This window comes from Corvus hawaiiensis, chromosome 17 (genome assembly GCF_020740725.1).
Source record: "Corvus hawaiiensis isolate bCorHaw1 chromosome 17, bCorHaw1.pri.cur, whole genome shotgun sequence".
NCBI lineage: Eukaryota > Metazoa > Chordata > Aves > Passeriformes > Corvidae > Corvus > Corvus hawaiiensis.
Window position 1 is genome coordinate 13,194,715 of NC_063229.1, and position 113,005 is coordinate 13,307,719.

Consider the following 113,005-nt stretch of genomic DNA (forward strand, 5'->3'; position numbering starts at 1 on the left):
CTCTGCTATCAGGTTCACCCTTAATGAGTATTTGCTTTCACAGTGAGCTGTATCCTGCTGGCTGGAGGATCATGCCAGGATCCACTTCCAGTACAGAGTGGACAGTAGAAATTAACCCCAGGGTAGAAGATCCTCCTCTGCTTTCATCCCAGACATCATCCTCCTTCCCCAAATTTCTCAGTGAATGCCAAGCAGTCCTTGAATCTTTTCATCCATCTGACTTTGTTTTACTCAGTCTGAGCAGCCTTCACAAGCCAAACTTGTAATCCTTCTGATTCGAGTCCCCATGTGCTCAGCAGCCCCAGCAGAGCACTGGTAGCATTTGACTCAGACCAATGTTCTCTATGAATTCAGAGTCTGTGTCTTATTTAATTTTGTCTTTTTCAAGTAAGTTTTTCCTGTCCTTCCATTACTGTTTTGAGTCCTGTTTAGCTCTAATGTTTAATATACACACATTTCTAAGTGTTTTATTTATTACAGCTGCGTATCTCACACATTCTTTCAAAGACAAAAATAACATTTGGTTTTAGAGTTTTGAGTTTTTCTGTAACTTTTGTTGCTACAGAAATGTTGATGGTTTGGTTCAATTGTCACCATATCAGTATTTTCATATATTTGGAATGGGAAGGGAGTAGGACAGAAAAACAGGCAGTGAAGGCACTGAACACTGCTACATGTAAAGCTAACAGAAGGAAAGTGAAATAACATGGGATATTATCACAATTTTTTTCAAAAATGCTTTCTGAAGTTATCTGTGTATTTTAAGTTTCCCACAGTGATACACTTCAAGTTTTTAAAACAACACAAACATTTGCTTTGGCTAACAGCCTAGTGCAAAGAATAAAAATTATCAACACAACTAAACGGCTTAAAAAGACAAGGTATTGTCCCTGAGGAAAAGCAGAGAATGTAAAAGTAATCTGTACAGGACCAATGCTATTCTTGTGTGGCCAGCAAAAACAAATGGGCTGAGTCAGTTGTCTCTTTCAAATGAAGATATTTTCTTCTTTACCTGTCCATCATCTCTCTAGGATGCACATGTACCTTCTGACTGGACTACTTTAAGTACAATTAATATTTGGTCTGTGCCTCATACATGCTTTTTTGGTAATGACATGACATTTATTTATTGCTCTTCATCAAGAGTTAATAAAGAAGCCAGAGGGGCTATAGATCTCATGATTCCCTGGCAGAGAGTTGTGAGCAGGTTGTCTGAACTCTACAACCCCCAAAAGGTCTTTTTTTTTTTTTCATGATTTGGGCCTTACTGCTTTCACAAAGGTTATTGAGGTCCATTTTTTCCATCTTTGTTATTTGTTCTTCAGCTTTTTTTCTTGGTGAAAAACAGCAGTGAAGTTCAAACCTCTGCTGTACTGAATTCTTTGGCAGCTTTTTAAAGCTGCCCAGAAACCATTGTGAAAACTTCTGTAATCAGATAGTGACTGATACCCAGTGAGTGCCGATAGAAGTGTTTGAAAATAAAATGCAGGGTACTATAAAACAGCTTTACTAGATAGTAAATAACATTTCAAATATGCAAGGCAATCACATTCCAGCCCTGCTTCGTCTCTGCTGCCTTCTTTCCCTCCAGGATCTGTTCTAGCTGTGGGAAGTCCACTCCATATGAGATGTAATTTGGGTGTCCCTGTCGGCTGGCAGGTCTTCCTGCACGGCTTTCACAGGAGATGGGGAGAGATAGAGACCCTCCAAAGCCTGACTCAGGTTCCCATCACCCTCATCGGGGGCTGTCACTGAGGACTGAAAAACCCCCGAAGAGCAGCAGTGTCGTGGGTAGGACAGGGAGCATCCAGTCCCTCATGCCATGCTCTGGCCCAGTGCTTGCTGCTGTCCTCCTCTGTGCACTCACGGCCTAGAAAAGGGGAGAGAGAACCCGGTCTTGGCACAGGGTGCTGGGAGAACCTGGTGCGTGGTGCCCAGACCATGTGATCCTGCTGTACCTCTGCAGCTCTTGGCTTGATAAATACAAAGTGATTTGAGAGAGCTTAGTCCTAATGAAAGATGAGTGTGTGAACTTACTGTCAAAGGTCTTGAGAGAGGCTGCTTTGCTGCCAAAAGGGAAAAAACCCAAACCAATATATCCAATACAAAAGCAATGTCTGACCAAAATGAAGCTGTGAGAGTGACCCTGCTAATGAAAAGAAATTGTTTGCATGGGGTTATAGATGAGTGAATGACCAGTCAGGGGAAAATATTATTTTCCTGGGAAAGCTTAACATTTGAATAAGGAAAAAAGACTCCTGCTTATCTGTGGCAGATTACTGTGCCCTATTGAAAACACTGCCCTGAATTTTTCTCTCCCTCTTTCTGAAGCTGTTTTTTTTCAGATCAGGCAAAAGGGAAACAAATGTGTAATTGTCTCATACATAATCTCTAATCTCAGTTTTGGCACAAATGTGTAGCAGTCCTTAACAGAGGAAGAGAAAAATGTGCTTGTTTGGAATGAATGTTTGGTTGTCTCTGAGCACAGACACCATGACATACTGTTCACATCTTGGGCAAAGGATCCTTGTGACTTTTTAACTTGTTCACAAAACTGACTTTAAATGGGTTTTAGCAAGAAATGAAAATGTATGGGGTCATCTTAGAGACTGGAGCATAATAAAAAGAGAAAAAATGCTGTGGGATTTTTTCCTGGAGATGCAGGGAACAATTGTTAAGTGCTGGTGTAGGTATGAGTTCATCAAGGTACAGGCACTCATTTCTGTCCATACCACATGAAAAAATCAATTTAATTTAATGAGAATACTCTAAGCTTCAAAATGGAAACATGCTGAAGTACCTTCCAGGGGCATTAAACAGCTGCCCCAATGTTGTCTGTGTCACCAATGTCAAAGTCAGCCTATTTGATGAATTTTGCCCTCTTAGTGTGAAATCACATGTGGTTTGCAGCAGAATTTTGTGAGTGCCTTTGAATGCAAAATCCAGGCTGTAGATGTGTGGATGAAAGGCTCTGTATAAATGTCAACCTTTATTATTGTTACAAATTTCCGGCTTCTGTTATTAAGACATTTTATATAGATCTTTGCGTGTCTCTGTCTGTGAGTTTGGATTAAATGCCTGCCACAAATCTCCCTGGCATCCTGTGGAGGGGATTGCTTTAACTTGGTGCTCTTCTAACCTTTCCTTCTGTTCAGGGAATAAACCTGCTTTAAAAAAATGACCTCATAAAAATGGAGTAAACTCTGAGCTCTTTGTTTTTCTCAGGTCTAACCTCCAGGAAGACTATAAATTCATTTATTCTATAAAACACAAAGAAGTAAATCTTCAGCATAATGTGTGGGGAATTAGCCACTTAACTCCCATTAACATTAATGGGAACTGAATATTTATTTGCCCCACAGCACATAAATCTTTCCCTTGTAACTTCTACAGTTTCTAACTAAAATGTTTCCATTGTTCTAAGGATCATGGTTATCCTGCTGGAGTGTTTACTGGGTTGTCAGGCTATGGGAGATATATTGGATGTTTCAGTCCTTTTCCTTCAAGTAAGCTGTAAAATGCATTGGGGCTCTGTAACGTGAACTTTCTGAAACCTCTGTGTGATAAGCTCAGATGATTCAAACCTCCTCTGCTTGGTGCTGGTCCCGTGGTTCCTGCTGGGAGCTGAAATCATTTGACAGGAGTAAACTGCTGTGACTGATGGACTTTTGGTCTGTGCCTGGGGTGAAGGATGGATGGGGCTGAGGCTCTTGGTGCTCTGCCACGAATCTTCACCTCTTCCACAATCTGTATTTCTTCATTTCTTCCTGCAAGCCTGTGTTCTCACTGTAAGAGAGTTACACTCTCAGCTCTTTCTTCTCTACTTAAGATCAGGAGAATCAATCAAGCCCCAAATAACCCTGCTTTGAGGAGATCTCTTGTCTCTCCCCTGGAGGGACGTGAGGGGGCCATAGCTCAGTGAGACCCATTGGAGGCTCCACAGTTATGTGTATTTACCTGGAAGACACTGAGTCTCTCTCAGGATGGATGAGCCAGTGGAGCCTTGCAAATGCATGAATATGAAATCTGCCACTCACTGGCTGAACTCCAGGCTCTGTTTTACTCCATGGCAAAACTTCTCATGACTTCAGCACACCAGGTTTAACTGGTGCATGAAACTACTTATCCCTGAAGCATTCCATAGAAACCTATTGCTCTTCTGTGTGGTTTATCTGAATCACTCCAAGGAAGTTCATAAATCGTCCAAATTTCTGGTTAAAAGTAAATAAGTAACAATGGAAGCAGAAAAGCTCCATCTTACCTCCTATCGATTTATGAAGTATTTTACAAATAAAGCCTTCCTCTGCACCCAAGTGCATTGGACAAAAAGCAAGAGGCTTAAACTAAAGCTGGAGAGTTTTAGGCAAGACATCAGAAAAGGCTTCCCAGGGGTGAGGGTCGGGAAGTACAGCTGCAGACTGTGCAGGCTGCTGTCTCCAGGAGCAGGCTAGACAAATTGTGAGGAGGGACCTAGGTGGTCTCATTGAAGAGGAAAAGAAGGGTTGTTAATTTAGATACTCCCTTTCAGCCCTGTAGCTCTGCTGGAGCAAGAGGGGATCCATTGATTTTTAAGGTTGTTGGATTGAGTCTGTTTAGTTCTGTTAGACTTTTCAATGAATCAAGAATATCATTTTCTGGTCTCACTTGCCCCTGTTCTGTGTCCCTGTGATCCTGGGGAGTTGCAGGTAGTGGAGAACCTGCCTTCCTTCCCGGTTCTCCACCTTTTCCAGGGAGCTGAGCACACGTGATCCCTGCACACTCCAGCAGTGCAGGACACTCCTCTCATGGCAGTGAGACACTCAGACAGTCCTCAGCTGAGCTAAGTGTGCAGAAAGCCTTTTTTAGCAGTGCCTGAACCTCTGGCTTTATTATCCAGACCAGCTCTCTCTCTGCACCTGTCAGGTTCCTCTGGAGACTGAAACGAGAGCAGTCTCCATGTCTGTTTTCACAGCTCCAAAGCAGAGACAGGGATTTGTCAGGAAACCATTAAGCAATGCTACACCATTTGTTGTGGACCCATTTTCTTTCCTGAAGCCAAAGTATTTGTTTTCAAGGTTTAGGGAACAGGATTCTGGTGTGACTTAGGCCAATATAAATGCACAGGACCTCTCCAGGCAATGAGTAGGAAGGCTTTTGATTCACACACTTTGCTGCACTTGAGGCACAGGGATGAGAACCACGTCTGGCTCTGGAGCTCTCAAGCTGCAGAGACTGGCTGCAGGGGAAGGCTCAAGGATGGGACACCTATGACATATTAAAACATCAAGTTGTTGCTATTATTATGTTTTTAAAGCACCATAATCACAAACAATGGGCAAACAGGAAACCTCACCTGCAACATGCTACTGGAATGTTGAGCACATCCCTGGAGCTAGCTTTGATTTCAGGTTTAGTTCCTGTGCAAAATATTTAATCAGGAAATCTTTACTCAAACTTTATTAATTTTTTGTTTTCTCGAATGTGGCACTATTCATCAAAATCTTTGAAAACAGCAAATCGATTTTAGCTGTGAACACATAAGATTAATGTAAGCCTCACTGTAGCTCGCACTCAGGATACTCCTTCCTGAATGAGCCATTAGCAGACTCTGCACTGGGTATCAGTTACTGAATGTAAATATCTGAAACAGAAGCTGCCTAACAATGTTCAGAATCTCCTCTCAAGAAAGAAGGATAGGAAATGATCAAAGAGAGTGGAAAACTAGAGAGGAAATTGCAATTACACAATCTGAAGTTAAGTGTTTCCTACAGAAAAGAAGGTGGTGCCTTTAATCATGAAAAGATGAGATTCCCATTAACTGTTTTCTGTCACCCACATTACGGTGCCACAAAGACCCACCCAGCACAGCCATCACAGGAGACTCTTCCAGCTGCATTGATCAGGATCCATTGGCACCATCCACATCCTTGAAGAGAAGCATCCTCCAGCTGGACTGGGCCACCAGAGCATCGCCCTGGAGCAGCCAGGCTCACATGGACACGCTGCCGTGGCCAGACCTGGCTTGTACAAGCTGTTTCTGTCCTGGCTGAGGGTGGCATGGCCACACCAGCTCTGTGGCACTGTAGGAACACAGATACAGTGTTGGGCAATGCCACGGACCAGTCAAGATGATTTATGCTCAACCGTGTTTGGAGAGACAAATGCACGTATCAGATAAAACCATATTTATCTCTTTTTTCCCCCTCTTTTTATTCTAAAGCGCTGGAGGGGTTTCCAGCAATAGATAAAATCATTTTCACAAAACTGAAATGCAGAATTTGTTCCAGAGCTTGTTAGGTCCTGAAATGTGTAGGTGGGGTTGGGAAAATGGCATTCCCAGCTCTTCGCCAACAACAAAGCTATTAGAGCCTTGATAAATGTTATCCAGTTCAGGGCTGCTGTTTGTGCCATATTCCCAACAGCAAATGCAAGCATCTTCAGGATCCAACAGGCTCCCAAGGATAAGCCCAGCAATTCAACTAAAAATAAATATAATTAACCCATAAAAAGAAAAATGTCTGTAAGATTATCATCCTTGCAGCTAGTTGGAATGTGCTTGGGAAATATTTTTGTAGCTAGTTGCAAATCAAATATGTTTTACATGGAGACAGTGTTGCCAAAATAACACAAAATAGATTTATTAAATCAAAGATGCAAACGGAAAAAAGAAAAAATACAAAAAAATGGAAAAAACCATTTTCACATGTTTAGACAAGTTGCTCATAAATATTCTTTCCTTCTTTTAGCATCAACGAGTTGGTTTCTGGCCTAAGGTTGTGTTTTGTAACCTGTCAGACTGCAACCTGCAAGAGTGGATAGCAAACATCAGATGAGTGATCCAAAGGATTTACTAATTTTTAATGGCTAATCCTTTATTCTTATGATGTTTTAATCATTCATGACCTTTATCCTAATCCATCCCGTTCTAAAATTTCCATTGCTGGGAACTTGTTCAGATTGACTATCAGATATATTGAATAAACTGTCTAAGTCATGTTGTCTTGTCTCTGTTATGTGTCTGGATAAGTGAGGCTTTCCAATCAGGACAGTAATGAGCATCAGGCAAAGAATATTGTATCACCTCCCCCAGCTTCTTAAACAGCTGATCTTGGACAATCAGTAGTAATGGGTTTACAGCACTTCTGAAAAGTGAAAAAGTTTTCATGAATAGATCATCTAACATTGTCTGAAGTGTGATAAACTAATAATTTCATGTAACACCCACAAATCACTTCGAAAGAAAATGAGTCAGTGCTCAAATTCTGAAGGATAGAACCTTGTGGCAGAGCCTCTAATCTTCTTAAAGATTCCTTTCTCAGACTGCCACGAGATGCTGCCTGGACACACTCTCACTGATGTGCCCAGCAGATCAGTTCCTGGCTCTTCAAAACTAATCAATTCTCTTGACTTTCAGCAAAGGGAATGGTGGCACTGAGCACCTCCTAGGAGCTATCAAACCCCTCACAGGTCTGGGCTCGTTAGCAAGACCAGTAATTAGTACTCCCATTGATGCATTTGTTACACTATCACCTCAAAATCTTCCAGTGTTTACCTGTCAGATAAATTTCCCACTATCCAGTATATTGAATTCTTCACTTGCTAAGAGTACAGGGATGTGGGGAGGTGAACACATCAGGCAAGGTTTGACTGAACAAAATTGCCAAAGAAAAAACAAACTATTGTCAAGTTTGCTGGGCAGCTGAATGGGAATCTGAGAGGGAATTCATTAAAAATCATGTCACATATGCCCAGTGCAGAGCCACGACTGGCAATTGGCTTTGCTGGAACTAAAAGGCTGAGCCCAAACTTTTCTGGAAAACTCCCTAAAGCCATTTCATTTACAAAAAGACCAAGCTTTTGAGAGCATATAATTATCCTTCATCCCTGCCATCTTATCCTGCATTAAATTTAATTGCTCACAAAACTTGGCTACATTCTCAAAACCATTTAAAGAAATTAAGTGGTTCTGTCATTTTTTAGTACTCTTGATATGAAAGTGTTTCAACTGTTACTCTGTGACAAGAACGTCTCCCTCCTCCCCTTCCCCCAAAATATACATTCTTCCTGAGAGCACTGAGCTCAGAGGGAACAGATGGGCTAAAAATAGTTGATTTTGGCCAAGACTATCAAAAGCCATCAGTGATTTTCAGTGCCTCTATTTTTAGAGGTGAGTGCTGACCACTTACTGGAAGTCACATTCCTTTAAGCTTGCAGATCTGGGCACCCCCATCTCGCTCTGTTATTTCCAAAGTAACAGGTCATGAGCATCAGGGCTTTGATGGAATCACCAGCCTGTGCCTTGTTCCGTTATCCCAGCCCAGGAGAAGCTCCCCAGTGCTGCTGTGCACAGGGCTGACCCACCGAGCCACTGACTCACCAGTGCTGTTCAGTGTAAAAGCACCTGATGCCATTTGAATTTTCTCTCCACCCTTCACTGTCAGCTGGTGGAGTCAAACCTGTCACCTGCAAATGAGACTCCTAAAAATAGGAACTAAAGGGTGTCCCCATGGCACTTTCCATCCTTCCCAGTCTTTGTTGCTGGCACCTGTACTAGTTCTTTCAATCTTACATGAAAAACTGTTCTGATATTTACCTGCCTGGTATATAAAGAAGCTTTTTTTTCACAGGTCATGAAGAGGACAAGGCATTTAAATACATTTCAAAGATAAAAGATGAATGCTCCTCACTCCTTTCCATAGATGCAGTGTGCAAAAACAATGTCAGCACAATTAGAGATGGGATGGAAATTTTGAGTTCACTGAGTGAATATCTGTTAACATCGGCCTTTTATCTACAGCTCTCTTTTCAACTGTGAAATGCTGTTAATCCATCATGAAGTCTTGTCATGTGCTTGCTAATTATGTGTTTTGTTGCTCTTCAAATGAAAACAAATGAATTTGGGGTTTGGGGTGGTAGGGGAAATTCCCGATGATCAAGTAAAAATATACTAATGGCACATATGACAATTAAACCCCCTAATTAGGTTCATAAGAGGAGTATTTTCAAACATCCTGAGCACCTACAGCTCCTGTTGTCTGCAGTGTTATGTGCTGAACTCCACTGGACCCAGCACAGCACTACATTAAATAAATGTCACATTTTATGTACAGTGTGAAAGAGAATTATCTGTGAAGCAAAGGTCAATGAAGTCAGATTTTCTGCTGTGTTTATTGGTGATAAACATCTTGAGAGAGAGCATGTGAGCATCTCCAAACACAGGGTTATAATGTTAATATAGTCCCTTATCGCTTTATAAACGATCTGTATCCTGACACGGGAAGTGAGCTTCAGTCCCAGATGAATTACGAATGAGTGACTCCCTAATATAAATAAAAGCAGGAGGATGGACCCTGTCGAGCAGTCTGAGCACAAGAGCTGGAAATAGGAGCCAGGGACTTATCTCAGCTTTGGAGAGTGAGCTGCTTTGGAGTCTGGTCCAAAGCTCTGTTAATTAAGTGGGAGTCATTCCAGCCCTATCAGAGGACTTTATCACTCTTTATTAGGGCTACCATATGTCCACTTTTTTTTCTTACATTTTTCTTTTTTTTCTGCCCCCAAAATCTTTTCCACTGGGTTTCTGGTAGGTGCAGCTCATACCCAGGTGTCCCCAAACCCTGCAGTGCACGTGTGTGTGTGTAGGTGTGGATTTGGTTTATCACAGTGGGCAGATGTTGGATGTCAGTGAATGAATGGGGAGATGATGGAGGGTCAGGGTATCACGGGCTGGCAGAGACCTGTGCTGGGAAGGCTGATGATGGGGGAAAAGGGGGATTTTGGAGTGAGGAAATGAGGAAGAAAAAAAGCAGTCAGGGAGGGATAAGTGAGAAAAGAAGATTTCTTTGGAATAGGAGGCTCTGGGATGCAAAAAGGAACATAGGGTGGGGGTCCTGGGGTCACTGCCTTGCCATTTAACCCTTAACTGGGACTTTGAGAGCAGATTCCCACTGACTTGTCCAAGCTGTCATGTCAACTTCTCTGCCCCTTTGTGCTGCCTGGGCTGGGGGAGAGGGTGGCTCTACTTGTGGCCTTTGAAATGTCACCAGCTTCCCTGCTTCAGTGCCCCTCCTGCATGGCAGGGTGAGTGCCATAGTCATCTTCCAGCCTGGGGAGCTGGGAGGTTCACATCCTGTCTGTGAAGGTTTAGGGAGGAAGCCGTGCTCCGTTATTAAACTGAACCTTTGGAACAACAGAATAAATGTCTGAAGCCTTAAATTTGAGGAAAAAGTTGTGGGAATAAAACAGCTTAATGAAATTATGTGTGGAAGTGAAGGTCTTTCTTTTCATAGCGGTGCAGGTGGCTGAGGCAGTGATGGTTCATGTCCAGCCCCTCCTGCTCCTCAGGATGTCTGGCTGGGGTGGAACGTGTCCACTACACAGTGGGAGATGTCCAGGTGAGCCTTAGGTGGCATCACCTGGTTCTGGATTAACCCCAGCTGACTGACAGCCACTCCTCCCACTCTCTGCCACCAGATGTGTCTCTCCTCTCCTACACTTTGAGTCTCAGACAAGACATCCTGTGACTTCATCCCTCCTCAAGGATTTCCACAGTGTCCTGGTTGCAGCTGAACTCCAAATGCACACACGTCTGGAGCTGGGGCTATTCTTTCCTCTGACAAATATTTCAGACCTCACACTTCTACAGCTAAACAAATGTAATCCAAGCATCAGATCATAAAACTCTGGAAAAAAATGATTTGAACTGCTGGCATGGCTTCTAGCAGTGCACTGGGGGCAGCTCTCCTTTCACGTGTCCCCAGAGGCAAGTAAAGCATTTCACTCCTGGTAACTGAGCTATAACTGTAGGTCTCAAGCAGCCCATGTTCCATGTTACAATGTGAGAAACCTGAGGGCTTTTGCTTTTTGTGCAGGAGATTATCAAAGCACCTTTAAAGGGAGCCAGATTTCCTGCCTCACCTTTCCTCTCCCCTTGCTCCCACATCCACTCCTCGAGAAACAAAAAGGTGTCAAACTTTCTTCCACACGTCCAAACGAGCCACATTGCCCAGGCAAGTGGGGAGCAAAGACTTTGGCCTCTTGAAGGCTCTTTGCTGGCAGCTCACAGGCAGGTAGCAGCTCTCTGGTGCCAGGTACAGTAATACAGGGACAAAGACAGCTGATAACCACCTCCACACAGGTTTATTTCCCTAATCTGCTTACACTCCATCACTACCAAACCCAACATGCTGCAACAAACAAGTCCATTCGTGTTTTAGGGGAAAGAATGTGATTTTGCAACTCACTGTTCTCCTTTTTCTTCTGTGGTCCACGCTTGGCTTTGAAGGAGCAAAAGCTCAGGGAAGTCAGGATAACACATATAGGGCTGATCCTCGCTCCTCACCCAGGTCTCCCAATTACCTGAATTGTTATTAATTAACTATGAGAAACAGTTTATTAAAAGCAAACTTTTGGTTTGTCCTTGCAAAAGACCTTGGGAATTTCAGATGTGCCAGGACAGATGGAGAAGGGGTGCTGGTGTCAGGGGGATGGAGAAGCTGGTGGGTACAAATGTGGGTCACCGAAGGGTCACCACACCACTCAAATGCCAGAAATAACTGGCACATCAATAGTTATCTCTTGTGAAATGGGCAGGTGTCAACATTTGCTTTGTTTTGCAAAGGAATGAAATTGAAAACTTCTGGTGTTGGGTTTTTTTTTCCCCCAGAAAAAATAAGGGAATTGTTTTATTCTGGATGAATGCCTGAGGCACCAGGTTACAGCATCCATCTCTCATGGTGCAGAAAGCAGTGCTTTCTCTGCTCCCTCACCAATTGGTTGGGGTACCAGGTGAAAGATTGTGCACCATTCCAAAAAAAAGACTTGAAAATAACTTTCCACAGTGCAGGTGAGGGGCCTGGACACCAAATACTCTCCTGGACGATGAGGGCAGGAGAGACAGAAATGGGCATGCTCCTGCTCTGCCTCCTTGCTCAGCAGTTTCACATGTTGTCTGGAGTTAAATTTAGCAGAACAAATACATTTGCACAGGAAACTTTTGTTCTAATTAACTGCCATTTTCCAACAACACAAACCCCAATTCACTCAAAACTTGCTGGTGACTTGGATAGAACTGCTGCTGGTTTGATGGTGCTCCTGACACAAGGCAGGATCAGCCTCAGCAGTGGAAGGATAAATAATCAATTTTCACATGCTGGAGGAGCAAAACTGAAAGCTTTTGATGTGAAAAAGCACCTGAACAATCAGATGCTGACATTCATAGCACTGGAAAATTCGACTCTGAGAGTGGGCACTGAGCTTGAAGGAGCAAAGAGAGGTCACACGTAGTTTTTGTGGGAAGACAGTGGCTGCACCTGCCAGCTCATCCCAAGAACTCTGCTGAGGCGGGAGGAAGGAGCTTAAGGATGTGCCAGTTCTTTTCTGTGAGGTGGCTCTGTGCCCACTGCAATTATGGAAAGAGGAAAGCAGCAGTTTTGTGAATAAAGCTGGCAGCTGCCCAACACAGCCCGGAGAAACAACCGTACCTTGGAGAACCCTTCCTTTTTCTCTGAGCTGGGCCAAGCTCTTTAAAGGAGTTTAGCACTCATGTAGGCATCTTCATTTCGAGATGCTCATTACTGATAAAACCTGTCCTGGTCCCTGAGCAGTGTCCAGCCTGTGCTGGTATGAAATGCCTACGATGCTGGTGTGGGAGGTTTGCCTGCTTTAGACACTTCTTAATCTGTAACCAGTGAAAGTTGGTTTCAGCTCAGAAGCATTAGGTTTAAAAATACTTCTAGGGTTTAACGGTAACCAGTATAGCTCTGGACAAGTTTATTATCCTATATGGTTGCTGAACAAGCTTAATTCTCAACCACAAAGGCTTCCTCTGGTACTTTTAATTGGGTTTCACATGGGAAAAAACCATCCTTGGATCAGTTCTGACCACACTCCCTTTTGCTGTGGCTGGATGCAGGAGGACTTTTTTTCCCAATGTGAGACATCATGCACAGAGCTCCTCAGCTCTGTGGCTCATGTTGGTTTAAAAGCACTGGTTCTGAGCCTGCCTGTGTCTTTACAATCCTTCCCAAGCCTTCCCTGGATTGCAGAGCTGTGCTCAAGTCTCTTTGCAGCCATCCTTGGGGTTAAAATCTAAGCCCATACACTTTGAGCTCCTCTCCATCATGTATTTCAGCAAGTTATTCTGCAGAGCGATGAGGCCATTTCCCACATCCCACACATCTCCTTACACTGGGGAACTGAAGGAAAACACTGTAAAGGAGTAATAATCCCCCCACATGCTGAGGCTGGAGGGAGAGGAACAGCCCTGCAGTTATTGCTGAGTATTGGCAGCCTCCTGGTAACAGCAAAGCCTCCTCCAATGGCTGTATCAATAAATCAAATGTATGAGCATTAACACCATGTGGTTCTTTAAAGTGGATCTTTGTTCATATGGCAAGAAGCTGTATTACCAAAGTTTTACAAACAGAAAAGACACAAATTTAGTCTTCTGGAGTACGAACTTTGGCTCATACTGAGCAAAAGTCAACATTACTTTGCCGATCGGTCCTAGTGGTTTTATCTATTGAAAACCAAGAGGAAAAAAGATTAAAGAAGGGCAGAGGAGTCATCAAGAAGAGAGGATGAAATGAGAAATAATGCAGAAAGTTAGAAAGAGTCTGCTGGAAACAAAAGTTGCATAAAGGTTAAAGCAGAACTGCACTCAATGAAATGTGAGTTCTTGCAAACCCTTTTATGCAATATGGCAGAAGGGCTAATGTGAAGGAGAACAATATGCAAAGAAAATAAATACTATAGAGAAAAAGAAAGGTGAATCCAGGTTAAGGCAACATAAATAGCTTTCTGATATACACACACTCTCCATGTCCTTCATTTCTTCCGAAGAAAGGTATTACATTTTAAAGTCAATAGATGTGTTTATCCAAGTCACTCCTAGCTCACTTCACAAGGAAGGCTTTGGGGTTTTTACTTTTTGGTTCCAGACAAAGTAATTTTTCTTTGTCCCTTTTTTTTTTCCTTTTAGAAAAATGCAATGCATTTTTCATATTAACAAAACAAGAGATTGAAAGATTACTTTTGGCACTTCCCTTCCATGACCCATTAGTTGCTTATGTGAGGGAAGAAAGGCAGGAGATGGTGCTTGCTGAGACTGCAGCCCCTGCAAATACCAGTTTTTTTTCCTTTGGAATATCTTTCCCCATGTAATTTTTAAAGCAAACTGCATCACATTGATTACAGAACTCCTGATGTGGCCAGATGAGGGGAGCAGTTATCTCCTTTGCTTTGGAACCCCAGCCCTCACCATCCCCAGCCCTGGCTGACTGCTTTGCAGCTGCTGCTGCCAGCAGGACTGTTTCCCCTTTGGTTTCCTCATGAACATTTCCATCCAAAGTATATTTTGCATTTTTATTGGTCGTCCCCAGACATGTGGCCTTTCATCTCTTGACATTGAATCCATATGCTGATCTCAGCGGGGCGTGGAGGCTGCAGCAGCTTCCCATGCCACACCTTCCATGCATCGCTGCTGATGTTCCAGGTCACATCCCATCCTCATCCCATGTTTCACGAGCCTCAGCATCCTCTTCAGGCTCTGTCCTGCGCACCATGCAGCTGCCCTAGACCCTCCCTGCCACACTCCTGCTGCCACAGCACTGCAATGAGTCTCTCTGTGCTTTCCTTCCAGAAAACACCTCTCATTTACCTGATGACCGCTCCCGCCCAGTAACCCAAAATGTGTGTGGCCCCACTGACACCCACGGCGGGGATGAAGCACCCTGGGGATGTTCAGTCACTGGGGGACGGTTCCAACCCCCACCGAAATCCACAGAGATTTTGTTAAACTGTGGGATTGGTGCTCTCCACCAACTTCTCCACTCGGCAGCTGTGGGAAAGGGATCACAAAGGCAATGCCCAACAGCCCCAATGTTTTCCATAGCGTGAATGAATTCTCCCAGGCTTTTTCACTGGCCCTAAGCCAGCTCTGATGATCTATTCTGGCCATGATTTTGGTTAAACAGTCAAACGAAGTGAAGACTGCTGGAGAGATGGCAGAGGTGTGGGAAGATCTCAGCCTTGACGTGGTACCTCGGATGTACCTGAGGCATGACAGAGTCTGGAAACACATGGGCCTGGTCCTGTGTTAACATCTGCTCCTCCTGCCTGGCATGTGCAGCTCCAGCTGATGTTGACAGGAGTTCCATGTGTGTTTGGACAGAAGAGCTGAAGAGTCTGAAGCAGAGCCACGGTGCTCTCACTGTTTCACACCTGGTTCTTCCTCACGCACTACAAAGCAAAAAAAATCCCTCCTGCTTGTTCTGGTTTGATCTTTTTTGTAGATCCCAACACAGCAGGCAGCCTCAGAGCTGCCCCCAGAATGGGTTTCTGCTCAGTTTGGATCGCGAACAAGTTGTCAAAGAAAATTATGCTGTAATCCTGGGAGATCCAATAAAACTGTCCCACAGGTTAGGGCCTTGCCAGTTGGAGGCAGTTCTTAATGCAGATTTCACTCTGCATGTGTCACATTCGCTAATTTTCCATGAATGATTCCTGATTTTCAATCGACCTTGGTCTTTGGGTTCATAAAACTTTGTTCTGCATTGAAGTCTTTTGGCAATGTGAAGTTTTGCCTGAAATAAAGCAGGAAAGAGACATCCTGAAATATAAATTCAGTAAGGTTTTGCACAGGGAGCAACATTACTGTCAAATGGTACATTTTGTGCTGCTTCTACTGAGTGAGGAGAAGTTCCCGTAGAGAAGGTGATAGGATTTAGGGAATACGGATTCAGCTTGTATTTCTGAAAGACTTTATACTGAGTTTGTAAATGATTTGGGACTCAACTTTTCCCCTGTAAATACAGTCTCTGTTTTTCCTGTTGTGTTTCCTGTAGTTTTCAAAGGGACCCAGTGGAATTGCTGTACAAGTCCCATGGAATAATCCATCTGTTTCAGTTTCATTAAATGCCTCGCTGATGCCCTTTCCTGGGAGAGTAGATCATTCTTCCTGCTTTCCTACACACCAGCCTGGCCCTATTTACATGAGCTGACAGACTACCTGATGGAGCCATTATTCTCTTCTCACATATAGTCTAAACTATTTCCTCTTGCTGGGCACAGAGCAGTTTTAAATCAAGACGTCTTAGTTCACGGAGGTTAGGAACAGTCTTATAAAATGCCTTATTTCTTCCTTGCTTCTATGTAAATCTATTTTATTGGACAATTGGAAAACATAACACTTGGCTTGTGTGGATAACCCCCTATGTGCTTCCAAATACAATATACAGGGTTTTTTTTCGGAATAAGCTTCTAATGAAAGCCTGTTTTTCCCTGCATCCTGGCAGAGCTTTTGGAGAGCAACCTGCCCTCCTGGCTGAAATAACACCCAAGCCCAACCCTTGGCTGGGAACTCTGCACAAAAAGACATTTCAGGGCTGACATTCAGGTCACATCAAGGTGGTTTCTGTGTGATTTTAAGCCTGAAAATGCAGGTTGGAGCAGTGCTGGAATCAATGGAAAAACCTCCAAGGGGTTTTAATAATTCTCTATCACCTGCTCTGCCTGGTAAAAGGAGGTGCCCAAGAAGAAATTAACCCATGAGGCCCCTTTGCCCATTGCTGCCAGGCAGCCTCTCATCCCTGCCATCACTCCCAAATGTGTTCTGGCAGGCAGAGTTTGTTCTGGCCCGGAACTGGGTTTACAGAGATTAAAGAGCCGCTGTGTGGTGGGCAGCGAGCCTCGGCAAGCCGGCAGATAAAGGCGGCATTGGAGGCGGAATGGGCACGGCGTGGATGGGGGCTCTGGGGGAACGGGCCAGCCGGGGACATGGGGGGGAGGTTCCACATCCAGAATACACATGGATTACTGATAAATGCACCAATCTCCACACTTTGAGCAAGAAGTGCTGGCCTGCTGGAAGCCCCTGTCCCTCCTATCGCAGGGCCTGGCTCTCTCTCGGCTCTGGGGCGATACAGTGCAGCCGTTATGCTCTGCAGGACTCCTTGTCAGCTGCCCAGAGTTGTACAAACACGGCAGGAAAACACCACCTGAATATTTAAAATCATCAACAGGCTCCTTTAATGCCTCTGCTTGATATTTAATGCTCTGCATTGAGGAAGAAATAGTTAACTGAAACACCAACTCACTTTTGCAGTCAGGCAATATCTTGCGCTTATTGTCACCGTCAAAAAGTGTTTTCACTTAAACCATTCTACTGCAGCACAGGGCACAAAAAAAGGGAAAGGATTTACTGCTGAATGCTAAGTCATACTTCATTTTGCTATTTAAGGAGCTAATACAGTAATGGAATACAGCATAGGCCCAAATAAAAGTTCATATGTTACTGCCAATTCCAAGCAATTTAATTTTGTGACTCAGGCAGCATAATTGTGAAATTGGCTTAGAGCTCATTGTGTTGTTTTATTTTTATCTGTTTGTATGTTTAAATGCATGCTTGAGGTTCATTATGACCCAAAGGTTCATCTCAGTTACATATTGAGGATTTTCAGTGTAATTGTATGGGTTATGAGGCTGTTTTTTATGGCTGAGAGCAGAGATCCTCTCAATTGTCTGCAAGAGTTGGACTGTAAGCGAAATACTAAATGCACCAAAACACAATAAAACAAAGAGGACATGGGAAGCCATAGCACAGACACGCTGTGGTTCTGCTCCATCTGGCCACCCACCTACCCTGCACAGCCACAGGGTGCAGGCATACAGGGAGAAAGGGATGAGCAAAATACCTTAAATGCATTTCCTGAAAGGGCACAGAGTACAGATTTGACTTGGTTTGTCTCCAAACCCAGAGATAAAAAAAATGTGAAATTCTAAAACATTAATTATAAAGAGAGGGTGACAGCTTTGTTTCATGTCAGGGTGCTTTTCATATGGCAGTCTGAGGCTGTGTGCGGGTGCTGAGTGTTTTCAAATGTAAATCTGATGGCAGGCTGCAGCCCGTGGGGTAGATAAACAAGCTGTATTTTTAAACGCAGTGTGAAATGTGGGGGCTGATGTGACCATTATCAGAGCCTCACACATGACTTATGAGCCATCATAAAATACTTTCATATTGCAACAATGAAAGCTGGAGCTGCTCTGTGGTAGGCTTGTTTAATCTGAGAGTTCACCCGGCTTCCCTCACCGGGGTCTAGGAGAAGGCAGAAATGTTTTCCAAGAGCTGATCTTCTGAATGCCAAGCTGAACTCTCACAGTTTTTTACAAAGAAAAAAAAAATTCTTGTTGAATGACTGATGAGGAACTGACTATTAAGGCAATGCAGGTAACATTTTCAGGGACTTAGGGACATTCCAACCTGCCCACGAATCAACTGAACTAATCAGCCAGATCAGGGTTGTGATATGAATGTAAAGAATTAGCTCATCTCCTTTTATTAAATAATTCATTAATGTATTTTATCTGAAAATGAGCATTCTTAAGGGTTCTTCAGGCTAGTGGTACACAGCTGGATGGACGTAACAAATGCAGTCACTTCATCTCTTTCTAAATAACCAGTCTCCAGACAACTTGGAGACTGATCTTGTAAATTCTTAATGCCACAAATTTCCTTTTCCTTTGATAGCCTCTTTCATCTTAATTTATTCTATTGCATTGATTATGTAAGTGATTATTCTTAGCCTTGTTTGTATATCCAGGTGATACTTTACAGAATACCTGCCAGCTGTATGTTGTTTCTGTGTTAGTGTTAGAGCTTAGCTGTAGAGGTCTCAGGTGCTGCATTTTATTCCTCCCAGTGATGTTGGTTTCCCGCGTGATCTTGAATGAATCATCTGATTTCGCTGTCTCGCCGCTGCTGCTGCAGTTCATCTGCAAATGCAGGAGACACGGCTGCCTCTGAATTTTGTGAAAATCCTCCTGTGAAGATGCTAGGCCGGGTCACTCCTCCCAGCAGATGTAAATGCTTCCTTCCATCAAGTGACAAGTGGGGACTGCCGCAGCTGCTGCGAGCGGCGGGGCCGAGGTGCCCTGGCAGCCCCGGGGGAAGGAGGGAGCGCGTCCCGCGCGTGTCCGGGGCGATTCCCGCTCCGGCCGGCCCCGGGCAGGCTTTGCCTTGCGGCCGTGGCTGGGATCCGGCTGGCGGGGAGCTGCAGCAGCGTGTGGCCGGCTCTGGAAGGGCCGCTGGGGCAGCCGTGCCCTCCCGAACAGCGAGTCCAGCTCTGCGGTTTCTGGCTCTGCAGGAATGACTTCAATGGCACGAGCCCACGGGAAGAGCTGGACCTTGGAGAATATTGCAGGGAGCCTAATTTGTCTTCCTGTCATGGGCATGAGGCTCAATTACCTTTTCCCCTCTCGTTCTATTTATTGAAGAATATGATGAAAATGTATGTAAGCAGTCAAATATTCAGAACTGTTTCATTTTGGCAGAATACCTTTCTCTTCTTGTTTTCACACCATTTTACTTTGGGGACATGCAGGCACACTGAATTCATGTCTATGGTGCTTTTACACTGAGCTGATTCCAGTCAGCCTAATCACAAAGCTGGGCAAAGGAAAAACTGAATTTTCAAACTGATGACACATTTATACCAGAATTGTAACTTTATAATATTAATGTATCATTTAACTTACATGTATACTTTGGAATGTTTATAACTACTGTAAATCACAGGCGAGAGGGGCCAAGAGAGTGCCACACAGCATTCCTAGTGCAACTCCTAAAATAAATACAACAGTTGCAGGAGAGCAACATTCCCTGTTTCAAAAGGGAAAACGTAGCTGCTCTGCTGCACATGGGAAATGTGCTTAGTTAGATCTTCATCAGGAGCAAGCTGAGGCAGTGCTGTGCCTTTTCTCTGTGACTGTGCTGGCAATTCGGCAGGGATTTCTAAGGATGAAGTGCCCATTGAGCCAGCAGCAGCCAGGAGTTGTGTCCCTGGGAAAGGACACCAGGCAGCAGCTGCTGACATCATTGTTCTCTTCAGTATGCCAGCCCAGATTTTTGGATATGATGTTGCCCCCTTTCCTGCATGGTGACTGCCCAAGAGCCATCCCCACTGAGTGTGAAGAGTGTGAAACTCTCTGACCTGCATCCACCTTGTCTTGCAGGGCACCTTGAAAAGAATAAAACCTGCTGTTCCCTGACCTGTAAAATTCTATGGCTGATTTCTGACCTATTAACCTTCAGTTTTTCCTTTAAGATTTAACTGTACTTTTACGACTCGACCGGTGGACTGTAAAATACACATTTAAATGCATTCAACTCAGATAAGGATCTCATCATTGGAACAACCTAACTTCTTTTTGTGAAGTTAATCACACCCAGATTCTTCTGGATTCATCAGCACCATTACCAATATCTGGTTTTTCTCCCTGAAGTTGGAAATACAACCGGACACAAAGGCTTTCAGTTCTGAAAAGACAGTAATAAATATGGCAAATCTTATTGAAAATCCCACTCAACTTTAGAGACAAATCTACAGAAAGCTCAAATTCCAGTCTGAATTCAGGACAGCTTTAAATATTAAAAATGAATTAGCTTCTGCGATTTAGGTGAAAGGATGACTTTTCTCCTAGCTTTATTATGCTGAAAGCACTGTTGAGCAGCAAGCACAACGTGGTAACATTGCACAGGCAGCAAAATACCAAAATAACACCAAGGACAGGAGACTGTTTTAATGTACTTTCTGGTAAGTTATTTAACATGCTTTTGTTGGCAGGGTGGATGGTTTGGGGCTTTGGATCAGGCCTGGATTACTTAGAACAGGCAGTAGGCAGTGCCTCTCACGTAATGGTTGTTCCCAAATACAGCTGAAAGCCGGTGTAATGGGACACTCAGTTCTGTTTCTCTTCCCTAACACTGACACCACAAGTATCCCAGCATGTCCTTAAGTTTGGAAGGAAAAAACCTCTCCATTTCACTGCGTCTGCAGATGCTGAACTGGGGTCCTCATCTTACCAAGAAGTCCCGACTGCCCCTGCCCGGCAGGAAGGACAGGACCCAGAGCTCTGTCCTGGGCTGCACAAGCCAAGTGAGTTATGTGGAGAGCAAAGCTGATGTCAGAAATGGGTTGGCAGAGCCCAGGGCAGGTTTTTGGCACTGCTGTCTGCCAAGGGCAGGTGGAGAAGAAGAGCTGTGTACAGCAGAATCAGCCCCTCTGCCTGTTTGATGTTTCCTCACAGTAACTTCACCCTGGAAACATTCTGACAGGTTAACGACCCAAAAAATGTGTTTCCTTTTCTCCCCTATTGGATCAACAATTAAAAGTTTTATTTTAATACACTGCCTAATTTAGAATGGGTTCTGTCCATCATACACAGAAATGCCAGTTTTTTGAGTCAAATATAACCGTGCCCGTGTTCATACACTTTCTCCATGCAATCCTTGGCCTCTGCATTTCAGAAACGTGACCCTGTGAGGTGTTTATAGAAGGCTAAATATAGGTTTATCTGTTATAGTCTTTCCATGAAAGATCTTTTTCCTTCAACACATGGAGATTAAACACACGGAGCAATATTAGTTAACACTTAAGTAATGCCACGCTGTGAAAAACACCAGGAAATTCCATTTTGAAGTTGACGTTCCAGCCCAAACTTCTGTTGATTTTATATTTCTTTTCTCCCAGAGGCATGAACGGAGGATAGGGTGTTGCTGGAAGCTGAGTGACGCTGCTGCAGACGGGTGTTTGGAGACACACCTCGCATTAAGCTCTCTAGGTGCACTCTGAGGGTTCATTAGGGCCATGGTGGGAAGCGAGAGCAAAAATCCCACTGTTCTCCGCAGCCCAGAACCTATTGGAAGCATTATCTGCAAGTCCAGTGTATTAACTCTGAGTTAAATAAAAGAAAATGAACCAAACTTGAGGGAATTTGTGTCAGGACAGCTGTTTGTGTGCATCTTCTGCTGGTCTTAACCCTCACACATTGGGCTTTCCTGTTAGCATTTACAATAACATCATTGCATCACAGTCCTAGTGTTTAATATTCCTTCTTTCAAAATGCTAAGTTGCAGCTGACTCCTTGTATCCTTCTGGGATAAATGCAGAAAAAGCTTTCCTTAACAGCTGCTATATATTATTGTTATTAACTATTACATCATATCTTATTACAGCTCTATTACGAGTTTCCCTTAAAATCTAATCACATTCTGAAATTGTTTACAGCAAAGCTAGAAGCAGGCTCAAGACAGAAAGTTCACATCCCAGCATGGGCCTGAACTTTCCTGCAGTTCAGATTTGTTCAGACACAGCATTTAACTCTCTTGTTCCTGAAAGATGGGAGCAACTGCAGAGTTTGGATGAGCAGAACCACGGCCATGAATGTATGTTGGGACACTTGAGAGGTGTCTGGAGCGGTGGCAGCTGAGACAAGGTTTCACCTTCTGGTGTGTCAGGCTGAAAAGCAGAGAGACAAGGAGTGAAATTGTGCTTCCATATGTGTGAATAGCAAAACATGCACTGATTTCAGCAGAGCCAGAGTTTCACTCCAGCTGAAGAGATGGGTGACAGACAGACAGATATTAATTCGTTAACTCATTTGAGCTAAGCTAGGCTTATTTCTCTGCCAGTGAGCTCTGGCAGAAGTGAGCTGAGCTCCTTATGGCACATGTCTGGGAGCCCAGCATGGGGAAGGACAGAGGACTGGGAGTGGTTTGAGGCTCCCAAGCTGTAGAGAAAAGCTGTTCTGTGCTCAGATCTCCCTGATGAAAAGGATCCAGAGGCCACCTGAGCCTCCAGAGCCCTGGCCCAGCACCTCAGGAGCTTCACCATGATGCCCAAACCTATCTTGCCTCCAGCTCTCACCCTCCAGCCTCCTGCAGAGCAGGAAAGAGCCCCTTGGCAAGGCAGCAACGGTGCTGCTGCGGGGAAACACCTCAGGCTTCTCCTACGGGAGCAGCTCCTGCTACTGTGGGCAAAGCTTCCCAGGATGGTCCCTCAGAAGTGCAGGCTCATAACAGTGGAATAAAGCCAGGTCACCAGTCTCATCCACACTCTGACATTTCCATAGGTCTTTGCTTTACAGCTCTGATATTAAGTAGTTTGGCTAACTTTGTAGAAATGTTACTATTTTCTCGACAAAATGTCAAGTAAGTTTTCAGGTGGGAATACTTCATAACTGAAGTATGTTTTCCTAAGGGCAATAAACCACTAAGAAATGTACTTTTTTCCCACCCAGCCTTTGAGCCAAAAGTTTCACATCTTTTTCAAAGAAATAAAATTATAGGTGTTTTTCTGTAGTAAGGTGAAGTACCACCTGGGTGGCAGTGGTAGAAAGCTGGGCAAACTTTATAAATCTAGAAGGGGGAGATTGTTTTGGCATGACTTAGGGTTACAGCCTGGGTTTCCTATGCATAATTTTAAAAGGAATTGCTCAAAGCATCAGGAAACTATGCCCAGTGTACAATTCCTACCTCTTCAGACTCATGGAAGATTGCCATGGCCAGAGAGGACTTTTTCAGCAGAATGAACAGTGCAGTCAAGAGGCAGATGTTTATTTCTTTATCTGACAAGCAAACACCCCTGCACATGCTGGTTTAAGAATGTAGAGCCAGTTGAAAATAAAGAGTTGGTGAACAGGGTTTAATTTGGTTCCTGTTCCAGGGTCACAGTGGGTTCTCATTGTCTGCTGGCCATGAGGACAGCACTGAACTGGTGTCTGGGACATCTCCAGCCTAATCTCAGCCCCACGAGTGTGTGGGGGATTTTATAGTTACTGGTAAAGAGCTGAGGGGCCAGAGATGCACTTTAGGTTCGGTCATTTTAATCTCTGGCATCAGAGAGCTCAGAATGTGATGAATGTACCGAGAATGTACCTTTTCTGATCTGAATAATAGAGAAAATGAGCATCAGTTAATCCCTTATCACTTTGCATTAGATAGGGATGGTGAGGAAAGGTGAAGGACAAAGAAACTTTTGCTAAACTCTGACAGTGGTGCAAGAGCCCAAAGGGTTAAGAAGTGCCTTGCAGGGCTGTCGGGCACCCTGAGTAATTTTTGTGAAATCAGGCAATGTAAAATCCCTCTCCTGGAAATCAAACAGAAGGAAAAGTAAAGTAAAGCTACAAAGGAGCTCTCGTTCTCTGGCCTGCTCTGCGTGCTGGCTTCCTGCGTGCTGGGCTGAGGAAACTCTGAATCCTGTGGAAGAAATCCAGGGAGAGGAAGCAACAGCCATCACACAGTATAAAAGATGTGGCTGGTTTTAATCAGGGCTGAGTCTTCACAAATAACAAATGGGAAGGAGAGGTTAAGATGGGGCATAAGGCTAAGCTGATAAAGCCTTTTCTGAGACAAAATAAGAAGGGTGTATTTCAATATGCCACTGAGGGGAGAGCTGAACAAAGTAATGTGTCCAGGACGTACAAACCCCGTCTGACTCCAGGCTCATGCTGCTGCCCAGCTCGTGGCCAGCAGTAGGCTCCTAATTTAGGAGTTCTGAGTAACCCCCATTGGAAGGGGAGTCTTTTTGACTATGTAACCGGGCCACACCTTAATTGAATTAGACATCTAAAATTAGACAGTGTGAACATCCACACTCCCCCATCCTCTCCCCAACCCCTCAACATGCACATGAATCACTTGCCTGGGAGTGTCCTGGCATTTTTCAAACTTTATTGCGGGAAAAAATACCCATTTTGGAATGTCAGGTTAGTGAGAAATGTGTGAACAAGAGCAGTGTTTGGCTCTGCCTGCATCCGGGATGCAGACAGCTTTCCTGCCCAGGTGGGACCTGGGATCTCCTGCTGGGGTGGAGTGGGGAAAGGGGTTACTGGTGCTGCTGGTGAACACACTGAACATTTCCAGTGGGATACGCATCCAGTGCAGTTTTGAATAGTTCTTCTGCAGCCCATATCTAACACCAACCCTTATATTGTCATGCTTCTTTTCCTGAAATTCTGGTGTGTTCAGAGACTGGATAACTCAGCTGGAATCAGGAGAATGCTGGTGGCAGAAAGCAACATTTCAGAAGATCTCGGTCTGGTGGCCACGTGGGGGGTTGGCACTAAATCATTTAGTGCTGCAGCAGTAAGGCTAAATAACAATTCCAGCCTTGGGTACCAGCTGATGTGCGGGCCAAGGGAAAAAACAGCTTTCTGGATTTCTGTAACAGATATTGGCAACACCTTGGAGCAGAATCTTCCAAGACCACAACAAAATTTTCAGTCCCTACTGGATTTTTTTCAGCATAGAGCTGTGGTTTGTGTGGGTTGCTCCTTAGTGTCTTTCAAGTAACCAGCCTGCTGCTATACAAACATTTGGGGTATGCAGTGGCCGGTGTGGATGCTGCCTTGATTTATAACAAACCTTGGGAAGAACTCCTACAGCACCTGAAAGCAATCTTTCAGCAGCTCAAAGAAGCAGAGTTGACTTTTAATTCCCCAGTGTTCAGTAGGAAAGCAGGAAACCATTTATATATATATATATATATATATATTTTCTATCTCGTACATATAAATAAATATATATATGATATATAGAAGGGAAGGGAAGTTATGAAACCAGAGGTACATAAAATGCAAGCTATTAAAATGCACCTATTACCGACTGCTAAATTGCCGGTGAGATCTTTTCTGGGTATTAAGGTATAGTATTGGAAATTTATTCCACATTTTGCAACACTGGCTGCTCAATCAACTGATCTCACTAGGAAAAAATCATCTCATAAAATAAATATGACCCCATGGCGTGTGCTAGCCTTACAAGGACTGAAATCAGTTCCTAGAGATCAAATAGTTTTCATGAGCCTGGAATTTTTAGGTCAAATCTCAGTGTTAATTTTTAGGGCAAATCTCAGTGTTAATAATCTTAAACAAGGGTCAAAATTAGCACAAAATTTAAAAGGGGGATTAAAAAAAATCCACATTTGCTTGATAAATTATCTGAAAGAAGCTGAATTCCCGAGGTATGCAGAAATTTTAATGGAGTGGATCACAGCATTTCCCTGGAAGGAATTACATGCCACACGAAGGCATAGGTGATTAAAGAACAGGAAATTCATAAAGCCAAGCAGAAACTTAGCAATCACACAACTTTATATGATCAGTTTGGTAACTTCCATTTGTGTTGGACCAAATCTACCAAAGAACATATTTTTCTCAGAGTGACTGAGAATAGAGGGATCAGTTTCTCATAATGGAATTGCTCTTTGCTGAGGTGATTTGGAACAGGTTTTCCCAAGCATAAATCTTTTATTGAAAAAAGAAATCATTAAAAAAAGATCAAATACAAACTAGGATCCTTGAAGTAAGGCCATGTTGCCCATGATTCCCGGGACACCAGAGATCACCCTGGTCTCCTTCTCTCCAGTTTGCCTGGCTTGACTCAGAGAGCAACAAATGTGGAATGCAAACAACTATTCATGCAGAGAACTCACTGGTGTAAGATCGTTTCCTTCAAAGAAAATAACTTTCCTGAGTCTGGGTTTCATGATTCTTCACTCCTGGAGCAAACAATATTCAGCAATAAAGAAGGGTCTGGAATATAATTTTCATTCCTAGGAGTGAAGGATGGTCTTGGCCAAAAGAAAAAAGACTAAATCTGTCCTGAAGGTGGGAGGAAAGTGTGCAAGTGGCACAAGCCAGTGCCTCACCTGCTCTCTGGCAGTGTGTGCATGTGCTGTGGAGAGAGAAACTGCAGACACGCTGAGAGCCCACCCTGTGCACGGTGGGTTCCCAGAGCCCTCCAGGACACCTCTGAGCCTGTGCTTCAGTGCAGCTGAACCAAGCCATGTCCTCAGTCTGAGAAACTGCACTATATCCATTCCTCTCATTAATCTTTCTCTACATCTCGTGTCTTAAGTGGTTTCTGAGGAGGTTTGAGTTGTTTTCTTTTTCCCAAAGAATACAACTTTGCACAGCATGAAGGAAAACATCCATCCAGCAACACCAGTAATTGCAACAGTGGCTCATGCAACTCCAATCCTTCCAGCCCTGCTGCTACACAAAGGAAAGTGATATTTCCTTGGAGGCAGTGGCTCTCCACAGTGTTTGTTACAGGTGCTCCTCTTCACCTGGCTGAGAAACCTGCAGCACAGTCACTGAGACACGGGTATTAAATTAAGTCTTTGGTTTTCCATGAGCTCAGGTGTCCAGCTCACATCTGGGCCCAGGTTCTCTCCATGGAGAGCTGACTGGGGTCTGCAAGAGGGAGAGGAAGGAAATGGAAATGCAGGGGATTGACCCTGTGCTTAGCATTTCCCGTTTATTCACCGTCACGCTACCTGCAGCTCTGAGGACTTCCTGCATGACAGCAGTGGTTCAGATAAGGTGTTGTTGAAGAAGGGACACTATTTGCTTTTAGTCTTCAGGTATTTGCACTTGAAGGATTTATTGGAAGCACCATGGAAAACAGCTAATCTCTATACCCCGAATAAAAAATCCTCACACTGCTTCCCACTGTGAAACACGATGTGCCCCAGTCATTTGGCTTTCCATCCAAAAACCCTGACCTCGAGTTCTATTTTCTTAGGCAGGCTTACATTTAATTAAAAGGAAACTATCAGGCGTAAAAGTCCCTCTTAGATATGCTGCATCCAGTCCCAGGTTAGGCCTGCTCATGACTTCTCCATGTACAATTTCCTCCAGGATTCTAACCTATCCCAGGACCCAGTGTGATGCAATAGCACTTTCAGCACAGCAGATAGGCTAATGCTGGCCTGACAAGCGAAATTAATTATTGCATTCCATTAATTTTGAGTCATGCACCCAGCCCATGGAAGCCGGGAGAACCTTGTGCAAAACAAACTCACTACATTGTGCTCTGATGTTATTCTTGGCCGGAGTTTGAGGCAGCCTGCTGGGATCCTCCAGAGTGGCTGAGCATCCGTAGAGCAGCTGCTGTCTTCAGAGAGAGGAATAGAGGCTCATTCTTCATCTGGGACTACAATAGGGACAGCAAGGGCCTCCCTGGGATCTTTAAATGCAGGCGTGACTTGGGAGGGTGGTGATGTTGGCTCCTGACACTTTTGAGTGTTGAGCTCCAATTACATATTTACTTGCAATTGCTAAGTGACTGCTTTGAGCTTTTCCTGTGCAAAGCTGAGCCCCTGGAGCATGCTGTAGGAATGGCTGTGGCAGGGAAGGGACTTTGATACTCCTGAGAACAATGTGACCTCCATAAAGGCCCCGTGACAACTGCATGAAATTCCCTGCACCGCAGCTCTCGGCTGGGACCCTGCAGTAGCATCCTCCCAGCCGTAAAGAACGGCTCAGTGTGACTCAGAGCAGAAACACTGCCCATCCCAAATGTTGTTTGAAAATTCTGAGCGTGAGTCAGGCCAGTCTCCTCTGGGGAATACAGTTACTGTCAGCGAGTGTCTGCTAAGCAAGGCCCTGCTCAGGGATCATGTCCAGGGGTTTCTCCCATGGGAACCTGTGCTGGAGACACTCGGGTACGGCGCTGGGCTGGCACCGCTTCAGGCAATCCGTGACTCATGGCAGTGTCTGCCTTGAAATACTGACTCCATCAAACCAGGAGTGCTGATGGGCAACTTCCACACTTCAGGAGAATGGGATAAAGCAGCACATCCCAGGCTCCTCCATAGGTTGACCTGGTCCCACGATGAAAAGACAGACTGACCCCTTCTCCTTCAGTAAGGACAGTGGCTAAGGCCTGAGGAGACAAAACTGATGGACAAGCCTTCTGCACCATCACAGCAGGGAGCAGACACCATGTCCATAGCCTGCAGGCCAGGGCAGCAGTCCCCATGCCAATCCCAGCTCTTTTCTCTTTTTTCTTGTCAGACTGAACTGGGCTGGGTCTCTGTATTAAATGACTCACTTTGGTAAACAAAACAAACCTTTTGCCCCGGCTGTATGATGGCTTGGGCTCAGCAGTGCTCCGGGTCACTTCTGTATGCGCTGCTGGGCTGAGGAGACACAGCCTTGCCCCCCTCAGAGAGCCTGGACCTGCCACCACAGCTTCCCCAAGGCCACCCAGGAGCCTCCACTCTCACTTCTTCCCTACCAATGTCAACAGAGTGCTTCCCACCCCACCTCTTTTCCTTATCACCCCTTTTCCATCTCTGTCTGACAGATAATGAAGTGTATAAGTGCTGTCTTGTCTCAGGTATCTGTCTGGGGCATCAAAAGATGTGCCCTGCAGTGAGCAGAGGTGTTGTGACCCAGTTCAGGTGGTGCTGTTTGCACGCACCCCTGCTCCTGATGAGCTGCTGCTGTCAGGCTACTCATTTGGTGTGGGAGGAGAAGCAAGGAGGTAAAATTACCTGTACAGGCAACCTGAAAAGCCTTTTGCTGAGCACAAGGACAAAGTGAGGGTGTATCAAGTGGAAGGCAGCAAGTCAGGAGAGACAGCAGAATGACAGAGCATCTCCTTGTGCCCCAGAGCAGCCTCTTTGCATGTGCCCCTGATCCAGCTTTTTGGGATGAGAGGAAGGAATGAGGAGGAGCTCCCTCTCCCCAGCACAGCCTGGTCTTGCCACCACTGTGCCTTTACTCTGGGGGCTCCTCAAGCCAAGAAAAAGGAGGTGCTGACCCAGGATGTGGGAGGTTTGGAAGGGATCCTGTTGGCATTGGTTTTCAGTGGAGAGATTTTCAGTTAGTAGAATTATCTTAAGGAGAAAAATTCTCATCTCAACAGAGTCCCACCTTTTCAAGAGCTGAAATATCTTGGGTTGCGCTTCTTCATTTTTGAGTATGAAAATTCTCTAGAAGAATATTCCTTGGAAATCACTGGGTTTTGTGACTTTGTCTGCTTTCATCAGCTTGTCCTTGGAAGAAGAAGAAACAGAAGGACAACTACCAGAAAAACAGCTTCCCTCCAGGAGAGCACAGGAGGTTCTCTTTGCTTTCAGTGTCCCAGCAATTCTGTCTGTAGCAGATGCTGTGTTTTCATGGTGGCTCTGACCCTGCTGCTCAGGAACCACTGTAGAACCATGGTAAAGACAATTCAGTGCACTCAAATGTCAATGCCACAGCAGCAGGATGCAGAGCCAAGTGGACTTTATCTTTTGCAGACAAGCCTCTTGTTGTACCAGGGCAAATGTACCAAAGTCATCCTAATTTCTTGACTTTGCATCTGAGCATCTTGAAAGAAATTTCACTTGTGAATGAGTCAAATGGCACACATTGGCTCCCACTTCACAGCCAAGAATCTGAAGCTGAAGATGACGAACCCAAACCACATGGAAGACTAAAGCCTGGCTATTCCCATTCCTGTGCTTACCATGATAGGAAATTCAAAGTTACAGTAGCTTACTAACAGCAGGGAGCAACTTAGTCCTCCAGGTGTGAAAATATGGGTAATAAATATTAATAGAGCAAAGCTCTGAGAATAGCCAGGGAAAACAAGTCAGAAACACTTTGCAGAATCTCACTGATTAAAGTGAAACTTCATTTAAAATCATCAAAAGCGGCAGTCCTTCCTTTACCATTTCATTTTTGTCACATCCAAATGTTTCAGTTTGGTAAGAAAAAGCAGCTTTGTTTTAACAGTCTCCGTTGGATTACTTCTGATTTATGTTGCACATCAATCTTAGAATAGGTGGTTTGTTGGGTTTGTTTTAGGAAGAACTGCAGTTTTCAATATGATGCAAAAAATTTCATTTTTGACCCAGGACTTTGCAAGCTCCTTCTTTGTCCAGGGAGGAGCCAGGACCACACTGGTAATTACAGCCCCACGACCATCCTGGCTGGGGCTGGAGTGGGGTTTGCAGAAAGTGCTGATGGATTTGGGAGACATTTCCCCACATTCTGTGCAAACCACTGTGGAAAACGAACCCAGGGAGCACCTGTGATGGAGTGGCTGCCTGTCCTTTGAGGACTCCGTATAAATCTCTGCAGCCCCTGTAACCACTGACCCAAACAGTGCCCAGCTCTAATTAAGGCCTTAGAAGATTTCTTGGGGTGTACAGTGGGATGTCCCTTAGTTGTTCCTGCAGCAAAACCCCAACTCTGTCTTGCCAGCCTCCCACACTCAGCTGCCCACTGGAGTCAGTAGGAATTTAGAATGCAGAGGTCTTTTAAGGTCAAGACTTACATGGATTTTGATCCATCCTGGTCCAAATTTTCAGGATGGAGGAGTCGAGCATCCACATGAAGGCACTAATTCACTGTCTGGACTGTTGAGCACACAGGTACGAGACACCACTTTACCCCAAAACATTCACAGAGGCACCCACAGTGATTTGCTGCTGACTCTTTTATGGAATATAATCATATTACTCTGTAGTGCAGCTGCAACTGATGGCAATGAAACTTCATGTATTGGGAGGACAAACAATTTTGCAACAGCCCATGAAAAATCAGTTTTAGAATGACACATATTTTACCAAAAGACTCCTTCTTGCTAAATAATGCAGAACTAAATGAACGGTTATAAAGGCCCTGAAATGGATGGTGTGTCCTGTTTGATTTTATAAAGGAAGAAAATAATAAACTACATTTTTAAACTTATCACTTCAACATCATCCTTGGTGCAAAACACCATGTTCTATTCATTAGCAGGTAGTTCCTGAGATCACTCACTCAGGGACTGGACATTTGATGCAGTTCTTTGACTGTAACAGACTGTCTCTCAGACTCCTTCCTTATGTATAGCAAGCTTGAAACAGAGCTAATGAAGGCCAGATGGCTGCAGGCTCCTTCTCACACCCATAATATTGATGGGAACATTCTGGAGGGAGTGGATTCTGCCCGAGTCTTTTCCTTGTGCCTGACATGATGATAACCACATTGCAGCCTCTGCACTGTTTGGTCCTAACTCGATTCAAATGTTTCCTGGATTTCCAGCAAATGAATGAAGTGCAGCTCAAAAGGAAATATATGCAGGCCTTATTAGAAAAGGTTGTACTCATCACGAATCAGCTAAATACCTTATTTCTGACAGCAGGGAAATCCTTTTATTGCTGAGTTTGTTTGGAAAGATTCTGAATAGTTCATTATAAAAATGCATTCATCTCTGCCAGAATATGTAGAAGCAGCCAAAGAACAAAATCTGGCCCCACTCAAGTCCATGGGATTTGGCATAAACTGGCAGAACTACTGGGAAGAATACTTTGTTCTGGATTAAAGTAGTACATCTTACGTGCTAATGGAACCCACTGAAGTGTGCTCGCCAACCTGAAAAGGCCTTGCAGTTAGGTTCTGTCTGACTACGCTAATTAAGAAGAATAATTAAAGCCCTACTATAATTCTCTGGAACACTGCAGATATCCCAGATATTTCACGGTTGCACAGGATATTGCACAGGATTAGATACTGTCTCTGTTGGTAAATTCCTCGTGGTTAGTAATCTCATCTTTTATATTTTGTTTTTAATAAGGAGCTGCCTTCATTCTGAAGCCAGCTCTGTTTAAAGCTGCAAGAAAAAAGTAATTAAATTTGACAGGACTCGCTTTCATGACATATATTGCTGGCTATCTCATGACACACAGACCTGGTCATATTTTTGTTATAAGGAGTTGATTTATTTTCACCAAGTATCTCTTTTAGAATCAGAGTTTTCCTGAATTCTGTATTTCTCTGGCTAAACAAGCCCTGCTGCCTGTCTGTGGCTCTGTGCTCTGCAGCAGTGCTGGCTGCACACCCTGGGTATGTTGACATGTAATGGTTTGAACATTTGACATTTATATGTGGCTGGCATTCATTTTGTTGCCTTGCAACCATCTGGTTCCAGAAGAAACTCATAAAGTGATCCTGAATCATGCAACCACCAGACAGCAAACAGATAGAGCTGTAGGACTCTGACAGCACATTTATCACCCTCCTGTGATAGCTGACACAAACTGCACTGCCCTGTCTTCTCCAGTCTCCATCACACAGACGGGCCAGGGCGGCACTTGAAAAAGAGGATTTGATTCTTCCCAGAAGTGGGAGTTTATGGTTCACCCTGCCTGTGGCCCATCCTGCGTGCAGGCTCTCTGTGTGCCCCCCAAATCTCTGCATGCACCAGCATGTGCCACGGGGTCCCTGCATCTGACATATGGGAACAAACCACCCCGAGCTGGAGAGAACGACTCCAAAGCTCAGATTTTGAGTTGAATTTTTCCAAACTTCAGAAATACTAGGGGGCAGATTTCAAGTCAGAGCCTTTCATGCTTGTGCATGAAAAGAAAATTACAAATGTACAGCCCATGCTGATCTTGATGGTGTTAGCACAGCTGAGGACAGGGGACTGGCAGTGAAGCGCTGTCCTTTTCTGGCTCCATCACACAGGCCAGCAGCAGCAGGGAAAAAGCCAGCCTGTTTTAACAGAGAGAATTTTGTCCCAAATAATCTTGCCACAAAAGCTATATTCTTTATTGTCAAGTGTTTTTCTCAGTAGATTAACTGATACAGGAATGAAAAGTTTCTAGGAACAAAGTGCATTCTTTAAAATAGAGCAAGGGAAGTGCAGTTGCATTTTTCTTGGCGGTGGTTTATTTAGGAGGACAGCAGCTCCCCTGTCATTTCACTTGATTGTCCTCTCCTTTTTATTTCCAGTTTCTAAATCTCTGACACCATTCTCATGTCCCTGAAGCAAAGAGATCACTTTTCTCAATAAATAGGAAAACTGAAAAATGCAGGAAGACCAGGTTATTAAACCCGAAGAACTCTCACTCACACATTATGTAATACCAATTTAACAAGAATTTTGCTCTGTAATCATATCCACATAACTCATTCTATAACTGGAACCTTCTCTTTCCAAATTAAATAGGGCTTTTTAAAATAATTGGATAATGTGACAGTACTGCAGGAACTTTGGGTTAAGATTTCGTTATTGGAATGCATTTTTATTTTCAGCTTCCATAGATGTGTACCCAAACACATACTACACACTAATGCAAAATTCCTTTTTACATTACAAAATTCAGCAAATAATAGTAGCAGACACTGGAGGGCACCTGCCTCAAATTCTCACCTACTTAAATATGCCAGAAAGGAAAAGTAAGTACTTATGGTGACTGGAAGGACTTCCTTTTCAATTTCAATTCAAAGTGCCTGTAAAAATATTTTATTAGGTTCACACCGGTTTTCTGAATCTTTAAGATACATGTGTATATCAGATATGGAACCAGACAGGCAGTCTGAGTATGCAGCTGGGAAACCAGGTACAGAACTGACCAAGATCAGCCAGGTCAGCACCAGTGTTAGTATTTCCTCTGTTCGTAATTCTTATCTTACAAAAAAAAAATACAAACATGGGCCACATCGAGGCTGTTCCTGTGCCAGGGATCCTTATATGTCTATGGACAAGACAGCAAAGGCAGGGAGGGAGGCACAGGCAGTTAGGGATGCAGAGCAGGAGCAGAGCTTTGTTATCAAGATTGGTCTGAACTCAACAGAGGCAGGAATTCCCAGTGCCCTTTAATGGTATTGGCTCTTCAGAGAGGGCTTAAAATCTTATTCTTGCAAACTGCATCTCTGTAAGGGGTAGATAAAAAGAGACGCTTTGCAAAGAGCCAGAGATCTGCATCCATGTCCTTTGCACTATTTTCAACAGCCCACGGGAATGTCTCTGCACTCCTTCAGGGCATCAGCCTCCTGCTTGGACCAGCAGATTGAACAGATTTTGGTTTTACTCTTTTACATTCTGTATTAAAGCAGTGCAGGCCACAGCATCACTTAGTGATGTTCAGATTGCCAAGGTGTGGAATACTCATCTGTTTAAATTCTCTGTGGATGTTGGACATGGAAACTCTCCCAAGCCCAAATCTTGAAGAGTGACCCTGTTCTACTGTCTGATAAACACTGTCTCTCCATAAACCTGAGTTCATTGCATCAAGCAACAATACACTTCAATAAACAGATAAAGGAGATCAAAAGGATTTTACAGAAAATATTTTTGCAGGAAAAGAAAGACTACTTCAACTCAATTCAAATTTAGTTGTTTGAATTTTATTTTAAACTATTGATTGATTATTCAAATTCTTCTAGGGCTGCAAAAAGTGCATTTTATTCTGTGCACATACATGGGAACAGAAACCTTATTAAAAAGCTAGTGGAGGTTTCCAATCAGAGGGGCCATTTGATAGACTAAGCTATCTTTAGGAAAAAACAGGTTTGCTGTGTTAAGATTAAAAGTCCTAAATTAGTGTCTGGGGTATTGTGCAGGAGTTCCGCCTGAACTGAGACTTCCCTGAGATTCACATAGGTTTAAGAAAGAAAAACACTGAGAAACAGATAGGGCAAGTAAATTAGGACAATATCTGACTGTCTGCTCCCATGTGTGGGTGTAGCTGCTGGTGTCTATATTGCAGCTACGCACACGAAAGCAACAGGAGATTGGAGCCTGGCTTTTCCCAACACCAAACCCAAGCCTGGATTCCTCTTGCACCACAGTTAGGTGCTCCTGTCTTTCTACCTTTTTCTTCTTCAGATGATGTTGTACAACTTGATTGTACAGCTTCAGTTTTTCCATGTAACACAGCACACAGCTGAACCCCCCCCTCCACTGCCTCATGGGCCTCAGTTGTTTTCCCACTCGGGCTGCACTGAATATCCTGACACCAGGTGTATTGTATTTTTTTTTCCTGGCCTCTCAGTTTACTGAAAAGCATGAAGAAATGCAATGAAATTCCTCTCCACAGAGAAATTCTTCCTCTTTATAAAACAAACTGAAAGGAAGAAGCTTTGTGAAACTCTGAAGCTCTGGGAACTATTCATGCAGCTACAGCTGTCCTAGGGCTGGTGTGAAATATCTGTGAGTGACATGACAGGTAAGAGCAACCAGGATAGAGGAGAATTACCCTGGCCCATTTTCCTCTGATTGCTGAAACTCAGTTGCTCACTAGGAGGAAACCACAGAAATGGGCACGTATTACAGTGTTGTGTATTAGAAACCTACATAAATGGGCACGTTGTGTAAGCTTTGCTCTGAGAGCCATTATTGTCACTGCCAATATGTCTTAGAAGCCGGGACAACCCTGGAATGATGGCAGATGATGATTCAAGGCATGACAGCGAGGGGCTCAGGAGGGAGCCTGCTTCTGAGAGCTGATGGCAGGAATAACTTCCAAAACACGCGGCAGGCTGCAATAACAGCGCGTCCCAAGGGCACATGGTGCAGGGAAAGAAAGGGAGAATGGCTGCGAGCTTCCTGCCTGGAGCAAGCCCCGGCACAGTGGCTCTGGCAGCGATGCCTATTGCTCAGTAACTCTTGGTCGCTGATGGATTTCAGCGGTCCCCCTGGGAACTGCCAAGAGGTTTTCCAGCAGAGGCTGGCACCGGGATCTTTCGGCGGCAGTGCAGTGTGGCTGGCATTTAGAAGCACAAATGGTCCAAGAAGATTCCTTGCTGTTCACTCCCCATGACATGGCGCAAGCCCCGAGGTTCTTTTCCAAACAGGATGGAGCATTTCCAAGCTATTTAAATCTAGTGGAAAACCTCTCTGCCCTGATTCTCCTGCTCAAATGCCTCTCTGAGGGTATGCAGGCAGCAAACCACAACCGGAGGGGAGCACTGGGGGTGAGGAGAGAAAAATGAAATGTTTTGCAGGCTGTGGTGCAGAGAGGCTCTGCCAAAACTGCCTTAGCTTGGGTACCTGTCCCCGCCCAGGACGGGGCACCTCCTGCAGGACCCGGCTCCAAGCTGGGCTCTGGGAGGAGCCGGGAGATGCGGGTGGCAGCCGGGGGGAATTTCCAAGCTCAGGCTGTGTGGTCTCGATGCCTGCCAAGGCAGGTGAGTGCGGAGGTGCTGAAGTACAGCGTGCCCATCAATCCACATCGGTCACACGATCCCCGAGTGCCTCGTTCAGCGGAGCATCCTGTCCCCAGAGGGTGCATCCTGTGATACCTGAGCAGCAGAGAAAGAACAGCCTGCCCCAGTTGCAGCCAATTCAAAAGAAAAGTGAGATACCAGCTGCCAACTGGAACATAACTCTTTTGTATGCATCTTTATATATGTCTCATCTCTTACCCTTCATGCAAGAAGCTTTAAAAATATTTATGGATAATACGTGCCGATCTTTCCAACACAGCTATGTTACTGCTGAGGCCTTGCTATGGCCACATATCTTTGGTATCAGCAGCATTTTGCTTTATTATTATCTCTGAGCAACTATGTCTTCTTATCCATTTTCCCTCCTGTGTTTTTGTTTCTTTTCCTAATTATTTCCTGGTTTTATACTGGAGGTGAAAAGCTGAATGTCTGTTCAATCTCCAGTACCAGAATAAAATACCTATCAATGCAAACAAAGGAGAAGTAAGTTCCAGGGTTTTTTTCACCATCCTTGCAAAAAGCAAGACTACAGTAATTTTTAGAAATTTTCTGCTGGATTTTGGAGAATTTTTTTTGTATTTGAACCAGCCAACACAAAAGCCATTCTTATGCAATACTTAAGGAGGTATTTCACTCAAGTTCTGAACACTGTTGGAATGTTTTCAAAGGAAAAAATGAAGGAAAGTCCACTATTAACAGGCAGTTAGAGAAATTTTCAGATTACTTTCAGTTTCTTACTTATCTTGGCACGCCATTAAAATAATTGCACTTGCTGTAGTACCAGAGAGATTGATTAGACTGAAAACTTTATTGTTAGCCTCTTTAACATTATATTTACCCCTTTTGGCAGCTTTTGATTCAGAGTGAGGCATTAAGAATAAAAAATGGAAAGTAATGTCTCTGAAGAAGCTTCTATTTTAGTAGCTTTAGTTTAATCACTATAAAGGGGAGCTCTGGTTTAGTCTCGTTTTCTTGGGATTAAAGACTTTTAATTATTGCTTGCAATCAAGCTTTCTAGCCTTGCGTGAAGCAACACATTAAAGCTGGGATTTTAAAAGAGCCTAAGGAAAACATTTATCACTAAAATTCAATGGCACTGGCAGCTTAGCTCCCTGCCTCCTTTGAACATCTCGGGGTTTCCTTTTAATAAAGTAACATCTGTGAAATTTAGAAAATAATATTAATTTTCACCCCCTCTGGATTTTTAATGGCTCTATTGACCCAATGCAAGCCCATCCTCCACTCCTGCAAGCCCTTCCTGCACATTTCCTGGGAGCAGTTTTTAATCCCAGCATTGTTTTTTATAGGAATACAATATTTCTTCAAAGTAGGGAACTTTCAGGGCCAGAGTGAGTGTATTCTCTAAGCATTCTCTAAGCATTCTCTATTCCTGAGGCAGAGAGATGAGCACCAGCTCTGGTCATGGACCAGCTGAGGGAGCGGCTGCAGAGCATCCCTGAAATGTCTGATCCAGAATGAGGCCAAGGTGGAGTCTGTGCATGTGTGTCTGAGAGTGAGTGAGTCTGGAGGGCCTGACCTGTGTTTGTGCTAAAGTCTTAACTGATAATGATAATTTTACAGTCTAGGAAATCACCCTGGTACTCTGGCAGAGGCTCCCAAAAGCAAACCAGCACTGTCTGCTGCTGAACTGAGACCAGTCCCTAAGTCTGTGCCCTGCCAGCCCCACCAAATACCCTTAGACAAAGCTCCTGCACTAAAAGTGGCATTTATCTTTAATTCTTTCTCATTCCCGAGTTTCCACTGGATTCCCATTACGGACAGAAAATTGGCAACTGCTCAGATTAAACACCAGAGTGAATTTGCTTGGCTCCAAGGAAGACATTTCTGTGTCGAAAGGTAAATTATGTTGCTGTTTTTCCACCTGTTAATGTGCAGATTATATAATAGAGATACTTTTCAATTTATTTTTTTCTTCTTCAGATTGCAATGACGTTGAAGATTTGACCTTCACAGCTTCTTCTTTGCTTCATAGAATAATGCCAATGCTTTTGTCAAAAAGGTCAAAAAGTAGTATTTGAAACCATAAGGATTTTGCTTGCTGCTTACAGAGATTATTTTAGTGGTAAATCTTACAGAAACTTTAGTCCAAAGCCATTTTTTAGGTTTAAATCTTTGGCAATACAAGAGCTCAATCCTAAAATTTAGATGGTTGTGGGTAACGCTGTTGGAAATGCAGATGTGTGGGTCCCAATTTGCGTGTGTTTTGGGATGTCTTGATTTCAGGGTAGCCAGGCTGTAACATCTTTTGAACTCCCAACTTCCTGGGATGGTGTAGTCAGGACATTCGAAGAGCAGTCCCAAGACATAATGAAAGGGCGAGTACAAGTGGTGAGAGCCCCAAATGAATGGCCTTAACTTGGAAGTTGAACAGAGGCTGAGCTCTAACCAGTGATGATTTCCTGCAAAGGACTCCAGCTACACACACATCAGCAGCAGAGATGGCACACAGGAGCCCACTGAAGCAGCTGGGCTTTGTATTTTCTGATTGCTATTGAATATGCAATGGGTATTTCTCGTTACTTTTTAATCTTTCCTTAAACAAAGTCATAGTTCTTCCACAGTCACCTCGGAGACAGGGAGAGAAATATTTTCCTAACAATTACTGCAGTCAGCTTAGCTGGGCATTTGAAAGTACCAGACATTTTAAAACATACAATAACAGTAATCTTTAAAAATACTTTATTTTAAAAATATTATTTGGGAAAAAAAGTCCTTGCTCCCTTTATTCAGCAGGAAATGCCACACAATTATCTTTATTTTCTTACTGTTTGTGGGATGAATTGAAAATCAGTATTTTAGATAAATTTACCTAGCAGCAATTAACATTTAATTTCCTTTAAAAATATAGAAACAAGATTAAAATGCCCATTGGGGGTGATTTATCCTTGATTAAAGTTTAGAAGTGACTGAGAAAAGTTGATGTTCAGTGCATTAATCAAGAAATAAGAGAATGAAAACTTATGTTTGATATTCCAGAAGCAAACTTGGAAGTGGCTCGGAAACTGGCTAAGTTTATTTTTATTATCAAGGAAATAAGTGTCTTGCAGGCACACACAGGTGACCACAGCCCACTGAAGAAGAAGAGCAGGTTTTCATTGAACCCAGTGATTTGGAAGGCTAAGAAAGATGGGCTAATATTTGCACAGTCAGTATTTTCTATTTCCTTAGATGTTAAAGGAAAGAAGGAATTCAAATGTGATAACTTGTGACAACTTACAATGATCTGTATTAATTTATTATTTATTACTATGATTATCTCACTGGAGAGTGAGTGGATTTATGATTTAGACCTGCCCATCTCTGCAGAAAACCAGGGGTGTGCAACTGCTCTGCTTCCCCTTCGTAAGGACCTTGTCCAGCTCCATGCATGAAGGGCTGGGACCTCAGTGTACACAGCAATTATGGAGTGGACACGTAAAAATGGAGACAGAATCATGACATTTTTATGGCATTTTGACTCTTTGCAGAATGTCTGAATAATTTGGAATCTGGTCCATAAAAAATAATATTCCAGATTGTTCAAAATGCATATGCAGATGAATAATCAGTTTATATGTCCAATTATTTGACTTGTGAGTAGATTGGGCAAAACTTGGCATATTTTTTCCACCATATGGTTGTACTAACTTTCTTGAAAGAAAAAATGACCTGAAATTCGCATAAATAACTGTCCCACAGTTTTTCCTGTCTGCCTGATTTTGTCTATTTTCCCCACTAGCAACCAGAGATCCAATAAACTATTGAAGGCTAAAGGCTGATGTAAGTCCTTTTTTAGGGCTGTGATTTCAACAACAGTGTATGAAGAGCTTTTTTTTAAAGGAGGGAAGAAGAGCAAACAGCTAGAAAAACAAAAAATGTAAAGTGCTTATGCAAAAATCTGTCATGGACATCTGGACCACCCTTGTCCAGCTCAGGAAATGTAACACCAGTCATGCTTCTAAGTGAAGAGAATCAATTGCACTTTCTGTTTGTAGAGGATCAAAGGTCCCCTGTCAGCTCTTCTTTCAGGCTGGGCAGTAACTCGAGGTCTGGGTGCAGGTCTCCATCTCCCCTCAGTCCTGCAGCACAGCCAGGGCATCACAAGGTGGTTCCAGCCATGGTGGAGCTTTGGCTCCTCAGCATCCCTGAAATCAGGCAGCTGTGCTCTGTGATGCTGCAGTGGTGATGCAGAAAGAGGGAGAGTCTGGCCTGAAAGTCACAGAAATCACCTTTTTTTGTGAACACTTGACTCTTGAGCCCAACTGTATCACTGTTGCTGTAGCACACATACAACTCACTGAGATACCAAGGTTTAAATCTTGCTTCTGTAAATGCAGAGTATCTCTGCTTTATCCCTAAGATTTTGGGACACAGGGGTACAGAGCATAGATTTATAACCATCTTATTTTTGGAATACCTAAACTGTTGCTGACGTGATAGACTGTATTTGCTCCAAAGGACTCGTATAACCAAACAGACACAGTTTGATTTAAGATTAGATACTTTTGTAAAAACAAAGCTTTACAAAATGTAAGATGAGGGAAAATTTGCCGTATTTATAGTTCAAATACCAAAGAAATCTCTCTCCCCAACACTAATGGGTCTAGACATCTGTTTTTCATGCTTAAAATACAAATGCTGTAACAGCAAACCAGTTCACAACTGCAGGAATTGAAGCTGTCTAGAAATGAGAATAAAAATGACTGGTCCTCCACAGCAAGCAAGAAGCAGGGGGAAAAGGCCTCTTGCAATTAGTAGTGGAAAATAAAATTAGGTATTCAAAATTATTGCAGCCATATGTAAGATGGACTCCCTCACCACCGAAACCACAGGCAAAGCACAGTTTGGAGCACTCTTCATAGATGATCCCTAAATAGCTGGGAGCAATTGGGACTTTTTGGGTCCAAGCTATCCCATACAACCACATCAGAAAATACCAGAAAATATTTTCTCCACGTGTTCTCCCTCACCCCTCAATCCTCATTCCCACAGCAGAAGGTTGTACATCCAGTTAAAAAGCAGTCCCAATCCATCATCAGCTATCCAAGGTTACATCCATCTTCTCTCAGGTCTGTTCTTTTTATAATGAATTCTGCTCTCTGCTGTCTCAATCCTCATGAGAGCCATTGATTCACAGTTTCAAATGTAACATGGACAACATGAAAAGAATCATCTATAAAAAAATACAGATGGCCAAATTCACTGGGTAACCTGGACAATGTTCCTTTAAGTCTAAAGCCTCTATTGTGCTAAATACCCAGCTGTTAACAATCTCTTCTACAGGCTATTGAATGCAGGAAAGACATGTTTTTAGCAATTAGAAAAATAATAGTACACTTACACATGGCAATATTTAGCAGAGTTTGTTTGGTTAATAGGTCAGCAGTTTGGGACAGTTGGTGGTTGTTATGGGGCAGCAAGGAGAGTTTGTGCAATGAGACATCCTGGCAAGAACGCTGAACCCCCAGGTACCCATGGGGCACCCTCAGATGAACATGTGCTATATAATCCAAAGCACTCAAAAGACATCCCTCATTCCATAGCTTCCTTGTATATGTAAAAAAAAGCTTTGAAAACATTTTTTGATAGGTTTGTACAGCATCAGGGAACATGCACATATATAAACCACAAAAAATTGCACATGGTGGAATAATATTTTGGGCATATAAGGATATTACACATGCAAGGCTTGAACCAAAGTTCATATTCGTAAATACTTTTTATGTAGAGCAAGAATTTAATAAGTGATTAAGTGCTTTCCTCATGCCTTGCAGGAATATGCCATGCAAGGGGCTGGTCTGAGGCGTGAGCAGGTGCATGTTAACACTGCTGCCGGAGCAGACGTGTGTCTGCTGCAGAGATTTATGGTGCCTTCCTCATGGCAGCATGAGTTTGGCTGGTGGCCTTTGTAATTTATCTCTGCTGATATCATTATGTGCCTAGAGAACATTTATCTTTCTCAAAGTAAAGAGTAAATGATTGTTTTAACGAGGAGAAAACAAGGCTTATTACAACAGCCCTGGACTAGGGACCACAGAAAGGCTTGGATTTTTAACACGCTCCAATCTGTTTTAACAGCTGCTTATGGTTACTACAGTCACTGAACAAAGATATGGTTATTTTACCTTTCCTCACTGATGGCCCAAGTTCCCTCTTATTTTCTCTGCCTTTGCAGAATGGCAGAGGCCATGCTTGGAGCTGCTGGAGTCAGACAGGTCTGTGCAGTTTTCTGCCTGCAGTGGTGCAACTGGCGTGCTGAAATCTCACCCTGAAAATCGCATTACATAAAAGGATGTAAAAAAAGGGGCCATATCCAATCTAAATAATCCATCCATTGACCTTGATAGTGGTTTCCAGTATTTTTGGATTCATGGACCCCCACAGAGTCTCTGACAATAGACCTGCTTTTCCTGGTTACATATTTTGCAGAATCTTAAAATTAGTTCACAGTCACCACAAGGTCCATGGAAAACATACATAAAATCACACATCTAAGGTATTTATAAGACACTAGCACCTAAATTCCTACAATCCTAATGGGTGAGCATTAAAAAACCTTGAGGAGGTTTTATTACTTGCCCAACAATCAGACTAGATATACAATTATGCTTCCTTTTTGTTTCTAAGCCACATGCTGCCCTAAAAAACCAGTTTCAGTACAGACTATGTCTGTATCTATAGTAGATTCCCCTCTAGCCAAAGACAGAGCTGGTGGTGAATTTGCAATTCATCAGAATAAAAGCAATTTCTTTCCAGTTTTGTTATTCTTCTCCCTTCCTGGGTATGGGCAGAGACATAAAAGAACAGGACCTCCCACTAATCTGAAAAAAGTAGATGCTAGAGAGAAGTAAAATGAGATTTTCATACGGAATCAGGGCTTTGGAGGTGTCAAGTGTTGGAATATGACTGTCCCAGCCCTCATGCCACTAGAAGGGAAAATGGAAATTAATGCTGGACTGCTGGGGTTGTGAAGGAAGCAGCACAACCACAGAATCAGCACCAATTTTTTTGAACACAGGCCCAGTTTTTACTTTGGAACAAGAACTTGAACTCACATGAATTGTGTGAGGGCCTGGCCTTGGATAATCAGTGGGTGCTCAGTATCTGGCAGGATCAAGTCCATGGTGTACAAGAATCTTGGCCCAGATTTGAAACACCGCTTCTTCTGCTTTCCAACCCCATGGTGTAACCACCAGACCGCAAACGTCTTTCCCACTTTTTTGCTGTTAAGAAGGAAGCATCAGTTTTCAGGCTTGGAGAAATGTGGTGGACTGAGGGCAGGAAAGATCTGTCATTCATAAGAAAATGTGGGTTAGAATTTCAAGATCTATTTAAATTTTAAATTTCCTTAATGCTGATAGAGTCAGAGGGCAGAAGAAGGTTCCTTTCCCGTGGCTCTCACTGCAGCATGCAGCGAGATCTCTCCTCTAGCTGCCTTCTAACGTGTCTGCAAACACTAATGACACATTTAATTCCTTCACACTTTGGAAAACAGTGGCACCTTGCACAAAACAGACATCTGGCTCATTTTTGATTCTTCCTTTTTCCCAAGGCCCCAAAAGGGACCTTGAATTAATGCGCATTCCTGATTAGCATGATGATATAAATCACAGCAAGCTTCTTTCATGTGGAGATGTGAAGCCAGGCTCCAGAGTGCCCTGCAGTGCACACACTTGCAGCAACATGTAGTGCAGTGACACCAAACAAAGCTGCTGCTGCTGTCATGTGCTACACAAACTGCTGCACTTATCTCCAAGGATGTGGGAACTTTATCTGTTTCAACCCTTTGCTCTCAGACATTTTGAAGTTAATTATGAAATGTGCCAAGGGGGAGGCAAGGAGAAACCTTGTTAACCTTTTCTTTCCGCGGTTTTCCCCCCTCATTGCATTTACATTGGCCTTGAAGAGCTGGGACATTTTGCAGATGGTTTAGGGTCTATAAATTCTTATTTAAATCATCGTGAGCCAAGTATAACAGGTAGCAGCCCAGACTTCTCTAGAAAGGACAAACTCCAGCTAAGCATGTAAATAATACTCCAGTGCTTTTTAGTATATAAATACATACACTGAGCCAGGTGCTCTGGAAGGTTTATTCACATTTTCCTATTGTTGCTCTGTGAAACGCACTGGGTATGCATCGCATGACTCTGCAATATTTTTTTAAAACACTATTTCTCAGTGAATAGTGCAAAGTAACAGGCTAAGGGAAGGTGATACTTCCTTCACTGCTCATCTCAGGTGGTTGGTAAAGACAACCAAAACTCTGTCTTTATCCACCAAGTCCCAAATGGCTGAGTCCAAACAGGCTGTTGGCAATCATGGAAAAGTGCAAGGAAATTACCTGCTCGAGATCAGGCCGGTGTAAGAAATGATGGGCAATCAAGGAGGACAATGTTATGTTTTCTTTACCGATGGTGAAGAGTGTGGCAATAACAGAGCATGGAAGTATTGTTCTGTGCTGAGTTCAGACAAACAGGGTACTCATTTCTACTCGTTACTGCCCATTCCAGCTGGGAGTGTCCTGAGACAGGCCCTGATGGCACCTTTCACTTGTTTGAGGAAGACATATCCTCTGTGGCCCCAGTGCCCCTGTGGGGAAGATGCTGCTATCTTCCTCTGGATGTTTTGAGAGTGAATGAATAAAGACTCCGCACAATGTATTTCTGATGAAGAATCCTCTGCACATATTAACTGTTTTTAGTTACGAGTGAAGGAATAGCATTTCCACTTTATTTTTTTCCCCTGAGAAATTCAAGAATCTTTTCCAGGTTAGTTTCTTTTTATACCTTTTTTATATCTTTTTTTCCAGTCCCTACCTTCCAACTGTGCATCATGGTCCATCTGTTGGTGAGCCTAGGAGTGTTAAATGTATATAGCTCCCTCCAGAGTTTCCCAGTGAGATTCAATGAAGTTCCATGAGGGACACCTAGCTCTTCTCCCACAAGTGCCCCTAAAGAGAGATATATTATTAAATTCCATCTATTCTTGTCTGACACCTGACATAAGAAGCTGTAGATTAGAAGTCATTCACAAGCATTGAGAAAGATGTTGCCTGTGCCTTTAAAGTCTGTTCTGAAGCAGAATAACATTTTACAGGTGACCATCCATAGCAGCTGAAATCACCTGGATGAAAACAGAGTTTTTTCAAGAAAGATCTTCTTTAATAATGTACTTTCACTAATATTTTGTAGTAGTCTTGTGCCTAAACCTAAAGGCTGTCCTAGAAAGCTGCTAGGGCACACTAATTCCCACCCCCCTATAAAATACACCCCTGAAATTGAAATAGAATGCAAGCAGTTCTACAGGGTATATATTAGTTGTAAATGCACATACTCAGAACTTTCAGGTCACCCAGTACATCCCTTGGTATTCCCTCTTAGAGACAGGACTCCAGAAGCAGCACTGCTATGGTTTATGGATATGGCTTTTTGGGGACCCAAGTATCTACTCAGAGGATCCCTTTTTTCAGACAAAACAGTATTCTCAGAGCTGTTGGCTGATCAATCTTTGGTTTCCTGGCCTGCTGCCTTCACATGTGGTGGCCTATCCTTGCTGTTCTGGCAAAGGGAAGAGAAAATATTTGGCCTGTGGGAACTGGACAACTCAATGCCCTGTATAGCTAACAAGAGTGCATGATCCTGAGTTCAAATATTCTGTACCTGTTTTGCACAGGAATGAATATTACACAAGGTGCCAGGCAAGTGAAGCATAGCTAATGTAAAAACACCTTGGTCTGGTTCCCAGTTACCCTGCAGCTGTGTTAGTATTTACAGCACTGAGAGTAAAGTGCCCCTGAATCAGAATAGGAACAGCTTTTATTCTCTTTGAATGCATAAATCAGGCCACATAGTTCTGCTGGAATTACCGGCTATTTGCACTCATTTGTCTCCCTCCACGTGCTTTGCCCAGCAGGTAGCCTGTAATTATTTGATAATAAAAATTATAGGCATTTTTACATTGCTGGTCCTCTGCAGGAGCCGAAGATTACCCAGCAATTTTTACATGAGCTGAGAATGTAAGCCTGATGTCCTGGCAGACTTCCAGGTTGGAAGACTCCATCGCCTGTCTAAATCCTCCTGGTATTTCTAACAGGCTGTGGCCCTCTTCTCATCCTCCCGGGGCGGTGCGCGGCCGAACAGCTGCATCGCCGCGCTCAGCCAGCTCTGCAGCACCAGGGTGGCGGGAGGAATTCTTCCTCCCCAAAAAATTGCTCATGGCTTGGTTACTTTGATAAGGTCCCTTGGGAGCTGCGGGGATGAAAGAGGCCATATGAATGAAATCTATCGTTATGCCCTGTGGGTCTGATATGTGATAAAAGCTCGCGATGGTTTACATATGATTATTAAAATTTTCCGACACCTGCGTGAAAACTACTCTGCTTCGGTTTTATTCTTTCCCTCAAACAAATGTTTTTCAAATACTCTGAAAAAAATGAAGGAGATTAGTGTTAGAGGCTGGGAGTGTCATATGAGAGGTGTGTAGCCAAAATAAAAGTTTGTTAGTGGTAGAAGATTACCTGTTCCATCATTTTTCTCATTTTAAGTTGGCTATGCCTGAAAAGAGTGAGAGCTGCTTTGTAAAGAAAACTTCTTGCAAAATTATTTCTTTCTCTCTATTATCATTATAAAGGACAGCTTTTTTGCCTATGCATTTGATAATTTATGTATTTGTAAATATAATGAAACCACAGTGGTTTGGACATTTACCGAGAATGACTGGTTTGGGGAATTTGAGAAACAAAAGGAGATAAAAACATCAGCTAGAAAAAGGAGTGCCTGCATTACAAACGGACTTTGTTATTTTTTATCTTGGCAAGTATCATTAAACTTTAATTCTTTATGCACCCATGACAGATAAGTTTGTCCCACTTCGCATTAAAGATGCTATGCATTATTTTTGACAAAGTCATTAAACCCACTGCAATGAGACCTCACCCCAGCATGCTGAAGGTCCTGCTTAGCAAATAGGGGACTGTGGAATCGGGCCTCAGCTTCTCCCCACTGCAATCAGCAGGAATACTGCTGTGAACTTGGAGACGAGCTTCCTTTTTTCCCCTAAAGTTCCTTTTTATTTGGTGAAACAGCCAGTTTCACCAGGAAAAGTGAGTGTGCAGGGTCCCGGGGTTCTGCCGGGCGCATACATGTGTTTTGATTTCTTTGCCTCATTTGCAAAAACTGAACCTAGTTTTTTAGTCTGGAAAAATGCATTAAACCTCAGCCTTTAGTGCCAGCACCGTAAGTGTTGGCCTGGCAGAGCCATGGCAGCTCAGCCTCTTCCCTCACTGCTTCCAAAGGCAGCCGAGCCCTCACACTACGGGACACACGTTGTTTTATGTGCTCAAAGAGAGTGAACAAGCTGGTTCATTGATGCTCACCAATACAAAGAAAAGTGTTGTTCTGTCTCAGACACATCTAAGTTCAGATTTGTGCCCTTGCTTCGTGCCAAGAGCTGATTTGGAGTCCTTTATCGATTGTGGCTCTGTCCCACAGGCCTGGTTTGGGGAATGAAGAGGGAAGGGCTGGCATGGGCGAGCACCGCCTGAGGTGGCCATTCTGACTTGCCCCCAGACGGTCCCGTGTTTTTTATGTGTAGAGTGTTGAGACGGTTTTTAAGGGATTTACCCCATTCTTTTGATGGCCGTGGCGGTAATGGAGGGTCTGAGGGTGCCAGGGACACAGTGGGCAGGAGGACCAGGCTGTGGGGACGTGGGGACAATCCCCTCATGGCCTGGAGATGGAGGGACGACCCCCTCATGGCGTCCCACAGCACAGACCTGGCCCGAGCCCCCCAACGGCCTCCAAGACCTCGGGGGCCAGGGCAGCCCCAGCGCCGCGGGTGCGGCGAGGTGGGGCCGGTCCCTAAGGAAAAAGGGCCGGTCCCGAGGCGGGTGCCGGCCTCGGTCTGCGGTGCCGGGCCGGGGCTGCCCTTCTTCTCCTCCTCCTCCTCCTCCTCCTCCTCCTCCTCCTCCTTCTCCTTCTCCTCCTCCCCCGCGTGTGCGGTGCGCGGCCGCATGTGGGGCGCAGGCGGCGGAGTCTCCACCTCTTCTGGCAGCGGGAACCTGTGGCTGCCAAGCTCCATTAAAGCCATAAGCAGCCGGGGGGACGCGCTCCGCGGCGAAAGCGGGGTGGACTGTGGTGTTTTATTTTAAAATATATACTTTTGTTCTTTTCGCCCCCCTTTTTCCCTTCGCAAGGCTCGGGCTGAGCAGGACGCCTGCGGGCTGAAGCCGAGGTGCCGCGGGCACCGGAGCGCCGGAGGCGGCCCATGGCTGCACCGCCGGGCGCCGCGCCCCGCTGAGCTCCGCGGGCACCGGCGGCGATCGCGCCTCTGGCCGGGACACACAGCGGGCACCATGGTCCGGTGCTGGTGGCTCGCAGGGCTGCTCGTAGGTAGGTGCCACCGGCGGCCGGTGCCGTGCCGCGGCGGGAGGGCGAGCGGGTGGCGGAGTCAGGGTCGTACCCTCATGGGGCTGCCCGTCACCTCCCTCACCCATCCGGGCACAGTGAAGGGGCAGGAGCGGGCAGGAGGGTGCGAGGAGCTAGAGTGCAATGGGACTGACTGTAGGGAGAGTGCAAAGGGACAGAGAGGAGTGTGCGAGAAGTGTGCGAGGAGAGCGCAGCGGACTGGGAAGGAGGATGCAGGAAAATCTAAGGAGAGAGAGAAGAGGGTGCAAAGAAGCGGCGAGAAGGGGGCGAGAGGACCGGGAGGGCGCGAGGAAGTCGCACGGCGGGTCCCGGTGGGGCCGGCGCCGGGACGGGGATCCCGGGGTGCCCCCGCCCGGCAGGAGGCACCTGGCGCCCGGAGCTCCCCGCTCGCCGCTCCCTGCCCGGGTCATCCTCGGTGCCCGCCCGGCCCGTGCAGGGTTTCCCTCAGCCCCGGTGCCCGCCCGGCCCGGGCAGGGTTTCCCTCAGCCCCGGTGCCCGCCCGGCCCGGGCAGGGTTTCCCTCAGCCCCGGTGCCCGCCCGGCCCGGGCAGGGTTTCCCTCAGCCCCGGTGCCCGCCCGGCCCGGGCAGGGTTTCTCTCAGCCTCGGTGCCCGCCCGGCCCGGGCAGGGTTTCCCTCAGCCCCGGTGCCCGCCCGGCCCGGGCAGGGTTTCCCTCAGCCCCGGTGCCCGCCCGGCCCGGGCAGGGTTTCCCTCAGCCCCGGTGCCCGCCCGGCCCGGGCAGGGTTTCCCTCAGCCTCGGTGCCCGCCCGGCCCGGGCAGGGTTTCCCCGCTGTGCGCCCGCGGGGTGCCGGGAGCCCCGCAGCTCCAGCGCCCCTGGCCGGGACTGGGACGGGCGGGGAGCGCCCCGGAGGGACACCGGAGCCCCGCGATGCTGCCCCCGAGCCGTGGGGCCGGGAGCGGGGACAGAACCCCTGAAGCCTTTTCCGAATGAGCGCCGTGCGGGGATGCCAGGGAGGGCTGGCGATCCGGTGCTGAGCTGCCCAGGGAGCTGCTGAGCTGAAGCTCATCCCCTGCCTTCCACCCGAGGCTCCCGGAATGGTTGGGGTCGCTGCCTCCTCCCCAGAGGCAGGCGGGCATCCCCTTTGGCACCGCAACCCGTTCCTGTCCCGAGCGTGGTGCACGGAGAGCACTGAGCAGAGTTTAGCTGCAGGAAGGGCTTAGAGGTGATTCTCACCGGAGTCGGGAATTCTCCCTGGGAGGATCCAGCACCTGCCCTGGCAAGGGACAACCTCACAAGTAGCCTCCTGCTCCAGGGACGTGACACTGAGCCCCACTGTGCAGACAGACTCTCGGAGCAGTGCAAGCTGCATCTTTGCGGCTCCCTTTCAGAAAGGCATCTTTCAACCCCATAGCTCTTGGAGCAGTTTCAGAAGAAAAGGTTCTGGCTTAAGGGACCATATGGGAGAACAAAGGCAACTGTGCTGTGAAAAAGCCACAAAATTATTTCTGTTTATGACAGGGAGCAGAGTCTGAGGGAGACTCCTCCACCCTCAGACAGTATTTTCCTAGGAAATGCAGAGGAGACCCTTGGCTGAGACTCGGCAGTCCTGAACAGAAGAGGCAGGTGAAAGGAAGGGTGGGAGGATGTCCCTGAGGGCCCGGTGCAGTCTGGACACTGAAAATCCAGGCACCAGGTTCCTACTGCTCTTTCTACCACTTAGTTCACTCATTTGAGGTTTTGGGCAGCAAAGCTCTGACACTGACTTGCCTCTCAGCTCAGGGCTTAGTGATCAAGGCAAAGGAACCGTGTAGTGACAGCTATTGGACGTTACTTGCATTAAGTGTGAAGGACCAGACTACAGAAAGAAATCTCTGAGCAGGGCACTTCTGTAGAGTTACTTTCCTGTTCTCCTTTTGTGGGATGTTTGTCATGTGTTTGCAAAATAAAGCTGAGAAATATGAATTCTCTATGTATCTTATTAGCTCAAGTTGCTCTGCTCAGGGATCTGTTATACTGCGTTATGCAAGTTTACTCACTGAAGTCTAATTAGAATAATTCTTTCTTAAATCCTCGTACAATTTCTCTTAGTCCAGTCTAACTTAAACTCTCTGCTTCTTGCATCTGATGTCAGTGAGAGAATTTTCATTGATTTCAGTAAGAATGGAAACTGAACCTCAAAATAACTGTTTAAATACCTAAGTCAGACCCAGAAATCATTAAAATCAGAGTAAGCTTTGCTCACTGTGAGCAAGACTGGCATTCTGCATTTTGCATGAGGCTGAACATTAGCATGAGCATGACACCAGTGCATAATTAGTTGAAAAACCACTTTAGTTAGGTAACTGAATCTGACTTTGGAGTCTCCTCCAGAAAAGAATCACTCATTCCTGGAAATGTCCCCAGAGACTTGCTGAGTTTTACCTAAGCTTTCATTAAAGTCTTTACATTCCAATAACACCACGGTGATATTTTTCATGTATATCTTCTCCTACATGATTTTAACATAAAAGATCTATTCCTGCTTTCAATGTTTATTTTTAAGCTTGAAAATGACAGAGTTGAGGTAAGATAAGAACACCAGTTGCATTCAGTTATGAGATTAGCAAGAGAATCCCATAAGTGATAGAACAACATTCAGCATAGAGATGTGTGTCTATTTACACACATATATCTGTTTTTACTATTAAACCAACATCATTGTCTTTGGTTCAAATATTTATTTGGGTAATGTTTACTTAGCTAATTTTTTTTTTTTTTTTTTTTTTACCAAGCTGATGGTTTCTATTCTTCATTTTTCAAGCTGGCAAAAAAAAAATCAACAACTAATGTGCTATGCTGGATCGTGTGATATGATTCTATTTGTTCTTTCAATAATTATAGGCTAGCCACGTTTCAAAGTATATGGATATAGATAAAAACAGGGCTGAGATGTAAAAAAAGCACAAGTGAAAAAAATATCGTGTGGTTTCTATATTTTCCCCCCAAGCACAAATTGTTGAGTAAGGAGATTTTCAAAAGCCAGAAATTGCTGTGAAGAAAACCAAAGCTGGAATCCAATGCTAGGGGAGGCTGCATCTGGCAGAACAAAGTTTGGAAAGAGGTTTTGCTTTCAGTGGGATCCTGTGTTTCCCCACAACAGGGCATATGTCATCTCTAAAGACAACATTTTCATGGGTGAGATAAAATCACTGCTGAAATCAACTTCAAAATTAGGAAGCACCTATACAATGCTCTTACACAAGTGCTTTGGTGTTCTTACTCATTTGCTGGTGGAGATAAAGGTATGAAAGAAGAGAAACTTCCTGATTTTAAGATGGTGTATCTCAGATATAATAATCCCAAGAAACTGACAGTGAGAACGTGAGAATTTCAATGTGTAACCCTTCTTCTGTAGGCTAAGAGTGCTGCCAGAAACTGAAAATATGATTCATAGAACATCTCCTTCTCTTCCCATTTTAAATTGTGTAAGATCTGAGGGGTTAGTAATCTGCAATCTGTGGGGTTTTTTCTTTAAGGACTTAAAAGGTTTCATGGTTTAAAATGCAAAATTAGAAAAGTTCTATTTCTGCGTCTTAGAGAAGAAGCTCTGATGTTTATTTGAAATGGCAGAGCTTCAGAGTGTTAAGTGATAAGAGAGTTGAAATCCATCATTATTTTTAAGTTTTAGCAGGGTGATGGTGTGATAATTGTGGCTTTCATAGTGGTGTTTTCTCATTTTCAGTGAATAGCTTATTAAATCATCACGGTTTGAATTCAGCTGAAACTGAATGCTGCAAAGAAACTCAGCTCCTGTGGCACTGTTAGATAGATATTTGGATTGGTGCAACAGCAGTTCTCTGCTTACAGCTGGGGTGAGGGCACATAAATCAACAGGAGAAGTCTCACCACAGAGTGCTTGAAGAGATTTGCTTGAGATTTAGATTTTAAAATAATGCTTTAAACTTGAGTGTATAGCAGGCACTGAAAAAGCCCCTCATGGTTTCTCCTGGGTTAATAAGAAACACTGACAAATGTGTGACATTTTGGCCTTGTCTAACTCCAAGACTGTGGTCTTTGGAAGCAGCTTTCTCCTGGCACTCTGGGATCAATGTATACACCAAGCTCCCCACTGAGACAATTGGATTCACCTTGTTCACACTCTCACTAAATCCACAAGTGCTGGACACAGCAGGTTATGGCTTGGCTCTCCCCTGTTGATACAAAAACACAATGACATGTTATTTTTAAAGATTTTCAGAGGAAAAAAAAAATCATTTTTCCCAGTTAGGCTGCCTGGAAAAGACAGATGAAAATATAAATGACAGCAAAGTTTTGCTGCAGAAAAGCCCCCAGAGTTTGTTAGTTTTGAGTAGCACAAGTCCCGTTATTAGATTATGCAGCGCGTAGGTTGAATGTCAGCTTTGATTTTAGCATCTGTCGGCAGAGTTTAGGAGAACTGGAACACATCAAAACTTGGCTAATGTGGACAGGCAAAACTGTATACTGAAATTTCAGGCTATCTAGAAACCACACCCAGACCCCAAAACACATGTTAGAAGTAACTATAATTCTGTGCTCCAGCTGAACAAGTAACCTTTTTCTGTGGTCACTTGTGACTCTTAAGTTAAATGTGTGTGTATTGCTGGTGTGGGCTCTGGATCAGTTTCCCACCTTTCTGCAGAGCTTTTTCCTCAGGATACCTTCTGCTATGACTGCTTTTGAATGCCCTTCTCATCCTTGGCTTCACAGGAGCCAAGTAGCCTCAGAATATTAGATCCTATTAGATCCTATTTTTATTACTATAAACAGTATCCTTGCAGCAGTGCCAAGAGTCCTGTTGTGTTAGGTGCTAAATAAGGAGAGAACAAAAGGATTGTTCTTGCTTTAGTGGGTTTATAACCTAATTTCCTGGACTTAGATTTTCAACAGTGAGTACTTGACATGGCAGGGACCTGCTGGGATTCCCAGCTGTGTCCCGCAGTTTAGTAGCTATTGCAGTTGCTTAGGTCTCTACGTCCCTAAATGCCTTTGTGCATCCAGCCCTTATTTCTAGTCCCATGGAGGCCAGGCAGGGATTCTGAAGAGCAATGAACAATGTGCTTACACAGGAGAGCAGCTGTCCCCTGTGGGAGCAGGGAGCTGGGACAGCTCCATGGCAGTGGGAGACTGAAAGGCCACTCAGATCATCCCGCCAACTCCCTGCCAAGAGCGGGTTGTTCCCTGCTGAACTAAAGCTTTGCTCAATCCCTCAAAATCCTGCCAAACAAGTGGACTTACGTTGCCTACTACATTGTGCCTCGAGAAGTTCACCCTGCCATACAAGCCACATGTTTTTCCTCCCTTCATTCACTCCCAACAGAATCTCTTTATTCACTGCAAGGAATTCCTTCCCTTCCTTGGTGTTTGTGCTTTGTGAATATTTATAGGCTGTTATCATATCCATCTTGCTCACCCAGGCTATATGTACTCTGCTCTTTTAATCTTGCTTCGTAACTCAATCCCTCCCACCCCCTCATCATTTTTTGTTGTTCTACTCTCAACTCCCGCCAGTTCCAGTTGCTCATTTTGCTTTGGGTAAACGCGGTATTTATGTTAATATTATGTGGTGGGTGGTCCTCTCTGCACTCTTGGTCCATGTGAGTGATTTAGATGTTTGAAATGAGGTTGACATTTTATAGCCAAGCCATGGCTGATTACTGGTTCCGCTCTTCAAAGCACTCCAGGAAAATATATGCTTAGCCATCACTATTAAAAATGGCCATGATAGCGTCTAATAAAGTGTCTGTGCAGGGGTTCAGGGGCATTGCCAAAACCTGCATGGATGCTCTACACATTCAAAATGACAGTGTGGCATTAATTTCACATCCATGTGCTGTTTTTTCTGTTGGGTTTCCAACTCATCTGAATTCAGGAAGATAGATGTAATCTTTGCCATTTGGTAAGAACGTGAATTCCGGTTAGAATTTAACTGAGTCACGATAGTACTCCCGGGGTATAGTTCAGCCTTGGACTGAATTGTCTTGCTTTTGTTTTGGAAAACAAATGCTTCCTCCCATGTGTTCTCCCCACCCTCTCGCTGTTCAGGCACCCCAGGAGTTAGAGATCACCTCACTACGGTCTCACCAATCTCACCAAACTGGAATTCAAACTTTCAGCAATTCTCAAGCAAAAAAAGCTCCAACATCACCTTTCTTTCCTTTGCTTTCTTTTGGGTTTTGGTGTTATATTTACCTGTGCCAAACTTACATGGCAATACTGATCAGAGTTTAACATAAGTCATGATATGTTAATGCTGTGAGCTCTCTGATTTTGGCTCACCGCAGAACCCTGTTCTCAGCCCTCTTGCCCATTCTCCTGTCCCTGACTGGGCTGCCCAGAGCAGGGCTGGCAGCAGGATGGGCTCTGAGCTAAGGGACAGTTACCCCTGAGCTGACCACAGTGGCTGGGCCAGCTGGGGCCATTGGGCTGTACGGAATTGCTGCTCTGTTCTCCAGTAAGTCTTTTCACACTGACCAGTTTAGCTGTGGAAAAGGCATAGACTGGTCTGAGTCTGTGCAGCATCTTCTGGGGGTAAGAGGGAGGAACATGAAGTGAAATGGCTCCTGTCTCTGTCAGGACAGCAAGGATGTTGTGAGTAGAGCTCTGCTGTGTAACCTAAGAGTGGTGCTTTGGTGAGCATGAACTGCGGGAGAGCTTTGGGAGGGTGGACTCACATCCACCTCTCGCACTTTCGTTTGTCATCACAAGTCCTCTGTGGCAGCTCTTACCTGTCCTGCTTAGTTCACCCCATTAGAGAATGTCATGAACTGTAAGGTCCCTTCCAAACCAAACCATTCTGTGATTCCCTCTATCCCATTTCTCCTTCTTTCCTCAAATGGAGTGTTTACTGTCAGTTTATGGGGATGGGCATCTTCTGAATAAGGCGCTGATGGGACCTTTGCTATTTACAGACTCCAAGTAAAACTGGGATCAAGCCCTTGAATCCTATTTACAGTGTTAGGCTTGGTTTTCTTTGGGGTAAACAGCCAGAGAGGCAGTTTTGAGAAGCCATTTTATTTAAATGTAGTTTATACTGAAGAAGATCTTTGAGGTACTTCTCCTTCCTCCCCTTCCCTACCACAAATCCCATCTGTCTTGTCATCTGTTGCTGGACATGACACTTAACAAGAAAAATACATGATTCCATGATTCCAAGAGCAAAATATTTACTTCTCTAGTGCCTTAAAAACCTCCAGGCAACTCACCACAAGCCCTTCACTATTTTAATTGTGGATATGAGACAGTCAGGCAGTGCTCACACAAAGCCAGGCTAAAACCGTAGAATGTGATGTCTGAACTCATTTGCCATTGTGCTGAAAGTATGTGGTGAAAGTATGTTTTGAAAACTTCTCTAAAATCCTGAGCTACTTGGGAATTTTGAGTTGGCCGAGTTTCCTCTTAGGATCTGCAGGATTTCATGTATGATTATGCTCAGATGTGCACAGGAAACTCAAGGTGATGGTCTGCAATGATAGTTCGTGGGTAATACAGTTACTGTGCCAGCCCTGAAGGCATAACTGAGAAACATTTAGTGAATTCAAAGCATTTTATGAATATCATGAACTGAGCACCAGACTGGTGAAACAGCTAAATGTGAATATACCCGTTTTACAGACAACTAAGAGAAGGGATGAATAATAGAAATACTTTTCCAGAAGCCAAACAGTGCTCCAGCGAAAGCACTGGCATCCTCCCTCAACCACTTGACCACATTCTGGCTTCAGTTCAGGGAGGCATTACTAATCAGGAAAAATGCTCATGCACTGGCTTAATTTCAAGCACATGCTTAAGTTTCACTGAAACCAATTAGACTTAAGCATGTGCTTAAGTCCTGTCCTGAACTGTGTTCAGATTGCAAATAGGCAAAATGCAAGGTTCTGCTGTGATACAGCTTTCCATCCCCAGTGGGTTATATTTAAATTTTATAACTTTTTAACATTATAATATAAAATGTATCTCTTCCCACAGAGCTGTTCCCTCGGGAACGCCTTTTTCTGATGAATTAAAAGCACCACTAACTTAATCTCCACACAAATACAGGAAAAATTGATTTGCTAAATACAACCATTTTTTTTGCTTTTAAAAGAATGCTTACTCCGTTAGTGGCTAGCCCAAAATCCATTCTGTGTGCTCTCAGGAGAGAAAAATGCTAAAGAAACACTGTTTTACTCTGTTAATGAAGACTGTGTGGAAAAGTATAATCCTCTTATGCAAAATATATTGATACATTTCTTATCATCCATTTCTTTCCAGTCTGAACATTCCTCAGAAAATATCAAAGGTTTTATGCCATCTCTAAATGAAGAAATGTGTAATGCTCCATGACCTCAGGCCCTGATCTTATCCCTGTGAGTGGGTGACTAACTGAAACATTAGAATTATAAATGGGAATGATAAATTCTGGCCATAGGAGGCAATAACATGTAACAGATTAAACAATCTAGCTCTGGAGAAGAGCTGACCCACAGTAACTAATTTGGTGCAAACTGTAATATATGAATTTTCTCCTCCATTTATGAAGAAACAGATGTGTGACTCAACTTCTCTTTTTTCCAGAGTCAATATGCTTGGGGGAGCACAAACACGATTTGTTTCCAAGGAGGAATATGACAGCATTTCTCTCTTGGTTGATGGTTTATTCCTTTAGAAGTGAGAAATGGCTCTGCATCTGGAGCACACAGCACTTATGTAGCACAGGGCTCTCATTTCCAGGCTTGGCCGTTGCCTTGGAATCTTTCACCTTAATTTTACCAACAATTTACTGTGTGGAGAATTTGAGAATTTCCAGTTCTGCCTTTCTTATCATTTGATGCCGTGGGCCTGATTTTCCTGAAAGTGGTTTATACAAATGAGGGATGAGTTGGTCAGCATTTGCTGCTGGTGCTGTTTGCTCAAGGCTTGATCCAGTTTGTGCTGATTGCAGTGATGAGCAGTTCCCAGCTCTGCCACTCCTGCCTGCCTGAGTGCGCATGCAACCCCTTTGCTCCGAGGCTTTGGGCCGGTCTTTGGGATGCTGCATGCACTGGAGAGCTGGAAAAAGCCCCTGTTTTGTCTAAGTGCTGTGCTGAGGAGCTCTCTGGAAAGGCTGGTGGTTAATCAATACAGATGGATGGCAGAGCAAGTGAGGGGAAGAGATCACAGTTAGGCATTTTTTAGATTTTCCTATGAATGAGGATTTTTGTCTTGAAGATGAATTGTGAATAATTCCTTCCTCCTGCCTAAGAACTCTACAGAGCAGTTAATTTGTGTCACTCTTAAGACAGAGGAGCTGCTCTGCTGTGCTTTATCAGGGGCTGAATAACAGAGTGACATATGAGTGACAGCTGCTTTATGCTGCTCTTGGAATAGAGAAGTGCTCTAACTACAGATTTTAGGTCTGGGACTGAACTTTTCCAGCTTGAAAGGATGTTTGGATCTTGTGGGGTTGGAGTATTTGAGAGAGAAAAAAGCAGCCACAAAATCTGGACACAAGCCAATAGCTTTTGGTTTGAGGATGCATCCAGCTTGGAGACTTGTATACAATTAAGTAAGACAAAATCCCTAGGAATTCCCATCATGTGAAATATTTACATTCTGGAGGCTTTTTTTTTCTGCATGGAGTTTGATCCAAATTATAAAAATTCCCTTTTCTATTGAATGTGTCAAAATGCAGTGATTGCATTGCCAAAGTGTCTTTGCTCCCAAACAATGTAGACCATTAGTGTTTCTGCCAAGAGTAGCACGAAGGGTTCAGTGAGATATTGAAGCTTCTGCTGCAATAAACACACACAGAGCTCAGTTTGTGAGTTGACTGGGTTATATTATGTATATTTTATAGCTATATTCTATATATCTATAGAGTGCACCGACACCTCTGGAGTCTTTCTGTGGTTATGGGCAAGAGCAAATCTGACCCTTATGTCTGTTATTACCTCTAATACATATACAGTTATTTTTTAGTTTACTGTATTCTTTAGTATAATAACTTTGTGTTTGTTTGAAGTGTGGTTCAGTTTGGACTGCCCTTGTTCTGATGACTCTCCAGTATTTAGGCCTCTTAGGGCAGTCAAATGAATCTTGGCATATTCTGCACGTGAATTTAAAAGAAGCCCTGGGAGTAGGGAGCACACAGGACCACGGAGCAAAGTCATGGCAGAGCTGGGATGAGGATACAGATCCCCAGCTCCTAATTGCTCTACTAAACAGGCACCCAAGGGGCAGCCTTACACATGCTGCAGCTGCCAAATTAGAGGTTGAACTAATAGCAGTGGGTTTTGTCATCCCATATTTTCCCATTTTCATATGAAGAATCACAGGAACTGCATTTCAGGAAGCACGAGTGCAAGCAATTGTGAAGGAGTTGGCTGTGCCTGCTCACCCCATCTAGCCCACAAGGCTGGTAAGAGCAGCAGAGTTGTGAGTCTGCTCCCAGAAGAGCCCTGAATTCTAATAATGTGTCTTTCCAGCTGTTTCATGCACTCCAGTACCAGAAAAGGCTGGCTTCCCTGGTGTTTGGGTACTGCTCTCCTGCTTCCCTGGGGGCTTCCCTTTCCACTTGTTTATTCCCTTCATGGTAGTTCAGGCTCTGTGTGCTTAAGTCTACACAAACACATTTCAAGCGACCTGTAAAACCATCACAAATGGCAGCGCCATAGTTAAGTGACTGAATTTGTCCGTCAGATAAAAGTCTGAAGTTATTGAGTCGGGATCCCTCTCCTTTGTCACATGTTCAGGAGCCTCTGACTTGCACAGCAGACGTTTAATCACAAAGTTCCCACTTGACTTGGTCTAGGGTTTGTATGTTGTGACTGTGTCTTCACCTCTTTGACTGAGGTGCAGGGTGTGCCAATTTTCACATCCTCATCCTGTGGGAAGGTGACACATAGATGTTGGATCTTTTGTTCCAGCTAATAGGCAGGCTGGAAAGCAACCTGTGTCCTAACATTGGTATGGAGCGAGTAAAAGTTGGCTTCAAAATGTCCAGCACACTCCTGGGTAAAATGCAAAGTACAGCTGGAGCAAACAAACGCCATTTGGGCTCGTAAAGCCCTGGCAGGGCTGAGCTCCGCCGGGACCAGGGTCAGTTGTACCACAGAGAATCAGTGGGGTTTCAGGAGGAACTTCACCCAGAGCTCATTCCATGGTGCTGTGAAGAGGGAAATCCCAAGTTTCTTAGAGCAGCAAGCCTGCAGTGAGTGCCACAGAGTGCTTAAGTAAAGAGTGAATAATGTATAGGAATATATGTACATATGTGTGTGTGCATGCAAAGGTCTTCAGGATTTAGCTGAGTGTTCACACATTCCCTAAGCCAATAACATCCGTTGTTATGGGAAATGAGGTAAGTGACAGAATTACTGTCCTTATGGCGGGCGACAGGCGAGGCCAGCGTTCCCATGCTGTAATTCCCCATTCCAGTCACTGCCTCAACAATAGCATGAGAGGGGGAGAACACGAACAAAGAGCACTCGGCTTTATTTGAAGATCTCATCCAAAAACCGGTTGGATTCGGATGAAACTCAAGTCGGAAAACTTGAGCGAAATAAAAACCCCTGTGTCCTTAGCTAAGAGTTTGCCGCTGAGCGAGCCCGCCTGGGGTCCGCTCATTGTGCGGGAGGCTCGGGAGGCTGCGCTGCCGGGGGCTGCCCTCCGCCGCCGCTGCCCCGCGCTGCTGACCCCGCTCCCCGCTCCCCCCGCAGCCTGCGCGGCCGCGGAGCCGCGGTGCCGCCAGCAGCTGCGCCACCTGCAGGACAGCGCCGGGATCGCCGCGCGGCTGCCGCCCCGCCTGGAGGGGCGCTGGGTCTCCACCGGGTAAGGCACCCCCAGATCCCGGGAATGCACATCCATCCCTGGAAAAGCGCCCCTAATATCCCGGGCAAGGAGCCCCGTTCTCCTGGGAAGGGACCCCCCACCCACAGGGAACTCGCCCCCAGACCCCTGGACACCTCCTGCCCCAGTCCCTCAGCGCGACTCCTGCCCACCCTCGGTGCTGTCAGGACACAGCAAACGGCAGAGTAACAAATGTGTTCCCTTCTCCCCCTCCGCAAGCCCCCATTCCCGGCTGGAGGAGGGCTGGGAGCCCCGGGTGTCCCTAGAGCCTCCTGCTTCTTTCCCATCGCGGTACAGCTCGAACGGGCAGAGCAGCCCTGATTCCCATTGCCCTGTGCACTCCTCCCTGTGGACGTGCATGAAGTTTAAGATCCTCTGTCCATCACTCTCACATTTTAGTAGCAGATGCCCAGACTATAAAATCACCCAAGGGTGGCCACCACGTGTGGAAGGCTCTTGCCCAGGAAGTTGCTCCCATCCCCGCTGGCCCCTCTCCTCCCGCACCCCGACTGCCCTGGGAGGGATTTCTCCCCGTTCCGCGGCGGCTCAGCACTGCCTTCCCCGCAGGTGTGAGGTGCGGCCGGGACCCGAGTTCCTGACCCGATCCTACCTCTTCTACGCCAACCGGCTCTTCAAGGCTCTCCAGTTCTACTACTGGGACCCCTCCTGCCGCGACCCCTCCTACTCGCTGGTCATCAAGGGCAAGCTCCGGCTGCGCCAGGCCTCCTGGATCACCCGCGGGGCCACCGAGGCCGACTACCACCTCCACAAAGTGGGCATCGTGTTCCACAGCCAGAAGGCCATGCGGGAGGTGGCCTCCTGGATCAACCAGACCTCTGGCGAGGGCTGCAGCGGGTTCCTGCCCCCGGGGCGCTCCTGGGCGCCCGGAGCCCTGTACGAGGTGCTGAGCGCCAAGACGGAGCGCGACTGCACCGCTGCCCTGGGCTTCGCCATGCACGAGCTGAGCCTGGTGCGCGTGGAGAGGCACTACCAGCCCCTGCTGCAGCCGCAGCAGAGCGGGAGCCAGCTGGTGGAGGAGCTGTACCTGGGCGACATCCACACGGACTGGGGGGAGAGGCTGCACTACCGCCCCACCGGCTACCAGCGCCCCATGCAGAGCGCCCTGGTAAGGATGAGGCCTTTGCACGGTCCCCTCACTGCATCAGGGCTTTGCCAGCACGTTCATTGCTGCTGAAGTGGCACCCGCAGCACTTGGCCCCCGCGGTCCTAAGGACACGCGGGTGAGGCCGTGCAGGGCTGCAGGGGTGGGACCCCAGGTGCTCCATGGCATGTGGGGTTCATCCTCTGCCCTCCTGAGAGAACAGGACCAAGGTGAAAGCTCAGCAAAACCAACATGGGAAACAAGCCTGCACTGACGGGCCTGGAGTTAACAGCTTTTGTTTGGCTGTGTTTTCCTAGGAGATGCAGTTTCCTTGTTTTGCACAACCAAAGTCAGTGAAGGCTTCAGGCTGCCCATTGTTAGAGCCTGTCTGCTCTGCCCTTCATCTGCTCTGTCCTTCATCTGCCTGCCCTCTCTCTGCTCTTTGGGGTGTGCTCCAGGCTGAGGGGAACAAGGGATCTCTTCAGTCCTTGGTGTAATGCCAGTAGCACAGGAACTTGCCCCCAATACAATGATGTTATTACACAGAAATCAAACTTCCATTCTGACATACATAAAACTGAGCAGCAGACTTGGTTGCCTTTTATTCTGTTTTATTTTATGTCATATAGCAGCTTAGTTTATTCCCAGGAAAGCACCTTTCCATCCAAACCAAAGCTGATCAAATCAGAAATGGTGGAGCAGTGAGATGGGGTGAAAAAACCTCTCTGAACTTTGCCAGATTGAAAGGAAATACATGAGAAAAAAATATTTTGGGGCAACATTTCCCCACACCTCGAACTACACCAACTGAACTCTGAAAAACACAGGGCAACACCCCTCTCCCTCTCGAAAGTAACATTCTCAAATTGGTTAAACTTGTGTTATCTTGGGCCAAAACCATATATATGAGCAAAACCAGACGGTAAACATAAACACTTTTAAAAGTTAATTTAAAACCAAACCTAAAGATACTGAAATTCACTCTCTGAATGCAGCCCTGTAATTAATCAGCCAACAGCTCTCCAATGGACCCACACATGATGTCACCACTTGGCGATAATTAGAAGCTGCCATACATTAGAAATAACTTCACACGACTGGTTTAAGCAAGTAAGAGTTTTGGCTCCATGTCCATAGTGATAATTTTATTGAGCACAGGATTTTTCTTTTTTTTTTCTTCTTTTCTTTTTGGAAAAAAAAAAAAAAAAAAAAAATCTGTGAACTGACATCCATTTGCCTGTGCTGGTGAGTTACACAGCTATGTCAGGAATTCTTTTTTAACTCTCTTTATGAAAATATCACTCTTTTTCCCTTAAATTTATATCTGTTTTAAAGAAACCCATTCTTCCCAAATTACCTTTCATTATCAAAGAATTTCCTGCCTAAGGAGAGCATATATATTTGCCAACTTCTGGGATTATTTAGCCATAATGTACTGTGTACTGTCAGCACTCATTACTGTGACAGTAGCAGTAAAGCAAGCTGAAAATGACTAAATTACAGTAGACTCCAATCAACTTGCATGTAAATTACCCACCCTACAGTTAACTACTGAGTTATTTAACCTTCTTGCCTGTGACAGTTCAGTAAAGATTAGCTCGTGCTCTAGAAAATTATATAATGTTCCAACCCTGCTTATTTAAAAATAAATCAGTTGTGATATATGAAGTATAAGAAAAATTTCCAAGCTACACAAAACCCCTGCTGGCACCGGATCAGGGGCAGGACTGGTTTGACTCAGAGCTCTCCACCAGCAGGGAAGCCAAGGTCACAGCCTCTTTCTGCAGAGGGTCCCTTTCTTCTCCCGTTCTGGCTGCTGGAAAAACCCCACGGCCCCCTCCCTCCCCTCCCGGCTCATCCCGGTGCTCCCCCGAATCCCTGGATGTGGGAACACGGGCGGGAACGGGGCGAGGGGGAGGCAGAGCACCTTGGGCTGTACTGGAGAGGCTGCAGCCCCAGGAGCTCCCCACGGCCAGGTGTCACAGCCTCCTTCCTTCCCAAAAACTGCGGCGTTGTTCTGTTCTGACACCGCCCAGCACCCGCATCCTCACCCAGCTCGCCATGGAAAACTGATGGGGGAACAACCTGGATGTGCCGAGGGAGCGTTCCCTGCCCTGGCAGCGGCTCTGCCCTTGCCCCGGCCTCCTCCCTCGGCCTGTCCTCAGCAGCCCCAGCACGGGGCGGCCGCAGGGCACAGCCCAGTGTCCTTCAGCTACCAGAATAGCAAAGAGCAGGGCAGCGCTTTATCTCCCTTAATCTGCTCGGCTGCCTCTGCAAGCTCCCCGCAGTTCCGCACCCTGCTGTGGACGAGGGGAGTCGAAGCTTTTGAAATATTCTGGAAGGGTTTGTTTTTTTGGTTTTTTTTTGCTTCCCAGTTCGCAGAACTGTTATTTTCTGTCTCCTGCAGCACCACGTGCACCCTTGCCCGGCGTGCGGGATTATTTCCAGGGCTGATGAGCACCACCCCCCGATCCTGCCCGCCAGAGCCCCGCTGCCCATGCAGCTCAGCGGCAGCTGGGTCAGCACCCACTGCGAGGTCCGGCCGGCCGTGCTCTTCCTCACCAGGTACTTCACATTCCACGGCAACAACCACACCTGGGAAGGGCATTACTATCACTACTCCGACCCGCTCTGCAGGCAGCCCACGTTCACCATCTACGCCTCCGGGCACTACACGCAGGGCATCCCCTCCTCCAAGGTGCGGGGTGGCACCGAGCTGGCTTTTAAAGTCACCCAGGCTCGGGTGACGCCGATGGACCAGGTGACGGTGGTGATGCTCAACTCCTCGGAACCGGGAAGCTGTGGGCTGGCAGGCTCCTGGAGCGCCGGGGTGGAGCAGGATATAACACCCACGAATGGATGTTTGGCTCTGGGCATCAAGCTGCCCCACACCGAGTACGAACTGTTCAAAACGGAGCAGGACACGCAGGAGCGCAGCCTCCTCTACATCGGGGAGAGGCCCACGGACGGCTCCAGCCCCGACAGCCCCGACAAGCGACCCACGTCCTACCAGGCCCCTCTGATCCAGTGTGCTGCAGCCTCACGGGAATTCTCCAACTATATTAGTCTAAAATACGTGGGAAGAAAGGATGCTAACGGGAACGAAGCACTAAAACCTTTGCCTGTGGCCTTTTTATTGTTTATAGCACTTCTGTTTTTAAGATGGGACTAGTTATCTCTTCAGGTACAGTGCAGAATTCAGACAAATCTTGGTGCTAGCGTGATTTTTATACCCTTCAAATGAGCACATCTGGAATCAGTTTTACTCAGATTTGGAAACACTTTTTAAAAACACCCAATAGTGAACGAAGCCAAGGAGATATGCCTGACTCCACACTGTTTGTCCTGTGGCTTTATTGCCTAATCTCCGCTCTTTGCGTGCAAATTTAATGTAGTGACACGGATGCGCTGCACATTGCAACAGATAATTTAGCAACATGAGGGGGGAAAAAAGTGACATCAATTAAAATTGCTGCTTTGAGCTTTTGACATTGCTAAGATTTAATCAAGAGCTTGATTCAGATGTAATTCAAACATCCGAAGTGTTGGCTGCTGAGTTTCTTTGAGGTTAAGTTCCCTCCCATCACACTCCTTTTTGCTGTTCATGCAAATTTAATCTGCAGAATCAGTTGGCAATAAATAGTCAGCAAGCGGTCTTGAGAAGGGCACAGTTCACATGCCTCTTGCAGTTTACAGATATTTTCTGCACTTTGCCTGTGTATGTCACACACAGGGACCCACAAACAGTCTTGCACTTGGAGATGCCCGGAACAGCCCTCACAGAGGGCTCGATTGTTCCACCTGACCCTGGGCATAGATTACAGTAGATGGAAAACACTTCTGTGCACAACAGCTCCAAGCCGCAGCATTCCCTGGCTGCAGCATTGCATCCCTGCTGTGTTATCCCAGCTCTCCAGTGCAGTGCTGGCATGGCTGTGGGACATCAGCAGTGTCCCTGTGTCACTGCTGCCGTGCCCGGCACAGGCACCGTCACCGCGCACCGTGTGAAGGGAAAGATCCCTCACCAGCCTTCTTAGGCCATGTATTTTCACTGCTTCCTTTTCAGTTACTGGCACAGCAGTTGTTAGTCCAGCTCTCCTCTCAAAGTGTCACTTCCAGGCTCATTCCTGTACAGATGTTTTATAAATCTGCCTCTGGTGAACAATGAGCTGAAGAGATGCTCAGATCAGACAGCACAGTCAGGTCAAACTGATTCCTACTGACAAGAAGGACAAACTAAGAAATTATATTCCCTGTCTGCTGCAGCTAAGCATCATCTAACTTCCTTGAGAAGCCCTTCTCCAGCAGCTAAATCCTCTCCAAATAAGCCTATATATCTTACCCACAAAGGATATTTTGTTAAAGCAGCTATGCAATAGCCACCTTTTTAATGCTGTATTTACGAACTTCCAGCTTGTACTTAGATAAATTATGGGGGTTATAACATAAAAATACTTGGGGGGATCTGTACATTAATAATTCAAATGAGATGCTTATTAAATGCATTACAGTTGCGACATAAATGTTGTCAGCATGTTCCCATGTTCCAGGCATGACCCAATATTAGTCACACACATGAACAGTTCTACTCCAAAGGTGATACACAAAGGGGCCAGGCTTGGCTGCCTTGCCTTGGTTCCCTTCCCAGTCCATGGAGGAGACTTCAGCAGGCAAATCTGATTTCCAGTCGTGTTGGTTGTGCTTTGCTCCCTGCTGCTGCACAGAGATCCATGGGCAACTGGAAGTGATCTTGGAGAAGATGGTGTCTCCTTGGGGTGTTCCCATTAGGATGCAAGTCCTGGGCAGCACAGCTGCACCTGCTGTCAGCCACACACTGGCAGAACTTTTCCTTTCCCATCACTGTGCTCGAGTGGCCCTGACTCCCCTCAGCACAGGTACCTGTTCTGCTGGACACACATGCCCGTGGCAGGAATAGGCAACAGCCTTGTGCTGCCTTTGGAGAGTGGGTGGAGGAGGAGGAAGGCAATTCCTGCCCTACATTTACCCCCATGAATCAGATTTGTGTGCAGATACTTTTTTTCATTTACATGGCAAGGAAACGGATTAAACTTAACAAGTGTTCAGGTCCTGCACGGTGTAAAAGCTCTTACAAGGCCACAGATCCTTTCCAGGTGGGGGTGGGATTAACATGATGTGAGACACCATCACACACTTATGCAACGTTAGCAACAAGGCCTTGGGAAAGCTCTGCCCTGCAGCAGCTCAGGCATCACTGGCTCCAGCAGCACCAGAGCCCCACTGCTCTGCTGGCTGAACTTGCCTGTGAAACCTCATCAGGAGCCTCCTTGTCCTCTTCCTCCTCTAAGGATACCTCTGAGAGGAAAAAAAGCCATGAAAGAACTATTTGCATAAATATCATAACTTTTATTGTTCTGTTCACAGTTTTTGAAGACACATTCCTAAATTACACAGTTATTCTCTCTTAAGAATTTGTGCCTTTTTCCAATTTGAATTTGCCTGGCTTTGACTGCCAGTCGGTGATTCTTGTGTTGCTTTTTAAGATCAGAGAGCTGCAGTGTGCAGTATTTTCTGCCTGTGAAGGTACTTGTGCACTGTAATCAAGACAGTCTCAATTTTGGTAGAAATCTCAGCCAACTGAGTTTTCTCTCACCCTCTCGAAGGCATTTTCACACTCCACGAGTATTTTCTGAATCTTTTTTTTTTGCATCCATTCCAATTACTCAGCTTCTCTTGTAGAATGTAAATATCCAAACTGCATCCAAAATTCCCAACTCTCCCAGCTGAGACATACAGGAGGATAATCACTTACAGCTAACAGTAATTAAAAACAAGAACACATTCGTATTCATTAGGCTTTTACCCTGGGACTGCACTGGGAATGTACATGGAGCTGTTACTCATTCTGGTCCTGGCTATGGATATTTTTGTTATGTTTTGTCAGTAGTGATTTTGTATCTGTTTTCCTCAGTGATCTGGAACCACTAAATCTGTCAGGTCCCTGCTGAACCCTTCTCTGGGCATCCCCATTTCATTGTGGTTCTCTTTGAACTTCAGCAGTGTGTGATTGCCAGGAAGATGGAGCTTTGCAGGGCCATGACAGACCCAGCTCACTCTCAAAAGACAGAATGAAAGGACTTACACCAAGCTCCATCAGGAACATCCATCTCCTTTTCCATCCCCTTCTGGGGTGCCCCACTGTCCTGACCCACTGACCACCCCCAGCAGCAGCTCAGACACAGCCCCAGGCTCCTTCATTGCAAACACTGATCAAGGTTTCTGGGCCTACTGAATTAAAAACTGTTAATTTTAAATCCTGAGCATTGCTAAGGAATGACACACCTTTCCAGTTCTCTTACATCATCACTAGGTTTTACCTCCTGCATATATTTATTAACAGTTCTTATCCTCTGCAGATTTCCTCTGAACTTTGGCTCCTCACCACCCTCTCTGAGCACTCCAACCTGTTTTTCTTTGGCTTGTGCTTTCCTTATTTTCTAAACTTCCTAACTCCCATTTTGAATGGATTGCTGTCTGCTTCCCTTTTTCTTATTTGTTTTATATTACTTTCCATCTAATTTTCCCCTTCATTTCATCACAGAAGCAGGATGGGCAGTTAGCCAAAGTTGTCCCCCTTCTCAATTGCAAAATTATTAGTTTTTTGGCCCTTTAATACCTTTCACTTAGAAAACTGTCAGTTCTACTTCAGTTTTTCATCTAATTTCCTCTCCACTCCCAGATCTGATATGAAATTTGCTCAGCTATGCCCTTTTGAAGCACCAATTACGTTTATTAGCAGCTCACATGGCTGTATGCTGAGCTCCACTGCAATCAGGATCCCAACCTCAGTTCTGCCATTCATTTATCTTTATCTGACCTAAACAAGACAGACCCAAATAACTTCACCTTTCATGTCTAACACTGCATCTGAAAAACAGGTCTAGGACACAGACCAGAAGCTTTAATCCTGACTACTGGGTTGCTTTCTACTACAAAACAAATAAATGCCTTTTTACTGTCCCTGTGAAGAAAATCCAAGTCAACGTGTGCTGGAAGTTGATGGTAACAGGCACACGTGTCTTAGTAAACTCTGCCACATTCACTTCTCTTAGAATACTTTTTTAAAAGATTAATCATTTTTTAACAACTCCAAAAAGCAAAAATAAAATAATTTCTTAAGTCTCAAATAATTTTCTGGCTGTCTGCACTGAGTCTGATCCTTCAGTACCTTCTTTAATATCAGAAGCTCCTCAGACAAGCTGCCTTTCCAATTTTCTGCTTCTTTAGCAGGTGCAGAAGTTTAAAGCGTGAGCCAAGTATGCCAGACAAACACATTCCTGGGTCTGACACAGGGCTCATATAACAGTAACTTATTTTTCCAATTAATCACCTTCATGCCTCCCTTTTAAAAATACCTTAGAATGCATTTATGCATTCTAGATTTCCCAAATAAAATGAAACAAAAAAAATCTGAAGCACTTTTGGATACATTAACAGCATCGTGCTACTGCTTTGTTTAAGAAACAATCCCCCTGGAATATAAAAGCCTGTCCCACACTATAAATATATCCACTGCACTGGAACAGCAGGATGAAGCTGGAGACAGAAAGGAGATGGGTGACAAGACTTGTTGCTCCAAACTCTACAGAGTGAAGAGGAAGAAAAAACAATGAGGAAGCAGGTGAGTGGCTGTGTGGGATGGGAAAAGGCATCCAGCAGCAGTCAGATGTCCATGCCAAGGGAGAGCCCTGCCAGGCAGCCCGGAGCAGCCAGGACTCCCTGGGCCAAAGGCTGGGACAGGCAAGCAGGGAAGAGCAAGCCTGGAAGGGTGATGGGAAGAAAGAGACCCAGATGGAAAACAGGCAGCAGGGAAGAAAAGCCATTCAAAGCCGCTCGGCTGAACATGGGTTTGTTTGCCAAGGAGCAGCGAAGGAACAAGGATGACTTGGCCTGGACCAAAGCGCTGAGGGAGGGAACGGAGCGAGATTCGACAGCTCAGGCAGAACAGAGCAGGAGGGAGGTTGGGCAGCAGAGTCTGCAGCCCCCACAGGAACACTCCTTTGGGCTCAGCACTGAGGCAGAGATTCCTGGCTCCAGTCACACTTGTGTGTGGCCTCCCAGTGAAACGTGGAAACAGAAATTGCTGCTTCAGCTCCGAGTTCCTCCCCACCACGTCGGGAGCTCGGGTCAAGAACAGGGATCCATACATGGAACACAAAGAATTCCCCCCTGACACACACACACATGGGTTACACCCAACACCACGCTGCTGCATTTAAGTTCAACTTTTAAAAACCTATTTATACGTAACTTAAGAGAACTCAGGATTCTCCAAGTCCAGGCATACAAAGCCGGGCAGTTTTGGACAATCTCTGAGCAGCTTCAGCTCACTTTTTGATCACTGAAATGATCAGACACTGCAATGTACTCCCCAAACTCACAGTGCACAAACCTGGTTCTGCCATTTCCTAACTCCTGAGTGCTTGACTCTGTACAGCCTTAATAAAGGTCTTTTAAAAGTAGCTCTCTGTGGGTAATTGTGTGTGGGACATTTGCCAACCCAAACATGAGGGAGTTCAAGAGGCTTTTCTAATCTTGTGAGTTTATCCACTAAAGAAAAAGATTTGATTAAAAAAATGAAGTACGGCTAAACTGGGAACAATACTTTACTACGGGCTGTTCTTCATAGGCACTTCGAAATCCTGAAAAAAACCCCCACAAAATTAGGAACTTATTAAATCAGAATGAAATGTACCAATGCAGAAACATAAACAGAAATGCCAGATGTATAATGTCAACTTGTAATACACAGCTTCAATTAATTCTTCTTAATTCATTTGTTTTCTTAACTTCTTTTGTTTTGCTCTCCGGAAAAGGCCATTTTCTAATGACAGATCACAGGAGGAAAGATCCAAAGTTCAAGTTTACTCCAAGGAAAAGCAGCCTCGTTTCTGTGCTCACAGACCCCACGTCCCTTTTGCACTTTTCACTCTCGCAGAGGCTTCAGGACAAACTCAGGCCTGCACTGGGAGGCAAAGAAGTTTACTAAGGTTTCAAAAAGTTTTACTCTTCAAGTACAAACGTGAAATTAGTTCTTTAACAGGAACTGAAGCCACAGGAAATGGCAGAGTGAATGACAGGCACACAGTCACTTTGCAAGTGTGCAGGTGTGTGCTCATTAGAGTATCACGTGCAAGATCCCTGGCTGGCTCTACTTGTGTTATTTAAAAATAATCTTCATTTATCCAGTAAAAAAAAAAATCAACCCATTAAAGAAACAAACAAATTTTATAGTTAAGCAGATTTGAGCGGTGGAAATACAATTACTTTGTTCTCTGAAGCTCATCTTCTGTATTACTGTTTCACTTCCACTGAAATTCACTCACCACCTGTCACCTTTCAACTTGCTCACTCGAGGACTTGGGCCCTGGATGCTCCTCCATTCCCAGACCATGGCCCAGTGGCTCTCCAGGCCCTGTGCAGCACCAGTGTAGCTGTGACCCAGCCACAACAAACAGGAGCTTCAGAGTGTTGTTTTACTTGGGTTTTAATTTCAAACAGGGATTTTTGGCGGTGCTTTTTTCCTCACTTTATATAGAAAACCGAACTCAGGATGTGGAATTTGAGGACATCACATAGGGCAAGAGAAATATAGTTTCAAACTTAAGAGCACAGCAGTGAAGTCACTACTGCGCCTGAAAATCAAGGATATTCCACTGAAGAGACAGGAAGTGCCATTTTGTGAAGAAAAGGGATGACAGTTTTCTGCCACTGGGCAATGCAACATCAAGTATGTCAAGACATAAATGATCCATTCCTTGCGCACACCACGATGTAAAATTGCTGACAAGAATTGCAAGTTCACATGTGCAGCAGATACAAACCCTTCATAGTTTATTGATGAAAAGAAATTCTAGTGAATTGCAAAGTGAAGTTCCAACTTTATCCCACTAACAGCATTTCAGGAGGAAAAAGTAACACCACCATTGAGCTTTACAATCCTGTATTTTTAGAAAATGACATTATGGTACATCAATCCCCCTCAACATAACAACATGACATGATCTTGCTCTTCAGCCCCCAGGCTACTCCCCAGTAACCTGAGCTGGTCCTGGCTTGCACATGCAGCTGCTCCAGCTGTGCATTCCCAGCTGACAACTGCCAATGCACAGCAATACTTATGTTCATTCATGCACGGACTATTTGCTTTAAGATGTGGAGAACTACACAAAAATAGAAGAAACCATTTTCCATTCATTTCCCAGCACTAGGCTTCAAGACATTTCAAATATCTGTTTATCCCAAATTCGCCCAAAGAGTGCACCAAGCAGCCTCTACTGGGTGTTACAAAAATCAACAATAAATGTGCAAGTGGTCATCTTAAAAGTAACAGCAAGGACAATAATTAGATTAGTAATAACTTGATTTCTACTACCATGAATCAATCACAGGTTTCTAATATCTGATGTTGTGTGAGGACCCCAGACAATAATCTTATTTAGAAACTACACTTTGTGCACAACTTCCTAAGATGTACAATGTCCTTCAGAATAATTCACTTTCTGTGAATACTTCATGAGAACATTTGCTCTTGTGTTGCCATGGAAGGAACAACTTACAAGAAGAGTCAGGTGGCTTAAGAATACCCATCCAATCTATATTTGCCCTCTAGCTATAAACTGGCCTTTTAGGAACCCTGGAAGAAAAAAAATCCTTAAGATTTCTCTCTACTGCCTATGAAAGAAGGGTTTGGTCAAACAGGGAGTGAGGATTCCCCTGATCAGTCGCTTTATTTTAAGCTCAGCAAAGCAAAGCATTACCCAGACAACTCAGGGCTACTGTGTTCAGGCTCTTGTCAAAAATGGTGAGGGAAGACCTCAGGATTTTGTTAAATTCCAAAATACAAGCAGTTCATTTAAGAGTTTTGTTCAGGACTGGTGTGGGTCAGCTCAGCTGCAGGCTACAGATGTTACCAACACTGAAATCCTCTCCTGGTCTCCTTGATCACGTGTTTGAAGGGAATCTGGAAAAGCATGAGAGGGTTTTCTGAGACCTCTTTATGATCCTGGAGTGCAAACACCAGGAACAACTTTGCTCATGAACGATTTCCAGTTCCAGGCTGGCACAGATCACCAAAAAGTGACTGCTGAGCACTGGGGGAGGAGAGAGTTGCTGCTGGCTTTGCCCTGGGCCAGCAAAGGCAGCTGTGGTAGCTTACACCGGGTGTAAAACCAGCCTGGAACATTACTCCAGACATACTCACGGAGACTAGCTTAAAGCTTCAATCCTCCCCCTTTATCCTGCAAAGACAGTGACTTTTTGTTGAAATCCAACCTTTTTTAGGCTGTTTTTAAGCAGAACAAAGGAGTCTCAAAAAGACTTTTTTTTATTTAAAGCAGATCAGGAATTCTGGTAAGAGAAGAAGATATTTACAGCCACTTAAAAAAACCTACTTCTTATGTCAGTGTCCCTTCAGCAGAGGTTTTCTCAAATACATTCTTCAAAGCCATGAAAACTAATTTTGCAGTATCACTCATAACCTCGGCTTTCTGAAAAGAATGCTTCATTAGAAAGTTTTCTTCAGCTTCTACTGCCCAGGAAGTATCTTCTTGATCAATTCTGCCCAATTTGTCCCAAAACCTCCGGGCTTTGCCCTTTCTAGCTCATCTGCCACCTGCCCTGCCCTTTGCAGCCAGGCTGCAGTGGCTCTGTCCCTTCCCTCTGAGCAGACAAGGCACCAGCACTTTAAAATGCTAAAAAATACACCTCTCCTTTCTATTGAATCTCCCAGAAATACTTCCATATTCATGTTCATAAGCTGAACACACCAGTTATGGGGTTTTTTTCCTACCTATTTTCTTATTAAGCCTCAAATAAAATTTCACTTATTAGCACTTGCAAAGGAGGAAACCCTTGAGACACAAGTGGGACAAACATAAAGGTCAAGGAGTACAGCAGGCAGGCTGCAGCCCCAACAGCTTTCTCACAGAATCCCAGGATTATGGAAGGAATGAATGAAGTCATTTTTAAAAGACAGTTTCATCTTGTAATATGCTACAAAAAATTTTGTCACTGAAGGTTTCTGGGTCTAGCATTTAAGAATAGATGTGAATTTACCTGCTCAAAAATGGTTTCATCTACTGAATCCGTCATGTTAAAACACTCTGAGTTTATTTATACACCTTGTGGTAAAAGGAAGCCTGGACACAAAATTACCTTCACCTTACCCTGAAGGTGCTTGTCAAGTGTCTGAACTCCTGAACTAACCTGGAAAATGGGATGTTACCTTATACCTCAGCAGCAACATGGTTACTCTGAACAACTTGTGTGTGTCAGGCTCATGATGGGGTGGCTTGGTCTGATTTTAAAATTAGTCTGGAAAAAAAAGAAATTCACCCTGAAATACAACTGCAAGTTTCCTTATGCCATGAACAAACTGACAAGAGAACACTCTTTCCTTCCCACCTCTAAAACTGTGAGAACAGGACAAAAGTAACAAAGGAAACATTAATTTGGGGGCTTTATTTAATTTTTCTTTTCTTTTTTTTTCTTTTTTTTTTAAGATGCTACATAGTCAAACAAGATTGGTCTTTTTACGGCATAGGACTAGTTTACTACTAATATTTTTGTTTCTCCCCTAGATAGACTTATTTACATACAAAAACAGTTTCCTGACCACTATTTCCCCAATGCTTAGATGATCAAAACTCCCAACAATTGTGTAGTGCCCAAAAACACCAGGAGGCAGAATAATCTTGCACCACTACAGCAGCAAATTTCTAGTTCTTTTCACTGGCTTTGAACAGGTGCCTTTTCATACCACAAAGTATTAGTCAATTCTGTGACAATAAGGAAACATGAGAGGAAATACATTAAATAAGTCAAATATGCATTAAACATCTCTGAATAACATTTTAATTCAGCTAAATGAACCAACAGCACTGTAGCTTGGTCCCTTGGTGAGAACAAGGCATTGACCTTTATTCCGAACGAGCCCCTCGGTGCTGCCCAGCTCCCTCAGCGTTGCCACAGACAAGTCTTTGCAGCTTCTCACTACTCATTTAAGTGCCAAGAAGTTGGTAACTTGCACAGAGTTGAAGACACTGACAGAAACTGTTAAATTTATGAGCAGAATGGTGGATTAACGTATTTTACAGAAGTTATCAACACCTCCTGCCTAACCCAGCTCCAAACATCCTTAGGGCCAGCTCCAGCAGTGGAGGAAGAGGTTTTTCTAGTTTTCCTTTTTTTTTTTCTTTTTTTTTTTTAAAAAGAGGTAATCCAGCAACATGTACCAGGGTCTAAGAATGTTTAAAATGACATATACAATATTTCATTGTAGTGTTAAATCAGGATTTTCTCCCCCCCCTTCATCACTGAAGCATATTCTCTTTCATTCATTCCCTCACCATACATTTTGAACTTTCTAGATTATGTTACATAGTATTTGTGCAGGGGTAATTTAAAGGCAAGACCTGTGAGATGTCATACATTAATTTTTTTTTTAAACATTGTTATGAATAAATTTAATCCAATGATATGGCAGAACCATCAAACCAATTTACAATTTTCCAGCATGCTGCCTCTACAAGGCTATTTTTCCTATAATTACACCAAAGACAAAGAACAAAACCACCAAAGCAAGTAGTCTGGAGCTGAGCCCTTCGTCCTTGACAGCAGCTGCAGAAGGAGATATTGGGTTGTTTGTCTGGGGTACCTTCCTCATCCGCAGTCCATCTTCTTCCTAAAGGAAGAGATATTGATTATTTCTACAAAAAAGTGCTTTCAATATTCACCCTTATCGTATTTATTTAGGTGGGTGTTATAGAATAGGTAAAAGCGAATTTACAGCTAAGTTAGAGCTCTGTTTCCTGAATGATCCTGAGAAGGAAGGGTAGTGAGGCAGGAGAGGAATTCTGTGTCTACAGCAAAGCCACACTCTTGGAAATTTTCTCCTGCTAAGGGAGTGAGGAAGCAATGAGGAACCTGCAAGAACTCTTGTCTAAAGTCTAGAGACAGCTCCAGAACTTCAGAAAAGCAATGGAGAGAATGGCATGAAGGTGCTTTTCTTGCTCTGCAAGCAAGTAAGGTGCTGTTGGGAAAGATGTCTCTCAATACAACTAAGATGAAGTTGCACGTTTTTCACAACCCAAGGCAATTACACTCATCATTCCCCATGTCAGATGTCACAAGTAAATCTTCCCAGACCTTGAAGGGAAATCTGTTTCTCCCATCATATTAATGCTGACATTTTGACATGAACCTAATGGCAATAATTAAGATATTTTCTTGGTACGACTTTGGCAGCTCACCTGATTTAAAGATGAGACAATGGATAAAACAATGTAACACCAGCAGATATTCTCATTTCAAGTGGGGTGAAGCTCCCCTCAGCTCTCCCTGAGCTGTTGTGCAGCACAGCTGTGTGTTAGCACACTCCAGTCACACACACACACTCAGAGCACTTCAGGACAGGGGCAAAGGAGTCTTTTGTGACTTAATTTGTGTCCAGCTGAAGCAACAGTGTTAGACTTTTTAGATACAGTATTATAGTGCAAAAGTATAAGGTACCAAAGCAAAAGGCTCCAGTCTATACTTAAAAAAAAAATTCAAGAAATAAAATTGTAATAAAAGTTACTGCAGCCTTGTCAGATAATTGTCAGATAAGTGAAGTTCAAGGGCTCAGGGTATGTCAGTGCTTCTCACTTTCGAATTTAAAGGGGCACCTACATGATCTGAAAGTGAACTTATTTTTTATTAACTAATTAATTAATTTACTCACTGAAAGCCTCAGGCTATCCAATACCTCACTGCTGCTCTAAGTCTAAATGGGGACAACTGACTTTTGTAAACAATAAAATGCTGTTTACATACAACAAGTTTTGTATAGAAACAACAAATTTTCATTTTAAATATTTTAACTTCCCTCTGACAGTGACTCTAGCCTGACATTGACAGCACCTGGTAGCAGGCAGTGATTTAGCATTGTTTTCTGATGTTTTACAGATGTTTTTAACACTCCACAAAGGGAACAAAGAGCTCACTGATCAAGGACATTACTGTAAGACATCAGCTCAATTCTAGATAGCTCCTACAGAGTGTTTATTCAAGACTGATTTGCAAAACAATTAAATTTAATTAAATTTAGAGTATTGAGTATTTAGAGTATTGAGTTGCTGGCAAAATAAGAACACAAGGAGAAGTTAGGGTCATGTCTGTTATGTACACATATTATTTCTGTGCAAAACAACTCTGTTTTCAAGAATTCCTCCATGCATCAGCCAGTCAAGCAGCATCAGAGCTGAGAGAACAGAGCTCCTTTCACTGGGCTGCAAGAGTCACAACATCCACACTTTCCTTGGTGCTGATATCTATGGAAGTAGATACAACAAATCAAACTACTGTAAAAAGGAATTTTTCAGCAGTGATAAAAGTTTCTCAAGTACTGGATTTCCCAGCCATGTGCTGGATATGACAGGAAGCACATTTCCCATTCATGTGTCTTAATTTGGCCATTTCAGCAGCACATTACAGGTGCAATTACTGAAACACTCAGTATTTGCACAACGCTGCCCTCAAGCTCCCACCAGTTTGGGGAGAACAGGGCCAAGTCCAACACTGAATGCTTAATTCAGACTGAGAAATTAGGTGGGAAAAGAAAAAAAGAGAGGGAATTCACTCCTCTGGGTTGCTACCCAATCACCTTCTGTGACTGCATGACTTGTGCCTCCTTTCAAAGGGACCATTGATTTCAGCACCTTCTCAGAGTTTACAGAGAGAAACCTGAATTATCTTTTACTTTATAGACAATATTAAAATATTGTGCTAAAGTCAGGTAACCAAACCTTTAAGATGGAAGCTTCTTTTTCAGGAAAGGGGTAAATCTGAAAAGAAAACAACAGTGATCTTTACCTTAAACTGTTTATTCTCCTCCCGTAACCTCTGAACTTCTACTTGAAGCCTCTTATAGTCTTCCATTACTTTCTTAACTTCAGTGTCATCCAAAGAAGAACTTATTGATTTAGACATTACAGAGGAATCTGTCTTTGTTGCAGTTGTGGATACAATTTTATTTATTTCTATGTCATGCTGTTAAAAAAGGATAGAGTGATTTTTGGTTAGTTATTAACACCACACCACACACCTGATATATAGGAGGAGAATCAGGTAAAATTGTCTGTGCACACCTGACACATGCCTGTATAAAAAGAAATACACAACATTTTGCTTTCTGTAATTTTACTGCTTTCCCAGACAACACCAGATCAGCAGCAATAAGTGAAGACAGAATGACCCTGACTTTTCAGACCCTGAATATACAGAAAAGGAGATGTCTCTAAACCAGGTCCCACAATCAGTGGCCTCCTCACTCTTCCCTCCCCAGGCACAACACAAGCAGCTACTGCAGGAGCCAGGACAGTGCTGCAGCTCCCTCTCCCTTCACTCCCCACTCCTGGCTGTCCCCTCTCCCTCCTTCTGTGTTTCTGTAGGGATGGAGGAACTTGCAGCCCCAGCTGGGAAACAAAGGTTCAGACCTCCAAAGCCTGCACCCTTTCCTGCCTTTGGATCCTTTCCATGCTCTGCACTTTAGAAATGGTCTCTTATGGAAACAAACCTCTCCTCACCCAATCAACTACATAATCCTAATTACACTGTTCAGTGCAAAGTAGAACAACTGTGCCTTTAGTACCTGCACATTAGGAAGCATTTTTCATTTTATTCAATCCATTATCAGTTCTACATTGCACACTACATACTTCCATTAGAAATTAATATGTTCATTACCCTAAAAAAGGATCCTACAATATTAGGATTGCAATATAATTCCTAACTGCTTTTGTGCCTTCCTCACCAGCTTTCTACCAATTTACTTGCCAAAATAAGTGTTGTACCAAGGAAGCAAAGGGGAGTGTTGGACAGGCAAATTTACATTGCTGATGGTTACAACTGCTTCAGTATAAACTCTGAGCTTCACAACCAGCAATCAGCATCTTTAATCTTTTTTTAAGTATTCTTTATCCTGTGACTGTTCACTAAATGAAAACAGATCAACTCAAAAATTGCTTTGTGCTACTGCTGCACTTATGTTCAAACTGGCTGCTAGTTACACCAAGGATTACCAATATTTTAAATAGTTTATATTGTGTTTATGAAGGGTAATGCCATCCAGGCAGTGAAACAGAGGCTTCTGTCTTGTGCTTATATAGCTATCTGAATAAACATGCCATTTCACAGGATTTACTGTGGTATTAAGTTAAATCACTCAATATGCATCTGAAAATACTCACAGGCTTATCATTTTCTGCTGGTAGCTCAAACACACACCTAAGTTTCGAATCCATGAGTTCTTCCGGTTTTGCTTCTTTCCACTGGAATAAGTTAATATTAATTTAATATTAAACATATTAGTATAATCAGGCAGGTTGGAAATGCAGTGCATTATGTAAACAAATCACACCATTTCACTCAGAAAAAACCCGCAGGTGTTTATCACATTGCCATTATCCACATACAGAATGAAAAATGAGATCAAATACATAACTGAGTGGTATCATAAAAGACAGACCAGATACTATGAAGTAAATCATTCTAAAGAGTCTGAAACTTCCACAGGTAATTTATGAGAGAACTGGGAGCTGTGTCAGAGTAATTAGCAGAGACAGGGGGAGTTATGGGCCTGCTTAAAAAAAAAAAAAGAAAAAAAAAGAAAAAGGAGGTGCGAATTCAAGGGAAGGGAAAGATAACAAGCCCCCAAATCAATCACAGTGTGAGTTCTCAACTCTTTGCCCAGTGGAGTTTCTATTCAAAATTTTAAAATTTCACATGAGCTTTTCTTCTGGAATGAACTACAGGACTGTTCTTCCCCCTCCTTGTTTTCCACATCCTTACTTTTCAGCATCAATGTCTGAACAGCACCAGATGTGCTACCTACAGAGGGATAACTTGCCCTCACACTTTCTCTCCCCGTCAGCTGGGGAGTCTGCCATAAACAAGATTCCTTGCAATCTTTTTGATAGGGATCAGCAGTAATAAATCTTTGCTCAGTATCAGCTGTAACCCTGAAGTGAAAAGATTTATTCTCAGTGGTAATAAACAGCAAGAAGTGTCCACACTGATATCCTGGAGTTCTCACGTGCTCCTCTTCACTTTGACCATCCTCCTGGTAGCTTGGTATTCCTCAGTATATCTCAAGTAGGTGACAAATTATGGCTAAGCCCATAATTTGCAATCTGGAGTAGTATTTAACCCATCCTAAACAGCTGAATCGTAGTTCAGCTTTGCTGGGGCTGAAGTCAGAGTTCTATTTTGAGCTCCTTGGCTGCCTGTGAAGTGTTGAAAGCTTTATAGTACTCCCATAACTGGTCTCACCTGTTCATCCAGAATAGGAAGAGATCTGGAGAGTGGTAACAAAACTGAGAACTGATCAAAGTGTTACAGGAAAAGGAATCATATTGGTCTGGAGAGCTCTGGAAAACTGAAAGGCCCATATAGGTACTAAAAAACATTCTTTGCCAGCAGAATAACACTTGTCATGGTATAAAGTAACTCATAAAAATTAAAGAGCTCGAAAGAAAGGCAGACTGGCTTATCTTTCTAGTGATGCAGACATTTTATTACTATTGCTGTTTCTCCCACTGGATCTTATTTTGAGCCCATTAAATAAATATAGTTCCATAAATCAGTTTCAGAAGGGAAATTATTAACCTGCAGAGTGCCCCAGCTTTAAGAAGATGTTCAGAAGAAGACACATATTGTAAGGACTACTGTAGAGTTCTTCTGGGTTGGCTTTTTTGTTTTTAAGTAGCACACACAAGCCACACACTTTTAGAGTAATGGTCTTTTTCCTTTTTTATATTGTGTCCTCAACAGCCACTGAGTGTTCTCTCAAGCTAACAAAAGCCAGGCTAGAGAAAGCTTCCTTGTGCCTTCTTCTGGGGGCAAATCTTGCTGGTAAAGGAAAGCCACCAGTTGACATAAGGGTTTACTGCTTTCCAGGCTGTCTTACTGTAGCCTGATGGTCTTTCTATGTCTTTTGTCCTTCTCTGCTCCAGCACCTACATATTTCTACTACTTTCATTTGTAATTCACAGGACAGAATCTATGAGGGCCTTTCATTTACAAAGCCACAGCAGACACAGGTAGGGATAAAGGAAAATACAATACTTGTAAATCATCCTCTTGCATCTTGCAAAAAGAGCTGCTCAAGAGAAGACTCAAGACTGAGAGTAGATGCATAAAATATATAAGATGATACAGATTTTGAATATATTCTGTATATCCTTAGAATATATGGTTCAAGCTGGCCTTTCTAAAGGATATACCACAAAAAACTACAATGACTTGTTTCATGACTTGTCATCCCATTACTGACAGCAGCTTCCTAGAGAAGCAACCACAGACACCAACTTTCAGTGCAAGGTTCCTGGGGCTCAAAATAACAGAACATTCCCTGCCATGCAGAGTTGGAAATCTGGAAAAGCTTTCAAGGACCATTCCAGCGTGGTTTGACAACAGTCCTTAAAGAACGCAGTAAAAGGACTTAAAAGTTATACAATTAGAAAGAAATCCATTTAAAATTATTTCAATACTTACTACTGCTTCCATATCTGAAGTATCAGCTGGAGCAAACATAGACTGAACCATAAACTTGTGTTTACTTTTCTCATTAGGGTCATAGTCAAAAGGCTGTAGCATCACTGAAAGAAAAAAACCCCAGAACACATGGCATTAACATTGCTCTGGTGCAGAGTCATGCACTGATGACACCGTTACCAGATTTCAGAAAAACAAACATTAAAATGGTTTCAAGTTGTCTGTTGTTACGACCAAAGCAGCAGTTGAGATCAGGAACCTCACTTTAAACCAGAATTCTGAAAGGAAGCAAGAAAACCAGATTTTCTCAGTCTGTCTAGACTTTTGTCTGAGAATTCTGGAAATGCTGATCACTCTACAATATTCTGTACACAGCTATGGCAAGATAACAATAGTAATTTATAGGAAATAGGATAATTTACGTATCTTCTGGGACAGAGGGAGAAATTTTCCAAGGCAGCATCTTTTTGTCTTGCTCCATCCTTGGGGCAGAAGTAACAAGCATTTTGATGAGCTGTACACACAATATTGCTGATGGTGACCAAGAAAAGCTACAGAGGAGAAGTCAAACATTGTAAACCCTGAAGTTCAAGTCTCGAGATGGAAATTTCCTCTACAAAGTTTAAGAGTCTCATGGTATTTGCTTTATCAAGTGCAAGTATTTCTCTTCCACAAATAAGTTACTGAAGGTTTGTTACCAATTTATAGCTGGAAGTTTATAGTTAAATGTGATGCAAACTTTGCCTATGAAAGGTATGCAAGGAATGTATTTATCTTCATTCAAAAAATCAAAAGCATTCCAAAATTTACTTATGAAGAGAACGACTGTGTTCAGGGTACAGAGAGGAAGGAACAGCAGGTTTAGAGTGTGTGTGCTTTTATTTAATTTTTTATGCAGTATTGGGAATTTCCATGTCTTTGCTGTTGGGTTAAAGCAAGCCAAAGAGGGGCAGCTGGGTATTCCATTTACATGGAATATTCTTTAATCACAGCGGTCACTTGGAACCCCCACATTTGTGAGTGACACCTGGATATTCAGCTGTCAGGACATTAATAAACAGGAGTTTGGCTTCAAAGTGAGACAGAACATGTGAAAATAAGCAACACAAACATGTTATTAGAAACTGCAAAAAGCCACCACCCCCTCAAACTGCAAATGAAGCTTGCAAATAGTGCCATTACTGCTAACAGAAAAAAATGGTGTAAGGTTTAAAAATTCACATTTTATGACCGGTCTTAGTTCAGCCCCTCAATTCAATCACTAGGAAGAGAAGCAGTTCAAGAATTAGGACCATTTTCAAGTACTGGTGCTACTAACATTATGTGCCCAAATTCATACACACTAATTGCAGGGGTTTGTCATATAAAAGCAATATCCAAAGACCCCATTTGTTGCAAATGAAGGCAAGACAAACCAATCTGCCTCCCTTAATGAGCAGGGTATGTTATGGCTGTATCATCTCTAATGTGCACACAGTCTGTGGCCATCAACAACCACATGCCTTTTAAAGCCCAAAGAGAAGGAAGGCAATAAATTCTCTCAGATGAGGTGCTTTAAAAATTATATATACATTTTAAATTCACCTTGCAGTACTCGGTATATTATTCCAAACTAAGTATTTTCCAAACAGGAGTGACTGCACTGTGAAAGCACAACTATTTCAACACTGTCTGACACATCACTGAAAAGCAGCAGCATCGCTTTTTCTCCTCTGTAGTAGCGAGTCGAGATTATGAAGAGTTAAACTTGAGCTAGGAGTTAGAAGCAATTTGTTAGAGAGATTTTGTCCGTGAACACCAGTTTTTTTTAACGATTCAGTAGACACTTAAATAATTTTAAATCTACATAATGTGTAAGATCCAACTGGATAGTCAGAACTATCCAGCATTTATGGAACTTCTACAGATTGTGGTTTTTTCAGCTTGCTTTGCTGAGTGCAACTATCAGCTCATTTGAAAATCCTCACTTCCCAAGGGACAGTGCTGAATCCATCCTGGAATGCCAAACGAGCTTTCCAAGCTCCATTCACTGAACCACAAGAGCCAGAGAGGGCTTGACAGCACAGACGTTGGTAGCACTTGTATTTTTAGATCAATACATGAAAGCCACATTGACACAATTACTCAGCAAATGTCTTGTAAGCCAGATGGGAAGCTCAAAAATATGTTGTTTTTTCAAGAGGAAACCAAGCCATTTTAATATTTATCCACATACTAGTGGGGTTTCTGTGAAAGATCAGTTTCATAAAACTGCCCTAATTGCTGGAGAAATTGCTACTGGGGATGTGGCTCCTTTGTTCTGAATGGAAAACACAAACCTTATGCAAAACTTATGTGAAAAGAGTGTTCCTACAAAATGCCTTATCACATCAGTTGTCCCATCTGGTCAGAAGTTTCAGCTTTCATCAGAAGTCAGATATGTTGCAAGAATATTTTTTAAGAAAAAAAAATATATTGATATGATCTTCAAGTTTACTGGCAGCAGCATCCATCAGGCAGAGATACCTCAACCACTTCCCAAGCTGCTCACCCTACAGCTCAAGCACCAGCACTGTTTTACCACACGCAAAAACTGCAGAGTCACTGAGAGATCAATGGACATCAGTTTTCTCACACATTCCTGCAATATCCCCAGCATTTTGCGCTCTGTAGAGAGCCAAGGAGAGGCACTGACCCCTCAACATGCTCCTTCTTTTCCATGGAACAGTATACTGGCAAAGTTAGTCACAATGACAGAAGCATTAAACTCCTCTGGTTTTCCTAGAATAAACCAGCTTTCTCAAGGAACAGAGGAAATCTGAAGCAGGGAACACCTTTAACACCTGCTAGGATCTAGCTGTCCTTTCCAAGAGCAGAAGGAACAGAAAAGTCTCCCAGCTCAGATAGTCAGCAACCTTCCTCTAATTTCCATCTGAATTTATTAATGGCCTGTTTACTTGGTCCTGGACCAACACTGCCCTTATGCTGAAATACCAGAGAACGGGAAGAGTCATTTACTTCTGGCACCCTCTGAGACATCAATCATGGCAACTCTTGGCCTTCTGGTAAACTTAAGCCAGACTTGGTGGGTCCTCTCTGGGTCAGGCTCCCCATTCATCCTCTGCACCTCTTTTGGTTTGAGCTCCTCTAATTATGCATGCAGGAAACTTTACTAACGCCCTGAATCACAGTATTTATGCCCTCTCACCTCTTTCCTTATCCAGATACATGATGCTACATTTGCTTTACTCACAGCCACATTATGTCAGCATCTTGCTCACCCCCATCAGGCCCCTTCATTTAACAAGCTTGCAATTATAGCAGGAGTATTTTATACTCCAAATATGTGATTTTGCAGTTTTTCTGATGAAACTCATCCCATTTCTCTTACTGTAGCCTTCAAGGACACCTAATTCTGCTGCATATCTTCAATCTCCCAACTTTACAACATCATCAGGGTTTTTAGTGTACTCTTTTTTTCCAGAATTGCTTGTAAAAGCATTAAACAAGATTAGAACCAAGAATCACTTTTAAGAAACATAACTGGTAGCTCCCTGCTATCACATTTCCATCCATATCACTGTTCATTCTTAAGCAGCTCCTTCAATACACTATCAATCTATTTTTTCTTTTCTAGCTTTATCAATCAATTTCCCAAATGGCAATGCACAGAATTCATGGTCTGGATGGATCAAATCTACCACACTTATGTCACATAAAATATCCCAACCAGAAACAGGGGTGAGCCTCAAGATCCTTGTGGAATTCCATCAGCTCTGACAGAGGTGAGCAAAAGACACATCTACAGAAACAAGCAAGAATCCACTGCACCATTCCATCTTTGTCCATGTTTACATAAATAAACATAAAATTTCTGTAAATATTTCAATAATACTAATAAGTTTTGAATCTGTGAGGACCAAGATAAAATTTTAAAGCAGGCAGGCAAGAACAACCCCAAAACTGGTAGTTTCTGCAGAGTCCTGGGAGCTCCTTGGGAACAGGGCACAGGAGTGACACTGCCAAGGAAAGTCTGAGAACGCAGCAGTGGATGGGACACAATCGGTGCCTGAGGGAATGGGGCAGACCCACTGCGACTGCAGAGCACAGGGCTGCAGCTCCATCCCTGCTCAAGGCAATGCCTTTTCAAAGCCAGGCAAGCTCACAAAAGACTAAAAATCCCTCCCTGGATATTCGACAGCAACCCAAGGCTAATGTCAGCTCCTCCCCATTTTTAGGAGGCATGTTCAGACTGCTCTCTTCAGTGGGACACTGTGCACAGACGGTACCATCTGCAATTCCTCTCTCCCCCTTATACACCTATTGCAGACTCACCAGCATCTGCTGGCATTCCTTCACTTTTCCTTTGTAATCCATTCATGCTTTTTATTTAGACTTCAAAGCCACAAAATCAGCTATCTTTGCTGAAATCAGACATGCTTAACAGCAGTGGAATGTGTGCAAATACTCTTTTTCCCAAGTATTGCAGCCCCAATGCAATGGAATCAGATGACAGTGCACACATACGCTTCCCGACAGTTACATAAACTCAGCTGTTAAAATTACATGCCATTATATAACAGGTGAAAACACGGGCTCCAAACCTGCCATCCCAGCAGGCTGCACATGCTGACAGGGCCTCAAATGCTGGTATTTAGCAAAAGCTGTGATATGGCATAAGAAGGCAGCATTTGAGACTCTACTAGATTAAAGTGAGCTTTATTTTTCTAGCATTTTGTATGTGTTTAAATGAGCCATCATATTAGTGTGAAATAAAATGGAACTGCTGCCTCTTAGAGCAGAATATCTTCTCATTTACTTGCAGCAAAATAGTACAGACACAGTTTCACAGGAGTATAAGAAAGGCATCTGGTTACTCCAGTGCAAGAAGGAAGAGGCTGTCCCAAATTCAGCTTCAGGCAGTAATATTCTCTGAGACTAACAAATGCTTAGGCACTGATTTTTTGGAGACCAAGTGCAGCACCAATGCACTGCTATCAGTGGCTGTGGTAAAGCCTGTCAGCAACTGCAAAGGGGACAAGATTGCATATAGCAAATACAGCCCAATTAGCTTAAGTGTCCAGAAATTACTGAATTAACTATAGTTTAATAATTTCTCATCGGTAGTATTTTCACTAGGTTTGGAGGAATTCAAGTCTTATTTATTCAAGTCCTGTTTTTATGCCTTGTGCAAGACTTGAATTAAATGACTGAAAAGGTAACTGATACAGAAGCAAAGAACCAAATTCTATTTATTTTTCACTTCATTAACTCCAAAATCAGTCCTCTGTTCTCAAGCAACATTACTCCAAAGCAAAGGTTAAACACATCTTTCCCCCTTTCTGTGAATCTGAAAACAATTATATTCTGCAAGTTAATGGCAGTCCCCTCTCTGATCCCTCCTATCCAAAGGATCCCACCTGCTGATCAGAACCAAAGACAGTGCCATCTTCAAGTCCAATATTAGGTCCCATGCATGGTTTAAAGGAGCTTAATATATACCTAGGGAACAACAAAAGTGTGCTACTTGCATTTTAAAATATAATGTTAATGTAAGGACTGGCAATTTAGGATCATTATTTATTACCACTGCTATTATCAGCACGGAAATACTAGAACACGGATGAGCTTGTGATTTAATATACCACAACCATTTTCCACACTAACCAAACCAAAAATCACTGCAAATAAGGTTATCAGAAAAGGGAAATTCTTAAAGCTATGTAGGCAAAAGCAAAGCACAGCTCAGGGTAGCACAGCAGTCTCATAAGGGGATACTTTAAACCCTGGACTAGAACCACACTCTACCTGGTGTGCCACTGGGAAGGGTCAGGCTGGAAAAGCAAGCTGCTGGGAGCATAACAAGAGATGGTTCCTACAACACTTGTCTGCACTGTATTTGCTCAAGGTGGAGCTAAGGGGCATTTGTAAGCAGAACTTTAATACACCACTCAACACTGAGATCAAGACAACATTTCAAAAAGCCTGGTAAGAGCCTGCAAAGGAAGCAGGCTTTTAATTTTCAAAGTTCATCTGCAAGATGAAAAGCATCCACATTTTTATAGCATGAAGATAATTTGTAGCTAGAAACCATGCTAATTTTCATTATCATTTCATTGATTTCAATGCATTTGATATGCTTGCCTGCAGCTAGTATAGATGACAGACAGCTTTACTTGGGAATTGTCCCGACTTTTAAAAATCTCCATTTCTCTCCAGAGAGCTTTTTCATTTACATATTAGTCATTTCAGAGCTCATTGGGTATGTGCTGGCCCTCTCCTGAAGCAGAAGCGCTTTGCCTGCCCCACCTGGAGCTCCCACACTTCCCTGGTTACTTCCTCACTGTGACATTCCCCTGGGATTAACTGCAAGGGAGGCACAATCCTGTAGCCCTTTGCACACTCAATTTGACAGCACAGAAATCCCAGAGACAATAGATCAATGAGTGTGCAAATATGGGCATGTGTAAGAAGACTTACAGGATTAGAGTTGCTTAATTTTACAGTGCAAAGTGGGTTTGGAATCAATTTGTATTTTGTTGGAGCAATTTCTCTCCAAGGGGGGGGTGTTTAAATATTTTACATTTTATTAAGTAAGAAACTGAACTCTTGATTTCTACATGTTGATTTTTTTCAAGTAAAAAGCAGTGGTTTTAGCTTCCCAGATTTTTTATTCCAGGCTAAAAGAGGTTGGTAGGAGCAAAGTGTATAACCTATCAATAATATTTCTTATCATGCCAGTATTTTTTTTTTGTTTTTAGAAATAGCAAAGCAAATCTGCATGTTTAGAGAAATAATGTTCTTAACTAAAGTCTGACCTCATTCATCCAATATGCCACAACTAAATGCTTTGATAGAATTCTTTATTAAGAACATGGATCAGAGATGTCATTGAGAAAATATACCATCAGAAAGTTAATAATACACAGACATTCTGTTTGGGAGAATACTCAGCTCTTTATGCTCTCAAAGTAAGCCACTCCTTTGCTTTTCCATTACCAAACTTAGGCAAGTCAAGAGCTACTGACTCATTAGAGAAAATCATTAACTTTTCCTATGCAACAGCAAAGATTTAGTCACTTGACATTTTTAACACCAAAGGATACTGAATCTTCAAGGCACACAAAACAAGCACGGTTTGAAAGTAAATGTTTTCATTGTTGGTTAAATCAAAGGCAGTTTGGCATCAGCCCACACCGGTCTAAACCAGGGGATACAGTCCGCCCAGTTTTATTCTTCCCTCAATGTGCTCATCCAAGCACTTGTCTGACCCCGTGGTGAGCTGGTTCAGGAACTTAAGCTGGCAAAAAACTAACTGTACAAAAATAATCTCACAGGGAGGGCAGGGCTGCAGCAGGACTGGTTTGGATACGTTGGCTGAGGCTGTTAACGAACCATATCAATCATTTATGTATTTCTGCCTTTTTCCTCTCCAAAACAAGATGCAAGACCCAACCTATTACTGCTAGACCAGGAGTAAGGGAGGTAAGGATACATGAAATGGTTGCTTCTCCAGGAAAACACAGCTTCTTGGATTCACCAAAATACTTTCAGGCTGCGAGGCATTCCAAGAAATAACTGATTATAAGAAGCAATTTTCAGTCACCAAAGAACTGCTTGAATGGCTTACCAGAAACATTAATTGATGTTCCTGCATCGATAATTCCACTGTTGGGCCTTACACAGTATCTACGTGGTGCTGTGGTCTTAACTTTGAAGCACACATTTCTGTCCGTGGGGTTGCCGAGCTTCAGGTTTGTAGTGACCACATCTGTGAAAGGACCTGAGGAGCAGAGCAAAAGCAGACTTGAAATCACACAGAAAACACTTTTCAAGCAGAGCCTAAGCAGGCTCTAAATCTCTGTTCACAAATCTTATAAAGTAATTAGATGTTCAATTTCCATCTGCAGCACGTACAGATAATCATGCACGCAAAGCTGAGGCTGCCACCAGGCCCCAGCCCAAGAGCTCATCATTAACAGCAAAACAAAAGGGGGAAATCATTCACACATTGTGCCAACACCACAACATGGCATTCAAAGGATGCCAAATTCCCTGCTGTGTCACAGTTGCTCCATTCTAGTCACTGAAACCCAGGCTAGCAGAGATACCAACAAATACCCATGCTGTAGATGGTAAGTAGTGAGTACAGTACAGTTTGTTAACCAGGCACGGAATGGGAATCAAGGACTACCACAGACCCATCTGCACATGAAGCTGGACCTCCACAGAACCAGGATTCCACCATGTATTCAGGAATGTCATACCAAAACCAGCAAGACAAGCATTTAGGGTACATCTCCTTTCACCTACCAAGTTTTTTTTGTGATTTTTTGTGGTTTTTTTTTTTTTTTTTTTTTAATAAACTCTCTTGGCAGCTAGAAATTATAAACCAGAATAAATAAAATAGCCTATCTCACCCAGGACAGGAAATAACCATGTGGAAATAGGAAAATTTTTAGACACTGAGAGCACTGGCAAAGATTTCCATATTAGCAAAGCCAAAATCAAACCATTGTCAAGATCCGCAACACCAAGTGCAGGCAAATCCATTTCTCTCAGGCTCACTACCTAATTGAAACTCCCAAATCCCTCAGGGAGAAGAAAGTCTGATTTCTTACATGACACTGATAAATCAGACAGGTAGCACACAACTACAGTGCTTTACAGGCGGTAAAGAAGTAAAATTAAAAGAAATATAACCACACTTTGATCAACTGTTTTCTCCACAGAAGTGATTAATTTGATGCCTGAATAAAATACCTTCATCTGCCCTCAGGAGTAAAAACAAATTGGTCAGAAAAAAGCATCAAACTTTTCCTTGCAGAAATGGCAGCCCTAAAATTGAAAAAGGTAAAATGACAATGATAAAAATATTGGCAGGCAGCATTCCACCACCCTCCTCTCACAGCATGGATGGCTTGATGTAATTCAAGTTTGCTTCTTACTCTACACAAATTTGTCTCCTAAGACAATGTTTAATCCAGCTCTTACAGTACTACAGTCCTGCAACCTCTATCCTTGATCCAATTAGTTTAAAGTAATTAGAAGGGAAAAAGCCTAAAACAATCACACATATAACAACCCCAACCAGACAACAAGGCAGCACCATTTCTGTCTGCACTCTGAGCAAACCAGCTTTGCAATCCAACACGGGAGCAAACAAAAATTGAAGCAATAAAATTTTCAGATCCCATGGCAAAGGTTTCACTACAATTGTGCTTGGTGAAACATTGAGATGTGAAAGAGAATGAAACACAACTGTCAAATTTTCTCTGTGTTCTGCATGCAGGGAGAGACTTTAAGTTAATGGAAAATAACTGGCCAGAAGCAGCCATGAGGCGTTAAAGAAGTTAAACAAGCCAAACAATCAGAAAAATCCAGCAAACATTAGGTGTGCAAGGACAGTAGCAGATCTTCAGAACAGCTCCAACTGGGAGAAATCTAACATTTCAGAAGAAATTATAGGATGCCTAAGCAATAAGGATGTGTCTTTACTAAAAAATTACAGCTTGAGCTGTTCCAGCACAGAGGGAGGGTTGGCTGTACAAAGCCCTACATATGCAGCTGCATCCTCAGTAGTGCTTTACTGGTCTGCATGCTGGGATAGATTTCCTGGGGGAAATACCATGTTTTTACTTGGCTGATCCATGAATGTGTGCGGGATTTGTGTGCCCCAGCACAGAGCTGCTGTTTGAAATAGTAATACAACAACAATTCTGTCTGGAAAATAATTTCCAAATGGAGTTACTTATTGCTAACATAGATCATACCAAAATATTTGGCAGCAAAACCTTTCGGCAGACGGAACTCATTTCTTCTTGTCTGCTTGGTGTTTCCTCTTCTGTTTTGTCCACTAAACCATAAACAGTTTCTTTAGCTACATTTCCCCCAAATTACAGGTTTTACAGCCACCACAACTATACTAGAAGGTTGACATCTGCTTCCAGCAAACCTGTGTGCAGGCACACTCCTTATGGCACTGCTGTTCAAAGCAAAGCAAAACACAGCAGACAAATGCAGCATTAACGTGCCATTAAGGTGTCCTGACGTGTGTAAAAAAATAAACAGACCACAGGGTATTACTCAGGGGTAATTGGGGCATGGCAGTGAAATATTATCACTTGGCTGGCCTGCCTTTTAAGAGCAAGGCCCATGGACTGCCAGCTCAGGCTGAAATGAAACCTTGGTCGCCTGCTGTTGGATTACTGTAGCCAAAATTACAGGTTTTTTGGAGAGGTTGGGCTATGTGGGAGAACTTATCTCAGGATAGATATAAGCTAATTCTGCACTAGAGATACACCTTTGCTTTCCAGCATCTGGATTTGAGCATTGTAGATAAGGCTGGTGTGGGTATTAACAACCATGCGAGATGCACATTGACTCTGGAGCTTCATTTTCCAATGCAAGGCATTGGGACTTCTGCACTCACACTCACATACAGTAAGAGAAAATACTCTTCACTTTTTTCCGGTAACTTTGTCTTCATTACAAGTGGATGGACTATTTATACAAGTTTATGCAACACCTGGACAATGGTTGTACTTCCAAGGTGGGCTGAGAGCACAGTTAAGCCAGACTGGTGCATCTGGATGGTACTTGGGTAAAAGCCACAAGTGAAGACTGACTCTTAAAACCCACAACCCGTACTTAATCACGTTATTTTGTTTTGAATGTTTTTTCGATTGCTCATAATATTTCTAGATAAGTTGAACTCATAGTAAGGCAGGGTGCTTTCTAAATGACAATTTGCACTTTAAAATCATCCCAAATGTTTTTCTCATGTGTTTTTCAAAGATCATGAGAAAAATGCCACTGGTGTCATCCCAAGGACAAAGTTATGGGAAACAGGGTCTGTACATGCATCATCCGACATGGGGTTGTCACGGGAGCAAGCTGTCTAGAAGGAAGAATGTAGTAAATTGAATTTGGTGCAGAAAGTCTGAAATATTCCACAAGGGCTTGGTGACTTCCTCCTGCCAAAATAAAGTCAACTTGTGTTAATGCAAAGTGGGCATCTAGTGATACACAAACAACCAGTATTACCGGAAGGAAAGGAAACATTACCTCCTATACTCATGAAACAACAAGCAGTAAGAGGTATGCTGGTTTTTCATAGGACTACTTTTCAGCAGGCTTATTTCTGAACTGTGGCTTTTCACCCAGGCACCACACATCCAACCCTTCACGTTTGAAGATCACAGTGTTATCTCAGAATTTTCTACACTCCATTTCCTATTCAAACACCAGTGCTGTATCAATCTTTCCTAAGAGAGCCATTCTGCAGCATATGGCATTGTAATATCCCACACCATTTTAGTAATAATACAAAAGTCTGGGAATTAGGTCAAAGGAACATGATGTCAACTCTATTTAAATTTTAAGTAACTCTCACTGCAATAGAAATTGCCCATAATTGTACCAGCAAATCCAGGCTGATAACTTTTTGATGAGCACAGTACTCACTGTGAGTTCCTTGCCACGCGCTCCTCAAAGAAACCACATTACACAGCCACATCATTTGTACTACATCTTAATACAACCATCCCCACTTTAACCAAAATTCCATGCTTTGGCATGGCAAATAATCAGTCCTCATGCTGTTTGGCACATGAAAGAATTTAGCATAAGTACCAGCAGAGGGAAAGCTTTGATGGCCCAGGCTTGGGCAGGAACATTCAAACCCAGCAGGGACAGTCCTCTGCAGATCTGTACCTGCAATTATCACTACATCTTTATAATTAACTACACACATCAGGTGGGCCACAGGGTTGCTTAATTCCTGCATGAGTCCATCTCACTGCTGAAAGGGGAGGTGGTCTGGCATCTCATCTCCACCAGCTGCCTGTGCAAGTTGCACTGTGTTCCTCTGCATGGGCCAAGAGCAGAGCCAGGGAGCTGCTGGGGCTGGAAATTAATCCACTTACCAGGCAGGGAGAGAGGGAGGGGGCAGTGGGGAAGAGAAAAAGGAGAATCAGTTTTCAGCCAGAACACGCAGCACTCAGATCTGGCATCAGGGAAACTGCATCTTCCTGCACAGCATTCTGCCAATTTAAGGTCTCACAGTTGTAGGTTAAAGCTTGCAAGCACATCTGGGCATACGTGCTGCAGTCACACTTGCAGTGTTGGCATAGCTGCTGAAAGTAATTAAGGCACATGCATCATTTTTTTGGTACTTTTATTTAATGCAAATTCTCATCTGCTAAAAGCTAGACATCTCTAAAAAATGTAGTGAACTTTTCCAAGAAAAGCACTGCAGGAATACTTGATACAATCATAGTCATGTTCAACTGGCAGCCATTGATCCACAAGACTAAGAATAAATTCTCATCAAACTGCCCATGTTATTCCCAGAGTGTTTTAGATGCACTTTCAGCATCTTCCCCTAAACAACTTTTGCAACTCCAGCTCACCACAGACATGCATCCAACAGCAAGGTAATTGGAAACAGGCAGAAATACAGGCAGAGCTTCTCGTGAGATAACCTCTCTTGTACTTCCTTTGTGGAAAGCAGTGGAATGCAATAATAGGAGGGGAAGGACGCATTTCACCATGGTTTAATCCCACTGATGTGTCAGATGAAAGTCATTAATCACCTGACACATTAATCAGCCATAGAAAGGTAACTGAAGAATCTTTAATAAGGGAGATAGTGGAAAGCAGTAGAGGGGAAACCAAAACTGCTTTGTGACTATTCCCAAGAGCCCAAATCCTACATGTGATGGGTAGATGTCCACATGGAGCAGTAACTAATCCAGTGAAAGAGCCACACTGACCCTGTGTGAGTGGAGAGGATGGGGGCTGAATGGGATACTTATCCCTTCCCCATTCCACACCCCACGCTGGCCCCTCTCCCAGGGCATTAAGTGCCTCCCCCTAGCTCTACCAGCCCTTCAAACTGGGGATGCCCCTTGCCCTGCTCTAGAGAGAGATGTCAGCACCATCAAAAAGCCACCACACCCATCTCTCCATCTGATTAGTTCAGTCTTTCTACCTGCAACTCTTCCCATCTTCACATCTGAGTGGTTTCTCAGTTCCTTTACTGCCTCTGACTGCACCAAGTGATTTTGTTTTATTTCCATGGGCTCTCCCATTTTATTTTTGTGGATGTCTATCAGCATTACAGACAGGCAAAATAAAACCAGTAGTGATGTGCAAGAAGGCTCAATAACAGGTGAAGAACTTGACTTACTGCATGCTCCTTTTTAAAGTCATATATAAAGCTGATGACCTTTGAAGATAAACACTAAAATGAAAAGAGCTGAAATGTCAAGCAAGACATCTTGAGCTATCAGCCAGGTGCCTGAGAATCAAGAACACCCAAGATACACTCAAACTCTCCCACCACCTTACTTGTCTTTAGACAAATCACTTAAGGGCTTGATCTTCTGCTATTAAAAGCCTTAAAAGTTGACATCAACTCCAAAACAGAAGCAGGTTTGGACCCTTATAGTTTCACTCTCCGTCAAGTAAGGAGAATACTTACCTAATTACACAGAATCTTGTGAAGATTAGTGTTTTTAAAAGTACCGTGTGCCAAGGTTTAATCATCATCATCATCTGGCTCTGGAGACTTTCATAATTAAGCGAGCATCCGCAATTTTTGAAATCAAAGAAGTCAAAAAATCAGAAACAAGAAGAGCCTGTGTTGCATAAATATCTGATTTCACAACTAACTCACTGAGAGAACCCAAATCCCCCAAATTTGCTAATTATTTTAAAAAACAAATCCTTGTGTAAACCACTTGCCAAGCTTTTGACCTCAGCTCAGATTTTAAAAGGAATTAGCTACAAAGCCCCACCCTGTGGAATCAGTATCTTTACTCCCAGCACCCACCTCCTCACCCAAAAGAGCCCTTGAAGCAAAGTGACAGGAGGGGAGTGGTCTCTTCCACTTCTGCTGTGTCAAGCAGTGGATGCCTGGATGAAAAAATATTACAAAAATAGAAGCAACATCCACATCACTCCCTATGCAATAGCTGATGCAGTGGAGCAATTTTTTTAAGAAGTATGCATCAATAAAGTGACCTAAGAGAATAAAAAAAAAAAAGGTGAAGAAATCCAACAAAATTACATGATCCAGATGCCAAAGTTGGAGCAAGGTTGGCAGTAAGTTATTCCATTTAGATGGATTAATCAGTGTCCTTCCCTGGCCTATTCTGGCATAAACTCTTTTTCTCAGAGCATGCCTCATGCTTAGTTGGGAAAAATACCCAAACCCCAAACAAATATGAGACTGAAGACTATTTTCAGGGTATATATTAGTATGTAATTTTTGTCACCTTTTATCCCTCAGAGGATCATTAACAGTCTGACTTCAGAGTTGTAAGAACTGAGAGGCCACACATAAGCTTGCCAAGAGAAATAGAAGAATATGTTCTTCGTATAATTTTGGTATCAGTGTCATTTGTTTTTTTCCCAACCGATCTCTTCAGAGTTTTCTTACACCCAAAAACATTACCTACAGCAAACTTCAGCAACAAAATCACACAACATGAACTATTTTCTCTGCATCATAAAGTTAAAACAGATTTCTGCACACACTTGCATAAAGAGACTGAGAGCAGCCTTGGTGAGCTTTCAGAGGTGTATCTCTGTTTCAGCTGTGCTTTCAGATCCTTTTAGAACCAAGTGCCAAACATATTGTATTACTTTGCTTGTTCTGCACACAAATATCACATGAACCAACTCTGTCCAGGTATGGAAACAGCTCAGGAAACAGTGGCACAGCAGCTGCATCTCCTTCAATAACTATGATGTAGCCAGATCCACTTAGAGTATGGCACCTCCTTAGACACAGCCTGGAGCTCCATCCATGGGGCATAGAAAGGACACAAACAAAGCCCAGGCTCCCAGGAGAAGTGGGGATGCAGCAAAAGAGCAATGAAGCCCTGATGTGCAAACCTCCCCGACAAAAACACTGCTAAAGACTGAAGTCAGTGTAAAATGTTTCCCTGGAAGAACCACCCTGATTTCAATCATCAATCCAAGCTACACTTTTTCTTCTAAAGTGATTTTTTTCCTGGTCTAATTTCATCACTCATCTCCATTTCAAATGCACATTAAAATGTTCGGGAAGGAGCAACTTAACTACTCCAATTTTATGCTCACATATACTCCTCAAATAGAGAAATTTGATGTGCAACTTAAATAGCAAATATTTTAAGTGCAAAACTGTGCATAAATTGAAAATACCAGAAGAAACAAACAAAATTAGATATTCTGGGGATGCACAAAGAATAGCTGCTTTTCTAATAAGTTTAAAAAAAACCCAAGCCACATAAAATAGACAGTGGGATACTATTTATGGCTACAAATAAGGAAGGAATCCTGAGTTTAGCAAGATATATTTCAGGGGAGCCACTTGAAAACCAGCCTATTAATTGTACTTTCAGGACCAAAGGGAAAAAAAAAGCAAAACAAAATCAGAAATTAGGCAGCAGCAGTGAGAAAACTTGACTGAAAAAAAAAAATCTGACAGTTTATATGTGTGGCATAGAACAAGAAACAAATGTCAAGTCGTGCTCTTCAAGCCTAAACTTCTGTCTTTTCCAATCTAAACAATTCCATGATTCTATGATCATCTGCACCGCTGTATGACATCAGTAAGCACAGTGTAATACCAGCTATACAAAAATTAAGGGGAAAAGAAAATGTTACTACCCTTAGATTTTTGCTCCTAGTCTGGTAAAAATATAGGAAGGCCAGAAGAAGAGACATCACAAACCAGAGGAAATGAAAATATTTTGAGAAAACACAAAATAAATTGTTAATTCACATATCACAAGAAACACTTGCAAATATCAACAGGCAACAAACATAAAATTGCACAAGAGAGAGGGTGAACTGCTGGGAGAAACATCAGAAGCATCAGTGAAGACGAAGTAACTGGTGTGATGAAAAAAGGAGCAGTCTTGGGAAAAACACGAAAGTGCAATTTTTTTTCTTGAAAGAATTACATAGTCATTTGACATGCCTTCTACAAGCACAACTAATTTGTCTTTTAAATTGCTTGCAGAAACATAAGATTTGGCTCCATAGTGATCCCCACACCTACATGATTTTATAATCTGCATCCTAAGTAACTGGATCACCAGGCAAACCTCCCCCTTCTCTATTTTTCCACCTCTCATGGAAACCAACCAAGAAAACAGGATTAAATTTAGAATGATAAAATCTTTAATCCATGCACCATGGTATAAGGGACTTCGTTTACAGCTCAGAGAACTAGACACTAAAGTAGTTTAGTAAAGAGATTATTTTCATAAAGTATTTATAATAACGTGGGGTAAGTACTGCAGGCAGCAGCAGTACCCAATCTGTACAAACGTTTTTGAGGCCAGGAGAATTACAGTTGAATTGAGCAATTTTCAGAACAGCTCTAATAGAGAAAGGACAGACTCAGCCCTCAGTCTGGGTTGTGTTGCTGGTGTGAACACGCAATCACTTCGATCCGTGTGCACCTCTACCCTGCCCTGAATTAAACAGGGCAATGGTGATTTGCTTTGCATACATTTCCAATGACAGCAAGACCGTGACAGCTGTTCCAGACCCACAGCACAAATCCCTCTTTACAAAAGGTTGCCTAGCAGGCCAAATTTTAAACTCAACAACATCCCAGGCATCTCAGAAAATATCCTATATGGCTCTACAGACATCTTGGTCTACAAAGCATTGAAAGAGTTTATATATTGAAAAAATTCTGGGTCAAATGACAGAGGAAGAGATTTAGCATGAATCTAACCCCCAGCTTGGACAAACTGGTACTTAAATATTCATATATGTATGTAAAATAGGCTTCCTTTCTGCCTCTGGTCATCACATAGGAAGACAAAGGACCTTCAGTGTTACTTGTGGTAGGAACTGTCACACCAGTGCCAGTCCCTCATCCAGAGGGGAGAGGGCTCCAACTGGGAAGAGTTCCTGGTCTAATCAGTGAGGATTTACTTGCAGAAAAAACGCCAACAAAACAACAATTGCAGCAGCAAGATGATAATGTTAAAGATCACGTTTCTTACAAATACAAAGATGAAATTTAAGTCTGAAACAACAGCTGTCACCACCACAAACAGAACTGTTGCAAACACCATCAATAAGGCTTTCAAAGCCAAGCAGCCACACTGACAGGGAAAGTGAAGAGGCTGTTATGGTACCAACTATGAAATGCATTCAGTAGTTATTAGCTGTTCCCAGCAGGCAGCAAATATAAGACCAATATGGTAACAAGATAGTAGAAAATGAGTGTGACTGCAAGATGTGGGCAGAATTAGCAAGGGTCATTTGATTCCTGCACCACCTCAGCTGGGCAGAAAGCAGAGGCACTCAGAAACAAGACAAACCCTCACTCCCCCAGTTTCCTACAAAAATTGCATTATAACATATGTAGAAGTTGTTCATTTGATCCAAAACTCATTTGATGCAATCAATACCTTCCAGAGCTGGCTGCATAGAACAAATTAAGCTGCTTTTTAAATTGGGTATTTGTTCATAGATGTAAGCTGACCTGAGCTCATGAAGTTGGATCATTTGCTACGGTGATGATGCCTTTTTTCCAGTTGAGTTTCAAAACAGATCTGACAATCTATTTAAAGGTTTGTACTTGAATTTTTACAATCCTAATTCTGAATTAGAGAGCAACTAAACAGAATTCATTCTTCTATTTAATGGTAGCTAACCTATTTTAGAAGAAATAAAGCATTACACGACTACTGGTAAGTTTTTAATTTATAAAACCCATGCAATGAGGAAAAATAGGTAATAATTTATTTTCCAATGAGAAGGCACTATCAGGAACTGCTGTATAAATTTTTACTCCGTATTCCTTTCATGGGTGACAGGACACTGCACATGGCATGCAGGGCAGCAGCTGGTAAATACAATTTACTGCTAAGTACCAGTGTGAACTTGCATCCACTCTGACACATTAACTGTGTCTTTATTTTGCCATGATAGCCATGCTCCTAGGACTTGAGAGAGCCACCCCTTCCATCTGTATTTTCAATATAATCTGTTATCAGATATATCTTCTGAAGTGATGAATAGAGGTCACATCGCAGCAACCAAATCAGACTGGCAGGCTGCCATCCCAATGAGCTTTAAATAACAAACTTGAAAAACTTTTTCACGTATCATTGCAATAGCTCCATAGCTCAAAGTGAGCTGAAAATCCATGGACAAACATGGGATTCCCAAGGAACTGGAAGTTGTGAATGTATGTGTCCCATTCTGTACAGTAAAGGCAAGGAGTTGATCACATTTAAAACATAAAATCCCACAAAACTAAGAGAAGCAATGGCCAAGTAACAAATTTTATCACTGCATTAGGTCTTTCCCTGAAATAGTAATACTTTGATCCTATTAATGCTCGTAACTTCAACTGGAATTCTTAAAATCTGTGCAGTACAAAATTATTCAAAAGTCCTTAACCCATAAATCACATTGACCAAAGCCTTCAAGGAGATTGTGGTATTTTTGGAAATAGTCTTGGGAGACCTAAATACATTAATTAAATTTAACAGAAGATGCAGTTAAACCTCCTTGACTGCTTCACGCATCTCAATTGTTCTTTGGTGTTCCCACCATCCTATTCAGAGTTTCAAATTTCTGTTAGTCCCACATGTACAATCCCTCTCTTCTTTCCCAGTGGAGCTGTTAGTGTTGTGTCTCTAATGTACAGGACACCAGCAGATTAAGGAAGCTCAAGAGAACCACAATCTTCAATTTATCCACCTTTCAAAAAAATGAGATGTGTTTGAAGACACTCACAGTGCATCGCTACCCTCTTTTACCTCCAGTTTTTTCCCTCCTAACACCTCTCTTTTAAAGTGAAGAGACTATGCAAAGTCATGAATTAATTATAAAACCAATGGAGCACGTGAAATCAGAATAATTCAGTGAGATGTAGCAGGTCTGTACAACTAAACAAACGCTTAATAGAATAAGTTATTGATTTTAGCTAAGCTGCAAGAAAAGTGAGTGTAACATGAATTGCACCAGAAAAGGACTGATTTTGTTTGATAATTGGGATATATTTTAGGATAAATCTGTTTAGATTTAGGAAGCCTGCCTGTTATTTAAATACTACGTCCTCTTTTGAAGACTCTAATTTGGTAATTAAATTCAAATACGTAGAGAAATGTACAGGTTTACTCCTATTTAATGCAGTAACAATGACTTGACTTGGAATCAGGCCAGACAAAGGGAAGCAAGGGCTGGTACATTTTTCAGCAGAAAAGCAGACAGCCATTGGCACAGCAGCCTTCAAAGAGCAAAGAAATCCTAGTACTGACTGCCATTCTGCTGTGAATACCAGGAGGGCTCTAAGAGTTTAATGAAAAGAGCACATAAATGCTTAGCTTAAAAGATGCATATTAATTATCCTAAACAGCCAAATTCTCACAATGCTGTCACTATTTTATATGGCCTGTGACTAGAAATTCCTATTTATCCAATACAGAAGAGAATGAGCACAAAGTCAAATTCCTCTCAATACCTTCAGTGCAGGAGTGATTCAACCATTACCATGGATCAGGACAGGGACACAGATGTAAGTGAACAGTCCATATGCCCTTAACCTCTCTTCTGAGGCTTTGCAGCTGCAGCTTCAGCAAGCTCTAATCTCACATCCCAAATGTTACTGGACTGCTGGACTGAAGAGCCTTAGCCTGGTATCTGGTAGGAACGGGATATTCCTGTCAGACACAGGAGGCTTTGCACACCCTCACTGCAATGAACAGATCTGGCTGGAGTTTCCTTAGGCTGACCTGGGGAGCTCAAAGTGTCTCAGCAGGGAGTGGCAGCCACCCAACAACAGAAGCACAGGTCACACAAACTGCACAGGATTGTGGCTAAACACTAAATACTGAACATTTCCAGTGCTGTAGATGCACTGTTGGACTGAGCACATGGATACGGGACACACCTTTGGGCTGCAGCTCTGATGTACCCAGGGCTTGCACCTGAGCTGACAGCCCCAGGCCAGGGCTGAATCCGCTCTGTTAGGACTGAAGAGGATCGGCTGTTCCGGTTTATTGTTGTGCCTTTTGCACAAGGCAAAGCCACACAGTGACATATTGCACAGGTACAGAATCACATACTGGGGACAGGAACCTGCATTTCCAACTGGCACGACTTGCAGAGTTTAGCAAGGCACTAATCCCTGTTTGGCAGTACTGCCGGGAGCCACTTGGGGAGCACGGACAGAGTGCTGAGTCATAAGTCCAGCCTAACCTGGAGCAAACCTCCAGAAACACTACCAAAATGTCCCTCAGCCTCTGCCACCTCCCATCCGTGCCACCCCTCCTGAGCAGCACTGCCCCAGCACCCTACATCTGCAAATATGCAGCAACATCTCCAACACTACAAACCCAGGGGAGTTCTATAATATGCTGTATTTTAACAAAATTTTACTTGCTGACATTAAACAGCCGATCTCTACTCCTGGTGGGCACATATGGTGAAAAGACAGATCAGCCTTGGTGGGCAGCAATCCTGCCAGGTGCAGGAGGCATCCTGCAGCACAATTCCACATCCTTGTCCAGGTTTAAATCTAGCAATTCTTAAAGTCAGAGCCCTGAATGTTGTAATAAATTCTCGGCAGATTGATGTCATCTCTTAGATAGAAAAAAAGAAGAAAGGGAAACATAAATGTAAATGTCACATATACCAACAACAATGTTCTTTTTCACCATTTGTTACCAGTAAAGGCTGAGCTGTAAACCTTTAGCTGGATAATTTTTTTGCAAACCTACAGCAACCAAAAAGTGGAAGAAGTCACTGGCAAGACAGAGAAGCTCCTATTTCACATGGCATCAAAGACCAGGGCAAGGAAATGGGCACCTTCAGCCACCTAATGGTGTCCAGCCTCCCACGACTCACAGCTGCATTTCAGCACAGCACACGCTGATGCTATTTTGAAGTATGTGTGCTCTGCTGTAGGAGATGCGAGGCGGGAGGAAAGACAACCCCTGCTCATGTTCACATGCTGTGAAAAAAAATTCCAGCATGAAAAACTCCTTTGATATTTTTTTCAAACGAGACGCAAGCACAGTATTTTGAAACAGAGCACCAAACGAATTTATGAGATTCACTGCAAAACCAAGGGGCTGCAAAAGCTTCTTTAAAATGGTCTTCAGCCCTTCAGAAATGAAAGTGCAGGCCATGGTTGCAACCCCAAAGTGAATGGGACACATCATACAAGAAATCCTCATTTGCTATATTATTCCCAAGATCCTACCTCCCTCTAAATTTTATACAGAAGAGCTACACAGAGCCTTCAAAAAGCATCAGGCGAACAATTTCCTGCTTTTTCTACCTGTCTGCATTTTGATTCAGCCCTTCACCATTTCCAGTGTTTGGTTTATGGTCCAATCTCATTTTCCTACATTAAGCACCAGGTCTTTCAGCACACACCATGAGGCGCCTGTACCAGCCAGCAGCTCCATGACCTCTGTCAGTCTGGATCTACTAGGATGGGGCCAAGGAACAATCTGGAAACAAATGCAACTATTTACAAAGGTGACAATATCATTTCAGCCATATCACCAGGCAGGTATGTCATCACAAGATCAGTAGGGCAAGAAATGCTTAGAGCAGAATTTACTTCATGAATACTTCAACCTGGTGTTTCCTGAATGAAGGGCAGCGGTCAGCACTGCTTGCTAGAAAGGACTGTAAGGCAGAGGTACTGCCAAAGCATATGAATGCTGCCGGCAGCATTAAGTCTGTTTGAACATTAATATTTAAGTGTACTTTGAAACTAAGCCATTTAATAGCTGCAGTTAGTCAAGTAGCATTTTGTGTTATAAGGAGTATGCATTGCTGGCTAAAGATCTGGCAACCAAAAGTGCTATGGCTAGTTGATTTAACTTCAACGGCTGCTGGTTATTTAGCCCAGAACCCCATCTGAAAGAAAGACAGCCTGACAAATTATCATTACTTCAAGAAAAAACAGAGTCTGGCAAGGTTTGTATCTACCTGTGATGAAATGAAGAAAGAAAAACAAACCCTGAACCACAATTATGTCTCATTAGCAAGTCAGTGCCAATTAAGGCCCCACTTTTTGCCCACCTGAGCTTGGATTTGCTTGTTTGCTGAAAGCAATTTTATCCAGAACAAGAGCTGATCTTCATCTAATCATACTTAACACAAAGAATGTCAAAACAACAATAGTTTCCTTCTTAAGCATGTTTGATACTGCTGCCATAACAACTTCAGCTTACAACAAAGATATATTCATTCCCCCCAGTGTTTATTAACAGGCTGTTTGATAAAACCCACTTCATATTATTAGTTCAAATATACTTACTAACAAAAACTGGTAAAGACCTCCCCTATATTTAAAAATGTACATGAAAGCTTTTTTTAAAGGAGTATTATTTTTACCAGAGGCCAATAAATGAATCTCTATTTTTTAAAAAAGCATATTTGCCAGAAAATCAAGCAAAGCTATAAAACACCTCTGACTTTGGTCGCATAAATAAACTTTCTGATTGCTTATTTGTAATCCCAGAATATTGTATTACAGCTGTGCTGTCAGGCTGCAAGACAGGAGTTTCAGTGCCAGTGGAAGCCCAAACCCATTCAAGACTTTTATTTAAAGGATGGATTTTCACACAGGCAGACTATTCGTGACTTATTTAGCCAAACGGCTCGCTAAATTATCATGATAATAATAAGCAGGAAAAGCCAGGAAGTGCTGCCCAGCACCTGGCCAGGGGCCTCGTGTTTTTGGCCAGAGACACGATTACAACCCCACAGTGCCTGGGACACGTTACAGAAGAAACCCTTATTTCTTATCTTATTCCCAACATCCTTCCTCCCTCTAGATTTTATACCGAAGAGCCACGCAAAGCACTTAAACAGCACCACAGCTAGCAATTTCCTGGTTTTGTCGTTTGATTAAGCCCTTTATCCATTCCTAGGGTTTGTGACACCTGGGTTCCCAGTCCCCCCCGGCGGCGCCTGGGGGAACGCACCCCTGCTCCTGCCGCTGCCCCGCGGGGTCCCCCCCTCTCCCGGGCCGCCGCCCCCGGGAAGGTCAGCCGGGCAGAGCCCGGTGTTCCCGCGGCCGGCCGGGGAAGGCGGCGGCCGGGACCCCCCCGCTCCGGCCCCGCGAGCCGCCCCCACCCGCGCCGCGGCAGCGCTGAGGGCGGCCGGGGGGACCCCCGCGGGCTGGGGGCGGCTCCGCGGCGGCCGGGAGGGGGCCCAGCGGGGCGGCGGGCGCGGCGCTGAAGGACATTTTATCTGCCGGCGGTGCCCGGCCCCCGGAAAATGGCTGCCGGGGAGCGGGGCCCGAACGCGGCCGCGCCGCCCGCCCGGCGCGGGGAGCGGCGGTGAGCGATGGCGGCGGCCGCCTCGTACCTTTGAATTTGAGCTCGTGCTGCGGTTCGAGGCTAAGGACCTGCTCCGCTTTCGCCATGTTCCTCCTCCTCCTCCTCGGCGGTGGCGGCACCAGGCGGAGAGAGGAAGGGACGGGGAGGGAGGGGAAGGAAGAGGGGAGGGAGGGAGGAAGGGAGGGAGGAGGGAAGGCGGGCGGGGGGCGCGCCCGGTAGCGGGTTCACCCTTCTCCCGGGTGCCGGTTCACCCTGTCCCGGCTGGTCGTTCGCTCGTCGCTCGGGTGCTGTTTCACCCTCGCCCGGGTGCTTGTTCACACTCTCCCGGCGGCCCCGGAGCGGGGACAGGCGCGGCCGGCGGTCGGGCGGCGGCTGGCGGCGCACACGCTGCCGGGCAGGGCGGGCGGGAGGCGGGATGATGCAGCACGGAGGGGCCCGCGGAGAGGCTGCGGCGCCGCCTGACGTGAGCCCGGCTCCGCCGTGAGGGGCCGTGGGGGGAGGCTCCGTACCGCTGCTCCTCGGGCGCTTCTGTGGCCGGAGGTGCCCCCCCGGAGCCTTACGGAAAGAAAGAGGGCTAATAAATAACGTTTAATCGTCACTGGAAAGCGTGATTTGTAATAAACGCCTTGTTATCCTCAAGCGGCGTGTTATTTCAGGCCTCTACTCCGTGTGGCCTCAGGGCTGCAGAGGAAGCCCTCGGGCCCCTCGCCGCCCTTCCGCGGCTTCCAGCGCCGCCGGGATCTCCGGCCAGGCACGGGGACGGGCAGGGAAGCGCTCCCGGGAAAAGGAGGAGCTGCCGTGTCCGCAGGGCTCGGGGCGCAGCGCTACAGCGCCAGGGCAACCCTGGGAACGGGCATCGAGCTGCAGGAAATACTCGCTTTGTAATGAATAAAACCAGAACTTCAGGTCACCTCAGATTTTAAGACATCCCCCCTCCCCTTTCTTAACAGTAACCAAAGTTTTGAGTTGCTCGTTAGGGTTTTTGTGTTTGTTTGTTTTGGGATGGTTTGTGGTGGTTGTGTTTTGGGGATTTTTTTGTTTGTGTTTAGTTTTGGTTGGTTGGGTTTTACTCCAAAGGTTTAAAGCATTTTTAAAATGCACAGCATGATTTAATATAAAGTGCTGCTTTATTGATAGCCCTAGGCTAGTGTAATTACAGCAACACTACGCTTTTTGCTCCCTCTCTCCTCAGGTTGTTTTAAAAATTTGAAAAGTTCCTAAGAATTTATAAAGCATTGCTGTAACCTCTCAAAGGCAGGAGTTTGGGATGCCCCTGTTAGAAACATGCTGGTCTTAAAAACTGATAATTTATGTACATTACTGGACTTTATACATACTGGACTTTATACATGCAGGACTTCAGGAGGAGATGCCATCTGCAGAAATAAAAAGCTTCCAAACAACAGCAACTCAAAGCACATGGTTATGTTTGGTCCCAGGCAGGGCTGATGAGCAAACAGGTGAGAGGTGAATAAAAATGTTAAAATGTTGTGAAAATTCATTTTCTCACACCAATACAATTTACGTGATGCAGTGTACCTCCCCCTCACACAAATTCTTTGTATCACGTTGTTTGACTCAATAAATGCCAAAAATGCATAAGGTACTTAAAAAGAACTAGAATTATAACAAGAGTGTTGCTCTCCTTTCCGGCAGTAAGAGCAATGTCAGATGAGGGATGTGTATGTTAAAATGAACACCCCTAAGGAGGACAGTGGCATTCACTGCTCTGAGCACATCTGCAGTGTTTATACCACACCTTCAGCTGCTTCTGTCCACCACAATCCCTGTTTGTCTGCTCATGTGCTTTACTACCTCCAATCCCATTTCATCCTTTTTGTTGTGAGACATCTTTCATTCCATGCCAAAACAAACCAAACCCATAGTTGTATTTAGTACAAAACTCTTAGTTTTGCATAATACAAGTGAAACCTGACAACTCTTTCCGGCCAGGACAGTGGGACTAATTTTTTTAAGCATCAGCACTGCAGGGCAATACACTCAAATACTGCTTTTCTTCCTTAAATTCTTTCTCTTTTGGAGAGAGAATGGTCACATTTCATACAGGGGTGCACTTTCTTTTCCAGAAAACAAGATTTGGATGGTGTTATTATTTTTGCTCCGAGGGGTGTGGGGGGGGTAATTTTTAGCCTAAACTACAGGTTATGTCATAACATTTTAGATCTCAAAGCAGTAGAGAATTGAGTTCGCTCATACTTTGCAGCTTTCTTGGCTGGTACTGTGGGAAGGTTACCTTCTTTTACCTAATCTCTGAGGTTTTATTTTATAAACAGATTCCCTCTGTAAGCCAGGCATTCTTGGACCAGTAATTAGTAGAAAAGACAAGCTTTATACATAGCTGTAAATTAATTGCAAACTAATGGCAAGGAGTAAGAGAGAAAACTTTACACAGCATATAGTCATGCACAATAAAAAACTCTAAAGTAAACAACTATTAAGTGTTGCTGCCCCGACCTTTCTGAGTTTTACTTTTCCTGAAAGAAGTACAAAGAACTCCCTGAAGCATTTGATGATCCTTCTCTTAAAGGATTTGCCGAGATGTATCACCTTGCCCTAATTGGCAGCTCTGAACTTACCTGTTTATATTTGAAGGACTCGCCCACGTTTTCATCCAGGCTGAAGGTTTTATAAAGCACAGCCTTGTTTAAGTTGAAAGTTTATGAAGTCTAATGAATGTAGGTTGTCAGGGTTTTGTTGCATGTAAATAATGTGTGTACATTTAATGCTGTGTAGGTCAGATTCACTGAAATCGGCGTGCGTGGAGGTCACCTGCAATACCACATCCCTGTTCCACAGACAGCCCTCTTTGGCAACAATTCGGCCACAAGACTAAAAGGCAATTTGTTGCCCACGTGGGTTTTTGATTAACAGGAGAAAATTGGGATGAACACTACAGGGAAATGCTTGAGAGCACCAAAAAACTTTGTACTGAAACAATTTTAAAGAACAAGTTCATCTGTTGCAAAATTTCTACCTTAGAAGCTATGAAAGACTTGATCCAAATGAAACATTCTCACTGTGTATGTGCAAATCAGGTAGTTTGCATTTAGTTCCCCAGATTCCCTATGCAAACATATGCAAATATCTTTTTCTCTCTATTCCAGCATATTCCTTGTGTCTACCCTTCTTATCCTCTCCCCAATGCACGTTCATGCCATCTTGGACAAACCCATCTGACACTCTTCAAAAGCAGTTTGCTCACATCTAATAGGATAAGTTCAAAATAGCAGGTAATGGTAACTTTAACTTATTCCAGTTCTCTGGTAAACAAAAGATGACACAGTATGTGTTTCCTGCATAGGAACTGCACCCCCTTGCTTAGTAAAAGCTCGTATCCAACCTTTTCAGGTGAAACAGCGGTTCAGAAGCAGGAATTTTTTGTTTATTTAGCTTTTGAAGGCTGCTATTAAGTCAACATGTTAGATGTGTACCCCAGATTGAAACAACAAAGCCACATCTTTTAAACATCATGTAAGACAAGTGAGTTAACTGCAGCCAACTCCATATTTTTGGGTACTACATAAGCAGCAGAGCAGTGGTTTAAAAAAAGCAAGTTACCAACCAGCTGGCTGTACTAACAAACAAGAGAAGATCCCTTCCCAGCACAACAGGCCCCACAACACTATGCAGATATTAAAAGCACTTGATAGTTTTGATTGACAGAAACCTGGCCTAAGCAGTTGAGAACTGTGCATTTCATGCAGTCTAAGGTAAAAGCAATGTATTAAATAACTTGGCCCTGCTAGAATTTGTCAGGCCTTGCCCTGCTTGGCAAGACTGTGTGTGGCCTGCAGTTTCTCAGACATGGTGCTGCAGAGAAAGGAAGTGTTACACAAAAGCTGCATTCTCTCTGCTGTTTCCCCCCATCCCTTCTTTGCACAAGAGCTTCTGCCTTTGTCTGTGTGTACATAAACCAGGGAAAAGCTCCAGTTTCTGAACACCAGTAGTCAGGACTTCTGGAAAACAGCTATTCCAGTCATTTGTACATGTAAGCTATTACTTACATTCCTCTTCTATAATTAAATTGCTATAGAGACTGTTTTTTAAGATGTGGAGAATTTTGGAAGCATTTATAAACAAGCCAGCATATTTATAAACAAAGCTTTTTATTAATAAAATGTTTACACCTTTTTTTTTTTTTTTTTGCACAATACATCAGACTGGTAGTGATTTAGCATGTTATTACACTATAAAAGTTTATTATGGATGCTGAGGCTGAAAAGGCTGTTTACATTATGTCAAATCAACATTTCTTTATTTGCATTCTATGCACTATATGGGAGTGTAACAATTCAAACAAAAAGGAGAGAACAAAAGCCTGGTTTTCCTCATTAGCATCTACAAACCAACAATACAGACAAACCTGTACACGCTCTCAGGACCAGCCCAAGAGAAGACTAAAAAAAAGTCTCAAAACATTCATAAGCTTGGGAATTCATCACTACAATATCTCATCACTAGTAATCTGACTACACTTCATGCAGTGAAGCAATGGTTGGAAATTTGTGCAGTTTACAGTGCTGCAAATGCTCTGTAACTTTGAGCGGCTTACGTTTGTTTTAGTAAGAGATAATATAGTAAGAAGGCACAGACCTTTCAACCCTTGTAACAGGTTAACCCCATCCTAGGATGAAAAGGCAGAATGTTGTTATGAGTGACAAGAATTGCTGATACAAAGGTTAACCTTCACATCTAATTTTACAGGCAAACATTTACTACACTGCAAGAGCTCTATGCATATCAGGTTATTTTTGTGTCCTGAACACACAAATGCAGTTTCTCGTTAAGAAAAAACCCTTTTTTTTTCTTCATTGTCCTCAGTGTGGGGGGGGTACAAGTGGGAAAATTGCCAGGAAGTCTTAAGTGTCTCAGCTACAGAATGCAATCCATTTCTGTGCCTTAATTAATTCACTGTCACAGTGTCAGTGTTGGATACACATAATTCAGAAAGAGGAAGTACAAGAAAGAAAGTTAAAATGCAGAGGAGTTGACTAGAGGCTTACAATAACTTCTTGCTCCTCCAGGTGAATGTGCTTTTAGCCTTCATTATGTGGTAAAATACAGTCATGGCACAGGTCTCAGCTGCTGTAACAGTTTCATAAGGCTGTGCTAATGAATTACCATTTTGCTTACAAATATTTGCTGCTATGACAGATACTTCTAGAACTTTGTGGCAAAAGAGACACTCACCACCTATTGTTGTCTAAATCCCCTAAGGAAACAAAGAACAAATTGCCAAGAAAACATAATGGATTTAATAGGAAATACATACTGTAACACAAGTAAAAGTGAGGCAAGATAGTAGCGGTGAATCTATCAAGGTGTCAGAGTTACAGAATATTCAAGTGCAACAACTGGATGGAATATCACACTCCCAGTGATGAAGAGCATGACAGAAGAGTGGTCTGTGTCCTTCAACATTTGAAAAAGGAGTAGCAGTTGGTTTGCTCAATAATATGTATGTGAAAACATCAACAGAAACCAAGCAAAGCCCAACCTTCTTAAAAGAAGGTGACCTTTACAAAGGCAATTAGCTCCTTAAATAAAATTTATAGTTAGTGTTTAAGCAAAAATTTAAGGACATCAATTTGCAGGTTGCTGTAAACAGGAACAGCAAAATTGATTCTTCTACGAAGTCTTTATTCTTAGACTGAGAAAAGTCATCCTACTGCCTTGGTTCTCCATGTAAAACAGTGAGCACCAAGTCATTCTCAGCCATTAGAACTTTTCTAAGTATTTCTGAATTGCTCTTTGTAGCATGTACACTCTGACAACACTATGTTAAAAATTCAGGGTTGGGTGGGGTGGAAGGAAATGGAGGGGGGGAAGGAGGAAAAAGCTGACCCTAGGAACATTTTGACATGTCAGAGGCTAAGCTCATCAGTATTCTTGGATTTCAGGATAGTCTTATATCCCTTGAAAGATTTGTTATCTGTGACACTTTAGGGATAATATCTGGTAATGATTGTTTGATTTTTTCCAAGTCATGCATTTTTGACTGTAGCTGAGCAAGAAGTGGTTTGCATTCAGACTTTTGAGACCTCCAGAATATCAGAAGGGATTTTTCAGAAACATTGGTATAAGAAGGCCTAAATAATTTTAGGGAATTATGTTTTGGCACTTGAATGCTTGCATGATATACAAATATGTATTTTCAAGCATATTCCTTTTGACAAGCTGGAGCCATATGACTCAAAGGAAAACTAACTTTTTTTTTAATACTAGAACCTATATTTCCATCTCACATTATTAATTTACACCATCATCACATTTCTGTAAATCTTCTGTCACCTACCATCACTAGGCTGTGATCTACTATTAGAGATGAGATCTGAACATAAAACATCAACAGTTTTCTTTAGGGAATTTTTTGCAGATTTTTAGAGGCTTAATTCCAAGTACACAATTCTCCTGCTTTGAATAACTGACTTGTGATGTACAAACCATCTCAGGTGGCTGTAAAATGACTTCCTGATGGAAAAGTTAAGAAAGTTTCTCCTTCTCTCTCAACTATGATCCAAACAGCCTTTTTTAGAGGCTGCAAGTACTCAGGAGAGATACGTGAAGCCTTTTTACAAAATGAGCAGGCAGCGTAGAAGTTGAAGCCAGTGAATTATGCAGGTTCTCCTCATGTTGGAGAAGATTTTACCCTGCTTGTCTGTAGCTATTGCTGCTGAATGAGATTCACTCCAGGGTGAGCAGCTCCACTCTTCTGACAGCTTCTGTCCTGTAAATCATCTATTCCCAAGATAGTCTTTGCAGATTGCTGACACAGCATACCACAAATAGTCTACATCATCCTTAACACACACTAAAGACTGTTTCACAAGCAAGTCATTCAAACATCACTGCTAAAGCTTCCTTTTCCAACTAATAATGCATTATACTGGAATTTAACACTAATGTTAAGGAAGAATTTCAGCTTAACCGTGTAACAAAATCTTGCTGAGGCTAACTTTTAAACCAGTCAAGATTTTCACCATGAATTACTTTTTGATAATTAAAATGAAGCTTTAACCAAGAATGTAGTTCTCCCTCAACCAGGTTAAAGGATTAGACTTCCAAATCAATAAGTAGGTCCTGTCTCCTCTCCTCTTAACTCTCTTCCCAAGCAAGTGAATAATCCTTCTTGAGCAGGCTGGTAGCATTAAATGTAAAGCAACACATCAAAGACTCCAGTCTGCATAAAACCTCCCTCTAAACCATTAACTGTCTGATCCTGCAGCACTTAAAGGAAGGGTGTCTCTGATGTCAGCAGGGATCTGAAGTGCAGTGATTTGCTGGACCTAATAACAAAGTCTTTACCTTCACAGCAACAGCAAAAGTTTTCAGAATTGTCTTAGAACTTTTCAAAGCACTTATAGCAATTTTCAGTAGTATGATTACTAGATGCTCCTGCTATTAAATGCAAGCTTCCAAATTTCACCTACTTGGGCACTTAATATGCCAGTTTTCTGCATGTACATAAAATATCCTACAAAACTACCTACAGCACAGATTAGGAGCCTGGCAAGTCACCTAAGTGACTGTTGCAACAGAGGGTCAGATGAAGACACCTTCCAAAACCTGGAGAGCACATTCAAGTTGCTCCAAAGCTTAAGAATGAAATATTTATCAAATTATATTTTTGTTCAATTCTATAACTTTCATGAGAAAGAACTGGCGGTGTTTAGAAGTTGCAATAGTCATATTTTTTTCAGCTAAAAAATGTTCTGGATCAATGATATAACACACACCTCGTTACATTTTTACATACATGACACTTTGCCCTTTCAAACTTGTTCTGCAGAAATTAATCTGTGCACTGTGCTCTGGGGTGACCCCGCTTGAGCAGGGAGGTTGAACCAGATGACCCACTGTGGTTCCTTCCAACCTGAACCATTCTGAGATTGTGTAATTCCCTTTGACAGTATCTGAAAGTCTAGTCTCTCTGATGAGCTCCACTCATTAGACAGAAAGACACGGTGCAATAAAACTTTAATCCTGAGCTTTTTTAACAACTTCTTACCAGGAAAAGTTATTAAAAATTTAGCTGGAATGGTTGATAATCAGCACTCCAAACACTCCAATACCAATGTATCTCCAAATAGAGAAGCTATGTTAGGACAAAATATAATCAATTCCAGCAAGCCTAGTGCAAGATGAAAGCAGCTGACCTACCAAATTATTAATACAAAAGAAACCATTTTTCTCCACCAAAAATGAAACAATGAGCATGTGCATCTCATGCAGAGAGGATTGCATTCCAGCTTTCAG

At 43.5% G+C, this 113,005-nt stretch overlaps 2 protein-coding genes and 1 long non-coding RNA gene across 3 annotated transcripts; 2 read left to right on the top strand and 1 right to left on the bottom strand.

Annotated features, from left to right (window-relative positions):
* Nucleotides 1–36,134: 36,134 nt before the first annotated feature.
* Nucleotides 36,135–40,242, top strand: LOC125334849. The gene is made up of 3 exons (XR_007207260.1): nucleotides 36,135–36,282; nucleotides 38,290–38,391; nucleotides 38,476–40,242. It is a non-coding gene; the product is annotated as an uncharacterized LOC125334849 (long non-coding RNA).
* An 8,299-nt stretch (nucleotides 40,243–48,541) lies between these two features.
* Nucleotides 48,542–66,367, top strand: APCDD1L (APC down-regulated 1 like). The gene is made up of 4 exons (XM_048321938.1): nucleotides 48,542–48,923; nucleotides 60,613–60,724; nucleotides 61,310–61,868; nucleotides 64,252–66,367. Exons 1-4 carry the CDS (start codon nucleotides 48,887–48,889, stop codon nucleotides 65,014–65,016), a joined length of 1,473 nt encoding a protein of 490 aa, XP_048177895.1. The 5' UTR covers nucleotides 48,542–48,886; the 3' UTR covers nucleotides 65,017–66,367.
* Nucleotides 66,368–71,695: 5,328 nt separating this feature from the next.
* On the bottom strand, nucleotides 71,696–105,100 carry VAPB (VAMP associated protein B and C). The gene is made up of 6 exons (XM_048321939.1): nucleotides 104,757–105,100; nucleotides 89,026–89,178; nucleotides 81,417–81,520; nucleotides 79,112–79,192; nucleotides 77,736–77,912; nucleotides 71,696–75,567 (listed from the first exon to the last, which is right to left on the bottom strand). The coding sequence occupies exons 1-6, from the start codon at nucleotides 104,812–104,814 to the stop codon at nucleotides 75,409–75,411; spliced, it is 732 nt and encodes a 243-aa protein (XP_048177896.1). The 5' UTR covers nucleotides 104,815–105,100; the 3' UTR covers nucleotides 71,696–75,408.
* Nucleotides 105,101–113,005: the final 7,905 nt, after the last annotated feature.

What these genes read in the sequence shown, in the direction of transcription:
- APCDD1L (XM_048321938.1), top strand. Translation starts at nt 48,887, where the DNA reads ATGGTCCGGTGCTGGTGGCTCGCAGGGCTGCTCGTAG. An exon ending in GCTCGCAGGGCTGCTCGTAG is followed by an intron (nt 48,924 to 60,612) that starts GTAGGTGCCACC and finishes CTCCCCCCGCAG; the next exon opens with CCTGCGCGGCCGCGGAGCCG. An exon ending in GCCCCATGCAGAGCGCCCTG is followed by an intron (nt 61,869 to 64,251) that starts GTAAGGATGAGG and finishes TGTCTCCTGCAG; the next exon opens with CACCACGTGCACCCTTGCCC.
- VAPB (XM_048321939.1), bottom strand. Translation starts at nt 104,814, where the DNA reads ATGGCGAAAGCGGAGCAGGTCCTTAGCCTCGAACCGCAGCACGAGCTC. An exon ending in GCACGAGCTCAAATTCAAAG is followed by an intron (nt 89,179 to 104,756) that starts GTACGAGGCGGC and finishes TCTGCTCCTCAG; the next exon opens with GTCCTTTCACAGATGTGGTC. An exon ending in CAGCAGAAAATGATAAGCCT is followed by an intron (nt 77,913 to 79,111) that starts GTGAGTATTTTC and finishes CTTTTTTAACAG; the next exon opens with CATGACATAGAAATAAATAA.